The following is a 144,179-nucleotide window of genomic DNA, read 5'->3' as shown; positions in this document are numbered from 1 at the left end:
AAAAGAAACACAAAAGACACAATCATAACAGAATTATGATGGTGTGGAGAAAAAAACAGGAAGCAAAAAAGCAAAGAAAAATTTATTCATTGGGTTGTCTCCCAACAAGCGCTATCGTTTAACGCCCTTAGCTAGGCATTGATTTCAATGATGCTCACATAAAAGGTAAGGATTGAAACACAACGAGAGCATCATGGAGCAAATGGCTAGCACATTTAAGTCTAACCCACTTCCTATGCATAGGGATTTTGTGATCAAACAATTTATTGGAGCAAGAATCAACTAGCATAGGAAGGCAAAACAAGCATAGCTTCAAAAATTTCAACATATGGAGAGGAAGCTTGATACTATTGCAATAAGTAGAAGCGTATGATCCTCTCTCATAGTAATTTTCAGTAGCATTATGAATGAATTCAACAATATAACCAGCACCTAAGGCTTTCTTTTCATGATCTACAAGCATAGGAATTTTACTACTCTCCACATAAGAAAATCTATTCTCAAGAATAGTAGTGGGAGTACCGTAAAATACTTGAGCACTACAAATTGTGTCCATAATGAAAAAAGCAAGGTTTAGCAAAGGGGTTCTCGAGAGTATGACAAGTTTTATCATCCCCCTTATTTCATAAGTATCCTCACAATAATCATCATAGATAGGGGGCATACTTTCATCAAAATAATTTTGATCATTCAAAGTGGAAGAACTAAAAAGATCATCTTCATCAAATATAGCATCCCCAAGCTTGTGGCTTTGCATATCGTTAGCATCATGGGTATTCATAGAATTCATGCTAACAACATTGCAATCATGCTCATCATTCACATATTCTATGCCAAGCATTCTATGTAATTCTTCTTTCAGCACTTGAGCACAATTTTCCTTCCCATCATGCTCACGGAAGACATTGAAAAGATGGAGCATATGAGGCATCCTCAATTCCATTTTTTGTAGTTTTCTAGCGAAAGAACAAGAAACAAAAAGATTCGATTGCAAGATCAAAAGATATACCTTCAAGCGCTAACCTCCCCGGCAACGGCGCCAGAAAAGAGCTTGATGTCTACTACGCAACCTTCTCCTTGTAGACGTTGTTGGGCCTCCAAGTGCAGAGGGTTGTAGGACAGTAGCAATTTTCCCTCAAGTGGGTGACCTAAGGTTTATCAATCCGCGGGAGGCATAGGATGAAGATGGTCTCTCTTAAGCAACCATGCAACCAAATAACAAAGAGTCTCTTGTGTCCCCAACACACCTAATACAATGGTAAGTTGTATAGATGCACTAGTTCGGCGAAGAGAACTGCAATATGGATGGTAGATATAGGTTTTTGTAATCTGAAATTGCAAAAACAGCAAGGTAACAAATGGTAAAAGTGAGCACAAACGGTATTTCAATGCATGGAAACAAGGCCTAGGGTTCATACTTTCACTAGTGAAGTTCTCTCAACAATGATAACATAATTGGATCATATAAGTAGCCCTCAACATGCAACAAAGAGTCACTCCAAAGTCACTAATAGCGGGGAACAAACGAAGAGATTATTGTCGGGTACGAAACCACCACAAAGTTATTCTTTCTGATCGATCTATTCAAGAGTTCGTACTAGAATAACACCTTAAGATACATATCAACCAAGACCCTAATGTCACCTAGATACTCCATTGTCACATCAAGTATCCGTAGGCACGATTGTACGATATGCATCACATAATCTCAGAATCATCTATTCAACCAACACATAGAACTTCAAAGAGTGCCCCAAAGTTTCTACCGGACAGTCAAAACGTGTGCCAACCCCTATGCATAGGTTCCCGATGTCACGAACCCGCAAGTTGATCACCAAAACATACATCGAGTACTCACATGAATCAAACGTGTGCCAACCCATATGCATAGGTTCCAAATGTCACAAACCCGCAAGTTAATCACCGCAGATAGACACGTGCAAGACATACATCAAGTGTTCTCAAAGACTCAATCCGATAAGATAACTCCAAAGGGGAAACTCAATTCATTACAAGAAGGGAGAGGGGGAAGAACATCATAAGATCCAACTATAGTAGCAAAGCCCATGGTACATCGAGATCAAGACATCTCAAGAACACGAGAGAGAGATCAAACACATAGCTACTGGTACATACCCTCAGCCCCGAGGGAGAACTACTCCCTCCTCGTCATGGAGATCGCCGGGATGATGAAGATGGCCACCGGAGATGGATTCCCCCTCCGGCAGGGTGCTGGAACGGGCTCCAGATTGGTTTTCGTGGCTACAGAGGATTGCGGCGGCGGAACTCCCGATCTAGGTTTCTTTCTGGAGGTTTCTGAATTTATAGGAATTTATGGCGGTGGAATTACGTCAGTTGGGCCCACGAGGAGGTCACAAGCCTGCCCTGCGCCACCTAGGGGGTGGTGGCGGCGTCAGGGCTTGTGACCCCCTCGTGGCTCCTCTGGCCTTCTTCCAAAGCTTCGGGGGCTCTTTTGGTCCAAAAAAATCATCGTTCCATTTGGACTCCGTCTGAAAATGGGCCAAAAACATGGAAAAAACAGAAACTGGCACTTGGCACTGAGTTAATAGGTTAGTCCCAAAAAAGATATAAAATAGCATATTCATGCATATAAAACATCCAAAGTTGACAAGATAATCGCATGGAACCATAAAAAATTATAGATACGTTGGAGCGTATCAGTCATTCCCTTTGTCCTTCGGTATGTTACTTGCCCGAGATTCGATCATCAGTATCTGCATGCCTATTTCAATCTCGTTTACCGGCAAGTCTCTTTACTCGTTCAGTAATACAAGATCTCGTGACTTACACTAAGTCACATTGCTTGCAAGGCTTGTGTGTGATGTTGTATTACCGAGTGGGCCCCGAGATACCTCTCCGTCACATGGAGTGACAAATCCCAGTCTTGATCCATACTAACTCAACGGGCACCTTCGAAGATACCTGTAGAGCATCTTTATAGTCACCCAGTTACGTTGTGACGTTTGATACACACAAGGCATTCCTCCGGTGCCAGTGAGTTATATGATCTCATGGTCATAGGAATAAATACTTGACACGCAGAAAACAGTAGCAACAAAATGACACGATCAACATGCTACGTTCATTAGTTTGGGTCTAGTCCATCACATGATTCACCCAATGATGTGATCCACTTATCAAGCAACAACACCTTGTACATAGTCAGAAGACCTTTACTATCGTTGATCAACTGGCTAGCCAACTTAGAGGCTTGCTAGGGTCAGTGTTTTGTCTATGTATCCACACATGTATCTAAGTCTTCATTCAACACAATTATAGCATGGATAATAAACGATTATCTTGATACAGGAATTATAATAATAACTTATTTATCATTGCCTCTAGGGCATAATTCCAACAGTCTCCCACTTGCACTAGAGTCAATAATCTAGTCCTCACATCGTCATGTGAATTACATTGTAATAAATCTAACACCCATATAGTTCTGGTGTTGATCATGCTTTGCCCGTGGAAGAGGTTTAGTCAGTGGGTCTGCCACATTCAGATCCGTGTGCACTTTGCAGATATTCACGTCCTCCTCCTCGACGTAGTCGCGGATGAGGTTGAAGCGTCGTTTGATGTGTTTGGTCTTCGTGTGAAACCGTGGTACCTTTGCTAAGGCAATGGCACCCGTGTTGTCACAAAACAGGGTTATTGGATTCAGTGCGCTCGGCACCACTCCAAGATCCGTCATGAACTGCTTCATCCAGATTCCCTCCTTAGCTGCCTCCGAGGCAGCCATGTACTCCGCTTCACATGTAGAATCAACTACGACGCTTTGCTTGGAACTGCACCAGCTTACCGCACCCCCATTAAGAATAAATACGTATCCGGTCTACGACTTAGAGTCGTCCGGATCTGTGTCAAAGCTTGCATTGACGTAACCTTTTACGGCGAGCTCTTCGTCACCTCCACATACGAGAAACATCTCCTTAGTCCTTTTCAGGTACTTCAGGATATTCTTGACCGTCGTCCAGTGATCCACTCCTGGATTACTCTGGAACCTGCCTGCCATACTTATGGCCAGGCTAACGTCCGGTCTAGTGCACAGCATTGCATACATGATAGAACCTATGGCTGAAGCATAGGGGACAGAACTCATATGCTCTCTATCTTTATCAGTTGCTGGGCACTGAGTCTTACGCAATCTCGTACCTTGTAAAACTGGCAAGAACCCCTTCTTGGACTGTTCCATTTTGAACCTCTTCAAAACTTTATCAGGGTATGTGCTTTGCGAAAGTCCTATCAGGCGTTTTGATCTATCCCTATAGATCTTTATGCCTAGAATGTAAGCAGCTTCTCCTAGGTCTTTCATAGAGAAACTTTTATTCAAATAATCCTTTATGCTCTCCAAAAGCTCCACGCCGTTTCCAATCTGTAATATGTCATCCACATATAGTACTAGTAACGCCACAGAGCTCCCACTCACTTTCTTGTACATACAGGATTCTCCAACCACCTGTATAAACCCAAATGCTTTGATCACCTCATCAAAGCGTTTATTCCAAATCCGAGATGCTTGCACCAGTCCATAAATGGATCGCTGGAGTTTGCACACTTTGTTAGCATTTTTAGGATCGACAAAACCTTCGGGTTGCATCATATACAACTCTTGCTTCAAGAAACCGTTAAGGAACGCCGTTTTGACATCCATCTGCCAGATTTCATAATCGAAAAATGCAGCTATTGCTAACATGATTAGGACGGACTTAAGCATCGCTACGGGTGAGAATGTCTCATCGTAGTCAATTCCTTGAACTTGTGAAAAACCCTTTGCCACAAGTCGAGCTTTATAAACGGTCACATTACCGTCAACGTTTGTCTTCTTCTTAAAGATCCATTTGTTCTGAATAGCCTTGCGGCCTTCAGGTAGTACTTCCAAAGTCCACACTTTGTTTTCATACATAGATCCAATCTCGGACTTCATGGCCTCCAGCCATTTGTTGGAATCCGGGCCCACCATTGCTTCTTCATAATTTGCAGGCTCATTGTTGTCTAGCAACATAATTGATAAGACGGGATTACCGTACCACTCTGGAGTAGTACGCGGTCTCGTCGACCTGCAAGGTCCGACAGAAACTTGATCCGGAGTTTCATGATCATCATCATTAACTTCCTCCTCAACCGGCGTCGCAACGACAGGGGTTTCCCCTTGCCCTGCGCCACCATCCAGAGGAATGAGAAGTTCGACAACCTCATCAAGTTCTATCTTCCTCCCACTCAATTCTCTCGAGAGAAACTCCTTCTCGAGAAAAGCTCTGTTCTTAGCAACAAACACTTTGCCCTCGGATTTGAGATAGAAGGTATACCCAACTATCTCTTTTGGGTAACCTATGAAGACGCACTTTTCCGCTTTGGGTTCCAGCTTTTCAGGCTGAAGCTTTTTGACATAAGCATCACATCCCCAAACTTTAAGAAACGACAACTTTGGTCTTTTGCCATACCACAACTGATATGGTGTCGTCTCAACGGATTTCGATGCTGCCCTATTTAAAGTGAATGCTGCTGTTTCTAATGCATAACCCCAAACGATAACGGCAAATCGGTAAGAGACATCATAGATCGCACCATCTCTAATAAAGTACGATTACAGCATTCCGACATACCATTACGCTGTGGTGTTCCAGGCGGTGTCAACTGTGAAACAATTCCACATTGTCTTAAGTGAGCACCAAACTCGAAACTCGGATATTCACCCCCACGATTAGACCGTAGGAACTTGATCTTCTTGTTACGATGATTTTCAACTTCACTGTGAAATTGTTTGAACTTTTCAAATGTTTCAGACTTGTGCTTCATCAAGTAGACATAACCATATCTACTCAAATCATCAGTGAAGGTGAGAAAATAACGATATCCGCCGCGTGCCTCCACACTCATCAGACCACACACATCGGTATGTATGATTTCCAACAAGTCACTTACACGCTCCATTGCTCCGGAGAACGGAGTTTTAGTCATCTTGCCCATGAGGCATGGTTCGCACGTGTCAAGTGAATCAAAGTCTAGTGACTCCAAAAGTCCATCGGTATGGAGTTTCTTCATGCGCTTTGCACCAATATGACCTAAGTGGCAGTGCCATAAAAACATGGCGCTATCATTGTTAACTCTAACTCTTTCAGTCTCAATGTTATGTATATGTGTATTATCACTATCAAGATTCAATATGAACAATCCTCTCACATTGGGTGCATGACCATAAAAGATATTACTCATAGAAATAGAACAACCATTATTCTCTGACTTAAACGAGTAACCGTATCGCAATAAACAGGATCCAGATATAATGTTCATGCTTAACGCGGGCACTAAATAACATTTATTTAAGTTCATAACTAATCCTGATGGTAACTGAAGTGAAACTGTGCCAACGGCGATTGCATCAACCTTGGAACCATTTCCCATGCGCATCGTCACTTCATCCTTCGCCAGCCTTCGCTTATTCCACAGTTCCTGTTTTGAGTTGCAAATATGAGCAACAGAACTAGTATCGAATACCCAGGCACTACTATGAGAGCTAGTTAAGTACACATCAATAACATGTATATCGAATATACCTGATTTATCCTTGGCCGCCTTCTTATCAGCCAGATACTTGGGGCAGTTGCGCTTCCAGTGAACCATGCCCTTGCAATAATAGCACTCCGTTTCAGGCTTAGGTCCAGCTTTGGGCTTCTTCGTCGGATTGGCAACAGGCTTGCCGCTCTTCTTTGAATTACCCTTCTTTCCTTTGTCGTTTCTCTTGAACCTAGTGGTCTTATTCACCATCAACACTTGATGCTCTTTATGGAGTTCTGACTCTGCGACTTTCAGCATCGCGAATAACTCGCGGGGTGACTTGTTCATCCCTTGCATGTTATAGTTCAACACAAAGCCCGTATAGCTTGGTGGCAGCGATTGAAGAATTCTATCAGTGATAGACTCTTGCGGGAGTTCAATCCCCAGCTCGGCTAGACGGTTTGGATACCCAGACATTTTGAGCACATGTTCACTGATAGACGAATTCTCCTCCATCTTGCAAGCATAGAATTTATCGGAGGTCTCATACCTCTCGATCCGGGCGTTCTTTTGAATGATAAACTTCAACTCCTGGAACATTTCATATGCTCCATGATGCTCAAAGCGACGTTGAAGTCCCGGCTCTAAGCCATACAAGACTGCACATTGAACTACTGAGTAGTCCTCCTTGCGTGCTAACCAAGCGTTCTTAGCATCTTGGTCAGCCGCAGTGGGTGGTTCATCTCCTAGCGCAGCATTAAGGACATAATCCTTCTTCCCAGCTTGCAGGAGCAACTTAAGATTATGAGCCTAGTCTACAAAGTTGCTTCCATCATCTTTCAACTTGGCTTTCTCTAGGAACGTATTAAAATTCAGGGTGACTGTCGCGTGAGCCATTGATCTACAACACAAATATTTTCAAAGTGGACTTAGACTATGTTCAAGATAATTAGAGTTTAACTAATCAAATTACTTGCTAAACTCCCACTCAAAAAGTACATCTCTCTAGTCATTTGAGTGGTTCATGATCCAATTCCACTAGCTCAAGTTCGATCATCACGTGAGTTGAGGATAGTTTCAGTGGTAATCATCCCTATGCTAATCATATCAACTATATGATTCATGATCGACCTTTCGGTGTCATGTGTTCCAAGGCCATGTCTGCACATGCTAGGCTCGTCAAGCTTAACCCGAGTGTTCCGCGTGTGCAACTATTTTGCACTCGTTGTATGTGAACATTGAGTCTATCACACCCGATCATCACGTGGTGTCTCGAAACGACAAACTGTAGCAACGGTGCACAGTCGGGGAGAACACAATTTCGTCTTGAAATTTTAGTGAGAGATCACCTCATAATGCTACCGTCGTTCTAAGCAAAATAAGGTGCATAAAAGGATCAACATCACATGCAATTCATAAGTGACATGATATGGCCATCATCATGTGCTTCTTGATCTCCATCACCAAAGCACTCGCACGATCTTCTTATCACCGGTGCCACACCATGATCTCCATCAACGTGTCGCCATCGGGGTTGTCGTGCTACTCATGCTATTACTACTAAAGCTACGTCCTAGCAATATAGTAAACGCATCTGCAAGCACAAACATTAGTTTAAAGACAACCCTATGGCTCCTGCCGGTTGCCGTACCATCGACGTGCAAGTCTATATTAACTATTACAACATGATCATCTCATACATCCAATATATCACATCACATCGTCGGCCATATCACATCACAAGCATACCCTGCAAAAACAAGTTGGACGTCCTCTAATTGTTGTTGCATGTTTTACGTGGTTGCCATGGGTATCTAGTAGGATCGCATCTTAATTACGCAAACACCACAACGGAGATGTATGAATTGATGTTTAACCTCTCTCCAAGGACCTCCTCGGTCAAATCCGATTCAACTAAAGTTGGAGAAACCGACACTCGCCAGTCATCTTTGAGCAACGGGGTTGCTCGTAGCGATGAAACCAGTCTCTCGTAAGCGTACGAGTAATGTAGGTCCAAGCCGCTTCGATCCAACAATACCGCGGAATCAAGAAAAGACTAAGGAGGGCAGCAAATCGCACATCACCGCCCACAAAAACTTTTGTGTTCTACTCGAGATAACATCTACGCATGAACCTAGATCATGATGCCACTGTAGGGGAACGTCGCATGGGAAACAAAAAAATTCCTAGGCGCACGAAGCCTATTATGGTGATGTCCATCTACGAGAGGAGATTTGGATCTACGTACCCTTGTAGATCGCACAGCAGGAAGCGTTAAGAAACGCGGTTGAAGTAGCAATAGTCCTCACGTCCCTCGATCCGCCCCGCGCACCGTCCCACGAACCGTCCCGTGATCCGTCCCACGATCCGCTCCGATCTAGTGCCGAACGGACGGCACCTCCGCGTTCAACACACGTACAGCTCGACGATGATCTCGGCCTTCTTGATCCAGCAAGAGAGACGGAGAGGTAGATGAGTTCTCCGGCAGCGTGACGGCGCTCCGGAGGTTGGTGGTGATCTATCTCAGCACGGCTCTGCCCGAGTTCCGCAGAAATACGATCTAGAGGAAAAACCGTGGAGGTATGTGGTCGGGCTACCATGGCAAAGTTGTCTCAAATCAGCCCTAATACCTCACTATATATAGGAGGGAGGGGGAGGGCCTTGCCTTGAGGCTCAAGAGAGCCCCAAGGGGTCGGCCGAAGCAAGGGGGAAGTCCTCCCCTTCCAATCCTAGTCCAACTAGGATTGGAAGGTGGGGTCCTTCTCCACTTTCCCACTTCCCCTTTTTTTCCTTTGATTTTTTCTTCTCTTGCGCATAGGGCCTCTAGGGCTGTCCAACCAGCCCACTAAGGGCTGGTGCGGCACCCCTAAGTCCTATGGGCTTCCCACGGGTGGGCTGCCCCCCCCCCCCCCCCCCCCGCCCCCGGTGAACATCCGGAACCCATTCGTCACTCCCGGTACATTCTCGGTAATGTCTGAAAACTTTACGGTAATCAAATGAGGTCATCCTATATATCAATGTTTGTTTCTAGACCATTTCGGAAACCCTCGTGACGTCCGTGATCTCATCCGGGACTCCAACAACATACGGTAACCAACCATATAACTCAAATACGCATAAAACAACGTCGAACCTTAAGTTTGCAGGCCCTGCGGGTTCGAGAACTATGTAGACATGACCCGAGGGACTCCACGGTCAATATCAAATAGCGGGACCTGGATGCCCATATTGGATCCTACATATTCTAAGAAGATCTTATGGATTGAACCTCAGTGCCAAGGATTCATATAATCCCGTATGTCATTCCCTTTGTCCTTCGGTATGTTACTTGCCCCAGATTCGATCGTTAGTATCCGCATGCCTATTTCAATCTCGTTTACCGGCAAGTCTCTTTACTCGTTCTGTAATACAAGATCCCGTGACTTACACTAATTCACATTGCTTGCAAGGCTTGTGTGTGATGTTGTATTACCGAGTGGGCCCCGAGATACCTCTCCGTCACACGGAGTGACAAATCCCAGTCTTGATCCATACTAACTCAACGGGCACCTTCGGAGATACCTGTAGAGCATCTTTATAGTCACCCAGTTACGTTGTGACATTTGATACACACAAGGCATTCCTCCGGTGCCAGTGAGTTATATGATCTCATGGTCATAGGAATAAATACTTGACACACAGAAAATAGTAGCAACAAAATGACACGATCAACATGCTACGTTCATTAGTTTGGGTCTAGTCCATCACATGATTCACCCAATGATGTGATCCACTTATCAAGCAACAACACCTTGTACATAGTCAGAAGACCTTGACTATCCTTGATCAACTGGCTAGCAACTTAGAGGCTTGCTAGGGACAGTGTTTTGTCTATGTATCCACACATGTATCTAAGTCTTCATTCAACACAATTATAGCATGGATAATAAACGATTATCTTGATACAGGAATTACAATAATAACTTATTTATCATTTCCTCTAGGGCATAATTCCAACACTGAATGGGTCGGGCCAGCCTGTAGCACATGGGCTACAATACCCAGTAAGCCTTTTCCCTTTATTTCCCTTTTATTTTTCTGATTTATTTTACAACTTCGTTTTATTTCTTTTTAGCATTAATTTCCTTTAGCAAAAATGTGTGACTTGGTCCAATAAACATCTTGCAATATTTTGCATGGCCACACACACTTTGGGGATTTTTAGAATCTGTTTGCAATTTCCAATTGAATTTAAGAGCACTTTAAATACTTTAAAGTTGTGCTGTTGATGGTGGGGTCCACTACAACATCAAGGTGATGTTGTTTTCCTTAACAACATTTGTTTTGTGGTTTTTAGAAAGTGTGCAACAATTTTCTCTTGATGTTTGAGACTTATTTTATCACCATAAAATTCAATGCCCTTTTTAATGGAATTTGAAATGAGATGTGAATTTTTAGCTTGATCATATCTTGTATAGAAAAATTATTAGGCACTGATCATGGTCATCACTATGCTTAATTACAATGATCACTGTAGCCAAAATCCAGGGTGTCACAACTCTCCCCTACTAAAAAGAATTCTCATCCCGAGAATTAAGAAGTAGAAGAAAAGAGCCCGGAGTATTCTGCACGAAAATGGTCTTCGCGTTCCCAAGTGGCCTCATCTTCAGAATGATTTGCCCACTGCACTTTGAAGAACTTAGTAATCTTATGATGAGTCCAACGTTCAGTTTCATCAAGAATGCGGACTGGATGCTCTTTATAAGAGAGGTCTTGTTGCAGCTCAAGCATATCATGATCAACTATTCAAACAGGATCTTTGAAGGAGCGGCGGAGATGAGACACATGGAAGACATGTGAACCTGAGAAAGGTTTGCCGGCGGTTCCAATTGATAGGCCACTCTTCCACGCCTTTTGAGAACAGTGAATGGACCAATATAGGGAGGAGTTAGATTGCCCATGATCCCAAAACGGTGTGCATCTCTCATTGGTGTGATACGAAGATAAGCCTTTTTGCCAGATTGATAGACCATATCTCGATGATGACAGTCATCCCTTCAGACGAGACTGAGCAGCCTTCAGATTGTCATGAATAATGCGGACTTGATCTTTAGCATGTTGGATAATATCCGGACCGAAGGATGATCGTTCCATTGGACGGTGGCTCTGGAATTTCATACGAAGGCAAGTGTAAAGGATACTTTGGAGTCAAGGATGTCCAGGAGAGTTAGGTTTTGATCCTGTGGAACTTTGTGTTATGGAACCACCATGTGGGTCGAGAGTAGGCAGAGCGGTGACATCTTGTACGGTCTTGATAGCAATACATGTCAGAGGATAACCTGTCAGTTATGTTGGCAACAACGTCGGTACCAAGGACAGGGGACGAATAGAACCATGCTCCTGCTCGCTGAAACGAGGCGGACCAATAGGCAAGGTTCTCGTCCACCAGCGGCTACCGGAATGTTATCCACAATAGAAACACAGTCTTATTGACAGAGTTGTACACCAAGGTTTCTACCTAATAAGGGGATTACCACTGCTCAGATAGGTTATATTACAAGAAAGGTCAAACAGACCAATTGAAAGCAAAATGTGATTTTCATATCAAACAGACCAATGGAAAGGAAAATGTGTTTACGCACAAGTACTAGAGTATACCTTTCCCAAGGAAAACAGAGCATGGTATACATGATAGGTCATCAAGTACATAACCATTTAGATAAAGAGGCAAGAAGAATCATGATGTTTACCCATACAATGATGTTTGGATAATTGATCAAGAACATTTTAGCACTGCGCTTTCAATGTTCCTGTAGGTATTTGAAGTGCCACAATTGTGCTTCGAGGTAGCATCGACATGGTCATAGGGTAAAGGTCAGACTTTGGGTACACAAGGGATCCATTTGGAACAACTTATAAAATAAGTCTTACAGTTTCCTCATGGAAGAATGGCGAAAATTAGTGAGCAAGATACTATAACAATAGGTCCTTTGGCCCAGTGTGATAGACAAGACATCACTGTACCGGATTACATAAAGACCAAAGTTATAATTATTGGGAAATGTTCCAGCCATCGTATCTGCCCGGGATTTAGATCTCGTGTCAAGACACCTCAGGCTCAGGATGCCTCAGAAGAAAAGATGATGATGCAAGATTCTCAGGATATGAACTACACAAGCAATTCTTGGATCATGAGTTGGATTGTAAGACACATGAACACAATGTCAAGACATCTGTGCCCACATGGAAATCTTACAATGAAATGCAACTAGTTGTGATTTGAGAACCATCATCGAGTATATCAAGGCCCTTGTGTAAGCACTGATTAGCTCTTATGAAGGAACTTAACTTCCTTGATCAAATCGGTCAATGGCTTGGGGTGCTAACAGGAATTATATGAAGTGAAGATAGCAAATCTTCAAAACATATAACACTTCGCACATGCGTGAATGATTTGGGATTACCCGAGAGGAAGCAAAACAAAACTTTCTCATATTCACAGCGGCAAGTATGCACGTGAACTTTAGGAAAACACTTCTTCGATCAAACATATTCTTCATGAGCAAGGCACAAAGATAAAGCTTTCAAGAGCTTCATCGTGAACGATGAATAAGTTGAGGGTGTGGCTGATGGGCTCAACAATAATCCCTCAAGATTTTGATAGGGATGAATTTCCAAAATTATAAGATCAAGGAGATAGCATTTGTCAAATCAAATAATATAATGACGTATGCTCGAGGAAACAACAACAATTAAACATTGACTCGAGGGTGCACTCGGAAATATGGACTGAGTAGCACGACCAATGCTAAAATGATGAGTCAACAATCAACACACTAAGAATGAAGCAATTATTTATTAACTCTGAAGCAATAGGGCTGCTAGAAGTATTGCAATCAGACATGAGAGTTCACTTGTCGGTTATTCTGGTTAGAAACAACACAGGGACCAAGAATGTATGGTGATGGCGAGAAGTATCACTATATCAAAAATTCTTTAAGAGGTGCAACAATCCTCACAACATTCTTGACATAAAAGATGGTAATACTCCAAGGTAGAAATTAACATAAGTTGTATAGCAAGGAACTCAATGGACAACAAAAAATGCGATCAAGTTTGTGTTGGAGGAAAAGCAATAAGATTGTCGATGATAACACAGATCAACGAGACGCAAGGATTGTATTTCTCATCATCCATTCGAATGATACCCTGAAAGAGTTGAGAATGTTGATGATGATCACGACACATTTGTCGAGAAGTGATAACCCACAAGTATAGGGGATCAATTGTAGCCTTTCTCGATAAATAAGAGTGTCGAACCAAACGAGGAGCTAAAGGTAGGACAAATATTCCCTCAAGTTCTATCGACCACCAATACAACTCTACGCACACTTTACGTTCGCTTTACCTAGAACAAGTATGAAACTAGAAGTACTTTGTAGGAGTGATAGGATAGGCTTGCAAGAAAGTAAAGAACACGTAAATAAAACTAGGGGCTGGTTAGATAAAGAAACAACTACGAGTGTCTAACGAGTGTGGAAAACTGGTGGTAGGAGTTGCGGAATTGTCCCTAAGCAATTGACTACGTTACTAGATCGATAGCAAGTATCATGTGGGAGAGGCCTCTGCTAGCATGTCATCCCTTACTTGGAATTCTATGCACTTATGATTGGAACTATGAGCAAGCGTATGCAACTACTAACGTTCATTAAGGTAAAACCCAACCATAGCAATAAGATATATTGGTCCCCCTTCAATCCCATATGCATCAATTTCTATGCTAGGTTTGAAGCTTCTGTCACTCTAGCCTACCAATACATAGTCCTATCAACATACAACTAACCCTATGGTGTGATCCATGCGCGCGATCATATGATGGGCACCAAAGGACAGCAACATAACCACAAGCAAATGAAACCAATCATAGCAATTCATCAATCACGGATAGGACAACGATAATCTACTCAGACATCATAGGATAGCAACACATCATTGGATAATAATATGTAGCATAAAGCACCATGTTCAAGTAAAGGGTACAGCGGGTTGCGGGAGAGTGAAACGCTGAATATAGATGGGGGAAGATGATGGAGATGTTGGTGAAGATGACGGAGGTGTTGGTGTAGATCGTCGTCACACGATGATGTCCCGGGCGGCGTTCCGGCGTCGCGGGAGAGAGGGGGAGAGAGCTCCCATCCTTCTTCTTCTTCCTTGACCTCCTCCCTAGATGGGAGAAGGGTTTCCACTCTGGTCCATGGTCTCCATGGCGGCGGAGGGGCAAGAGCCCCTCCCAGATTGGATCTCTCTCTGTGTGTCCTTCTATTTCTGCGCTCCCAGATTCTGCGTTTCACCGTTTCTTAAATTCCCAGAGATCCATAACTCCGATTGGGCTGAACTTTTGACACGATTTTCTTCCGGATATTATCTTTCCTGCAGCGAAAGAAGGGCTCAAACCGCCTTAACGAGTGGCCACAAGCCTGCCAGCCGCCGTCGTACCTACTGGTGGCGGCTACAGGGCTTGTGGGCCCTTCGTGCATCGCCTCGCGTTGATTCTTCTTCCCAAAAATCATAAATATTCCAAAAAAAATCCCGTAAGTTTTTATTATGTTTGGACTTCGTTTGGTATGGATATTCTGCGAAACAAAAAACATGCAACAAACATGAACTGGCACTGGGCACTGGATCAATATGTTAGTCCCAAAAATAGTATAAAAAGTTGCCAAAAGTATATGAAAGTTGTAGAATATTAGCATGAAACAATCAAAAATTATAGATACGTCAGAGACGTATCAGCATCCCCAAGCTTAATTCCTGCTCGTCCTCGAGTAGGTAAATGATAAAAAAGATATTTTTTGATGTGGAAAGCTACCTAGCATAATATTGATCATATAATCTAATCATGGCATGAATACTAAAACACGAGTGATTCAAAGCAATACCTAGCATAATATTAGTCATAAAGAACTCACATACTTATTGCAAAAGTCTATTAATCATCGAAACAAGGTACTACACGCATGCTCCTAGGGGAAAGGTTGGTAGGAGTTAACCATCGCGCGATCCCGACCTCCACACAAAGGATGACAATCAATAAATAAATCATGCTCTGACTTCATCACATAACGGTTCACCATACGTGCATGCTACGGGAATCACAAACCTTAACACAAGTATTTCTACGAATACACAATTACTCACTAGCATGACTCTAATATCACATATTCATGTCGCAAAACTATTGCAAGGAATCAAACATATCATATTCAGTGATCTACAAGTTTTATGTAGGATTTTATGACTAACCATGTGAATGGCCAACTCCTATTAACTCTCTAAATAGATATAAGTGAAGCATGAGAGTTTAATTCTTTCTACAAAAGATATCCCCGCTCTAACAAATATAAGTGAAGCAAAAGAGCATTCTACAAATGGCGGTTTTCTATGTGTAGGGAAACAGGCAATCCAAACTTCAAAAGATATAAGTGAAGCACAAGAAGCATTCTATAAAGCCAACCAAGGACTATCTCATACCAGCATGGTGCATAAAATAAAAAGGGAAAATAAACACAAAAGATGCTCCAAGCATTTGCACATATCATGTGACGAATTAAAGTATAGCTCCGAGTAAAATTACTGATAGATTGTAGACGAAAGAGGGGATGCCTTCCGGGGCATCCCCAAGCTTAGACGCTTAAGACTTCCTTGAATATTACCTTGGGGTGCCTCGGGCATCCCCAAGCTTAGGCTCTTGCCTCTCATTATTCCTTCATCCATCGTGCTCTCACCCAAAACTTGAAAACTTCAATCACACAAAACTCAACAAAAGTTCATGAGATCCGTTAGTATAATAAATCACCACTTCAAGTACTATTGTGAACTCATTCTAGATTCATATTAGCATTATATCTACTGTAATCCAACTTCACCATGGTTCATACCCCCCCCCCCGCCCCGATACTACCCATAGATTCATCAAAATAAGAGAACAATGCATAGAAAACAGAATCTGTCAAAACAGAACAGTCTATAGCAATCTGTATATTCCGTATACCTCTGATATCTCAAAAAAATCTGAAAAATTACGAACGTCCGGAAAATTTGCATATAAATCAGCAGCAAAAAGAATGAACTCAAAAGCTTATCCAGAATAAAAATGAAAATTAATTTCGTGAGGAAAAAGTTTTTGTCTTTTCTCATTGTGATCAAACAACTATCACCCAAACTAATCGTAAAGGCTTTACTTGGCACATTATTTTTAAAAACACAAAGGAATTTTACAAGGGGATAATTATTTTTTTGAGAAACTTCCATGAAAAATTCTACATTGTTTCCATGAGCATGAACACAAGTGTTCAAGGTCGACCCTCACTTCCGCAATGCATCACCTTTCAATCGCTTCTCTTTTTAAAAAAGTTTTAAGTTCCCCTCTATATTTTTTTTGTTTTTAAACTAAATAAAAGCACTCAACAGAAATAAATGACTCTCTAAAACTTCCGGGTTGTCTCCCAGGCAGCGCTTTCTTTAAAGCCATTAAGCTAGGCATAAAGTGCTCAAGTAATGGATCCACCTGGATCCCAGAGTATATCAAAGCCAATTTTAATTAGCAATGATTTGAAATTTAGTAGTGAGCACAAGGAAACATATATCAAGCAATGAAGAAGTCTAACTCTCTTCCTATGCATTGGCATGTCATAAAAGAACAATTCATGCACATCAAGTAAAGGCCAATACATAGCATAAGCAGTTTCTTGCAATTTTATCGTATTGGAAACATAAAGAGGTGGAGATGTAGTTCCTCTCTCATAATAATTGCAAGTAGGAGCAGCAAGCACATGCATATTATATTCATCAAAATCATCATGTGTAACATAAAGAACTGTAGCTAGCTCATCTTCATAAGCATCATTCATATTGGCATCATGGCCACAAGCGTAGCAAGCATCAAGTTCATCAAAAAGGGATATTTCAAATGAATCCAAGGGATCATAGCATTCATCCTTCGGTAAGAACGAAGGGAAATTAAATAATGTATGAGTAGAAGAATTACTCTCATTAGAAGGTGTACACGGGTAGCTAGTCCGCTCTTCCTCCTTTTGTTCTTCGCTCTCCTCTTCATCTTTTTCATCTAATGAGCTCACAATTTCAGCATTTTCTTCTTCCATAGTTTCCTGCAAAATAATAGTCTCTTCTTGGGCAGCATAGGATCTCTCCTTAAATCGTTCAATATGGGCATTATATTCATAATTAGTATAACAATAACGAAGCATAGCCAAATTTTCAGACCGGTAAGGAGCATCATCATTATCATCATACCTTTTAAACATAGCCTCAATTTCATAAGCACCCATAAAAGCAACAAACTCTTCTATTTGATCCACATCATAGTAATCATATATACCATTAGCATAAGAAACCAAGGTTCTATGATCATTAAACTCACAAGAAAAGGGAAGGTGTGGAGCATTCATCCTAGAGCAACAAGTAACACCATGTCTCTTGCATAGTTCCCAAGCATACCATTTCAACAAATGGATTTGATCCATAAAAGTTTCCCTTTTTGAGTCAAGCGATAATCCCTAAAGTATTCACGTTGATCCAACGTGTATCCCATTATATAATTGAATGGGGCTTTCTCGGGATTATTAAAGAAGTGCATAATATTTTCCACATAACGAGCCTCGAGGGTTTAGGAGGTTCCCCATCTCCATGAGTAGCAAGTACGCCTAATTTTTTTGGTATTTCGTGTTCCATATCCATAACTAAAGATAGAGGATGACTTAGAACAGCAAATAAAGCTACTTAGTGATAAAGCAAACAAGCACACACGAGGATATTCACCCCACGCTATTGCTCCCCGGCAACGGCGCCAGAAAAAGGTCTTGATAACCCACAAGTATAGGGGATCAATTGTAGCCTTTCTCGATAAATAAGAGTGTCGAACCCAACGAGGAGCTAAAGGTAGGACAAATATTCCCTCAAGTTCTATCGACCACCGATACAACTCTACACACACTTTACGTTCGCTTTACCTAGAACAAGTATGAAACTAGAAGTACTTTGTAGGAGTGATAGGATAGGCTTGCAAGAAAGTAAAGAACACGTAAATAAAACTAGGGGCTGGTTAGATAAAGAAACAACTACGAGTGTCTAACGAGTGTGGAAAAGTGGTGGTAGGAGTTGCGGAATTGTCCCTAAGCAATTGACTACGTTACTAGATCGATAGCAAGTATCATGTGGGAGAGGCCTATGCTAGCATGTCATCCCTTACTTGGAATTCTATGCACTTATGATTGGAACTATTAGCAAGCGTCCGCAACTACTGACGTTCATTAAGGTAAAACCCAACCATTGCAATAAGATATATTGGTCCCCCTTCAATCCCATATGCATCAATTTCTATACTAGGTTTGAAGCTTATGTCACTCTAGCCTGCCAATACATAGTCCTATCAACATACAACTAACCCTATGGTGTGATCCACACGCACGATCATATGATGGGCACCAAAGGACAGCAACATAACCACAAGCAAATTAAACCAATCATAGCAATTCATCAATCACCGATAGGACAACGATAATCTACTCAGACATCATAGGATAGCAACACATCATTGGATAATAATATGTAGCATAAAGCACCATATTCAAGTAGAGGGTACAGCGGGTTGCGGGAGAGTTAACCGCTGAATATAGATGGGGGAAGATGATGGAGATGTTGGTGAAGATGACGGAGGTGTTGGTGTAGATCGCCGTCTCACGATGATGTCCCGGGCGGCATTCCGGCGCCGCCGGGAGAGAGGGGGAGAGATCCCCCCTCCTTCTTCTTCTTCCTTGACCTCCTCCCTAGATGGGAGAAGGGTTTCCCCTCTGGTCCATGGTCTCCATGGCGGCGGAGGGGCGAGAGCCCCTCCGAGATTGGATCTCTCTCTCTGTGTGTGTCCTTCTGTTTCTGCGCTACCAGATTCTGCATTTCACCGTTTCTTAAATTGCCGGAGATCCGTAACTCCGATTGGGCTGAAATGTTAACACGATTTTCTTACGGATATTATCTTTATTGCCGCAAAAGAAGGGCTCCAACCGCCTTAAGGAGTGGCCACAAGCCTGCCAGCCGCCGCCGTACCTCCTGGTGGCGGCTACAGGGCTTGTGGGCCCTCCATGCATCGCCTCGCGTTGATTCTTCTTCCCAAAAATCATAAATATTCCAAAAAAATCCTCGTAAGTTTTTATTACGTTTGGACTTCGTTTGGTATGGATATTCTGCGAAACAAAAACATGCAACAAACAGGAACTGGCACTGGGCACTGGATCAATATGTTAGTCCCAAAAATAGTATAAAAAGTTGCCAAAAGTATATGAAAGTTGTAGAATATTGGCATGAAACAATCAAAAAATATAGATGCGACGTAGACGTATCAAGAAGTTGCATGAAGATGTAATCATTCAGCAACGACATCAAGCAGAGGAATGGTGAGGCGGAAGGTTGTCAGAACCACAGTTAAGATTGCTAGCTCAGAGTCGAAATTGCCTTTCAAGACAACAAACATGATGTTGAAACCTCGATGTAAGTTTAATGCACATTTGGAAATGTGTTAGAGGGATGGAGGACATAGATAGCTTATAACCCACAAGTTTAGGGGATCGCAACAGTTTTCGAGGGTAGAGTATTCAACCCAAATTTATTGATTCGACACAAGGGGAAGCCAAAGAATATTCTCAAGTATTAGCAATTGAGTTGTCAATTCAACCACACCTGAAAGATTTAGTATCTGCGGCAAAGTATCAGTAGCAGAGTAGTATGATAGCAACAATAGCAACAGTAACCAGTAGCAACAAAGTGACAGCAGTAGCAACAGAGTAATAGTAGCAGCAGTGATAGCAGTAGCAGCAAAGTAACGTAGCAAGGACCAGTAGGAAAAACTCGTAGGCATTGGATCGGTGATGGATGATTATGCTGGATGTTATTCATCATGCAACAGTTATAACACGAAGAGATATGTAACTAGCTCCAGTTCGTCAATGTAATGTAGGCATGTACTTTGTATGTAGTCATACGTGCTTAGGGAAAAGAACTTGTATGACATCTATTGTCCATCCCTCCCGTGGCAGCGGGGTCCTAATGGAAACTACAGGATATTAAGGTTCTCCTTTTAATAAAGAACCGGACCAACGCATTAACACTTAGTGAATACATGAACTCATACTATGGTCATCTCCGGGAGTGGTTCCGGCTATTGTCACTCCAGGGTTTCCGGGTCATAACACATAGTACATGACTACAACTTGCAAGATAGGATCAAGAACACTCATATATTGGCGACAACATAATAGGTTCAGAGCTGAAATCATGGCACTCGGGCCCTAGTGACAAGCATTAAGCATGGCAAAGTAGTAGCAACATCAATCTCAGAACATAGTGGAAACTAGGGATCAATCCCCGTCAAAACTAACTCGATTACATGATGATCTCATCCAACCCATCACCGTCCAGCAAGCCTACGATGAGATTACTGACGAATGGTGAAGAGCATCATGAAATTGGCGATGAAGGAAGGTTGATGATGACGATGGCGACAATCTCCCCTCTCCGGAGCCCAGAACGGACTCCAGATCTGCCCTCCAGAGGAAGAACGGGAGGTGGCAGCGCCTCCGTATCGTAAAACGCGATGAACTCTTCTCCTTGATTTTTTTCCGGACGAAAGGGACTAAATAGATTTGAGATTGGAGGCGGTGGAGCTTCGTGGGCCCCACAAGCCTGCCAGGCGCGGCCAGGGGGGGCACGCCTGGTGGGCTTGTGGGATCTCAACTCCACCCCTCCGGTTGATTCTTGCGCCAGTATTTTTTATATATTCCACAAAAAATCCCTGTAAATTTCTAGGTCATTCCGAGAACTTTTATTTCTGCACAAAAACAACACCATAGCAATTCTGCTGAAAACAGCGTTTGTCCGGGTTAGTTCCATTCAAATCATGCAAATTAGAGTCCAAAACAAGGGCAAAAGAGTTTGGAAAAGTAGATACGATGGAGACGTATCAACTCCCTCAAGCTTAAAACCTTGCTTGTCCTCAAGCAATTCAGTTGACAAACTGAAAGAGACAAAAGAAAAACTTTTACGAACTCTGTTTGATCTTGTTGTTGCAACTATGTCTAACTCATATCCAGAATTTAAGCAAGATCACAAGCTAACCACATGAGCAAATGACATCTAGGTCTCACGATAAACTCATATCAATAGCATAATCAACTAGCGAGCAATAATAATAAGTCTCAAATGTCAACACTTTAATCAAAACAATCATGAAGCAGTACGAACAGATGGTATCTCGCTAGCTCTTTCTGAGACCGCAAAACATAAATGCAAAGCACCTTCAAAGAACAAGGGCTGACTAAACATTGTAATTTATGGCAAAGAAGATCCAGTCACAGTCATACTCAACATCAGTCAAAAGCAAAGCATAAAAATGACAGAGGTGCTCTCTAATTGGTGCTTTTATACGAAGAGGACGACTCAACAGGAACATAAATAGACAGGCCCTTCGCAGAGGGAAGCATTGATTTGCAGAGGTGCCAGAGCTCAAGCTTTTAAAACAGATATAATAATTTTGGGTGGCATGCTTTCATTGTCAACGCAATGAACAAGAGTTTTCACCATCTTCCACGCTACACATGCTATACGCGGTTCCCAAACAGAAAAGTAAAGTTTTGACTCCCCCACCACCGATCAATCACGCTCCACGACTAGCCGAATACTCGGGTGCCGTCCATACCAACATCAATCCAGGGGGAGTTTTGTTTGCAATTATCTTTTCGATTTGAGCATGGAACTGGGCATACCGGCCCCTTTCTCGTGAATGATAGTGAATAAACACATATCGAAGATAACACGCCTAGCATGGAAGATATTGATAGCCCCCTGTCACCACATGTGCGGTTCGGGCATGCAAAACAGATTATTTCTTGAAGATTTAGAGAGTGGCACATGCAAATTTACTTCGAACTGCAGGTAGATACCGCATATAGGTAGGTATGGTGGACTCATATGGAACAACTTTGGGTTTAAGGAAGTGGATGCACAAGCAGTATTACTGCTTAGTACAAGTGAAGGCTAGCAAAAGACTGGGAAGCGACCAACTAGAGAGCGACAACAGTCATAAAAATGCATTGAGATTAACCAACAATGAGTGCAAGCATGAGTAGGACATAAATCACCATGAACATGAATATCATAGAGGCTATGTTGATTTTGTTTCAACTACATGCGTGAACATGTGCCAAGTCAAGCCACTTGAATCATTCAAAGGAGGATACCATCCTATCATACTACATCATAATCATCTCAAGATTCATGTTGGCATCCAAGACAAACCATTATAAGCTCCTAGCTAATTAAGCATGGCATCAGCAACTATGATCTCTAAGTTGTCATTGCAAACATGTTTCTCTCACAACAAAGCTAAATCTTGAGCGATGAGCTAGTCATATTTACAAAAACAAAATAGATTGAGTTCATACCAGCTTTTCCAGGCTCAGTCACTTCATCATATATCGTCATTATTGCCTTTCACTTGCACGACCGAATGATGTGAACAATAATAAGAGTGCTCGTGCATTGGACTAAGCTGGAATCTGCAAGCAAACACAAAGGAGGAGACAAACTAATATGGCTCTTTGATAGATATGCATGCGAGAGCCACTAAACATTGTAACCATGGTCTTCTTCCTTGACCCAAAGAAAAAGAAAACTATTTACACGGGAAAGCTCCCAACAAGAAAAATAAGAACAAGAAAATCTTTTTGGGTTTTTCTCAACTAGACAAACACACGAGAAGAAAGCGAGAAAAATAAATAAACTAGCATGGATGATACAGTGGCAAAGTGTGAACACCGACTAACAAAGTGAAAGTGTAAGCAAGAATATAAAGTCGGTGAGAAACACGTACTCCCCCAAGCTTAGCTTTTGGCCTAAGTTGCTCTACTCCCAAGGAGGGAAATAACCGGCTCCGGGGTACTCTGGAGTGTACTGAGGGTGCCACTGCTGGGTGAGCTCCTCTGGCTCCCACTGATAAACTGGCGTCTGGTACTCGATTGGTAGCTCGGGCACGGGCGCCTGTGGTTGGGCTATGCCCCAATATGCGTAGATGTCCGAGGGCATTATAATGTACCTACCTGTATGAAGATTGAACAAAGAAGGAGCAGGCAAGGTAATAGTCTCACGAGTACCCTAACTAAATACGAGGTTATAAATCATCCTTCTATTTATATCTCTATCAAGAAAGTCATGGCAAACCATGCTATCATAATCTAGATATCTCTCGGGAAGAAGAATCTCTTCTTCCTCATCCAGTCTAATGGGTATCTCAAAATGTCTAGCAAGACGAGTATCATAGATACCTCCATAAACAACGCCTTTAGAACGGTTCGTGTTCAATCGTTGAGCTACTATAGCGCCCAAGCTATAAGTTTGATCATTATAAAGGGCTTTGCGCAAAACTGCAAGATCTGGGGAGCTAAGGGCCCCAGCTTTCCCACGGCCAAACAAACATTTTCCCACAAATAAGGAGAAGTACCGAAGCACGGGAAAATGTATGCTAGCAGCTCTAGCACAAGACACTCCTCTCTCCTCTCCTACAGCAATAGTATCTATGAAAGCCTCCAAGTCCCGTGGACGAGGTTCATGAATATCCCCAATCATAAGGTAATTTGCAAACATTGCAAAAATCCTGAAGTGACATGCGCTGGGGGATATCATATAACTTGAACTCAACCATAGGAGGATTCTTCCTTGGATAGAAAATAAAGCTTTGCACGAAAATATTAGTGAGGAGGAGGTATTGCGGACACTTATCTTCAACGAAGGATGTAAGGCCTGCATTCTCCACCAAGTAGTAAAAGTCCTCATAAAGTCCGGCGGCGCGTAAGAACACATCGCTTGGCCACTCGCACGCTCGAACTTCTACAACTCGGGGGACCGGATACTTGGGTTTCTTCTTCTCATTCCCATCATCCTTGGGGTCACGGCTTGAAGAGCCTCTTAAGAACCTCCTCATCTTTTCCTTTTTCTATCTCTGAAATTTTTAGTGACTCAAAGGAAAAGTGAACAAGGCCCAACGAAACTCATAGCAACTACTCCTTCAAGTGCCTAGAGGCCATATCACGCATCAAAACTACTTGGGACCAGCTAAAATTAGCATGCAAAGCTCAAGAACAGGGTCACCAAGGCAGCAAAAATACGCGACATATAAGGCACTAGAGCAAAAACTAATTGGACCAATGGAGGAGTCACATACCAAGGAGCAATTTCCCTAAAACAGCTTGGTGAATGGTCCTTTGCACAAGGAGATCGAAAATCCGAGCAAGAAGAGCAAGAACACGGGTTTGAGCTGCGAAACGATTTTTTCTGGAGGTAGGAGAAGCAGATGGGAGCTAGAATAAGTGGAGGGGGTACACGTGGGTCCCACAAGCCTGGGAGGCGCAGCTAGGGGGGTGCCCGCGCCTCCAGGGCTTGTGGCCCACTGGTGCAGCCCCCTGACTAGCTCTTCGCCTCAGTATTTTTCAAAAATTCCAGAAAAAATCATACTTAATTTTCACGGCATTCGGAGAACTTTTATTTTCGGGGTACTTTTCTACGGGACGCTAAAAGCAGAAAACAGGGAAAACTAAACTGAATCTATCATTTTTCTTCTAAGCAACCGAAGGTGAAAGCTTGGAACAGAGGTTTGTGACTCCTCGATTCATCCATCCCATGGTCATCGAAGGAAATCTGTCAATGAGGTTGATCAAGTCTCCTTAACAAACTTTTTCGAATCGCAAAAGAGAACGGAGAATTTTTGAATAGTCACTAGGTTACCTCAATGGGGATGTGGATATCCCCAACAAGCAAATCATACTTCATCTTAACAGTAGGTATAGGGCATTCAAAGCTCCCAATAAGAATCGATGAAGTTTTTTTGATACCATTGATGCAATGTGCTCGATGTTGTTTCTTCGGAAAGTGCACCGTATGCTCATTATTGTTGACATGGAAAGTGACATTGCCTTTGTTGCAGTCTGTAACAACCCCTGCAGTGTTTAAAAAGGCTCTTCCAAAGATGACCGCCATGGCATCATCCTCGGGAATATCCAGAATAACAAAGTCTGTTAAGATAGTAACGTTAGCAACCACAACAGGCACATCCTCGCAAATGCCGATAGGGAAAGCAGTTGATTTGTCGGCCATTTGCAGAGAGATTTTAGTGGGTGTCAACTTATCCAGTTCAAGCCTACGATAAAGAGAGAGAAGCATAACACTAACACCGGCTCCAAGGTCGCATAAAGCAGTTCTAACGTAGTTTCCTTTAATGGAGCAAGGTATAGTGGGTACTCCGGGATCACCTAGTTTCTTAGGAGTTCCACCCTTGAAGGTATAGTTAGCGAGCATGGTGGAAATCTCAACCTCAAGTATCCTCCTCTTATTAGTCACAATATCTTTCATGTACTTAGCATACGGAGACATTTTTAGCATATCTGTCAAACGCATTTGCAGAAAGACAGGTCTAATCATTTCAACAAATCGCTCAAAATCCTCATCATCCTTTTTCTTGGATGGTTTGGGAGGAAAGGGCATGGGTTTCTGAACCCATGGTTCCCTTTCTTTACCATGCTTCCTATCAATGAAGTCGTTCTTATCGTATCTCCTATTCTTAGGTTGTGGGTTATCAAGATCAACAGGTTCAATCTCCACATCCTTATCATTGCTACGTTGAGCATCTTCATGAGCATCACTATTGATATTATCGTTTGGTTCATGTTCATCACCAGATTGTGTTTCAGCATCACAGACAGAGATATCGTTTGGACTCTCGGGTGTAACAGCAATAGGGTTGCTAGCGTGCAAGTTCCTATCATCTTTCTTCTTCTTCCTAGGATGACTAGGTGCATCAGTGCTAACTCCTTGAGAATCTTGTTCAATTCTCTTAGGATGACCCTTAGGATACAAAGGTTCCTGGGTCATTCTACCGCCTCTAGTGACGACTCTAACAAAATTGTCATTCAACTCATTGAGCAAGTCATTTTGAGCCTTAAGTACTTGTTCTACCTGAGTAGTAACCATAGAGGCATGTTTACTCAGGAGCTTAAGATCATTGACGTTTCTGTCCACACAAGCACTTAAGTGACTAGGCATACGAGCATTCTGTTCCAATTGTCTGCTAACATAATCATTGAAACTTTGTTGTTTGGCAACAAAGTTATCAAATTCATCCAGGCATAAGCTAGCAGGTTTATCAAAAGGAATATCACTCTCATTGAATCTACGAAGAGAATTTACCTCTACTATCAAGACCATGGATCTCTTCGATAGGTGGTAGATTTTTGACATCTTCAGATTTAATGTCTTTCTTTTTCATAGATTTCTTAGCTTCTTGCATATCTTCAGGACTGAGGAATAGAATACTTCTTTTCTTAGGAGTTGGCTTTGGAGGTGGTTCAGGAATAGTCCAAGCATTCTCATTGCACAAGATATTATTCAATAGGATCTCAACTTGTTCTACGGTTCGTTCCCTAAAAACACAACCAGCACAACTATCTAGGTGGTCCTTAGAAGCATCGGTTAGTCCATTATAGAAGATATCAAGTATTTCATTCTTATCAAGAGGGTGATCAGGCAAAGCATTCAGCAGCTGGACGAGCCTCCCCCAAGCTTGTGGGAGACTCTCTTCTTCAACTTGCGCAAAGTTGTATATTTCCTGCAAGGCAGCTTGCTTCTTATGGGCAGGGAAATATTTCTCAGAGAAGTAGTAGATCATATCCTGGGGGCTACGCACGCAACCAGGAGCAAGATAAGTGAACCAAGTCTTAGCATCATCCTTTAGCGAGAAAGGAAAGAGCTTAAGGATATAGTAGTGGCGGATCTTTTCCTCACTATTGAATAGGGTGGCTATATCGTGCAGTTTGGTAAGATGGGCTGCAACCATTTCAGATGCATAACCGTGAAAAGGATCAGATTCGACCAGAGTGATTAACTCAGGGTCGACACAGAATTCATAATCCTTATCGGTCACAAAGATAGGCGAAGTAGCAAACTTCGGGTCGTATTTCATCCTAGCGTTCAAATATTTTTCTTTCCACTTGCGCGGTAATTTCTCAACATCATAGTTATCCTTACAAGCAAGAAAGTCCTCAGCTATCTCTCCCTCCATAACATAACCCTCACGCATATCAGGCAATTCATATCTAGGAGAGCTAGTACTAACAGGCAAAATAGCAGGTTCTACTTCAATAGTATCAGCAGTTTCAGAAGTATCATCACATCTAGCAGCAACTCTAGCAATTTGTGCATCAAGGAATGCACCTAGTGGCAAAGCAGTATCAAGCATAGCATCATCACAAGCATCATGGACAGCAGAAGTAGCATCATCAAGCACAGGCGACATATCAAGATTTCTAGCAGGAGGTGGTGTCGCAAACTTACTCATAACTGAAGGTGAATCAAGTGCAGAGCAAGATGGTAATTCCTTACCTGTCCTCGTAGTTGAGGGCAAGACTTTAGTTCTTGGATCGTTCGGATTCCTCATAGTGACCAGCAGACGTAAATCCCAAGTGACTCAGAGAATATAGCTATGCTTCCCCGGCAACGGCGCGAGAAAATAGTCTTGATAACCCACAAGTATAGGGGATCGCAACAGTTTTCGAGGGTAGAGTATTCAACCCAAATTTATTGATTCGACACAAGGGGAAGCCAAAGAATATTCTCAAGTATTAGCAATTGAGTTGTCAATTCAACCACACCTGAAAGATTTAGTATCTGCGGCAAAGTATCAGTAGCAGAGTAGTATGATAGCAACAATAGCAACAGTAACCAGTAGCAACAAAGTGACAGCAGTAGCAACAGAGTAATAGTAGCAGCAGTGATAGCAGTAGCAGCAAAGTAACGTAGCAAGGACCAGTAGGAAAAACTCGTAGGCATTGGATCGGTGATGGATGATTATGCCGAATGTTATTCATCAAGCAACAGTTATAACACGGAGAGATATGTAACTAGCTCCAGTTCGTCAATGTAATGTAGGCATGTACTCCGTATGTAGTCATACGTGCTTAGGGAAAAGAACTTGTATGACATCTATTGTCCATCCCTCCCGTGGCAGCGGGGTCCTAATGGAAACTACGGGATATTAAGGTTCTCCTTTTAATAAAGAACCGGACCAACGCATTAACACTTGGTGAATACATGAACTCCTCATACTATGGTCATCTCCGGGAGTGATTCCGGCTATTGACACTCCGGGGTTGCCGGGTCATAACACATAGTAGGTGACTACAACTTGCAAGCTAGGATCAAGAACACACATATATTGGCGACAACATAATAGGTTCAGATCTGAAATCATGGCACTCGGGCCCTAGTGACAAGCATTAAGCATGGCAAAGTAGTAGCAACATCAATCTCAGAACATAGTGGATACTAGGGATCAATCCCCGTCAAAACTAACTCGATTACATGATAGATCTCATCCAACCCATCACCGTCCAGCAAGCCTACGATGAGATTACTCACGAACGGTGAAGAGCATCATGGAATTGGCGATGAAGGAAGGTTGATGATGACGATGGCGACAATCTCCCCTCTCTGGAGCCCAGAACGGACTCCAGATCTTCCCTCCAGAGGAAGAACAGGAGGTGGCGGCGCCTTCGTATCGTAAAACGCGATGAACTCTTCTCCTTGATTTTTTTTTCGGACGAAAGGGACTAAATAGAGCTGAGATTGGAGGCGATGGAGCTTTGTGGGCCCCACAAGCCTGCGAGGCGCGGCCAGGGGGCGCGCCTGGTGGGCCTGTGGGCTCTCAACTCCACCCCTTCGGTTGATTCTTGCGCCAGTATTTTTTATATAGTCCACAAAAAATTCCCGTAAATTTCTAGGTCATTTCGAGAACTTTTATTTCTGCGCAGAAACAACACCATAGCAATTCTGCTGAAAACAACGTTAGTCCAGGTTAGTTCCATTCAAATCATGCAAATTAGAGTCCAAAACAAGGGCAAAAGAGTTTGGAGAAGTCGATATGATGGAGACGTATCAATAGCATGGTCAAGCTTTAGCATGACGATGATGATGTAGCTTAACAGCTTCGAATGACAAGATCAAGTATAAACTCGTAAACAAGGAAGATTACTAAAAGATGCTGAATTGCAATGCATAATCGATTCAGTTATCGATGTACTTGAGTGTCCAACGACTCAAAACACGAGGAAACTGGAATCAACAAAATATCGTAGCTGATGAGGAGCTCACAAGAAGTTATGTAGCTCTGCGCTATTCTTGGGATACGAGGGATAATACTCGGAGGTAGACCAGCATTAAAGCTTGGACCGATGTATTGATTTGAAGAAGACAAGGACTTTAACTTGTCTACGTATGGAATTCAAAAAGGACCAATCATGGTCAGAACCACGGTTGCAAAGGACAAGATCACAAATACCGTATCGAATCATATCAAGGAAATGATTATTGATACGAGAAGCTTCTATGGTAGGAATAATGTTGTTTCCATGGGCATGAACACAAAGTTCAAGGTCGACTCCCACTTCATCAATGCATCACCTGCCATTTACTCCTCGCCTTTGATGAGGTTGTAGCTTGGAAAGATTATCTGGCCAAATACTAGAAGAGTAAGACTCGTGAAAACTCTTCGGATCATATTGTTTTAGGAAGGCATAGGTTCAACCCATCGGGGCATCTTAGGAACATATACCACAAACTTCAAGAATAATTAACACATGCTTGAAGAGCATGGCTCACAAAAGCATAGGATACAACTTACCAAAGGGAGAAGACACAATTTACCAATGGCCTTATGTATAAGGGGAAGCATATCACAATAATTTTTGAATGTAAAGGATGCCGTCGGATGATAACCCAGCAATGGGTCTGACGGTTCACAAAGGCCCTGATGTGAGTATCGTTAGTCGATCAGAGGAAGATAGAACGCAAGGCATCGGATTATAGAACATCTGAAAAATACCGATAGTTAAATACCAAAGGAATTATGATTTCCAGATTGGTGTATCCGAATCAGATGCTCCGATCAAATACGAGTAAGCTAAATTGATTTAGATAGGCAATCAAACAAGGTTGATTTGCCGAGTATCAGCTCCTGTCTGGAAGGACATCTGAGCCGAAAGCTAATTTAAGAGTATCAACAGATGATTGTGTGCATTCACATAAAGGTTGAATCAATAAGATCAAGGGGAAATCACAAAGGATTTTAATGAATGTTGCTCGACATATGGATTTAACCATAATGCAAGCAGGTGAGAAAGGTCATGAACAATAGGCTACTGAGGATTCCTGAGGGTCGAATAGCAATTCGATGGACTTGCGAAACCCATGACAACTGAGGAGGAACAAAACCCTGGTAAGATAACTCGATGTACCTTGTAATAACAAGAGCAATTGGGAAAGAAAGTATGAACGAAATTTGTATGAAGTCACCCATAGGGCTTGAAGGTGGAAGGGAAATCGCAAAAACGATGAGCACAAGTTCTCGAGAGAACATCACAAAGTATCTTTGGAGTCTTCTGATGAATCATGTCATCATCTGGGAAGAGGGGCTCTTCGGGAGCAAGTATTTACGAGAATCTAGAGTTAGAGTTAGCAAAATCTTTAACCCGAAAGAGAAGAGAGAGTAGAACCTGGACTATAGAAAAGGAGTAACAGATACTAATACCACCCGATTGAGATGTGGGCATATAAGCCACAACATCAAAGTTAGTAAGTTTTTCAAGTACTAGACTCAACTTCGGCCAAGGAGTTGGAAAGGGGGCTACCTACAGGTATGAAAGGATCGATATGATTGACTAGAGGGGGGGTGAATAGGCAACTACCACTTTTTAACTAATCTTAACAAGTTAGGGTTAGCAACATAAAGGTTCTCTAAAATGACAACTAGGTTATCAACCTATATGATGCTACCAACTATAATCGCTAAGGCAAGTAAGAAATAGTCTACAACAATAACATACACAATGTAAAGATTAGAGATAACCACAAGTGGAACCGATGAAGACGAGGATGTGTTACCGAAGTTCCTTCCCTTTGACAGGAAGTACATCTCCGTTGGAGCGGTGTGGAGGCACAATGATCCACAATAAGCCACTAGGGCCACCGTATTCTCCTCACGCCCTCACACAATGCAAGGTGTCGTGATTCCACTATGGGTGCTCTTGGAGGTGGCGACCGAACCTTTACAAACAAGGTTGGGGCTAACTCCACACAAAGCTTGGAGGCTCCCAACACGACCACGGAGCTTCACCACAATGGAATGTGGCTCCGAAGTGACCTCAACTGTCTAGAGTGCTCAAACACCCGAGAGTAACAAGATCTGCAAGGGATTAGTGGGGAGAATCAATTTTCTCTTGGTGGAAGTGTAGATCTTGGCCTTCTCAACCAATCCCTAGGAAATCAACAAGTTTGATTGGCTAGGGAGAGAGATCGGGCACTTATGAGCTTAGGGAGCAACAATGGAGCTTGGGAGGGTCAAAGGTAGGGTTCTTGAGAAAGAAGAACCCTTTATATAGTCACGGAAAGGATCAACCCGTTATCCTCACTCACAGCACGAGCCCAGCGGTACTACCGCTGGCTCAGCGGTACTACCGCTGGGGCCAGAGCGGTACTACCGCTGAGCCCATGGTAGCGCACAGATACTACCGGGACAACCACCACCAAGAAAGTCTTCACAAAAAGTCCGACGTAGTACAGCCGCAAGGATGGTGGTACTAAAGTCCTGTAGCGGTACTACCGCTGACCAGGGGCGGTACTGCCGCTGGGCCAGCGGTACTACCGCTAGATCCAGCGGTACTACCGTCAGATGACATTTTGCAAGAAGAGAAAGACCAGAGAAGGGAAAAGCTCCATAGTTGCAAGGAGAAGGAGATGGAGAAAAAGTGTGTGCGTGCAAGATTGATTCCACCCAAACCTTCCCAATACGGATCCCCTCTTAATAGTACGGCGTTCCTACGACTCAAAACCACCAAAGAGAATCGTAGAAGACACCGTGCTTCTAGTCCACGGAGGGTGCCGAATCGTCTTGTGCCTTTGTCATGTATTATCTGAAATTCTCAATGCACACGATTAGTCCACTAAGGTACTGTCATCAATCACCAAAATTACTTAGGCATAAATATGCCCTAACAATCTCCCCCTTTTTGGTGGATTGATGACAATACCGGATTTGCACAGTAGAAAGTATGTGAGCATAATGATAATTTAATAGAGATAAATGAAGAGCATATGACTCACAACATATGACTAAAATAGGTCTCACAATAAAAACAAGTCTCACATCACACCTAGTAAAGATAGCAAACACGATCAAACCAAGTTCAAAGCAAACACGATAAAGCAAGCAAATCCAACTCCTAGACTCTCCCCCCCCCCTTTGGCACCAAGACACCAAAAAGGGGCACACCTAAGACATAGGTGGTCACTCCTCATCATCAGACTCATCCGTGGCATTTGGATCCTGCTCGTCCTGCTCCTCCTCAATGTTCTCGTCAGAAACCTCCTCCTCAGCATCAGACCCATTCCACTAGTAACCTTGAGCCCTCATCCAGTCATTCTCTGGAGTGATGTCGTCCTCTGAGCCGCTCGAGATCGCCACATCAAGTGTCCTTAAGACACGCTTGTGCCTCTGACGGTTCTCCTTCTGGGCCACATGAGACTGATACTGTCCCTTGGCCAGCATACAAAAGATAGTCTTCATCTGATCCTTCAGATTCACAGCCCAAGACGGCATAGCAGAAGAGCGGGTATGCGAAGCAGGTCCTCCTCCAACAGCAGTCTCTGTGTCAGTCTCCATGGGCTGAGAAGAAGTCGAGGTGTTGGCCCATTTGTCCTTTAGACGCAGCTTGATAGGATCATGCACAAAGTAGTCAGCTTCAACAGGGAGGTCCTCTTCCGGATAGGTATCTTTCCACTTCTTCTAAATAAAAGCGAACAGGTAAGGCCCGTAGATGGGAACCTTACGGTTCACGATGCAATTCCAGAGCTCACAGAACATCACATCAGATATGTCGAGAGGCGTAGTGTCCTTATTCCTTGCCTCCTCACACAGCAAAAACATCTCAGCCAGATATCCATGCACCTCGTCCTTGTTGCCAATACGAGGGAATAGGGTGTTGCGGAAGATCTGATGCATGACAACCAGATGTGTGGGGAGCACACCCTTTTTTATGTAAAGATGTTGCAGCCTGTCCTTGGGGGTGGAAGTAGACTTAGTTGGAGCATGAGGACGCAGCCCAAGAACAGTTTCTTGCCCCTGGAAGTCGACCTTCAGGAGCTGCATGAACTCCACCCAGGTACCAGTCAACTTCCGACCACACGTCATCCGGGTCATGGTGCGCTCGTCATGAGGGTGAAAGTGAACGGTGACATAAAACTGGGCCACAAGATCTGGAGCGAAGTCATTTCTGAAGGTGATGACTTCCGTAATGCCAAGCTTCTCAACCAAGGTGAGGGCCTCGCCAAAGTATTCATGATGCCGCTGAAGGTGAGCGAGGTCGATCCACTGCACTGGGACATAGATCTTCTTGAAGGGCACGATGATGTCACAAAAGATCATTGCATGTTCCCTTGACCAAACATGATCGCAACCCTTGAATTGAACTATTTCATTAACATAGGGGTCACGCCTACGGAGTGCCAGAAAGTCCTTAGGAGGCATAGTGCGGACATTGGGCCCTTTGGACTTTGTGGCAACCTTCTTGAAAGACTTCTTTGTAGGGTTCAGACTGGAAGTTGCGGAACCTTCTGGAGCCTCTGGATTGCGGTACTGCTTTGAGTGAGTGTTACGTACAGGATTCGAGCGACGAGAACCACCTGTGACACACAAGACACACACACAAAAAGAGCGACAAAAGGAGTCATGGCAATGTTCAAAAATCATAAGAATAAACACACATTGCCAAGGGAAATCAAAAATAAAATGCCGAGGGGCGGTAGTACCGCTCGCCCTGGTGGTAGTACCGGTGGGGTCATAGCGGTAGTACCGCGGGGCTAGCGGTAGTACCGCTGCCCCTCAGCGGTAGTACCGCCAGGATGGCGGTAGTACCGCTGCCTCTTAGCGGTATTACCGCCCGAGTGGAGCGGTAGTACCGCTAGGGGTTGACTTTCAGATTAGTCAGATTTGAAGCACTAAAAATTACTAGATTCGATTCAAGAGATCCACGGCTAACAGATAAACTTATCACAAGAATCATCATAGTTCTAAAACATGTGGAACTCTAGATCATCTAGATTGAGACAAGCCTAGTCAATGGGATCCAAGTTTATATCAAATATATGAGATGTATGATAAGAGCTACCAGATCTAAAACATGAAGAACTAGGGCATGTCAAAATATTTGCAATGAAGAACATTAGACCTAAAATCTCCTAAGATGTCTCCCCCGTTTCATCCAAAAACTAAGCAAAAAACATATCCATGGATCCAATGCAACAAGCTCCTAACCCTAGAAAAAAACACACCAACCAAGAGAGGAAGGGGATGAGCTTTACCGGAGTCCATGGCACTTGAAGGAGGAAGGGGGAGGGGAGCAAGCCCTCCAACTGGAAAGAGAGGGGAGGCTCCACGGAAGGAGATCCAAGCAGGGAGATTTCGGGTAGAGGGAGAGAGCACCACGAAGAAGATGAAACAGGGGCAAGAAAAACGGCCCCCTCTCCCTTTATATAGCCCTCAGGTCACGGGCGGAGCGGTAGTACCGTTGGGTCATAGCGGTAGTACCGCTCCCTTGGCGATAGTATCGCTCCCCCTAGCGGTAGTACTGCTGGGGTCATAGCGGTAGTACCGCCACCCTGGCGGTAGTACCGCTCCCCCTTGAGACAGCCCTAAAAAGCCCTAACCAAGCCACGAAAGGTTGGGATCCTGGCGGTAGTACCGCTCCCCCTGGCGGTAGTACCGCTGGGGTCCTGGCGGTAGTACCACTCCCCCTGGCGGTAGTACCGCTCCAGAAAAGCACAAAGAGACTTAGGACTTCGTGGAAATGATGTGGGCAACGACTAGTCAGTGTAGAGAAAAGGGTAACACCAGCAAGATATACTGACTAGTCATTTTGTATCCTTTCTACAACAAGAGAGAAAGGTGGGCGGTGGCCGGAGCCACCTATGTTTGAGACAAAGGTATGACACCGCGAAGAATTATCCTTGGGTTCATAACCAACACTCGTCTTTGAATCACAAGTGCCATTTAATAATGGCCGAAGTGAAAGACTTGATCGATTTATGCATAATGGGGGGAGGGAAAGTTCACTAAGAGCACAACACTCCCCCTATGTCCATGCCTACACCTAGAACAAGATATAATGCAGAGTGAGGTGCAAAGTGCCTAGTTTCAATCCACATTACTTGAATCAATGATATTTACCTCATGCCTTAACTCCCGGAACCTTGCTTCTTCTAGGGGCTTAGTGAAAATATCTGCAAGTTGCTCTTCAGTGTTGATGAAGTGAACCTCAATATCACCTCGCTTGATATGTTCACGAATGAAGTGATGGCGAATATCAATGTGCTTGGTCTTGCTATGTTACACCGGATTAAGGATAACCTTGATAGCACTTTGATTGTCACATAGAAGAGGCACTTTGTCACAAGTGACACCGTAATCCTTTAAAGTTTGCCTCATCCATAGCAATTGTGCACAACAACTCGCAGCTTTCACATACTCAGCTTCGGTGGAAGATAGTGAGACACAATTCTGCTTCTTTGAAGACCAACTTACGAGTGAACGACCAAGGAATTGACATCCTGCAGAAGTTGACTTCCTCTCCACACAGTCTCCTGCCCAATCTGAGTCAGAATAGCCCACTAGGTTGAAGTTTGCCCCTTTGGGATACCATAGGCCAAAGTTTGGGGTATGAGCCAAATATCAAAAGATTCGCTTAACAGCCATATAATGGCTTTCTTTTGGTGCAGATTGAAACCGTGCACAAATCCCTACACTCAACATGATATTCGGTCTAGATGCACAAAGGTAAAGAAGGGATCCAATCATGGAGCGATATACCTTTTGATCCACTGCTTTACCATTGGGATCACTGTCAAGCTTGCATCTGGTTGGCATGGGAAACTTGACCGGCTTGACATCCTCTAGCTCGAACCTCTTGAGCATGTCTTGAGTGTACTTGGCTTGTTTGATGAAGGTCCCTTCTAAGCCTTGTTTAATCTCGAACCCAAGGAAGAACTTCAACTCACCCATCATTGACATCTCAATTTTCTCGGTCATTAGTGCAACAAATTCTTCATTGAAAGATTCGTTAGGGGAACCAAAAATGATATCATCAACATATAGTTGGCACATGAACAAATCCCCTTTGACCTTCTTGGTAAAAAAGAGTGGGATCTATCTTCCCAATTTCAAACCCACGATCTTGTAACAACTCAGTAAGGTACTCATACCACGCACGTGGGGCTTGTTTAAGGCCATAGAGTGCCTTATTAAGTTTGTACACATGATTGGGGAGCTTGGGATGTTCGAACCCCGGGGGTTGTTTGACATAGACCAACTCATTTAAAGGACCATTAAGAAAAGCACTTTTACATCCATTTGTTGTAATTTGAAATTGAGATGAGAAGCAAATGCAAGCAACATGCGAATAGATTCTAGATGAGCAGCAGGGGCAAAGGTTTCACCGTAGTCGATACCCTTGACTTGGGAGTAGCCTTGAGCCACCAATCTTGCCTTGTTTCGAGCCACAATCCCATTGGCATCTTGCTTTTTTTTGAAGATCCATTTGGTCCCGATGACATTATGTTCCTCCTTTGGTCTTGGCATTAATTTCCACACTTGATTACGCTCGAAGTTGTTCAGTTCTTCATGCATGGCCATAAGCCAATCCTCATCATCGAGCGCTTCCTGTACCTGTTAAGGTTCACAATACGAAAGAAACGTGTGATGCTCACAATAATTCCAAATTTGTTGACGAGTGGATACTCCCCTTTTTAAGCTTCCAAGCACGTTCTTCATAAGATGTGACTTGACTTTCAGCTTCTTTGCAATCTTGGCTGCGCGACACTCCAAGAGCTCTGCATTTGACAACTGGGGAGCATCGACTTGATTACTTTGCTTGACCTTCCGTTTTGATCCTCCCTTGGCACCAGTATCCCTCTTAGGTGCTGCGGGAGGAAATTGAGAGACATCATCCTGATCAACTTGATTTTCGACTTGAGCAGGCTCACTGATTTGTTCTTGATCTTGTGGTTTCTCTTGATCTTGATCTTGTGGCTCCATTTGGTCTGGATCTTGTATTTGCACTTGATCTTGATCTTGAGCAGATTCAGAACCTTGTGTAAGCACTTGGACATCATGGGGCACATCACCATCTTTGAGCAATTGATCTTGTCCTTGAACTTATTCAACTGGTTGAGGGTTTTCTCTTTGTTCATCGGAAGCGTGTGGGGCTTGTGAGGATGATGGCTCCACTTGAGTAGAGCATTGTCCTTCTCCTTTGGCCACAAGGGCTTCCTCAATGGGGAGTATTTGACCAATCCCCATTCTTCTTATGGCTTGGGGAGGAATTTCATCACCTACATCACAAAGACCACTTTGCTCCACTTGGGAGCCATTATTTTCATCAAACTCCACGTTACACGTTTCCTCACTGAGTCAGGTGGACTTGTTGAGGACACGGTAAGCATGAGAGTTTGTAGCATAACCAACAAAGATGCCCTCTTGAGCTTTAGAATCAAATTTAGCTAAACATGCACCTTTCTTGAGAATGAAACACTTACACCCGAATACCCGGAAGTACTTGAGATTGGGTTTGTTTCTGGTGAGAATCTCATATGGGGTCTTGTTCAAGCCTTTGCGGATATAGAGCCGATTGGATGCATGACATGCTGTGTTGATGGCTTCGGCCCAAAAGTTATACGGAGATTTGAATTCCGCCATCATTGTTCTTGTCGTGTCCATCAACGTCCGGTTCTTCCTTTCTGCCACACCATTTTGTTGAGGGGTGTATGGTGCTGAATATTGATGTTTGATTCCCTCATCACCTAGAAACTCATCCAAGGTGTAGTTCTTGAACTCGGTGCCATTGTCACTTCTAATCATCAAAATCTTTGCTTCATGTTGTCGTTGAGCTTCATTTGCAAAGTTGATGACGGTTTGTTGAGTCTCACTCTTCCTCTTGAAGAAATATACCCAGGTGTATCTTGAGCAGTCATCAACAATCACAAAGCAGTACTTTCTGCCCCCAAGACTATCAAATGATGGAGGACCGAACAGATCCATATGAAGGAGCTCCAATGGCCTCTTAGTGTAAATGAGAGTTGTTGGACGATGAGCAGTTTCATGAATCTTCCCTTCAATGCAGGCACTGCAAGCACGATCTCTGGCAAAACTCACATTTGTTAGTCCACGAACATGGTCCCCTTTGAGGAGACTTTGCAAAGATCTCATATTGACATGAGCTAGTCGGTGATGCCAAAGCCAGCCCACATCAACTTTAGCCATTAGACAAGTCGCAGTCTTAGTGGGTCGCTTTGAAAAGTTCACCACATAGAGACCATTTTTGACATATCCAACATAGGCTACTTTAAGAGTCTTTCTCCACAAAAGGACCACGGTATCAAGATTAAAGAATGTGGAAAAGCCCATAATTGCAAGTTGATGAACCGAAAGTAAATTGTAAGCAAGGGACTCAACAAGCATGGCCTTCTCAATAGATAACTCCTGAGAGATGACCACCTTACCAAATCCCAATACCTTTGACGTTGATGCATCGGCGAATTGGACATGGGTGGGCATAGATGGGGAAGGATGCACATCCACCACTAAGTCCTTGCTTCCGGTCATATGATTTGTTGCTCCACTATCGAGCAACCATGACACCCCACCGGAAGCAAACTCCTTCAATAGATCAAGGCTTGGTTTTAGGTACCCATTTTTGAATGGGTCCTTTAATGTTAGAGACAAGGGTCTTAGGAACCCCAATAGCCCATTCAATGGACTCATAGTAAGAACCAATAAATCTGGCATAAACATGCCCATCACCAGCACGAGATAAAACATAGGATGGATTGAGTTTGTCGGCTGTGTTGGTAGAATGGTTTTGCCCTTCTTGATGCTACCATTCTCCACCTTGTTCCTCTTCTCCTTCTGAGTCCCTTTGCTCTCTTTGACAAAGATGTCCATGAGGGTAGGGGATCGTTTGTTCCTGTTCTTCCTTTTTATTTTTGACTTGGATGTAAGTCCAAGTCCCTCCTTTCCTACAACACCCTTTTGATTGCTCAAGAGGTCGTTTAGGTTCTTCCCGTCTTGGATGCATGACACAAGGCCCTTCTCAAGTTGATCCTTCAACTTGGCATTTTCCTCCACAAGATGTACATGCTCACAACAAGGGTTAGTTGCACAAGCATTATCAATTATAACGAAAGGAGGACAAGTAGAGATCTCCTTGGTAAGCTTTGCTTGGAGTTGATCATGAGACTCTTTTAGGGAGAAATGAGCACTTTTCAAGACCTTGTGAGCCTTGTCAAGTGTGTCAAACTCCACTTTGAGTCTGACATGGCCAACCCCAAGTGTAGCCTTTTCAGACTTAAGCACACGAGTAAGAACAGTAGCATGATCTAGTTCCTTTTGCAATTTAGCGCAGTCATCGTTGTATGACTCCTCAAGAGCCAAATGAAGAGTGCGCTCCTTTTCTAGTGCAATAGATAATTCAGCAATCTCATGGGCATAGTCACGACTATGTCCTTGCAGCTCGGAGATAGTCTCCTCATGAGACTCGATGAGGTCATTAGCCTCACCCAGTTGTTCCAAAAGAGAAACAAAGTGCTTCTTGGGTTCTCCTTTGATCGTACACAGAAATTTGTCAAGATCGTGCTCATTAAGTTCCGCAACATCACTATCATCAACACAATTCAACAATGAAGGAGCACTAGTGATGGTGGTCTTAATGTTGGGTGTTACCTGATCGATACCTTTGGCCATGAGGCACTTGGCGATGTGGTTATCGTTGGGGGCGTTGAAGAGAGACATATTGGGAGAAGGGGTGGCAATGGTTACAGTCGAGTTGCCACCATATCGTCATCATCATCGGAGGGGTACTATTCAAGTGCCACCATACCCTTTGGGTGGGGTTTCTTGACAAAGTTGTTCTTGTTTGGGAATGACTTGGTTTTGTCTTTGCGAATGAGCTTGCCCCCATTGCCTTCCCTCTTCTCATAGGGACATTCTGCCACGAAGTGACTCACATTGCCGCAGTTATAACATGTCCTCACACGTTGCTTGGACTTGAACCCACTTGAGTTATTCTTGGAGAAGTTGGGCCTTGAGTTCCTCTTGTTGCCCCAGAATTGCCTTGATGCAAGAGCCATGTGCTCGTGATAAGCATACTTAGTGTCTTCAGGGCAGCTCTCCTCTTCCTCATCCTCTTCTTCTTCTTCAGAAGCAGCCTTTGCCTTTAAAGCAAGGTTGGGTGAAGCTGTCTTTGACCGAACGCGATCAAGTGCATTGTCATCGGTCTTGTTCATGATTGACATTGCAATGAATTCATCCAACACCTCACTGGAGGACAAGGAGTGGAAATCTGGTCGTTGGCGAATGATGGATGACATGGCTTTGCTAAATGGCATGATGGCCTTGAGAAACTTGCGCTTGATCCATGTGTCATCCACATCCTTACTCCCATGATCCTTGAGAGCAATAGCAATAGCACTCACCCTTCGATAGAGATCACGAGGGTCCTCATCTTCCTTCATCACAAACTCATCGGCCTCATCAAGCACCACTTCATAGTTGGACCGTTGAATGCTTGAGCTTCCCTTGTACAACACCATAATGTGCTCCCAATAGTCCTTAGCCAAAGTGAAGGGGCGCAAGTGAGGAAGATCTTTGGGAGGCACTGTAGACTGGAGAATGAACAATGCGGAGTGATTATATTGATTGTCCTCTTCTTCTCTTGGAGTGAGGTTGCTTGGATCATGTGGATGGTAGCCTTGCTCAATGATTCTCCATAAATTTGTTGAGTTGTGATTCAAGTGAGACTTAATGGAAAATACCCAGTTAGCAAAATCACCCTTAACAAGCTTAGGAGGAGGACCTACAGGATTAATACGCGGAGTAGGAACCGGCCCTCCATAGACCATGGGAGGTGGAACTCATGTATAGGTTCCAGTCCCATTAATATTGTGAGGGGAAGAAGGTTGTATACTTTTAGCCGCTTCCTTGGAGTAATTGGCCTGTGAATCCGTGTTGACGGGTTTAGCCACCAATGTCGGTTCGGGAGAACTTTTAATTCCCTCAGTTAATTCTTTAAGCATGGTCTTGACTTCGTTCGTCAAGGACGTCCTGAGATTGGCCATAGCCGCATTCAAGTCGTCCCTGGTGATCGAAGTCGAGGCCATGGCCTCGGGTTGCCCATGGGGTCCTCCCTCATCATCATCCATACTCTTCGGGCAGTGAAACCCTTAATAAAGAGACGTGGCACTGATACCAATTGAAAGGATCGATATGGTTGACTAGAGGGGGGTGAATAGGCAACTACCACTTTTTAACTAATCTTAACAAGTTAGGGTTAGCAACATAAAGGTTCTCTAAAATGACAACTAGGTGATCAACCTATATGATGCTACCAACTATAATCGCTAAGGCAAGTAAGAAATAGTCTACAACAATAACATACACAATGTAAATATTAGAGATAACCACAAGTGGAACCGATGAAGACGAGGATGTGTTACCGAAGTTCCTTCCCTTTGATAGGAAGTACGTCTCTGTTGGAGCGGTGTGGAGGCACAATGCTCCCCAATAAGCCACTAGCGCCACCGTATTCTCCTCACGCCCTCACACAATGCAAGGTGTCGTGATTCCACTATGGGTGCTCTTGAAGGCGACGACCGAACCTTTACAAACAAGGTTGGGGCTAACTCCAAACAAAGCTTGGAGGCTCCCAACACGACCACGGAGCTTCACCACAATGGAATGTGGCTCCGAGGTGACCTCAACCGTCTAGAGTGCTCAAACACCCAAGAGTAACAAGATCCGCAAGTGATTAGTGGGGGGAATCAATTTTCTCTTGGTGGAAGTGTAGATCTTGGCCTTCTCAACCAATCCCTAGGAAATCAACAAGTTTGATTGGCTAGGGAGAGAGATCGGGCACTTATGAGCTTAGGGAGCAACAATGGAGCTTGGGAGGGTCAAAGGTAGGGTTCTTCAGAAATAATAACCCTTTATATAGTGAGGGAAAGGATCCAACGGTTATCCTCACTCGCAGCACGAGCCCAGTGGTACTACCGCTGGCAGCAGCGGTACTACCGCTGAGCCCATGGTAGCGCAAAGATCCTACTGGGTCAACCACCACCAAGAAAGTCTTCGCAAAAAGTCCGACGTAGTACAGCCGCAAGGATGGCGGTACTAAAGTCCTGGAGCGGTACTACCGCTGACCAGGGGCGGTACTACCGCTAGCTCCAGCGGTACTACCGCTAGAGGACATTTTGTAAGAAGAGAAAGACCAGAGAGGGGGAAAGCTCCATAGTTGCAAGGAGAAGGAGATGGACAAAAAGTGTGTGCGTGCAAGATTGATTCCACCCAAACCTTCCCAATACGGATCCCCTCTTAATAGTATGGCGTTCCTATGACTCAAAACCACCAAAGAGAATCATAGAAGACATCATGCTTCTATTCCACGGAGGGTGCCGAATTGTCTTGTGCCTTTTTCATGTATTATCTCCAATGCTCAATGCACACGATTAGTCCACTAAGGTACTGTCATCAATCACCAAAATTACTTAGGCATAAATATGCCCTAACAAGGTACTCGGCTCTGATACCAACTTGTGATGTCCTCGATTTGATCATACGCTAATCATACACGCAAATGCGTACGACCAAGCTCAAGGACTCATGGGAAGATATCACAACACAACTCTAGACACAAATAAAAACATACAAGCTTCATATTACAAGCCAGGGGCCTCGAGAGCTAGAATACAGAAGATCGATAAACACATGAGTCAGCGGAAGCAACAAATATCTGAGTACAGACATGGAACATGATAATGCCTTAGAGAAGGCTAGCACAAAAGATACAACGATCGAACGAGGCGAGGCCTCCTGCATGGGAACCTCCTAAATTACTCCTGGTCGTCAGCGACCTCCACGTAGCAGAAGGCACCATCGGGGCAGCAGTAGTCGTCGGCAGGATACGCCATCTCCTCGGCTCCATCATCTGGTCGCAGCAATGGATCAAGGGGAAAAGGGGGAGCAAAGCAATGGTGAGTACTCATCCAAAGTACTCGCAAGACTGACATTAGAACTATGCTAAGTATGCATCAGTATCAAAGGAAGGGGTTATATGTGGACTGACTGCAGCAATGCAAGAAAAGAGAGAGAAGGCCTAGTCCTATCAAAGACTAGCATCTTCAGCGTCTTGCAGCAATAGACGAGAGTAAAACAAGTAACACAGATATATAGTCATATTGTTGCAGCAATATTAATTAAAGTCATGCCCAGAGATTCTTCGTTGACTCCCTGCGAGGAAGCAATTCCGGAGCAAACATTCCAGTTAAGTAATAGTTGTAGTTGTATAAGATCGGGGCACAACTCCAAGTCGTCATGTAACCGTGGACACGGCTATTCGAATAGATAATTGATTCCCTGAAGGCATGCACCACATATTCCCCAACACGCTTGATACCTCTGGCCGGATACACTTTCCTGGGTCATGCCCGGCCTCGGGACATCAAAACATCGTTGCCTCACCTAGGCTCAACAGAGAGGCCAACCCGTCGGTCTAAATCCTAAGCACACAGGGGGTCGTGGGCCCACTTGCCCTCTGCGCTCTTGCACGACGCGTGGGCGGTCGAGGTCAGCCCTAGCATGTCTGAAGAGCTTCAGTTGATACAATGACGCCGAGTACCCATAACTTCTCCCACGTGAAGGTTAGTGTGTATTAAGGTCAACGACCCAACTCAGATCAAATACCCAACCCATTAGCATTTTATTAATGCGGGGCAAGCGCGACCCATGAAGTGCGGTCCCATCGCCCCGTCTAGAGGATGTGTGGCAAGGGCCTCTCCTGCCCGTCCACGCCTCATCATCATCAAACCATGGGTACCCCTCAGGGCCGACCCATCACCAACATGTTTCTGTAACCAGGTCATAGTAAATATGTGTATAAAACATCAAGATGGAACATGAGGAGCAGGGAATGAAGTGGAAGTTAAGTTTGAGATGTTTATTACCATGTGGGGGAAGGGAATGCCAGTTAATTGCCGTCTTCTGCATGTGCATGCTTTGAACTGCAGCTCCACAATGTAGTCCCTACCATGTGAAGAAACTTGGAATATTCCCTCTCCAGCATTAGTAGGGTAACGACCGTTAGACCCTTCTATGTGCTTTAGAAGCCTTTTCTTGATATTTGGGCAGATTGGACCATTAAATTTCTTAGCCTCTTGCTGCTTGCTATAATGTCTGCTTGACAGTTGTGACTTGATTCTGTCAAGCATGTTGATTATTTTCAAGTCTCTAGCATCCAGAATATATTTCAATTAATTGAAAGAACACATACCAAGTAAATGAATATATGAAGAACACATACCAAGTATCTTCTTGGTCTGCATCATCTGCAATGGCCACATGAGTGACAAACTTACACTACATATTTTGCACTGCCTCTCCTTAATTTTCATGTCCAATAAATCTTTCTGAATCTTCTGGTTATGCTTCTCTAGTGCTGCCTCCTTACTGATCTTAATTGATTTGATAGTACTAACAACAGAAGGCAAGTCTGCTACAGGAAACTCTATGACATCATCCCAGTGAAACTACCTGAAGCTCTCATCATGATCAAGATACATTTGCAAAAACTTGTGTACAAATGTTACATGTCCCTCATGTTTAGATAGTTATCATTGCATGTTATCTTCACAAGACCACCTTCAGTCATTGGTTTACCAGGCATACAATAGTACATGTGCAATCTTCCCTTCACTTCATAGCCCAATTGTTCAACCAGGTCTTCTAACTTCACCACAGTCAGTGTATCCCCTTCGACATAATCATACCACACGTTTTCTCTATTCACATATGCACGGTTTTTACCAACTCCAAGGAAATAACCACCAAAATTGATGCGAAGACTGAAGTTTGATGCATAGTCAGTTTCATCTGCAGGTTGACATAAAACCCTAGATTAACCGCACAAAATCAATAGCGAAACGAAAATCCTAGCAGATACATCAAAATCTAAAGGCAAATTAGATCGGTTAACCACCTAATCAACCTCAAATCACTATTTTGGACAGAATAGAGGGGGGTTGCAGAGGTTCACACAAAACAGGGGCTTACCATACACATGTGTTGGGTCTCCTCCTGCTCGGCGACGAGGAGCTATGAACCCTCTCGCCGCCATTGGTGGATGCCTTCGCCGACGGCGACAAAACACTAACCGATCACCACCGCGATCGCCTCCTCACCTTTCCTTTCTCTTCTCCTCTGCCTCGAAGGCGTTAAGGAAAAGGTGACGCGTCTCGAACAGGTGGTGGTTGGTCTCTTCTTTATTGCGTCTCGCCGTGTCATGCCCAGCTGGGTCACCACCGCGAGTGAAAGCGTATTTTTGGTCAAATTCGTCCACGTGGACGTGATACAAGTGGTGACCATAAGTTGCGTTTTCGTTAATACAGTGACCAATGTGAACCCTAGAGACAAGTTCAGTTACTGTAGATGTAATTTTCTCCTCAGGTAGCATGCCTCGAGTGACTAAATCCTCACCGTGCAGGATGGTATTGTTGAATATCGTGATTGTTTAGGAAACATAGATAGACTAGGATTTATTCCTGCCTTGACTTGTACTCCAAGATGATCATGTACTCCTATATATATGCCCATGAGGCTCAAGCAATAAACAACTATTCCACCGATCCCTCTTTTCCCTTTCAACATGGTATATGTCACAAGTTCCCAGACCTAGCCGCCGTCCGCCGCTTCCGCACCGCGCGCTGCCCCTGGGGCTGTCGGCCTCCATGACCGCTGCCGGGGGCTGCGTCGCCCGTACCTAGGGTTCATCCGCCGATCTTGTTGATCGGATGCCTTAGAGAGTCTTTTTCTGATCTCTTTATTTGGATTTTCTCTCTTTTGTTGATCTCTTGATCGACGTTCTTCCTTTTTGGTTTTCCGATCTAAGATAGGTTCGCGTCACCCGCCGTCGCCGTCAACCACCGCGCCTCTACTTCGACACCGGCGCGATCCGGTCTCTACACAGACTCGGCGGCCTCACACGATGCGGCGGCCCCTTCTGGTCGTCGACAGCGCGTCTTAACGTCGTCGTCCTACACCGGCCGTTGCCACCCTTCTCCGACCGGGACTGCTTCATCACCATCCGCCTTCACCGTTGCTTCGTACGTTCGCGCATGGGCTGCATCGGGTCGGCTCCCGTCTCCGGCTAAGTCGGCCTCGTCGGCTTCCTTTGACCGGCTGCTCGCTGTCGGTTGCGTCGACCTCATTAGCTGCCTCTGGCCGACTGCCGGCTCCGACCGTCGGCCTCGTCAGCTTCCTCGGGCCGGCCGTGTCGGCCTCGCCAGCTGCCTCGGGCCGCCTGCGAGCTATCCGCTGCGTCGGCTTCGCCGGCTGCCTCTGGTCGACTGCCAGCTCCAGCTGCGATCGTCATCGCCAGCTTCATCTTGGACGTTGTCACACTGCCTCCATCGAGCGACGTCCCCGACCTCGCTCACGGTCGGATTGATCACCCGCCCATCCACGATCTACCTCAGCTACACCGTGCGACCGATATTGCCTGTCGGTTGCGCGCGTCTTCGTAGTTCCCGTGAAGACTATCCCGAGTAAAGAGCGCCCCTTCACCGATCGAGCATTGTGTTGCCGCTGCATCGCCCCATCGGGCCGCAGCATCGCGGCCGTGTGGTTCTCCTAGCGGTTGCATCGACCCGTGACCTGCCGCTACTCCACCCTTTTGGGTTGTAGCGCGGCGGCACGCTGTCCCCATCGCCGCCTGAAGTCATCCCGTGGCTGCACCGACCCGCGCACCGCCACTGCGTCGCCCCTTTGGGCCGTAGCGCCACGGCACGCAGTCTACGCTGCCACCCCGAGGTCTTCCCATCGTCGCCCCAACCCGCGCGTTGCCGCTTCGTCGCCCCTTCGGGTCGTAGCACCGTGGCGCGCGGTTCACTCGGTCGTCCCTCGCGCGTCGACTTCCTATGGTCTGCATTGCGCCGTCTCCTTCGGCATGGGAATACCATCGTTCGCGCCAGTTTTCGTCATGATGTCGGGCTCTTCCTCGCCTACTTCGGGCATCGCTGTCGCGCTCCTAACCAGCCACCGCCGCTGCCATTAGGCCGTCGGTGGTGCTCTCCTTTGGCGCTGCTGCAGCTCGCTCACCCGAGTCGTGCCGCCCGTCCACCTCCTTCATCTTTGTCCAGCACCAGCTCATCGCCAACGTCGATGTCGTCTTCCCCGACCACCGCAGACTACATCGGCCCCCGCCGATTTGCTCCGCAACCGTCATTGAGCCTTTATCTGCTAGCCTCCTCGACATGGCGTATAAGTTGTGTGCAGGTCCCCGTCTACGCATGCCCGGTGCTGGCAACACCGCCGCATGCCTTCGTCCCTGGTGTGTTCCCAGCCTGGCAAACCTGGAGCAACGCATCGTCAACATCAACTTCGTCCATCTACGCATGCGCGATGCTGGCAACACCGGTGTGTGCCTTCGTCCATGATGTGTCCCTGGGCTTGGAAAACTCGGTGCGACGCGTCTCAACTACGTCTTCTTCCCGGCGCATCACTACTTCGACACCACTGCGCCCATGACTAACTCGGCGCTTCCTTGCGCCCGCGACTCCATGGCAACTTCCTCGACACCGGCTACCCCGACTCGACATCGACCAAGGCGTTCTTCGCACGGCTACCTCGACCACGGATACACCAGCCTACGCTCTCGACTACCTCGACATCGGCACAAAGGGCTACCACCTTGCTTGAGCAACCTCGCCGATTTCCACTCCAGCCACAACTTCCGCGATACGTCGTCCGTTACGACTGTGGGGGGATGATCGTTGGCTAACCTTCGGATTCATCTCCAGTCTCACCGTCTGCGTCGCTACCGTTGTGACTACGAGGGGATGTTGAGTATCGTGGTTGTTTAGGAAACATAGATAGACTATGATTTGTTACTGTCTTGACTTGTACTCCAAGATGATCATGTACTCCTATATATATATGTCCATGAGGCTCAAGCAATAAACAACTATTCCACCAATCCCTCTTTTCCCTAGAAAACCCTATTTGACGGAGTTGCCAACGAGCGACAGGGTTTGGGCCGGCCCGTTAGCACTTTCATCGATCCCGGTTTTGGGAACCTTCTAGAGGTTTCCAACCGTTTTTTTCGTTTTTGGGAGCTTTCTAGAAGATTCCCCGAACCGGTTTTTTTGTTTTCTTTTTTCTTTATTCTTTTTTGTTTCTTTTTTTCTGTTTCTGATTCAAAATGTTTTGGATTTTCAAAAAAAATCCGGAATTTAAAAAATGTTCCGGAATTTTAAAAAATGTTTTAAAATTTAGAAAAATGTTCAAAATTTGAAAAGATGTTCTGGAAATTTTATCAAAATGTTTCAGATTTTTCAAAAAAATGTTCCGAGGAATTTTATTAAAAAAATCGTATTTTTGAAGAAAATGTTCTGTAATTTGAAAAAATATTTCGGAATTTGAAAAAATGTTTGCAAATGTTCATATTTCTGAAAAATGTTCGCGCTTTCAAAACAATGTTTCCTTTTCAAAAAATAGTAAAAAGTTTGAAAAAATGTTCGCAGAAATCAAAAGGCGTTCAATTTTTTTGAAAAAAGGTTGGCATATTTGAAAAAATTATCATGTTTTCAGAAAAATATTCAGTTTTAAATGAGTTCAAATTTTTGAAAAGGTTCATCTTTTACAAAATGCAGTATCCGTAGTACCATTTGCTCGCATGTATTTCTCTTTTACTGTATTTTCGATCTGATGCTACAGTAACTCACTAGTGAGCCAGCCCAGGTCTGACTCGTCCTGTGCGTTTCCTCTGCAGTCGGACGGAGAACGCGTCGTATAGGAGCTCCCCTTTTCCCTTTCAACAGGTATAGTACTTGACGAATGTGGGCTTGGACCTTCGTGGGCATTTGCTGGGTTTTAAGTCACCATGGGCCTATCGTGTGCAAAATACCCTCATCAGTCCTCGACATGCCCATCCAGCTCTCGCTCCCGCCGAGCTACTGCTGGTGGAGGTTTGCCTAAAAAAAAGCAGAAGAGGAAGTGGGGAATTAGGGCAGAAACGGAGACTCGCTGAAAAGTGGGTCCCATGTATAAGAAATTTTATAGAGACTGCAGTTTTACAGAATCTGGATCTAGCAGCACTCCAAGGCCTGTAAAATTACTTTACAGTGCGCTCATCATACATAATGGGGATTTTACAGAACCTGCTAGAGTTGCTCATACAAGCCTGGAAGGTTGCATGCATCCTCATCATATTTGTGTATCAATATGGAATCCAGAAAGAAAAAAAAGTACATCCATATTTACACTGGCAAAAATGGAAGGACAAAAGAAGAGTTTGTTCCAAAAATTGTCTGTTGGCTTTCAGTTCCTACTACCGTTGTTGGAAGCTCAACTTCTTGAGGCAAATAGCATACATGAAGGCGAAGAACACTGCAAAGAGCACAAGCACCGGTGCAACGACCGCCATGAAGCTCCTATGGTATCCAAAATGATGAGTTATGTAGTAACTGATTGTCTGGTCCGATTGGCCTGGGACGGAGATGGTCTCTTCCAGGTCTCCATATTGTGTCACTATGAGCCCATAAACTGTCCATGCCAATGGGCAAATCCAGTAGTACCAGATCCACCATTTGGGGATTTTCTGGACAAAGCAAGAGCAAACAAAGTTATTGGTCTTAGGAGAGAGAAGGAACTGCAACAATATTCTAATCAAGAAACAGAACTCACCGGTCTCGGGATGAAGAATCCAGAGAAAAGGTTGAATAGGGAATAGAAAGCTGCGGCGAAGATGGCTGCAACCTCATGGTTTGGTGAGATTGATACAGTCATCATCCCGTAGTAGGTGAAGTAGAGGAAGGAAAAGTAGGAGACAAAGAAGAACCAGAAGAACTTGACAACTGTCCACTGGAAGCCCATCATCGCGTATATGATGAGGGTGTAATACGAGGTTTGGACGAAGACATAAGGAATCTCCATGACAACCTGAAGCAAAACACAAGGCTTGAGATACCCAAAAAAGCCAATGACAACCTTGCTACTTCAGCTATCACCGTGTTCAATTATCTCTACTCTTACCTGAGCAATTGCATACGGCATTGCAGAGTACATCCCAGCAGCCCTCTCCCGGTAGAAAACTGTTCTCTCAACTGAAACAATTGGTTGAACGCTAGAACAGTTGTTGATGCCGACGAACATCACTGCTGTGTACATTGCTCCAATGACCATTCTAAGAGTATTGGCATCTCCCCTGCATCATAGGGCACCAAAAATTCAGATGCTGATACATTAGGTTTAAGGAGTCAAGGATGAAGATAAGTACAGTAATTACATATTGGTGCCAATCTTCCAAAAGATGGAGCCAAGCAGCAAGGCTGTGAACAAAGTGAAGAAAAATCTGACAAGGTTGTAATCTGGGCTGCGCCAATAGGTCAGCCAATGCTTCCAGAGGCAGACTTTGAACTGCCCTATAATCGATTGAGAATATTCTGTAGGAAAATACAGATCTGATGTTCCTGATTCTGGTTGACTTAGCCGGTTGACCAATAACTTGTTGTGCCTGGAAATACAGCCGGTGTATTCCATGAGAAATTTGTTACATAAAGTTCTATGTCTATTATAAAATTTGAGGAAAACACTAGAGGTCCATGCGACAAAAAACATGTTTTGCTTACTTGTACAGATCTGAATTCCTGTAGTAGTCAGCAAAATCCATATTAAGGCGTACTTCTGCAGCAACTGAACTGACCTCAAGCATCCATGTTGCAGGATTGTACTTATCTTTGATATTAGGCACTCTAGGAATTGCCTAAGCATTAAACATAAGATTAGACATAAAAAAAATTGATTGCAGTTATTTATATGGTATCTCCCACTGAAAAAAAATCATCATCGTGTAAAACTATCTGTACCTCAAAGTATTCAACCATTTCCTCTGAGTTGCGACCCAGTTTCCCAGAGTATATAACCTGGCCTCCTCTTTTCAGTAATAGCAACTGCAGAAAAGATCGTGAGTTATCACTTAGTCGTAGAGAAGTTGAACTATCATTTAAAACTATTTTTCTATGTTCACTAGTCACCTCATCAAAAGCTTCAAAGATGTCAATGCTTGGTTGGTGGATTGTGCAAACCACAGTCCGTCCAGTGTCAACCGTGTTCCTCACTGTTCTCATAACAATTGCTGCTGCTCTTGCATCAAGACCTGATGTTGGTTCATCCATAAAAATGATCGATGGATTTGCGACAAGTTCCACAGCTATTGTTAACCTCTTTCTTTGCTCTGTTGAAAGCCCTGAAATTCCTGGCAGGCCGACTAAAGCATCCTTCAGATTGTCGAGCTCCACTAGCTCCATAACTTCATCAACAAATTGCTGAAACCAATGAAACATGTAAGATACGAGCTCGATAAAGCAAACAAAAACTTCCAATTTACATGAATGTTTCTTGACATATTTATCAAACCTCAAACATCTAATTAACTTAAACCAAGATCAAGGAGGTATACGCTGATTATAAAGCTAATGAAACTTCTTAATACAACTCGCTGAAGTAGCAAAATGATTTGATATTCCAATATAAGTTGAGAAACGACTAATGATATAGCATTCCGGGAGGCAAAAAGACACGACTTACTATCTTGATATCATCAGTGATATCTTGAACTCCGATCTTTTCAGGAAGACGCAAGAAGGCAGAGTATATCAGAGATTCTCTAATTGTGACCTGAGGTGAATGGATATCATTTTGCTCACAATAACCAGAAATCCTTGCAAATGTTGCTTGATTTTTTGGATAACCAGAAATTCTGATATCTCCTTCAATATAACCTCCAGTCTTTCTTCCAGCTAAAACATCCATAAGAGTCGTCTTTCCAGCTCCACTGACTCCCATGAGCGCTGTTAGCACACCTGGTCTAAATGATCCAGTAACCTCACGTAACAATTGGAGCCTATCATCCGTCACTCCTTGTTGTTTCATTTCCTATATAGATAAAAGGTGCTCGGAAATATTCCAGATTTTAAATTGAGAAAGTTAAGATAATAACATGACAACATAAAAGGTGCTCACTGCAGGCATGTCGACATAGTAGTTCACATCCTCAAAACACATGGATAGAGGGGAGAATGGAAGAACCATTCCTCTTCTTGGGGCAGATTCATTTCTGCCAACAGACTTGACTCGTGAAATCGCATTTGATGAACTATTGCCCAAACGAGTCATAAGTCTCATCTCTCCCATTTCCTCTGAAATACAGTTTTACTCATCAATTTTAGAAATTTTACTTATTCTATCATATTTTCGTATGACTTCAGTCAGAATTGCTTACTATTACTGGAACCATCCCTCAATTTCATCCTGCCATTTCTTCCTGTACTGTCATTACTAACTGCCTTTCTTGGGAGGCCATTGCGCTCTGCTTCCTTTGCAGTTTCTTCAGATATAACAGCTTGTGGTTGGCCCAAGGCTAATAAATAAAGAGTAAGTGGGTCACATAATGATCAAAATTTAATTATAAGAATTCAGGAGGTACTTAGATTAATGTTCCAGTACTTACGATTCAGATACGTGAGGGACATAGTGAAGAGCACATTGAAAAAGATTGTGAAACCTAACAGCCCTGCTGCTCCAATCCAGAACCAGTTTTTGTCAGTGAAGATGTCCGCGCCTTCTAGCATAGCTATACCTAGTCTGTTTGACACACCATTCTTGTCCTATCAGCATTAACACAGCTTGTTAGAAAAGCATGCACGTCAATCAGTGAAAGATCAGTGCTGCAGTGAGCTAACCGTTACAAACTTGTCCATCCACCGAGTAGCATAGAATTCATTCACTACTAGAGCATTATATCCATACACCAGCGGTGAAATCCAATAGCCCCAGATCCACCATTTTGGGATGAAGTCTGTTAACAATGGAGAGCAAAGGACTAGTCAGCAAAGCTGCAGCACTGACCTGCAGAAGTCAGTGCGAAGTAAAAATGAACAAGATAAGTAATCGACCTTTTGGCAGAAGAAAGCCTCCAAGGACAAAGAAGAAGAGAAGGAACAGGGCTCCTCCGGTGTGAGCAATGATCATGGATCTGCAGAGTGCAGCAATTGCTCTGAAAAGCCCAGCAGCCATCTGCTGGATCAAGAACACAAGTAGCAACTGCTTGAAAAACCTGCGGACAAAGATTGCAATTTAGCGGTCACAAAAGTGGTAGTTTCTGGTTCACATAACAAAGTGTTGTCTATTCGATATGTACCTGCCAGCTTCTGGGGCAAATCCCATAGTGTAGTATGTGACAACCACCCAGGCTGTGGATTCAATAATTGAAAATGGGATTGTGAGAACTACGTTCGGTAGTGTGAATATCCATGCAGGGTAGAAGAGGAGGTCCCGGTGCTTGTAGAACACAGGCAACCTTGTGATGGTCAAAGAGAGCTCAGCAAAACCATTGAACATGTTGACAACCAGAGTAAAAATCAGTGCTCCAATGTAGACAAAACCATCATCCAAATTCCTTGTGTTCATCTTGGTCCTTACAAATACCGTTGACGCAATAAGGGCTACAATGATGAGCTTCAGAGTTCACCGAGAAATAATGTCAAGTCCTTTGCATTGTGGATTTTAAGAAGTGGCGATATGGACATGAAAATTATGCCTACCTGTATGGTCTTGAAGATGTAAAGAAACGAATTGCGCTTTATGAGGAGCCACTCCTTCTCAAAGGATACCTTGAGGAGCTCTCGAGTTGACACCGAGTGCTTGGAGAAGACAAGGGCAGCCTGATGGCTGCGGCTCTTGTCAAATGGAACAGAGAGATGGTTCTCGAGTTGTAGCCCAACATGAAACCGCTTAAACCTCTGAGCAAATTCCGAGACTGAAATGTATCGGTACGGCCTCCGCCTGTCAGCCCAGTACTGCTCCTGATCCTTCTTTGATGTGACCTGAGAATTAGACAGATACAACGCTTTCATTTATATCATAACGTGGAACATTTGTTCCTTCAAAAAAAAATTGACATGGAATTTCAGGAACATAGTAATAACTAGGCTACTGCTTGGCGTTACCTCCTGAAGAAAGTCTGCGGTGCCCTTGCGCTCTGGGCAGCGAAAGCCACAGGACTCAAAGAATTCAAGGACATAATCACGGGGTCCCTGGTAAACAATCTGGCCTTCTGACAGGAGGATGATATCATCAAAGAGTTCAAAGGTCTCAGGGGCTGGCTGGAGTAGGGACATGAGGATCGTGGCCTCGCCCAAGTGCACAATCTGCTGCAGACATTTGACAATCTGGAAGGTGGTGGAGCTGTCCAACCCAGTTGATATCTCATCCATGAATAGCACCTTTGTCGGACCGACAATCATTTCTCCTGCAAATGCGAATGATTAAAATTATTTCAAAAACATGCTTCCTGGCGATGTTCCGAAATTCCTCTAATTCATCAATCAGTTATTATTACTCTATTACTAATAATAATAATTGTAATTATTATTACTATTTTCAAGGAACATGGCAGGAGTTCTAGCTTTTTAATTAAGAAATTAATACAGTTTGATAACAAGCAATCTCATGCTGACACCGACAATTGACCCCTCAACACAAAATCCGCGTGAAATTATTGGAAATTGTTCCTTTCGCGTTGGTATACATTTCTAAGCTAAAAACCAAGCTGCTTTGTGGATTGTACTTTTGGCTTCAATTATGTGGAATGTATTTTCTTTGCTTGGAAAATTGGCAGAAGCAATGCCCTTCCATAAAGAAGAAATACAACATACAATTTGAAAACAAAATATGTAATGGGTCTGTCTTGTTTGTAGAAAAGCAGAACAGGCCGGAAAAACTACTCATGCAAGAATGATCAGTTAGCAAGTGGCAACATACGTAAACTGCAACCTGCCCGTAATGTCAAATCCCCATGAACATTTTCGGCCATATGTTATTCCCTGCACTTCTGGTCAGTTTTTAGTAACTCGGTAAATTGTCATCACATAATAATTCTATGGCATAGGCTGCTGCTAAATCCTAAAAGAACAGGCAAGAAACTCTACCATGTCAGTGTCGTGATTAGTTGATCTAGAAGTTGGATCGTGGCGGTCGTTTGTACGTAAACCACAAAGTCTAGAAAGACCAACATTTTAGCAAACTCTTTCAGGAGGGCGTTCTAATTTTCGCCTAGATCCAAATTGACGTCCATCCGCGCTTCTCTCCCCTTGCTGGCCTCTAAAAGGAAAGAAACCAATGCTGGAAGCAGCAGCTCAACCTTCTTCAGTCATTTTGCATGTGCATGTGACAAATGATGAAATAAGCATGACACGATGATGAGATTACCGGTGGTGACGCGCTTCTTCTGGCCACCGGATATGCCCCTCTGCATCTGGTCGCCGACGATGGTGTCCGCGCATATGTCCAACCCCAATATCTGCTCCCAGCAAAACAAATAAAACAGTCAAAAACAAACATTTGATTATCACGTCCACGTCCATCGCAGTCAAGGTAATCAGGGTAAACTTTCGTTTCGTTGAAGTCATTCGTTAACCCGCGTCAAACTAGGGTTCATGGCTTGATAGGTGATAGCAACCGTTACCCGGCATGCAGGAAAAGCAGCGGTCTTGGCTGGGCATAAAAGCAAACAGGCCATGGGCATGTCACGATCTCAGTCGCAGGCGCGCTGTGCTGATCCGGCCATGGCATTGGCAATTTGGCATCAGCAGGACGAGTGGATAGCATTTCGCGCTGCCTTCGAGGGGAGCTCGTTTCGCCAGGGGCTGCTCTGTGCCTCGCCGGCACCCTGCAACGAGGTCGCCGGCGGGCCTCGTGGTGCCTCGACCTCGAGCGTGGTCCGGCGTTCCATAAGCGCATATCCAGCTATGGGAGAGCCGCGGTGATTGACGCATGGTGGCGTGGTGTGGCGTTGGCGACCAGGTGGCAACAGCGATGCGCTGGCTAGTGCAGCAAGCCCGGGGGGCGGTCCCGGGACGCGGCGGCGTTCTTCGACCCCGTGTGTTTCAACTTATACAAACCACTATGAAATATATTCCATCCGTTCTAAAATAAATAATTTTTAAGAGTTACTTATTTTAAAACGGAATGAGTACATTTTATCTTATCTTATCTTATCTTACCTACTAATAAATCTTTATCAAAGAAGAGGGAACCGGTGAAACACAAGTGGAAGAGACTAGAGGCAAGATTTATAAAGCTAAATGTGGATGCTTCATTCCATTCAGATGAAGGATCGGGTTCTACTGCAGGTATCTTACGAGATAAAAAGGATGGCTTTATTGCAGGGTTTTACAGATCCATTCCCTTCCCAGCTGACGTTGTCACGATTGAAGCAATGGCAATGCGAGATGGTTTACATTTGGTGAACTCCTTGGGCTTTAACAGGGTAGAAGCGGAATCAGATTCTTTGAGCGTCATCAAGTGTTGCCAAGGGCAAGATCAGTGGTGGGATGCAGCAGCGGCTGTCTTCGCTGAGTGCATAGATATGGCTACATCTATAGGAAATGTCATCTTTTCTCATTGTTTTCATGAAGCTAATTCAGTAGCTCATGAGCTAGCAAAGTTTAGTTTCTGTAATAAAGTTGAGGACAATTGGACTAATGAACCTCTTGAGTTCTTAGTTAGCCACTTGATAAATGATGTTTTGATTATTTGAGTTAATAAAGCTAGCCATGATGGCCTTTCCTCAAAAAATAAATAAAGCAAATAGTGCTTCTTCCGTACGTCATCCAAATTGTACTTAAAGTTGACTAAAATTACCCGCCAATGCCACCTATAAGTTATAAAAAACGCTTCACACAAGAAAATCACCGGACTGGGCCGGCCCATGTAGGCACCTCCTATATTACGCTCTGGGCGTTGGAAAAAGATGCAGCACATTTGTTTGGGCCGGCCCATGCGTGGGCGCCTGTTTTTTTAGTTTAGTTTTTTATTTTTCTTTTCAGTTCCATTTTGTTTTTCTACTTTAAATAATTTAAAACTTCAAACAACTTTTCTCAATTTTAAGAAACTAAGAATTTCGAAATAAAATATTCAAAAAAACATATTTCTTTGAGAATTCAAAAACTACTCAGGAGTTTTCAAAAATGTTTGCATATAAAAAAATGTTTAAACTTTGAGAAAATGTCAATAAAATAAAAAAAGTCAATGATTTTAAACAAAAGTGCGTGTAAAAATCTTAAAAACAGTGTGCCTCTGTTTTTAGTCTCATTTTTTATTTTCATTTTTCTGTTCCATTTTTTTGTTTAAATAATTTAGAACTTTGAAAAACTTTTCAATTTACAAAACTGGGAATTTTGAAATAAAAGTTTGAAGAAAATATAAAATGTTTGTGAATTCAAAAAATGCTCAGGATTTTTGTAAAAATATTTGCATATTCAGAAAAATGTTCATAATTTTGAGAACAATGTTGGTGAAAACAATAAAAGTCCATGATTTTGAAAAAAAGTTTGTGTGTTATTTTTTGAGTGCAATTGAAAAAAATGTTTGCTAATTCAAGAAATGTTCATGCATTTCAAGAAATGTCCTAAAATTTTAAAGATATAATATGATCAGCATCATTGGAGATTATAATTGTTTTTCTCCCGTTGCAACGCACGGGTCCTTTTGCTAGTATCTATATACTAGTAGAAAACAGGGTTTTGGTCCTGGCCTGGCCAACCCATTAGTCCCGGTTCTTCACGAACCGGGACCCATGGGGGGCATTAGTCCCGGTTCATCAGCCTAGGGGGGCGGCCGGGGCCTCGTGGGCATTGGTCCCGGTTCGTCTGGACCCATTTGTTCCGGTTCTAGGCACGAACCGGGACCAATGGGCCGCGCTCCTGGCCCACATCCATTGGTACCGGTTCGTGCCTTGAACCGGTATAGAAGGGGGGTTTTAGTCCCGGTTTATGCCACGAACCAGGACAAATAATTTGCCTATATATACCCATCGCCGCGGCAGAGCACTCTGCTTTTTTTTGGCCGGCGAGGGAAGGACATTTGGGTGCACTAGCTCACCTCCTATGCACATGAGGTGTTCGATGAAATGCCCGAGCCACACTAGTTAAGCTTTCTCCTCTCGAAGCTCGACCTCGGAGCTTCATTTTTCCTGAGATTTGTCTAGATTTAGGGCCTATTTGGGACTGCTCTACTTCAAAAAATCCAGCTCCGCTCTAGAAAACATAAGCCAAACGGGATAGCTTCACGATATACAGCTCCACAAAAAAACTAGAATCTGGGGTCCAACTTCTTGTTTTTTACGAAGCTCTTTAGGAGGTGCTCCATAAAATTGTAGAAGCTGGAGTTGGAGCGAAATTACCCACCACTACCACCCGTAAGTGGATACCCCTTTGTTTCTCCCCTCTCACTACAGGAATCAGCTTCTTTGCCGTCTGTCATCACACACGGCAAAGACTAAATCCCGGACGGCAAAGCGAATACCACAGACGGCAAAGAATCTCACAGTCGGTAAAATTTCTGCGTCAGCCTACGACGGCATCGTACCTTCTTTGCCGTCTGTCCTCCCAAAGCGGACGACAAAGCTCTTTGTCGTCGGCTTTCCATAGGAGCAGTCGGCAAAGTGCTCGAGACGGCAGCCAACAGGCGTTGCCTCCGTTAGGGGTTAATGGAGGCTTTGCCGTCTGCCTCCCCCTTATTCTTTGCTGTCTGCCTCCCCCTTATTCTTTGTCGTCTGCCTCCTCCTCCCCCCCTCCAGTCTTTGCCGTCTGCCTACTCCTCCCCCCTCCTTTGTGCCCTCTTCTTTGCCGTCTGCCCACCCTGGAGGCATACGGCAAAGAGCCTATATAGACACCCCAGGATGCACGGCTGGATGCCATGTGGCACCTTTGCCATCTGCCAGCTGATGGCATAGGTCTTTCCCATCAGCTCGCAGACGGCAAAGAGCCCATATAGTACCTGTTTTTTTGTTTTATATTATTTCACAACACACACACACACACACACACACACACACATATATATATATATATATATATATATATTTGACAGCACAATCAAATAGCGAAATCACCCACCACTGCCACCCGTAAGTGGATACCCCTTCGTTTCTCCCTCTCATCCAATCAAATAGATCCTTTTCACCAAATTTTCCATTCGTGAAGCTGAAGCTGGATAAAAGCCAAACATTCTCTTTGAAAGAGCTACAACTTCCGTATGAAACTGCTTCAAAGTGGATTTGGTGGAGCGGAGCTGCTTTTGATGGAGCAAAGCGGTCCCAAACAGGGCCTACGGTCTGTCACGCCTAAATTAACCCCTAAACCAGCCCCTTTAAAAAAAACCTCAGCTTCAGCCAGGTGCTGACGCGTGGATGCCTTTTGGTCCTGGTTGGTGTCACCAACCAGGACTAAAGGTCCCCCTGCCTGACCTGGCCGCAACGGCCACGTGGAGGCCCATCTGTCCCGGTTGATGTAAGAACCGGGACTAAAGGCCGAGGGCATTAGTAACGACCTTTTAGTCCCGGTTCTAAAACCGGGATAGAGGGCCCTTACGAACCGGGACAAAAGGCCCTTTTTCTATTAGTGATATAAGGTCATCAACAGTAATCAGGCAAATATTAATGATGTTTTTTGAATTAACAATTTGTTTAATATTTACATGTATATAATCATAATGACACTCAACTATTTTCTCCAGAGAGTGTTCTTGCATGTATGCAGTATATTAATGGTTTTAGTAAACGAAAAAAAAGTTAAATTATACTCCATCTGTCCTAAAAAATTGTTTTAAGTTTATCTAAAAATAGATGTATCAAAATATTAAAACATGACTAAATACGTTTAAATCTAAATAAATCTAAGACAAGGATTTTCGGACAAAGGAAGTAAAACATATATTAAATTTGACCTTGGTACTTGTAATTTCTGTTTATGACCTTGTATATAAAAATGGAGGAAGTAGCAAGATGCCGAAACAAACAGCTCCCCCCTACATTTCCTAAATACTTCCTCCGTTCCTAAATATAAATCTTTTTAGATGTTTCATTAAAAGACTACATAGACATATTTTAAAGTGTAGATTCGCTCATTTTGCTCAGTACGTAGTCTCTTAGTGAAATCTCTAAAAAATACTTATATTTAGAACCTGAAGGAGTATAGTACTGTATAAATCAAAATGTGATTTTCATTCGTATCTCGTTTGTATTGAAATTTTCAAAAGGTCTTATATTTAAAAACGAATGAAGTAGTATTTTCTAGTGAAATTAAGGGACAGTTCTTTGCAGCTTACATTAGCTTATTGCCAAATAATCCAAAAGTGCAAAACACGTGTGTTTGGCTTAACTTACTTTCAAGTACACTTCTTTCACAATGAAAAAAAACTGGGTAGTATGCTTCCGACAGAAGCTCACTTAAAAACGAAGGTGTATATTTATGTGTCACTAACCTTTGTATTATTTATGCAGAGAAAATGCTACTGTGTAGTACTACCTTCATGTTCGAAAGAAGAAGAAAAAACTATCGGCCCATCGCCCAAACTTGCATGCCTTTTTATCGACAGGGTTTTTCCCACCACCCACCCCATCGTTCCTATGCCGCCAAGACATGGACAACGGGTAGCCAATCCATCTCCCACCAATCCTTTATGTCCGGTCTTGGCTCGAGCCGAAGCAGGAGCTCCTCATGATGTCTTTCATCCTTCGATGATCCCCATCGGCTGTCGCCCCACTTCAACGGACGCCGCCCCACTCCGGCCGATGCGCCCTTGTTCCCCTCCCCTCCTCCTGGTCGTGATTATACCACAAATAAGCTGAAAAGACGGGCATTAAAAAAGCTGGATGGCTTATTATTTGGTGGTTATTTCCGCAAGAGCTCACCTGGAGCTTATTTTCACATGATAGCTCAAAGCAATTGGCCCTAAATCTGGGTTCATGCCATTTTCAATGCAATTGTCTGAAATACGTTCAAATGTACTACTTCGATGACATAGTTGATTCTGCTAGTGAAGTGAATTCACGAATTATTCGAAGCCAACTAAGGGTGAAACAAATAGAGTCTTCCATTATCTGAAGGGAATGGCAACCAAAATGTGTAAAACAAAAATAATGTTCTCTATCATATTATTTATAGCCTCCTGTCTCACTAAAAAAATTAAAAACTAGCTCTAGCCTTTATGGTTAGAGGGTGGGGACTTTTAGAGTGCGTGTTAAACACGAGACTCTATGGCAGCAAGAAAATTTTAGCTTCACCGAGCTCCCAGCCCACACCAATAGTGTCTTTGATCGGACAAAATCAATTCTACCACGCACGGGGTATCCCGTCCATAGATCCGCCGTCTGTGGTTGCTTTGAGATTTGTCCTACTTTTTTGGTTGTTTTTCTAAATTTGTGTTGTTTCAAAATATTTCATCAACTTTTTCTTCTCATTGTATGTATAATTGCACTTTTTTGTTGGTACACAATGAAACATAATGACACACTTTGAAACTAGAAAATAATCGAACAAATCAGTTTGAAACAATTTCTTTACAACAAATAATAAAGTAGAACAAATTTCTCTCCTGCCGACCGTTTCTCTCAAAAGGCTCGAGCCATCATAAAGCATATCATGCGAAGCGACCTCCATGTTTCCTTCCCGCATTGCCTCGGTTTCCCATCTTCCCTTCCTTTTTCCGCCCACGATGCCTCATTTTTTCGTTACCCCCTCCTTTCCCGTCTGTCTGTCGCCTACGCCTATAAAATGTCAACACCTCTCACCTTGCCTCATTTCTCGTCCCTTCATCCATCCCCAAATCCGAGGCTGCCTTCGCCTTTAGTTGACGGCTTGATGCATGTCACTCAGACGCCCCGCTCTCGCACTGTCATGTGGTTCACATGTGTGGTCGTACATGCTTCCTCCTCTTGTACCCCACCTCTCCCTGCTTTTGATGAGGCCACACCTTACACGGAGATGGACATAGCACCCCCTCCTAGTTAATAGAGAACACCATGCCATTGTGCCCCCGTAGCATCTCTCTACGAAGGCTTGGATTAGCTAGTCATTGTGGCTTCCTCCTCCCTTGTCGACTCCCATGCATGTGACTTTGATGAGAAACCACGACTTGTGTGGCATGGATGACGCAACGAAGGTCGCCTTGGAGATGGAACCCGTCAAGGTTGGGCCCGAGAAGGAGCTCATCACTTGTATGTAATGCAATCCCGCCACACCTATCCGGAATGGGAGATCACCTCCAATTTCTGCGTCAAAGCCAAGGACGAGAAGGAGCTTCCCACCTTATCGGATTGGGGTCTTGCTGCACCCAAGTCTCGCACTCAAGACCCCGTCTGATGGGTCATCTATCAGGCCAAGCTAGAGCAGCGAAAGAACGAGTATCCCGACGACCACCACCATGATCGTCCTACGTAGTCTAAGTATTTATAGACTACCAATATGTAAACTAGAAGCATGTTTTTATTTTGCGAGTAATTCAACATAATATGATATACATTGTTTAGAAGGGGGTTAAGTTGTTGTTGGAGTGCTTGAGGTTGTTGTTGTTGTTGAAGTGACAACATAATACGCCATACAATATATGTACAATGTTTAGATTTCAAGTTCCAAATTCAAAATGACGCATTCGCATTGTTGTTGAAGTGCTTGAGGTTGAAATGTGAAAGCTATTGGTTAATACTAATACGCCATATACAAGTTGAAATATTTGTATTTGGACACACATGGAGAAACATGAGAGAAGAAAGTTATGAAGCTTGTAGTTTAGGTAATCTGAGTTTGCATAGTTGCCCCATAACATTTTAAAAAATATAATGTACTTCAAAATAGTTTTAAAGGAATTTGCTAAAGTTGTTGTAATAAAAAGAATTGTACCCTGAGGGTGTAGTCTATCTGAAGGCTGCTCTCAACTCCTTCCATTGAAGTGCCCTGGAGATAATAAATACATCATTGAAGTGCATGTTGCAGAAAACGTATGCTTGGAAGCAAAACATGGTTGGCTACTAGCCTACTAGTATTACGCATTACTTAAATAAGTTCATTTCATAGGATGCTTCCTTTTTTGTCAACCATTCCTTTTTTTGTCAACCATCGATGGAACACAAGTGTCATCCTCTATTTCTAAATAGGTACTCCAACCAACTATCTAGATTTTTTTTCCAAACATGCCACATTGGCAAGTTATGTATGTCCATCGCATCGTCAATTTGTTATCTCATGCATGTGGTGTGGTGTGTGGAGAATCATCTATTCCTAAATAGTTGCCTCCCACTAGTGATTTTTCCTACTATAGTTCCAAATTTATCTTGATTTGAATGTTTCTAAAATTGTATAGGATTGGTACAACAACAGAAGATTTGAGATTTGCTTCCTTTTGCGTTTGGCTTTTCTGACTATGTTTCTACAATTGTACAATCTTGCTGCTGAATAAGTGTATCCTTAAATGAATCAGTAGGTTGCACCATTTTTTCGATGGAATACCCAAGGAGAGAAATTTGGTATCGAGGATTAGTCTACCTGAATTAACTAGTAACACTCTGAAGTCTGAATGCAGAATATGGATGTGGCGTGTTCCATTTGCGCTTCTAGGTTCTAACTATACAATATATTGTAAGCTCCATCGGCCAAGCAATGAAATAACTCTTCTCCACCATCGCTATTGGTGGTGAGTGCAGCTAGCTAGCTAGTTGTTTCGATATTTCCTTTGTGTTATCGTTATATTACTTTCCTCTATGTGAATTGTGTTATTGATCTATTTGGTATGGTTTTTTCTGTTCCAGCTTCAGGTGCTACAATAAGTTATCCCTTGTCCACTACTCCCTCCGTTCCATAATGTAAAATGTTTTTGCAAGTTATGCTAGCTTGCAAAAACACTATACATTGTGGGACGGAGGGAGTAAATGTGATATATATAGAACCTCCATCTTGCCTATATGTACGGCATGCCATATTGATTGACAACTAGAAAGTTATTCAATTTTACCGAATAATCTGATACATCCATTGGATCCAAAAACCTCTTTGTTTTCCTTATGTATCAAGCAATTGAGGCTTCAAGCTACAAGACTAGTACTACCATCGCACCTATATATATTTATGTCCATTCAATTAGTTCCATGCATATTATGCATACATATGCTAATTGTTGCAATATGCATCTTAGATTCTTCCTTCCTCATACAACATCTCCCTAAAGTTTGATAGAAGTTTCACCATAACGCACGGGTTATCTACAAATTAACTACAGGTAGCACTACATATTAATTGTTGATAGTTGGGTTAATAATTGAACAGAGAAGGTGAAAGACACACGTGCATATAACTATTGGATATTGGGCATTTTCTATTCCTAAATATTGAACCATTATTTTTAAATTCTAGATGGGTACAGGTGTTTTTTTAGATGGGCCTATCTAAATAAAAGAGAGACGAAACTATATAAGAATTGACTTGAGATAGTATTTTTTCAATAAATACTTTTGTTTAACTTATTACCAAAATTCCTCTGAACGTTAAATTGATACTTTATGTTTGCAGTGTGGTAATAATATCTCAAAACTAAATGTCTGTAATCATTTTCAGTAGGCTAGACTCCAACAACGCCAAGATGTTAATATCTTTCTCTAAAAAATATTTTTTTTGAGTCACCTCTGAAAAACTACTTAATACCTTCATAAAAAGGTCAACCTCCGGCTCGGGCCGGATGCGGGCCTCCTTCTCCCTCCTCGCCAGCTCGGTCAGGAGATCTGCATCAGAATATATTTGTCACCCCATCATTCAGAACCCTCAATCATTCACCACCACTTGCACCAAAAAGCCAAGCCAGCAAAGTCCTCCGATTGAAATTTAATTCTCCACGCAATCCATGCACAGCTAGCTAGCTATCTAGGTGAAGGGTTGGTGCACTTACCGTACTTGGTGCCGACGCCCTGGCACCTGGCCGAGAAGTCGAGCGTCTCCTTGACGGTCATCGCGCCGACGTGCACGTCGGTCTGGCTGATGTACGCCGCCGTCTTCTGCGGCACAAACTTGTCCAGCGGGTACCCATTGTAGGCCACCTCACCGTTGCACCTCAGCGACGGGTCTAGCTTGCCGGCCAGCGCCAGCAGCAGAGTCGTCTTCCCCGACGACGGCGGCCCCAACAGGAGGGTCATCCTCGAGGGCCGGATGGCGCCAGAGACATCCTTGAGGATGGTGAGCGTCGCCTGTCGGCCCAGCCGCATGCCGAGGAGGCCCATGGCGCCCTCAGCGGTGTTGCGCATTGTGTTCAACAACGTCGGCAGCGCGCGGCTACCCACTTGGCACTGCGCCTGCACCGTCAGCCGCTCAAACCGCACCTCCACTGTTGGAAGCTCGATGCCCACCCTGCATGCAGAGATGTGCGATGATTTTCAGCTTGGATTTTTTTTCCTTGCAAGCCTGTCTCTTTTCTAAAACTAACTCATAATAAGCAGGAGTAACACTCTAAATAGAACAATTGTTACACATTAAATAGAGGATCTACCAAATGTTGCAATTGGGACTATAAATAGTCATGTATATATGCGGAAAGACACGTTCCCTAACGAAAACATATCTCTTCACAGAAAGGCATATTAGAAAAAAGAATGGAAAAGTGCAAATATTACCAGACTAATAACAAGTTACAAAATTCAGTTCGTAATACCATCAAAAAGAAAATTCAGTTTGTAACATCCCAAAAGACGTGATCGTTAAAAATGCCTTAACTATGCAAGAAAAAAAATACTAATGTACCAGAAACTAATATCTCAACATCAATAACACTTGGAACTGCTCAAGAAATAAAGAGACTGCAACGCGCAAATTCAATTTAGCTCCCGGGTGCTCCTGTGTGTCAGTGCGTGGAAATGATTTTTGAAAAGTAAAAAAAATCCAACAAACCTTTTACGTATTCATAGTCGCATCCAAATGTTACCTTCAAAGTTTTACGCAAAAAGGTTAAACATTTTGGCATGTGCAAATAAAAAAAATGAACATCAAATGCTATTCTAAAATGTCACCCCAAATTTATTTGTTTCACCAACGAAATACTACAGCTCGGTTTTCGCATAAAAATTATCAAGTATGTTTGCGACACTAACACGAACATTAACAAAAAATTGAGAATTTTTGAAAAATATTTTACTATTTCCTTTGTGTTACTGTTCATCCGGAGCAAATGCTCTCCGGAGCCAAAACGCCTCCCTGTGTAACGCTTATAAAAGGATACTTAAAAAGGGAGACTATGCTCATTTTGTTGGATGCCAATTTTATTTATTTCACCGATGAAATATTATAGCTCGGTTTCGCATGAAATTGTCAAGCATGCTTGCGACACTAACACGAATATGCAGAAAAAAATAAGAAAATTTTGAAAATATTTTACTATTTTCTATGTTTTACTATCCATCCGAAATCAAATGTTCCTCGGAGCCAAAATGCCTGCCTGTGTAACGCTTATAAAAGGGCACTTAAGAAAGGAAGACTGTACTCATTTTGTTGAATGCCAAATTTATTTATTTCATCGACAAAATACTACAGCTCGGTTTTGCGTGAAAATTGTCAAACATGATTGCGACACTAACACAAATATTTACAAAAAAAAGAGAAATGTTTGAAAATATTTTATTACTTTTGTGTTACAGTTCATCTGAAAGCAAATGTTCCGGGAAGCCAAAATGTCTCCCTGTGTCACGCTCATACAAGGATGCTTAAAAGAGGGAGACTGTACTCAGGACGCGCTTGGTATGTCTGTATTTTAATACAAATGTATTTAACTTACCGGTGTAAATTACTGGGCTAGAGCATTTTTTAGCTGGAAACCAAAACGACCATGGGATGTCTGTATTTTTTACAAGTGTATTTAGCAGAAAAACTACAATCCAAACAGGGCCTCAGTGGTAGAGACAAGGGGACCAGCAGGGCCCTGCTCCCCCTAACAACACTGATTTAGTCCTAATATGCATGTGATAAGATGATTATTTGCTACTAAAACAGTGCAAGTTAGTGGGCTGGCACTCCTCAACATGGATTAAAACAGTGCAAATGTTCAACTCGGTCTCCCTCACTCATTTTTTCTGGCTCCGCCACTCACTGTACTCATTGTGTTGGATACCATAAAGTTGATGTGCTCTCCTATTGGACCTAAAAAAATTAAAGTTCAAACAGTTTAAAATAATACTTCCTCCGTTTTAAAATAAATGTCTCAACCTTAGTACGTACAACTTTGTACTAGAGCTAGTACAAAGTTAAGACAGTTATTTTGGGACTGAGGGAGTAATAATTAAGTTCAAAGATTAGTCAACAAAAGAAGAAGTTGATGTGTTGATGTCATGAACTTTGTTCTCATGCACTTGTACTTAGTCATTCGAAAAAATGAAAAAGAAAAAAAGAGGCACTCTACTTAGTAGCACACACGAATATGAATGACAAAATGACTAACTGCAAACGCGTTGCTCAAGTGGATTACGTAGTAATGTTTTCTTAAAGTTATAATCGAAGGAAAAAGATATGAAGTTATTCGAATTTTTTGAACTTGATGAAGCAGGGGGCTGCAGCCTGCATGCGCACTGCATGGGCGCTGAGGCTGAGCGGAGTAAAACGTACATGTCGATGCGGTCGCGCAGCTTCTGGAGGAAGCGCTGGTTGTCCTCGTCGGCGACGCGGAAGACGCGCTCGATGAACTCCTGCCGCTCGCTGACGTCGAGCCTCCGCACGTCCACCTCCTTGTACTGCTGCTGCTGCTGCCGCATGCCTTGTGCTGGCGCCTCGGCCGAGAATATGGCGGTCCTCATGCGGCTGTGGGTGGGCAGGCGCTCGATGGCGGCCCAGCGCAGCGCCTCCTCGTCGTCTTCGCTGCCTGCCCTGCTCCCGCCGCCGCCGCCGCCGTGCAGGAACGCCTCGTCGACGCCCCAGTTATCCGTCCCCATGCCACGGCTGATGCTCCGGCTCATCCACCGCCCCGAGTCCCACACCCGCTCCATCGCGCTCGCGGCGAGCTTTGATTATCCGGCCCGCGCGCGCGATCGGAGGAGGTATAGCGCTTGCCTGTGGGCAGCGAGCGGTTGTGCTCACTGCTCACTCGCTAGCTTTAGCTCGATCTGTTTGCGTTTGCTGGGCTAGCGGAGGGCAGAGTCGGGGGGTGGCGCGCCCGCCGCACTTTATAGCAGCTCTCTGTATGCGGCCCACATAACCAGGCCAGTCTGATCGTACAGACGTCGTACGTATAGCAACTCTCTTTGCACGACGCGGTAAGCCTTCTGAAGCAGTTAATTGACGAAATCCACATCCCCGGGGACGACGATCGGCCTACTGCTGCTCGGCATGGACAACGGATGCGCCGATGGAGGTAGGTAGCAGCACATCGGACTTTCTCGACATTTCGTGCGGCACTAAACAAACCTAGCGTCGCTGCTCGACAGTGCAAATTGTTGCAGTTCAGTGAACTGCGCAACTGCGGACGCATCGACGACCGGGTAGTTCGTCCTAGTTTACCGCCAGTCGCAGTCCCCCATTGAAACCGTCTCGAGATAGACAGAGCGCCGCGGAACTTGGTGGCTGATGATGCATGGAAACGGGCGCAGGCGCGGTTGGTGGCTGCGTGATGCCATCGACGACGACGTACGGCGCCACCAGGGCTTCCCCGGCCAAAGTCGCCTTGGATTTCCGCACACAAACGACCTCGTCGTGTCGCTGCTAGTTTGTTGCAACAACTGGCTAGTGGGTCGACCGTTCAAAAAAACTGGCTAGTGGGTCGAAGTTACTGTGACTGATAACGAGCGATAAGATACTCAAGAAAAAGGTTAACTGATAACGAGCGATAAGATAGTAGAATCTTTGACGGGCAAGTACGGTGATGGTGCCGGGTTCGTTTTGTAGTGCACACATGCGTATGGCTATGGCAAGTGTCACGATTGGTGCAGCAGGCTGGTTGTTACCTCACTAGGTGGTGTTCATTTGTGGAATCTGTCGTTTGCAGTGCTTAGAGCATCTTTAGTAGAACCTTCGAACCCTTAAAAATAACCGCTTTTTTACAATTTTCATCGGAAAAACGGCGTAGACTAGAACCCTTAAACCCGTAAAAAAAATTAGAGATCCAACCCTCAAACCCTTCCCAGCCTGTAGAAGTGAGGGTTGGGGGGGGGGGGGGGGGGGGGAACTGTCCCCAACCCGCACTCATTTTCCCACCTCGCGCGGGAGGCAGTTGGTTCCCCCGCGCGGGAGGAATTCGCTCGGCCGCCGCCGCCCCTTCGCGCCCCGGCCATCGACCCATCGCCCCTCCGCGCCCCGGCCGCTGCCCCTCCGCGCCCGCCGCCCTCCGCATCTCGCCCCGCCGCCGCCCCGCGCTCCGGCCGTCGCCCCGCCGCCCCTTCGCGTCCCAGCCGTCGACCCACCGCCCCTCCGCGCCCCGGCCGCTGCCCCTCCGCGCCCGCCGCCCTCCGCATCTCGCCCCGCCGCCGCCCCGCGCTCCGGCCGTCGCCCCGCCGCCCCTCCCCGCCCCGGCCACCGCCGCCGCCCACCGCTCCCCGGTGAGATTTTCTTTTTACGTTTTAAGTTTTAAATTTTTGCTTCATTGGCACTAATTGTAGCCACTTGGTATGTAGATGGACTCATTGTCGGATTCGTAGGATTGGTCGTCATCCGACGATTCGGACATTGACGAGTTGTTGCAAGACAACGACGTCGAGATGATGAGCCTCCTCGTCGACGTGCAAGCGTTTGAAGACCGCGTGAGGCTTTTGGATCAGAGGAGAGGGTCGAAGATGGGGCGACTCACCATCTACCGGAACCGCGCTCTCGGACACGAGCATTTGATGCGAGACTACTTCGCGGAGGTACCTACATACCATCCTCGTCTCTTTCGCAGAAGGTACCGGATGCGTCGTAGTTTGTTTGTGAAGATTGTCACCGATTGTGAGGCCGCCTCCTATTATTTTAAACGTCGTAGATCCGCCGCCGATATCATGGGGTTTAGTGCATATCAAAAGATATCGACGGCAATGCGGGTACTCGCTTATGGCATACCCGCGGATTATACCGACGAGTATCTTCGCATTGGGGAAGATACAACCACGGAGTCCGTCCGTAGGTTTGCCAAGTTGGTCATCCGGTTGTATGGTGAGCAGTATCTTCGGGCACCAAACGAGGAAGATACAAAGAGATTAATGGAAATGAATGAAAAAAGGGGATGGTCGGGGATGCTTGGTAGTCTTGATTGCATGCATTGGAGGTGGAAAAATTGCCCAAAGGCATGGCAGGGAATGTATTGCAGTAAAAGCCGTGATGCTACCATTGTTCTTGAGGCCGTAGCATCGGAGGACACATGGATTTGGCATGCATTCTTTGGGTTGCCGGGAACACTCAATGATATCAATGTCCTCAATAGATTTCCTTTGTTCAAAAGATTAATTTCTGGGGATGCTCCAGCTTGCAACTACAAAGTCATGAACAATGAGTACTCAATGGGATACTATCTCACCGATGGCATCTATCCCGAATGGGCAACTCTTGTGAAGTCCATCAAGGAGAAAAATGGGGTGCCCTTAACAAGAAAACAGGCTCATTTCACCAAGGCACAAGAGGCAGCCCGCAAAGATATTGAGAGAGCTTTCGGTGTTTTGCAAGCAAGGTTTGCTATAGTTCAGGGTCCAGCAAGGTTTTGGGACAAAAAAACCTTGATTAACATCATGAAATGTTGTGTGATTCTACACAACATGATCCTAGAGGATGAGAGAGGGTTAAACCTCCCTTGTTTCTATGACAATGTTGGTACCCGTGTGCAACCGGAAAGAAACCCTTCTCGCATACAAGCTTTTCTTGAAGCACATCGTGAGATTGAGGATGGAAGCACTCATGGTCGGCTCCGGGATGATCTAGTAGAGCACCACTGGCATTTGGATGGGCGGCGCATTGGCCCATGATGTATCTTTGTTTTACTTTTCTATGTCCTATTTGATTCGAACAATTGTTGTAATTTGCTCAAACATTGTTGTAATTATTTGAATGATTATTGTTTTATTCGGTGTTGTAATAATAACTAGAATGATTATTGTTTTATGTCAAATGTGATTGAATTTGTGATATGTCATATGATGAAATGTGATGAAATGTGTGATATATGAAATGACAGTTTTAAGGGTTGGGGTTGGGGCAAAGACTAGAACCCTCAAACCCAACCCTTATAACGGAATATTCCGTTATAAGGGTTGGGTTTGAGGGTTCTAGTCTTTGTCCTTGTTTTTCAACCCTTAAAAGTGTAAAAAATGGGCAATTCTCAACCCTTAAAACTGGTTTTATATTTAAGGGTTTGAGGGTTCTACTAGAGATGCTCTTAGTGCGGTGTCGTCCCATACAGATGAAGATAGTGGTTTGAAAAAACATAGATTGTTTTATTTTTGCCAAATAAATGAAGATAAATAAGGTATTAGTGCAAATGAAAACAAACAACATTTTGGCGGCCTTGGTCTTCGCGCAAGGGATTGTTATTCTGACTTCGTCCTTGGGAGGCTGAAAAGTAGCTGAAAAGGAAGAATTGAGTGTACTGTGTAACCATGTGAGATCATCCAAAAGTCCAAATCACCTCAAACAAACTTCAGTCAGCCAATCAAAATCCTCTTTGTAATGGCCAAACAAATGTTTCATGTATCAGCTATAGACATTGGCCAGAGGTATGACTCCTAGCTTTAGGACTGGGTACGCCGCCATTGCTTCGACACTACCACACTCGTTATCTTACCTACTAATAAAGCAAATACTGTGGGCTGAAGGGAGGATACCCGCTTCCTCCCGTAAAAGTAGGATCGCACCAGGCGATCAAGGGAGGCGACGAGGGTTTCTTGCGCACCGACCGTGACGCCACCGGTTCCCTCTCTCTCTGTTGGCCGCTCCGGCGGCGGGAGGGAGGGGGGACCTCGGGTCTGTTCGCTAGGTGGGTGTGTGGTAGGGTTAGGGTTGAGGGAGACGCTGCCGAGGCCGTTGCGGTGGTGTCGCGTCGGAATAAGTTTCTTCGGGCTCCATTCGCGGTCAGGCGAGACTTTTGCCTTCGTATAGGAGCCAACGGGGTTGGGGTGTTGGGGAACGTCGCATGGGAAACAAAAAATTTCCTACGCGCACGAAGACCTATCACGGTGATGTCCATCTACGAGAGGGGATGAGTGATCTACGTACCCTTGTAGACCGTACAGCAGAAGCGTTAGTGAACGCGGTTGATGTAGTGGAACGTCCTCACGTCCCTCGATCCGCCCCGCGATCAGTCTCATGATCTAGTGCCGAACGGACGGCACCTCCGCGTTCAGCACACGTATAGCTCGACGATGATCTCGGCCTTCTTGATCCAGCAAGAGAGACGGAGAGGTAGAAGAGTTCTCCGGCAGCGTGACGGCGCTCCGGAGGTTGGTGATGACCTTGTCTCAGCAGGGCTCCGCCCGAGCTCCGCAAAAACGCGATCTAGAGGAAAAACCGTGGAGGTATGTGGTTGGGCTGCCGTGGAAAAGTCGTCTCAAATCAGCCCTAAAACCTCCGTATATATAGGTGGGAGAGAGGGGACCTTGCCTTGGGGCTCAAGGAGCCCCAAGGGGGTCGGCCGAGCCAAGGGGGGAAGGTCTCCCCCCCAAACCGAGTTGGACTTGGTTTGGTGGGTGGGAGTCCTTCCTTCCCTTCCCACCTCCTTTTTTTCTCTTTCTCTTTGATTTTTCTTTCTAATGCGCATAGGGCACTTTTGGGCTGTCCCGCCAGCCCACTAAGGGCTGGTGCGCCACCCTCAAGGCCAATGGGCTTCCCCGGGGTGGGTTGCCCCCCCCCCCCCCGATGAACTCCCGGAACCCATTCGTCATTCCCGGTACATTCCCGGTAACTCCGAAAACCTTCCGGTAATCAAATGAGGTCATCCTATATATCAATCTTCGTTTCCGGACCATTCCGGAAACCCTCGTGACGTCAGTGATCTCATCCGGGACTCCGAACAACATTCGGTAACCAACCATATAACTCAAATACGCATAAAACAACGTCGAACCATAAGTGTGCAGACCCTGCGGGTTCGAGAACTATGTAGACATGACCCGAGAGACTCCTCGGTCAATATCCAATAGCGGGACCTGGATGCCCATATTGGATCCTACATATAATCCCATATGTCATTCCCTTTGTCCTTCGGTATGTTACTTGCCCGAGATTCGATCGTCAGTATCCGCATACCTATTTCAATCTCGTTTACCGGCAAGTCTCTTTGCTCGTTCCGTAATACAAGATCCCGCAACTTACACTAAGTCACATTGCTTGCAAGGCTTGTGTGTGATGTTGTATTACCGAGTGGGCCCCGAGATACCTCTCCGTCACACGGAGTGACAAATCCCAGTCTTGATGCATACTAACTCAACTAACACCTTCGGAGATACCTGTAGAGCATCTTTATAGTCACCCAGTTACGTTGCGATGTTTGATACACACAAAGTATTCCTCCGGTGTCAGTGAGTTATATGATCTCATGGTCATAGGAACAAATACTTGACATGGAGAAAACAGTAGCAACAAAATGACACGATCAACATGCTACGTCTATTAGTTTGGGTCTAGTCCATCACGTGATTCTCCTAATGACGTGATCCAGTTATCAAGCAACAACACCTTGTTCATAATAAGAAGACACTGACTATCTTTGATCAACTGGCCAGCCAACTAGAGGCTTGCTAGGGACAGTGTTTTTGTCTATGTATCCACACATGTAAATGAGTCTTCATTCAATACAATTATAGCATGGATAATAAACGATTATCTTGATACAGGAATTATAATAATAACTATATTTATTATTGCCTCTAGGGCATAATTCCAACAGTTTCCCACTTGCACTAGAGTCAATAATCTAGCCCTCACATCATCATGCGAATTACATTGTAATAAATCTAGCACCCATACAGTTCTGGTGTTGATCATGCTTTGGACGTGGAAGAGGTTTAGTCAGCGGGTCTGCTACATTCAGATCCGTGTGCACTTTGCATATATTTACGTCCTCTCCTTCGACATAGTCGCGGATGAGGTTGAAGCGTCGTTTGATGTGTCTGGACTTCTTGTGAAACCGTGGTTCCTTTGCTAAGGCAATGGCACCCGTGTTGTCACAGAACAAGGTTATTGGATTCAGTGCGCTTGGCACCACTCCAAGATCCGTCATGAACTACTTCATCCAGACACCCTCCTTAGCCGCCTCCGAGGCAGCCATGTACTCCGCTTCACATGTAGAATCTGCTACGGCGCTTTGCTTGGAACTGCACCAGCTTACCGCACCCCCATTAAGAATAAATACGTATCCGGTTTGCGACTTAGAGTCGTCCGGATCTGTGTCAAAGCTTGCATCGACGTAACCTTTTACGGCGAGCTCTTCATCACCTCCATATACGAGAAACATCTCCTTAGTTCTTTTCAGGTACTTCAGGATATTCTTGACCGCCGTCCAGTGATCCACTCGTGGATTACTCTGGAACCTACCTGCCGTACTTATGGCCAGGCTAACGTCCGGTCTAGTGCACAGCATTGCATACATGATAGAACCTATGGCTGAAGCATAGGGGACGGAGTGCATATGCTCTCTATCTTCATCAGTTGCTGGGCACTGAGTCTTACTCAATCTCGTACCTTGTAAGACTGGCAAGAACCCTTTCTTGGACTGTTCCATTTTGAACCTCTTCAAAACTTTATCAAGGTATGTGCTTTGTGAAAGTCCTATCAGGCGTTTTGATCTATCCCTATAATCTTAATGCCTAGAATGTAAGCAGCTTCTCCTAGGTCCTTCATAGAGAATCTTTTATTCAAGTAATCCTTTATGCTCTCCAAAAACTCCACGTTGTTTCCAATCAACAATATGTCATCCACATATAATATTAGAAACGCCACAGAGCTCCCACTCACTTTCTTGTAAATACAATATTCTCCAACCACTTGTATAAACCCAAATGCTTTGATCACCTCATCAAAGCGTTTGTTCCAACTCCGAGATGCTTGCACCAGTCCATAAATGGATCGCTGGAGCTTGCACACCTTGTTAGCATTCTTAGGATCGACAAAACCTTCGGGTTGCATCATATACAATTCTTCCTTAAGGAAACCGTTAAGGAACGCCGTTTTGACATCCATCTGCCAGATTTCATAATCGAAAAATGCAGCTATTGCTAACATGATTCTGACGGACTTAAGCATCGCTACGGGTGAGAATGTCTCATCATAGTCAACTCCTTGAACTTGTGAAAAACCCTTTGCCACAAGTCGAGCTTTATAAACGGTTACATTGCCGTCAGCGTCCGTCTTCCTCTTAAAGATCCATTTGTTCTGAATAGCTTTGCGGCCCTCAGGCAGTACCTCCAAAGTCCACACTTTGTTCTCATACATGGATCCTATCTCGGACTTCATGGCTTCTAGCCATTTGTTGGAATCCGGGCCCACCATTGCTTCTTCATAATTTGCAGGTTCATTGTTGTCCAACAACATGATTGATAAGACGGGATTACCGTACCACTCTGGAGCAGCACGTGGTCTCGTCGACCTGCGCGGTTCGACAGAAACTTGAACCGGAGTTTCATGATCACCATCATTAACTTCCTCCTCAGCCGGCGTCGCAACGACAGAGGTTTCCCCTTGCCCTGCGCCACCATCCAGAGGGATGAGAGATTCGACAACCTCGTCAAGTTCTATCTTCCTCCCACTCAATTCTCTCGAGAGAAACTCCTTCTCGAGAAAAGCTCCGTTTTTAGCAACAAACGCTTTGCCCTCGGATTTGAGATAGAAGGTGTACCCAACTGTCTCCTTTGGGTAACCTATGAAGACGCACTTTTCCGCTTTGGGTTCCAGCTTTTCAGGCTGAAGCTTTTTGACATAAGCATCACATCCCCAAACTTTAAGAAACGACAACTTTGGCCTTTTGCCATACCATAGTTCATATGGCGTCGTCTCAACGGATTTTGATGGTGCCCTGTTTAAAGTGAATGCAGCTGTTTCTAATGCATAACCCCAAAACGATAACGGCAAATCGGTAAGAGACATCATAGATCGCACCATCTCTAATAAAGTACGATTACGACGTTCGGACACACCATTACGCTGTGGTGTTCCAAGTGGTGTTAACTGTGAAACAATTCCACATTGTCTTAAGTGAGCACCAAACTCGAAACTCGGATATTCACCCCCACGATCAGACCGTAGGAACTTGATCTTCTTGTTACGATGATTTTCAACTTCACTCTGAAATTGCTTGAACTTTTCAAATGTTTCAGACTTGTGCTTCATCAAGTAGACATAACCATATCTACTCAAATCGTCAGTGAAGGTGAGAAAATAACGATATCCGCCGCGTGCCTCCACGCTCATCGGACCACACACATCGGTATGTATGATTTCCAACAAGTCACTTGCACGCTCCATTGTTCCGGAGAACGGAGTCTTAGTCATCTTGCCCATGAGGCATGGTTCGCACGTGTCAAGTGAATCAAAGTCAAGTGACTCCAGAAGTCCATCAGCATGGAGTTTCTTCATGCGCTTTACACCAATATGACCTAAGCGACAGTGCCACAAAAATATGGCGCTATCATTGTTAACTCTAACTCTTTTGGTCTCAATGTTATGTATGTGTGTATCGCTATCAAGATTCAATATGAACAATCCTCTGACATTGGGTGCATGACCATAAAAGATGTTACTCATAAAAATAGAACAACCATTATTCTCTGACTTAAAAGAGTAACCATCTCGCAATAAACAAGATTCAGATATAATGTTCATGCTCAACGCACACTGAATAACAATGATTTAAGTTCATAACTAATCCTGATGGTAACTGAAGTGAAACTGTGCCGACGGCGATTGCATCAACCTTGGAACCATTTCCTACGCGCATCGTCACTTCATCTTTCGCCAGCCTTCGTCTATTCCGCAGTTCCTGTTTCGAGTTGCAAATATGAGAAATAGAACCGGTATCGAATACCCAGGCACTACTACGAGAGCCGGTTAAGTACACATCAATAACTTGTATATCAAATATACATGATTTTTCTTTGGCCGCCTTCTTATCTGCCAGATGCTTGGGGCAATTGTGCTTCCAGTGACCCATATCCATGCAATAGTAACACTCTGTTTCAGGCTTAGGTCCAGCTTTGGATTTCTTCGTCGGATTGGCAACATGCTTGCCGCTCTTCTTTGAATTTCCCTTCTTGCCTTTGCCGTTTCTCTTGAAACTAGTGGTCTTATTCACCATCAACACTTGATGCTCTTTACGGAGTTCAGACTCTGCGACTTTCAGCATCGCAAACAACTCGCCGGGTGACTTGTTCATCCCTTGCATGTTGTAGTTCAACACAAAGCCTTTATAGCTTGGCGGCAGTGATTCAAGGATTCTGCCAGTGATAGCCTCTTGCGGGAGTTCAATCCCCAACTCAGCTAGACGGTTTGAGTACCCAGACATTTTGAGCACATGTTCACTGACAGACGAGTTCTCCTCCATCTTGCAAGCATAGAATTTATCGGAGGTCTCATACCTCTCGATCCGGGCGTTCTTCTGAAAGATAAACTTCAACTCCTGGAACATCTCAAATGCTCCATGACGCTGAGAGCGATGTTGAAGTCCCGGTTCTAAGCCATACAAGACTGCACATTGAACTATTGAGTAGTCCTCCTTACGTGCTAACCAAGCGTTCTTAACATCCTGATCAGCCGTAGCGGGTGGTTCATCTCCTAGCGCAGCATTAAGGACATAATCCTTCTTCCCAGCTTGTAAGATTAGCTTAAGATTACGAGCCCAGTCTACAAAGTTGCTTCCATCATCTTTCAACTTAGCTTTCTCTAGGAACGTATTAAAATTCAGGGTGACTGTCGCGTGAGCCATGATCTACAACACAAATATATTCAAAGTGGACTTAGACTATGTTCAAGATAATTAGAGTTTAACTTAATCAGGATTATACGCTAAACTCCCACTCAAAAAGTACATCTCTCTAGTCATTTGAGTGGTTCATGATCCACTTACACTAGCTCAAGTCCGATCATCACGTGAGTTGAGTATAGTTTCAGTGGTAAGCATCCCTATGCTAATCATATCATCTATATGATTCATGATCGACCTTTCGGTCTCATGTGTTCCGAGGCCATGTCTTCACATGCTAGGCTCGTCAAACTTAACCCGAGTGTTCCGCGTGCGCAACTGTTTTGCACCCGTTGTATGTGAACGTTGAGTCTATCACACCCGATCATCACGTGGTGTCTCGAAATGACGAACTGTAGCAACGGTGCACAGTCGGGGATAACACAATTTCGTCTTGAAATTTTAGTGAGAGATCACCTCATAATGCTACCGTCGTTCTAAGCAAAACAAGGTGCATAAAAGGATTGACATCACATGCAATTCATAAGTGACATGATATGGCCATCATCACGTGCTTCTTGATCTCCATCACCAAAGCACCGGCACGATCTTCTTGTCACCGGCGCCACACCATGATCTCCATCAACGTGTCGCCATCGGGGTTGTCGTGCTACTCATGCTATTACTACTAAAGCTACATCCTAGCAAAATAGTAAACGCATCTGCAAGCACAAACGTTAGTATAAAGACAACCCTATGGCTCCTGCCGGTTGCCGTACCATCGACGTGCAAGTCGATATTATCTATTACAACATGATCATCTCATACATCCAATATATCACATCACATCGTTGGCCATATCACATCACAAGCATACCCTGCAAAAACAAGTTAGACGTCCTCTAATTTTGTTGTTGCATGTTTTACGTGGTGACCATGGGTATCTAGTAGGATCGCATCTTACTTACGCAAACACCACAACGGAGATATATGAGTTGCTATTTAACCTCATCCAAGGACCTCCTCGGTCAAATCCGATTCAACTAAAGTTGGAGAAACCGACACTTGCCAGTCATCTTTGAGCAACGGGGTTACTCGTAGCGATGAAACCAGTCTCTCGTAAGCGTACGAGTAATGTCGGTCCAAGCTGCTTCAATCCAACAATACCGCGGAATCAAGAAAAGACTAAGGAGGGCAGCAAAACGCACATCACCGCCCACAAAAACTTTTGTGTTCTACTCGAGAAGACATCTACGCATGAACCTAGCTCATGATGCCACTATTGGGGAACGTCGCATGGGAAACAAAAAATTTCCTACGCGCACGAAGACCTATCACGGTGATGTCCATCTACGAGAGGGGATGAGTGATCTACGTACCCTTGTAGACCGTACAGCAAAAGCGTTAGTGAACGCGGTTGATGTAGTGGAACGTCCTCACGTCCCTCAATCCGCCCCGCGAACAGTCCCGCGATCAGTCCCACGATCTAGTACCGAACGGACGGCACCTCCGCGTTCAGCACACGTACAGCTCGACGATGATCTCGGCCTTCTTGATCCAGCAAGAGAGACGGAGAGGTAGAAGAGTTCTCCGGCAGCGTGACGGCGCTCCGGAGGTTGGTGATGACCTTGTCTCAGCAGGGCTCCGCCCGAGCTCCGCAGAAACGCGATCTAGAGGAAAAACCGTGGAGGTATGTGGTTGGGCTGCCGTGGAAAAGTCGTCTCAAATCAGCCCTAAAACCTCCGTATATATAGGTGGGAGAGAGGGGACCTTGCCTTGGGGCTCAAGGAGCCCCAAGGGGGTCGGCCGAGCCAAGGGGGGAAGGTCTCCCACCCCAAACCGAGTTGGACTTGGTTTGGTGGGTGGGAGTCCTTCCTTCCCTTCCCACCTCCTTTTTTTCTCTTTCTCTTTGATTTTTCTTTCTAATGCGCATAGGGCCCTTTTGGGCTGTCCCGCCAGCCCACTAACGGCTGGTGCGCCACCCTCAAGGCCAATGGGCTTCCCCGGGGTGGGTTCCCCCCCCGGTGAACTCCCGGAACCCATTCGTCATTCCCGGTACATTCCCGGTAACTCCGAAAACCTTCCGGTAATCAAACGAGGTCATCCTATATATCAATCTTCGTTTCCGAACCATTCCGGAAACCCTCGTGACGTCAGTGATCTCATCCGGGACTCCGAACAACATTCGGTAACCAACCATATAACTCAAATACGCATAAAACAACGTCGAACCTTAAGTGTGCAGACCCTGCGGGTTCGAGAACTATGTAGACATGACCCGAGAGACTCCTCGGTCAATATCCAATAGCGGGACCTGGATGCCCATATTGGATCCTACATATTCTACGAAGAACTTATCGTTTGAACCTCAGTGTCAAGGATTCATATAATCCCGTATGTCATTCCCTTTGTCCTTCGGTATGTTACTTGCCCGAGATTCGATCGTCAGTATCCGCATACCTATTTCAATCTCGTTTACCGACAAGTCTCTTTACTCGTTCCGTAATACAAGATCCCGCAACTTACACTAAGTCACATTGCTTGCAAGGCTTGTGTGTGATGTTGTATTACCGAGTGGGCCCCGAGATACCTCTCCGTCACACGGAGTGACAAATCCCAGTCTTGATCCATACTAATCCAACTAACACCTTCGGAGATACCTGTAGAGCATCTTTATAGTCACACAGTTACGTTGCGACGTTTGATACACACAAAGTATTTCTCCGGTGTCAGTGAGTTATATGATCTCATGGTCATAGGAACAAATACTTGACACGCAGAAAACAGTAGCAACAAAATGACACGATCAACATGCTACGTCTATTAGTTTGGGTCTAGTCCATCACGTGATTCTCCTAATGACGTGATCCAGTTATCAAGCAACAACACCTTGTTCATAATCAGAAGACACTGACTATCTTTGATCAACTGGCCAGCCAACTAGAGGCTTGCTAGGGACAGTGTTTTTGTCTATGTATCCACACATGTAAATGAGTCTTCATTCAATACAATTGTAGCATGGATAATAAACGATTATCTTGATATAGGAATTATAATAATAACTATATTTATTATTGCCTCTAGGGCATAATTCCAACATGGGGATCCCCGGATCTCGTCGAGGTCGCGGGCTATGATGGCTGGAGGTCCATTGGCACTGGTCGTTTGGGTCCTCACATGGGCGATGGATGTAGGGAGACGAAGACCCTTCTTCTTCCTTGTTGGTATGATTTGTTGCTGTTGTTCTTCTCCTTCCTCTGCGCGGATGCTAGTGGAAGATCCTGCTTTGTCCGGGCAGATGGCCCGGCCGCGGTGTTGGACCGGTCGGATGACTCGAGTTCTCTTCCTTTCGGAAGGGACACTTTTCGCGGTACTCAGAGCCAAAGATGGCGACGGCTGTTGCAGGTGTGTTCGATTGATGACCATGCCCTCTTAGCGCTGGTGTCAAAAAAGGAGGAAGAAGTGTGGCGGCAATTGTACCGTGGTCGAAGATGATGACCTCCTTGCGACTAGTTTCACATCCTTCTGCTGCAGGGGTCTTCTTTCAAGATTCAGGGATGATGACACACGGCTTGAGAGATCTTCTTGTTATGGTTGTCTTAGGTACTCTAGGTGTTTATGGTCCTCTGTGTTTGCGTTTCAGCGTGCTTGTATGGGTCAACTTCTTTGTACTGATTCGTGATATGAATGAAAAAAACTCTAAAAAAAATAAAGCAAATATTGCTTCTGCCGTACGTCATTTAAATTGCTTTTAAAGTTGGCTAAAATTACCCACCCATACCACCTATCTCTCCCTAATAATAAAGCACCGAAGGCTTTTGTCGTTCGTCGTGGCTCTTTTGCAGAAATGTCCCTGTCTTTTTAATAATTAACCCGTAATCCATCTTTTTGTCACAACCAAACCTTTTTTTTGTATTTTTTAGAAAACTCCCTGATGTTTCAGGTAATCAACCCGCCGTATTTAAGGCAGTCGAAATGTTTTTTTTGTTTAACAAAAAAAACTGACTTTTCAATTAATCAATCCACATTTTATCTAAAACAAAATTATCCATATCTTTTAGACCGTAACTCCGATTTAACATGTTATATATGAAATTTGATTAAAAAATGTGCAGAATCTAAATAAGATGTTATTTTTAGTTGTTGAATACTTGTTAAATATTATTTTTGGTGCAAACTTAATCTGTAGTGCACGGTCCTTTTTTCTCTCTCTTTTCGGCGATGATACGAATTGCAATAAACATCTATTAAATTAAAACCAAATTGAGAGGAAAGAAAACATCATTAACCACACATGCACTTATTTGGAAAACCTCGTGGGAAAAAACAACATATTTAACATCTTATTCCAAGTGACTGTACATTCAAACGCGTTTTCATTGTGTGAGCACTAAGACCAACGTCGGTAACACAAATGTGATGACATATGAAAATATATTGCGTTCAGAGTGTGTGTTATTTTTCTCTTCTGTTGCAATGCACGGACTCTTTTGCTAGTAAGTCATAGAAACGTTTCAAACAGGAAAATCTCCGGACTGGGCCGATCCATGTAGGCGCCTCCTATATTACGCTCTAGGCATTGGAAAAACATGCAGCGCACCTGTTTCGGCCGGCCCATGCGTGGGCGCCTTTTTTTTAGTTTAGTTTTTAATTTTTCTTTTCAGTTCCATTTTGTTTTCTACTTTAAATAATTTAGAACTTAAAATAACTTTTCTAAATTTCAAGAAACTGAGCATTTCGAAATAAAATATTCAAAAAAACATTTTTTTTGAGAAATCAAAAACTACTCATGAGTTTTGAAAAATGTTTGCATATACAAAAAAATGTTTAAATTTTGAGAAAATGTCCATAAAATATAAAAGTCAATGATTCTAAACAAAAGTCCGTGTAAAAATCTTAAAAACAGTTCGTGCCTCTGTTTTTAGTCTCGTTTTTTTTTTCCGTTCCATTTTTTAATTTAAAAAATTTAGAACTTTGAAAAACTTTTGCAATTTATAAAACTTAAAATTTTGAAATAAAAGTTTGTAGAAAACATAAAATGTTTGTGAATTCAAAAAATGCTCGGGGTTTTTGTAAAAATATTCGCATATTTAGAAAAATGTTCATAATTTTGAGAACAATGTTGGTGAAAACAATAAAATTCCATTATTTTGAAAAAAAAATGTGTATTTTTTTTAGTGTAATTGAAAAGAATGTTTGCTAATTTAAAAAATGTTCATGCATTCAAAGAAATGTCCTCAAATTTTAAAGACATAATATGATCAGCACCTTTGGAGATTATAATTATTTTTCTCCCGTTGCAACGCACGAGCCCTTTTGCTATAATGATCTATAAGGGAGAAAGTTGCATTAGAAGGCAACTGCAACACAAAAACATGTGAATCCCGGTCCATTGGATTACATGCACACACACATCCTCTATATACCTCAACGCAAAAAGACGAAGCAGTCAGGACAAGGAAGGAACCGAGGAGACTTGTTTCCATATCGTTTGGGCTTCCAAATCACCATTGCTTTTACACCTAAACCTAAACCTTGGGTCTATAAATACATATCGCCCATAGAATCAAACTCTCCCGTCACCTGTCGTTGAAGTGTCGGTCCTAGTTGAGGGGACATACAACAACACCAACAAAGAAGATAAAAACATCACTTTTTCATTGTAACCATGAGCATGCAGACACTATTACAATTTGTACCACCATGCTCACGGAGGCTCTCGGACCCCCCTCAACCTGTTTGCTCCCTTTGATTCTATAGTATGCCAACGTCACCCCAATCCTTAGGTATGTAGATAAAATAAGATACGAATATAGGTAAAAAAGTAAAACATGATTAACTTTCAGTATCGTCCTCAACAAGTCGAAGAACTAGCTGGTAAACAAAACATCAAGTCTAACCACCCGTCATCATACACAAGTTCAAATCAGGTAGAACAAGACTCAATCGCGACAATAGGAGCACTCTTGCAATGGCGGGTCAAATGCTTCATCCATCGTCGTAGCTCCGACACTCCAGATAATGGTCTAGAATGGGGGAAGTTGCAATAGAAGGCAACCACACCACTAAAAACACATGAATTTTCGTTAATCAAACCATATGAATACACCATCTATACACATCAACACTAAAGAAGATGCAAATAGTATGAGGGAGGAGTTGGAGGGACTCATTTGGATGTCCGCACCTCGAAAACACAGTTACGTTTGAACCAATCTCCAAACCTTTTGATCCGAGTACACGTCATGTGCAGAATCAATCCTTCCTGCCACCTAACACTTGAGCGGCAATCCAAGGTGAGTGGACACAAAAGAACATCGATGAATAAGTATGTGTGAGAATTAACCAAAGGAAGCACATGATTGCAAGAAAATCTACTACATCTTCACTCTATTTTGGGGTTGATAGGGGGGGGGGAACGACGAAGGAAGAAATGCACAGTAAGTTTCTAATGTGATGGGGGTGGGGGTAAGAGTGAATATATCACCAAGTAGTGGTGTGAGAAAGTACCCCGGCAGTTTGGTAGATTAACACTTTATATATTGCGTTTTTAACTAGAAATTATATTTTTTTTGTGGTATACCACACCCACATATTTTTTATGCTACTCCCTGTCTCCATGCATTCCAAACTGTTGCAATTTCTAGTTTTGTTTTAAGGCAAACTTATGTAAATTCGACCAAAATTGTAGAAAAATGTGGCAAGTTTACAATATAAAATATATATAGTATGGAAATATATGTTATAAAAAATATAATATAACTATTTTGTGTTGCATATGTCGATATATTTTCGAGAGACTTGATTTTCAACTTAAAGAAATAGCTAGAACTTCAAATAATTTAAACCAAGTCAGTGTTTTTCATTTGTTTTTACAACGAGGGATTATTTTTTCTGTTCAATCCACTTTCCTATTTTCTTTTACAGTGTTTTTTTAAGGGTTTTAGGGCGTTGCTCTGTAGGAGTTACCTCTTTTTCTTTTTTGAGAAACCTCTGCAGGAGTCACCTGGGCCTTTATAATGGAGGAAGCAAATTCCCTGATTCGTGAGATAGTGAAAGCCCATCCCTAAAAAAAAAAGTAAAATAGTGAAGCCCTAACACGCACGAAGAACGATACTGGGCTCCGGAGAGGCCAACTCGGCCCACACAGGAAGCGAATAACTCCCTAGGGTTTCACAAGATATATACCTGCTCGGGCGCCTACCCCTCCCCTCTCTTCTACCTCCGCTTTCCTCCCTCCCGCTCCGCCGCCGCCGCCGCCGCCACCTCCTGCGCAGGCAGCCCACCGCGGAGCGAGGTCGAATCAGCCATGGCAGACGCCAAGGCCACGACGGCGGTCACCCTCCGCACCCGCAAGTTCATGACCAACCGCCTGCTCGCCCGCAAGCAGTTCGTGCTCGAGGTCATCCACCCCGGCCGCGCCAACGTCTCCAAGGTCGGAGATCTCGTCCCCATCCCCTCGTCCCTTAGCTCTGTTACATTTTGTCGGCGATTCTGAAGCGTTCGTGTGCTTGTGCGCAGGCGGAGCTCAAGGATAGGCTGTCCAAGGTGTACGAGGTCAAGGACCCCAACTGCATCTTCGTCTTCAAGTTCCGCACCCACTTCGGAGGCGGCAAGTCCTCCGGATTCGGTCTCATCTACGACAACCTCGAAGCCGCCAAGAAGTTCGAGCCCAAGTACCGCCTCATCAGGGTATGGATCTTTCGCCCTTGTTTCTTCTTTTCCCTGTCTCGTCTAGACGTGCGCCAGTATTTGGTTACGCGGTGCTCACCCATGGGTTGAGATGTACTAGTAATTTGTATTGATCTAGCCATCGCTTCTTAGTCTAGGTGAATTTTCATGCTGCTTACGTAGTCTGCTCTCGTCTAGATGTGCGCTAGTATTTGGTTCCGCTGTGCTCACCAATGGGTTGAGATGTAGTAATTTGTGTTGATCTAGCCATGGCTTCTTAGTCTAGGGGAGATTTCATGCTGCTCACGTAGTCTGCTGCGTTCGATTTGAGTTAGATAACTAGGTCTGCTCTCATTTTATGTTTCGGAAGTAAGCTGATTTGCTTAAGTTGGTTGCTTGCTAGGTTAAGTCAGTCAGCAGTAGAAAATTGGATTTTGGAATAACTAATTCTTTGTGGCTTTCAACCTCTTTGGTTGGTTGTTTCAATCAGGTTTAGTTTACCCTGCCTCTACTTAAAAAAAGCGTTTGGTATATGCCGCAAACCCACCTCATACCTTGAATCAAATAGGTTGGTTTAGGATGGCACTATGATTGTAATACCGTCAGTTGCAAAGTTGTTTTGAGACAGTTTCTGAACCAAAAGGTTTATAGGGTAGATGCATTAACATGCCTATCAGTTATGGTGGTGAATTCAGAAATGAGCTGAGACCATACATGCCTGGTTTAACCAAAGGTTTGTCTCTGGACATTCCTCTTTGTGGTTACCATAATGGTGCTGCAGACGAGCTTACTCTGAGACTGAACAAGTTAGTTGATTGCCTTGTTAGCAGCGAGTCTTCTGAGTTGTTAATATTAATCCCCAAATGTATTGATAGATAATACTTGTTAAAGATAGTTCAAGTAACCTGTATTAATACATGGTACAACTAATTCCCATACATTTTCTACTTTGTGTAATCCAGTCGTGTTTGTATATGCCTTTCCTATTAAGTGTGGTAGGTTGGTACCTTTTTGTTTTGCTTATGTGCACTACGTGCTTGCATCTTCTGTGTCAGTGTTACACTCAGTTATAGTCTGCTACAATTGGACTTTCAGCACAGCTTGTTATCATTCTTGTTTCTTTTTAGTTGTGCTTGTTGTCCAGCTTACTCTGTTACTTTGCCCACTGCTTTCATAATAGATTCTTGCTTGCCACTGTATAGTGGTGCACAAGCTGGCTGTATTTACAATGTTGTGATTGCGTGATTATTTTCATGCATCTTTCATGGCCGTATTTCCATAGTAGGTGCAACATGCATATTTCCATAGTATGTGCAACATGGCCGTATATATGGTTGCATGTCCTCTTATTATGTGTCTGGAGAGGCTAATATCTTTGCATTCTTGTCAGAACGGTCTTGCTACCAAGGTAGAGAAGTCACGCAAGCAGATCAAGGAAAGGAAGAACAGAACAAAGAAGATCCGTGGTGTGAAGAAGGTCAGTTTGGACACAGCAATTTTCACATCGATCTTAAGTTGCACTTGAATATGCTCTGCTTGTTGATCCTGTGATTCATTCTATTTTCTCTGGGTCGTTTTGCAGACCAAGGCCGGAGATGCCAAGAAGAAATAAGCACATTTCTGTCTTCATCCTTTCACCATCAGCCTTTGCTTGGTTTAGCACCGTATCCCTGTGCCAATGTTGCTGAGTGCTTAATTATGACTAGAAAAGACTTTGCCATTTATGTCATCTCCTGGTATGTTAAAAGGCATTTTGTAGTATCTTATGCTAAGATTTTGAGGAAGTTGGTCGGACTATCATATTATACCTGTTGTCGTTGCTCTTGATTTTGGCCATTGAGTAGTCAAATTGCATTGTGTGGTTTATTCTCCTCTCAAATGTTTCCATGTTGGTGTGAATCTCAAAAGGAAATCGGCGCTAGGGCTGTTAATAACGGAATGATGTCTTGGAAGCGACTTCAAGTTCCGGTCTTGAAATCCCTACTAAGAAAAGGGTGGCTGTAAAATAGTATTACAACTGACCCAAAACTGTGGCTCAACCGGTACAAGAAATCATTCGGTTATTAAGATTTTATGATACAGTAAAACTCTTGTACACAGGGACTATAGTTTTAGCGGTTTGGAATGACCACACAATTTTTGTCAACTCGAGTGACGTTTTTGCGGGGATGTGGTCTGTGGCTGGCGACTTTAACCTTTTTCTTAATCAGGAAGACATAGCATCTAAGCTATTAGGGGGCATCTTCAACGCTGACACGTAAGTACACCGCATCAGTCCGTGTACAGGGGTCAGGCTGTGACTAAAGTAAAATCTGTCCGCAAGAAAGAGTGCCCTGGATTACATCATCGTTTGATCACAATAAAAAATGGGCAAGAATGCTTAGTGTTTACATGCCTGATCGTGAAATAGTGAAATAATACCAGTCCGACAATTTGTGCTAGAAATTGGATTTTCTGTATTGCCGGGCCCGTAATCCGAGCCTTCATGCCGAACTTGTTGTCGCCGCCATCTTTGCTTACGCCCCTTTTTTTCAACTGGGCAACATCTTAAAACAGACGCGCCCGCCTTCTCCAACTTGGCATCATCTTAAAACTTTTCCATGTCGCTCGCACGGGTAATGCAACATTTTTGCAAATCTGTTTCACTTGTCAGTGGATGCAACATTTGTACCGTGTAAATTTGCCGCAATTACTGTTTAATTTTGCTGCTACCGTTTTTTATTTGTTACATCTGTCTACTAAAAAAGCTGCATTCATGGTTGGTTGCAACTCGAGTTCGTTGGATTTTTGTTATAACCGGCGTTTTGACTTTTGCTACAACCGTGTTAATTTTTGCTACAACCGGCATCATGTTTTGCTGCAACCGTTCACTAAAAAAGTTGCATACACGTTCACGTATATTTTTTGCTACAACCGGCGTTTGACTTTTGCTACCACACACCATCAACTTCGTTTTTTTGCTACGATCACGTAGATATTATTCTTTACAATTTTTTTGTTGTTGTAACTGTTGACGAAAATTGCTGCATCGTGTTGAAATTTTGTTGCATCGGGAAAAAATGTTGCATGGAGATCTAACGATGCGGACGCGCGGTGGTTGGTGGATCGTGCGGCCCGCGCGCGACTTTCGGCCGGCGCACCGTCGCAGAGCACTCCCCATTTTAAAACAGACGCTTGCACGATCATGTGAGGGTCTTCATCTAAATCTTTCGTCTTCAAGGTGAGCATTTTGAGATCATATGAGGGCATCTGAGGGACTTCATCTAAATCTTTTGTTTTCGAGGTCAGCATCTTTGAGTCCTTAGAAGCGGTTGCGATCTTCACCTTATCTTTAAGCATGGTTTTCTTGTCTTGGAGCTTGAGCTTCTTCTCGGATGCTGCCGTAAATATGTTAAAACCTCTCGACGTTGTATGCCACCTAGATGTCCTAAACGTTGCACCTCCTTGTTTTGCCCTTTCGCTCCACTTCTTTCCTTGGAATCCCCTTCCAACCTTCTTTGCCGGTTCTTTTGGTGGGTCGGTTGGATCACCGGTTACCATGGGCGATGGTCTTGGCAATGTTCATCCTGGGTTGTCCATTTAACTTAAACCAACAATGCATGATGGTGTACTTTTTCTTCTCCAACTTCAAGAACCCACTACATGCATGAGAAGGTTACAAAATAAAACATTATCAACAATGCATATCCGCCTACAAAATATGAACACAACAATGCATATCCAGCTACAAATGATGTACACATATTAACAACTTAATTGCTCGGTGATTTATACACCACTTGGCCATCGTGTGATGAGTTGCCTCAAGTACTCGCAATACTTGGACACGGCCTCTTTGATGGTTTACCATCGATGTGCGAGGGAGGGATTTTGATTCATGGTTCCGGATGACCGTGTCAGAGTATGGCTCAAAATGCTTGTGTTTATGGAACAAAGTGTGAATGTTGGCCCAAAAAGTTGTATCATTTTGCTCCCTGCCATGGATCGGATCGAGACTAGTTGCCAACCATGCATCGCACAATAGCTCGTCCTATCGCATATTGAAGCTTTCTCCTCTATCCCTCTTCTTCGGATCAACAACATATACCTCGTGTGGTGGCTGATGTGTGTACCTGGCCGGCTGGGAGTACGAGGCAGCCTGGGTGGGCTCTAAGTCATCCACCAGCCCGTCCTCGTAGCAACCTCCTTCTCCATCTCCCTCGTGGATGATATCAAACATCTACCTTTTCATGGCGTCGTTCACCATCTTGCCACTTTAGGCATACCAGCGAACAGCGTGCGGGCACCGAACCACTCCTTGCTCGACACCGGTTCTTTTGGTGGGTCGGTTGGGTCACCGGGTACCATGGGCGATGGTCTTGGCAATGTATATGTTCCTCTTGGGTTGTCCATTTAACTAAACCAACAATGCATGATGGTGAACTTTTTCTTCTCCAACTTCAAGAACCCACTACATGCATGAGAAGGCTACAAAATAAAGCATTATCAACAATGCATATTTGCCTACAAAACAATGCATATCCGGCTACAAAATATGGACACAACAATGCATATCCAGCTACAAATGATGTACACATATTAACAACTTACTTGCTCAATGATTTGCACACCACATGCCAACCGTGCGATGAGTTGCCTCAAGTGCTCGCAATACTTGGACACGGCCTCTTCGATGGTTTACCATCGATGTGTGACAGATTTTGATTCATGGTTCCGGATGACCACGTCGGAGCATGGCTCAAAATGCTTGTGTTTATGGAACCAAGTGTGAATATTGGCCCAAAAAGTTGTGTCATTTTGCTCCCTGCCATGGGTCGGATCGAGTATAGTTGCCAACCATGCATCGCACAATAGCTCGTCCTCTCGCATATTGAAGCTTTCTCCTCTACCCTCTTCTTTGGATCAACAACATATACCTCGTGTGGTGGCTAATGTGTGTACCTGGCCGGCTAGGAGTACAAGCCGGCCTGGGTGGGCTCTAAGTCATCCACCTGCCCGTCCTCGTAGCAACCTCCTTCTCCATCTCCCTCGTGGATGATATCAAACATCTACCTTCCCGTGACGTCGTTCACCATCTCGCCCACTTTAGGCATACCAGCGAACAGCGTGCGGGCACTGAACCACTCCTTGCTCGGCACCAGCGTCCGGACAAGTGCAGAGATGAACACTTCAAAAAAGCAACAACATTGACGTTGACGGTGTAGGGAACTTATATGTCCACGGGTGCCAGGTACTGCCTACTCAACTGCTTCGCCACGTAGTAGTACAAAGCTTTGTAATGTTCTCGCCACTACGACCTCTTCATTGTCGGCAAGGGCGGCATGGCATGACCTCCACCACCCTCCCTCGACCAGCACGCCCACCGCCATGTCCGACACCACCATGCCTTACGTCGGCCTTCTCCTTCTTGAGCGTTTCCACCTTTTGCGACCTTAGCTTTGACACGATGATTTTACCGTGTCGTTGAGTTGATTTTGTGGGCGAGCATGGTGCTCAGATCCTCCATCACCTTTGTCTCTGGCCTCCTAAGACTTCATGCGTTTGCCGCGGGAGGGAATAAGAGAGTTGGCGGAAAAGGGTGGGAATTGCGTGGAGCGTGGCAGGAAGAAAGAAGAGCGTGGGGGATTTGGCCGCGAAAACAGTGCGTCCAACTATAAATGTGTGGGGTATGCCACAATGTTGGGTGGGATGGGGTGTGATAGTCCTACGTGGCTCGTGTACAGACTCCCACAAAGCTCTCTAGGTTTGGTTCCGATTTGTAGAAAAATTATGGTCCGGACTACGATGCAGACCAATGGGGGTCGAAGTTGGATGGCTTGCGGGGTTCACACAAGTGCGTCCTGATATCTCTCACATTCATTTCTTACAACAAAAAAGAGTTTGTCTTATTGAAGGGCGGTTGGTCATGAGCCCATCCTCGACTCTAGTTGAAGAAGTTGGAATTCATGTAGATTGGCATGTCTCGCACGGACTCATGAATATGGATGGTTTGAGGGTTGATGTTGGAGATGCCCTTAATAAATGCATTATTGCTCTCTTTAGGCAGACCCCTATAATTTGGAGCTCAAAGAAGTTCATCTCAACGACAACGATACACCTGGTCGAACGCACAATAGCATGCGATGCTTGAGAAGATTGATCATGTTTTCACAATGGTATCTTAGGAGGACCTCTACTCCTCGTGCTTTCTATCGTCCCTAGGATCCGCAGTCTTGGCCTACTCCCGTGGCGGGAATCCGATGCTCCAGGTCCACCGGAAATGACCTCTCTACTCTCGACCTGTTGAGCTCCTCCTTTGAGATGGTCGAAGGAAACCATAAAAACCTACTTTTCGAAGATCTCTTCCTTCTCTTCGAGATCGAACATCAATTGCAACGATTCGATAGACAACTTATTGGGATAGATGTAGATAAACAACGCCCCCTAGAAACGTATATGAGGTTTTCTCCTCATACGGCTCGAGAAAATGATTCGAATTTCTCTCGATAATAATAGAAATTAGACTATGACGTACATTAATTTCCTTACAGAAAAAACAAATTTCATTTATACTCATGACTCAAGTTGGCTAATTCTGCCTGAGAAACTTCGAAGGGAAAATCCTTCAATTTTTTTTTGCCGATGGTCTCATTGTCCACCTTCGTTTTCGGCTCCTCGGTGGCGACGACCCTCTTATGTTTTCAGTTATCGGTGCCGGACGCGTGAGTGGAGCCTTGCCCACGACCTCGGGCTGCGCGGTCGTCATCTTCTTGGACTCACAAGAGGAGTCCAATGGCGCAAGGACCATGTATGTAACTATGGCGGAAGCGGAGGTTGGATAGTGAAGCGAGAATCACAATGAAGCACAAGGCAGAAATTGCTCTTCTCCCCCTTATATGGGCGACTCGGTAAAAGCCAAGAGGTTGGTCTCGCAAAGCATACCATCTCGCGAGATGTGGGCATGAGATTTGAGACGTTCCCATCAACCGCTGTCATGATTCATTGCAGTTGCGGTGCAGCACCGGTGGCACGCCGTAGCTTCATCGCATCATCGATAGACGTCCTTGACGATCTGCATTGCAACTTCCCCGGAGTGCTGCGTGGCTCGGTGGTGCTTCCACGGGTGGCAGCATCAATGAGATAGACAACTCCCTACTCCGGCATCCATGCTCTCAACTCCACTACTGTGGGCTCGCACCATGCCTCCGCTCACAACAAGTCGTTAAGGCAAGAAGGAGGGATCATTAGGCGAGATGGAAGGGGATAGGTTGGATTTTTGGAGATGCCTATATATACCCCTCCACAAACCTCTCTTCGTAGAGGAAGCACTCAGAACGAACCAACACTTTCCCCATCCATTTTTTTGAGAGCCACCTACTCATGTGTTGAGACCAGGACATTCCATTCCTACCATATGAATCTTTATTTCTAGACTCCTCAAGTTGCTTTCCACCCAATCAATCTCTTCTACCCAAGCCAAATCTGTGAGAGAGTGATTGAGTGTTGAGGAGACTATCTTTTGAAGCACAAGAGCAAGGAGTTCATCATACTACCACATATATTACCTTTTGGAGAGTGGTGTCGCCTGGATTGGTTAGGTGTTGCTTGGGAGCCTCCGACTTCATGTGGAGTTGAACCAAGAAGTTTGTAATGTCAAGGAGATTGCCTACTTCGTGAAGATCTACCCGCAAGTGAGGCTAGTACTTCATGGATGTAAGCCATGGTGGAAAAGACAAGGTTGCTTGTTCGTGGACCCTTTGTGGGTTGAGACCTCCACGGACTCTCGCAACCGTTACCCTTCGTGGGTTGAAGTCTCCATCAACATGGACATACGATAGCACCACCTATCGTAACCACGCCAGAAATCACCATGCCATCTTTGTGTTTGATCTTCCCAAACTCCACTCCTTACTTTCATGTGCATGTCTTTACTTTCCGTTCTTATACTCATAGAATTGCACGTGTAGGGTGTGCTTGTCATGATATAAATGCTAAAATCTGCCAAACATTAAAATTGGGAAAAGGTTAGGTTTTAATTTTTGTCAAGTAATCTATTCACCCCCTCCAAACACCCCTTCTATTGATCCCACAAATGCAACAATCACTATGGCCTTTGCACGGTCGGTGAGGGTGGCATGGCATGACCTCCACCACCTTCCCTCGACTAGCACGCCCACCGCAACATCCGATACCACCACGCCTTGCGCCGACCTTCTCCATCTTGAGCGTTTCCACCTTTATAGCCTTAGCCTTGACGCGACGATTTTACCGTGTCATCGAGTTGATTTTGTGGGCGAGTGTTATCCTCAGATCGTCCACCACCTTTGTCTCTGGCATGGCCTCCTACGACTCCATGCGTCTGCGGCGGGAGGGAAGAAGAGAGTTGTCAGAAAAGGACGGGAATTGGGTGGAGAGCAGCGGGAAGAAAGAAGAAAGTGGGGGATTTGGTCACAAAAACAGTGCGACGAGCTATAAATGCATGGGCTATGCCACAATTTTGGGTGGGATGGGGAGTGTGAGTCCTACACGGCTCGTGTACGCACTCCCACAAAGACCTCTAGGTTTGGTTCCGATTTGCAGAAAAATTATGGTTTAGACTGCGATGCTGACCGATGGGGGTCAACGTTTGATGGCTTGCGGGGTCCAGACACATGCGACATATCCGGACACACGTACTCGTGCTTACTATCAGCCCTGGGATCCACAATCTCGACCCATTGCCTTGGCGGGCATTTGGTGCTCCAGGTCCACCGGAAATGACCTCTCTACTCTCAACCTATTGAGCTCCTCCTTCGAGACGGTCGAAGGAAACCACTTGCTGGTGGTCTCATTGTCCACCTTCGTCTTTGGCTCCTCGGTGGCGACGACCCTCTAATGTTTTCAGTCAGCGGCGGCGGACGCCTGAGTGAAGTCTGTGGAAAATATAGAGTCACATCAAATAGATCTCCAAGAGACCATTGTATTGAGAAGCAAAATGAGAGAGAAAACCATCTAGCTACTTCCTACGGACCCGTAGGTATGCTATGAACTACTCACGCATCATTAGAGGAGCACCAATGAGGATGGTGAACCCCTTCATGATCGTGTTCCTCTCCGGAACGAGATCTAGATTGGATTTCGTGGCTTCTAGAACTTGCGGCGGTTGAAACGATTTTTCATCGACTCCTCTAGGGTTTTTGGAATATTGGGGTATTTATAGAGCTCACACGCGATGGATGAGGTGCCCGAGGCCCCCACAAGCCACCAGGCCGCGCCAGGGGCCCTGGGCGTGCCCTGGTGCCTAGTGGGTCGTCTGGGTCTCCTCTGGTGATCATCCTTGGTCCTCAAGTTTCCTTCTGGTCCAAAACAATATCTCCAAAAAGTTTCGTGGCATTCAGACTTCATCTGGTATTGATTTTCCGTGAAGGAAAAAAACAACAACTAGCACTGGGCACTATGTTAATAGGTTAGTCCCAAAAAATTATATAAAGTTGCTATAAAATGATCACAAAACATCCAAGAATGATAATATAAAAACATGGAACAATAAAAAATTATAGATATGTTGGAGACGTACCATCATCCCCAAGCTTAATTCCTTCTCGTCCCCGAGTAGGTAAATGATAAAAACAGAATTTTGATGTGGGATGCTACCTAACATGTTCATCACATTCTTTTCTTTTTATCATGGATATATGGACTTGTAGATGATTCAAAGCAATAGTCTGTAATTTGACATAAAAACTTCATTACTCAAGCATATTAACAAGCAACCAAGTCTTTCAAAATATCAACGCTAAAGAACGCTATCCCTAGCCCATCGTGCTCCATCATTGATCCATTCATGCAATACATCCAAATATTAGCTACATCCAATGCTCAAGTATGATAATAGTGTTCATTAGTTGGTGCTTTATAAGAGAAGATGGAGACTCAAATTCAAAATAAAAATTGCATAAAGTAAGTAGATAGGTCCTTCACAGAGGGAAGGAGAGATTTGTAGAGGTGCGAGAGCTCAAAATGAAAAATTAAGAGTTAATTTTTTTGGGTGGTATGCTTTTCCTGTCAACGAAAATGAATAAGAGTTTCTAATATCTCCCATGCTAAACAAATCATAGGCGGTTCCCAGACTAAAAATAAAGTTTATTCCCTTTTCCACCATTCTTTCACATTCCATGGCTAGCCGCATCCACGACTACCGTCCATACCAACACTTTCTAAGAAAATTATTATTTGACAACATAAAATAATTTTTCTTTGCATTTTGGGGCTGGGCATCCCTATTACTGCCATACTCTCGTGCAATGACAAGTGAATAAACAATCATCTTGATAAAAACATATTTAAGATGGAAGATACGGGCCACCCCTCGCCGCTTCATGAGCGGTACGGGCACACAAAACAAAAGTTTATTTTGAGCATTAGAGTTGGCACTTGCAAATTTACTTAGAACGTCGTTGAAATATCGCATATAGGTAGGGATGGTGGACTCATTTGGCACAACTTTAGGTTTATGATTTGGATGCACAAGCAGTATTCCCGCTTAGTACAAAGTGAAGGCTAGCAAATAGATTGAGAAGCGCCTAACCAAGGAACGAAAACCATCATAAGCGAACATTAAACATAACTAACACTGAATAATGCAGCACAAGTAGGATGTAATTTCATAGCATAATTATTGACTTCATGTGAATGCATAGGGAATCATAAATCTTAACACCAATACTCATACTAAAGCATAATTACTCATAACCATAACTCACATATCTCTATCTTCTTATCGGAGAACTATTGCAAAGAATCAAGTTTAACATCCAATGATCTTCATGGAAGTTTTTATTATATGCTTCCTGGATATCTATCATTTTGGGACCAATTTCATTTAAAGTAAATTGCCATTGCAAAAAATAAGCTCTCAAAGAAATATAAGTGAAGAACGAGAGCACACGTTTCTTTAAAACTTTCAACTCTCAAAATAATATAAGTGAAGCATGAGAGGATTTCTCCAAAATTTCTACTTACTCCCAAAATAATCTAGTGAAGCATGAGAGGATTTCTCCAAAATTTCTACTTACTCCCAAAATAATATAAGTGAAGCATGAGAGCAAATTTCTTCAAAATAACAGTACTACCGTGCTAAAAAAGATATAAGTGGAGCGCTAGAGCAATTCCATGGCTCAAAAAAATTTAAGTGAAGCATAAAGAGCGATTATAACAAATCATAGCACAATTTGGCTCTCTCAAATGGGTGTGTCTAGGAAGGTTTATTATGAAAAACTAACCATCAAAGCAAGAAAATACTCATATAATACAATACACTCCAAGCAGAACTCATGATATGTGATGAATAAAAATATAGCCCCAAGTAAAATTACCGATGGTTGTTAGAAGAAAGAGGGAATGCCTTCCGGGACATCCCCAAGCTTGGTTGCTTGGTACTCTTTTGGATATTAACTCTGGGTGCCATGGGGTATACCCAAGGTTAGGCTTTTAAAACTCGTTATTCCTTCATCCATCGTGATCTCACACAAAATTTGAAAACTTCAATCACACAAAACTCAACAAAACTTTCGTGAGATATGTTAATATGAGAAACCAAACTTTCCTTTAGGTACCGTTGAAAACCTATTCCAATTTTGTTTTTTTGCATTATAACTACTATATTCTAACTTTACCGTGGCTTATACATGTTGGAATTATGCCCTAGAGGCAATAATAAAAGTATAGTTATTATTATAATTCCTGTATCAAGATGATAGTTTATTATCCATGCTATAATTGTATTGAATGAAGACTCTTTTACATGTGTGGATACATAGACAAAACACCGTCCCTAGCATGCCTCTAGTTGGCTAGCCAGTTGATCAATGATAGTCAGTGTCTTCTGATTATGAACAAGGTGTTGTTGCTTGATAACTGGATCACGTCATTGGGAGAATCACGTGATGGACTAGACCCAAACTAATAGACGTAGCATGTTGATCGTGTCATTTTGTTGCTACTGTTTTCTGCGTGTCAAGTATTTATTCCTATGACCATGAGATCATATAACTCACTGACACCGGAGGAATGCTTTATGTGTATCAAACGTCGCAACGTAACTGGGTGACTATAAAGATGCTCTACAGGTATCTCCGAAGGTGTTAGTTGAGTTAGTATGGATCAAGACTGGGATTTGTCACTCCGTGTGACGGAGAGGTATCTCGGGGCCCACTCGGTAATACAACATCACACACAAGCCTTGCAAGCAATGTAACTTAGTGTAAGTTGCGGGATCTTGTATTACGGAACGAGTAAAGAGACTTGCCGGTAAACGAGATTGAAATAGGTATGCGGATACTGACGATCGAATCTCGGGCAAGTAACATACCGAAGGACAAAGGGAATGACATACGGGATTATACGAATCCTTGGCACTGAGGTTCAAACGATAAGATCTTCGTAGAATATGTAGGATCCAATATGGGCATCCAGGTCCCGCTGTTGGATATTGACCGAGGAGTCTCTCGGGTCATGTCTACATAGTTCTCGAACCCGCAGGGTCTGCACACTTAAGGTTCGACGTTGTTTTATGCGTATTTGAGTTATATGGTTGGTTACCGAATGTTGTTCGGAGTCCCGGATAAGATCACGGACGTCACGAGGGTTTCCGGAATGGTCCGGAAACGAAGATTGATATATAGGATGACCTCATTTGATTACCGAAAGGTTTTCGGAGTTACCGGGAATGTACCGGGAATGACGAATGGGTTCCGGGAGTTCACCGGGAGGGGGCAACCCACCCCGGGGAAGCCCATAGGCATTAGGGGAGCCACACCAGCCCTTAGTGGTCTGGTGGGACAGCCCACAAGTGCCCAATGCGCCAAGAGAAGAAAAATCAAGAGGAAAGGAAAAAAAAGGAAGGAGGTGGGAAGGGAGGGGGACTCCTCCCACCAAACCAAGTCCAACTCGGTTTGGGGGGGGGGGGAGTCCTCCCCCCTTTGGCTCGGCCGACTCCTTGGGGGTCCTTGGACCCCAAGGCAAGGCCCCCCCTCCCTCCTCCTATATATATGGAGCAATTAGGGCTGATTTGAGACGACTTTCTCACGGCTGCCCGACCACATACCTCCACGGTTTTTCCTCTAGATCGCGTTTCTGCGGAGCTCGGGCGGAGCCCTGCTGAGACAAGGTCATCACCAACCTCCGGAGCGCCATCACGCTGCCGGAGAACTCTTCTACCTCTCTGTCTCTCTTGCTGGATCAAGAAGGCCGAGATCATCGTCGAGCTGTACGTGTGCTGAACGCGGAGGTGCCGTCCGTTCGGTACTAGATCGTGGGACTGATCGCGGGATTGTTCGCGGGGCGGATCGAGGGACGTGAGGACGTTCCACTACATCAACCGCGTTCTATAACGCTTCTGCTGTACGATCTACAAGGGTACGTAGATCACTCATCCCCTCTCGTAGATGGACATCACCATGATAGGTCTTCGTGCGCGTAGGAAAATTTTTGTTTCCCATGCGACGTTCCCCAACAGTGGCATCATGAGCTAGGTTCATGCGTAGATGTCTTCTCGAGTAGAACACAAAAGGTTTTGTGGGCGGTGATGTGCGCTTTGCTGCCCTCCTTAGTCTTTTCTTGATTCCGCGGTATTGTTGGATTGAAGTGGCTTGGACCGACATTACTCGTACGCTTACGAGAGACTGGTTTCATCGTTACGAGTAACCCCCTTTGCTCAAAGATGACTGGCAAGTGACGGTTTCTCCAACTTTAGTTGAATCGGATTTGACCGAGGAGGTCCTTGGATGAGGTTAAATGGCAACTCATATATCTCCGTTGTGGTGTTTGCGTAAGTAAGATGCGATCCTACTAGATACCCTTGGTCACCACGTAAAACATGCAACAACAAAATTAGAGGACGTCTAACTTGTTTTTGCAGGGTATGATTGTGATGTGATATGGCCAATGATGTGATGTGATATATTGGATGTATGAGATGATCATGTTGTAATAGAAATATCGACTTGCACGTCAATGGTACGGCAACCGGCAGGAGCCATAGGGTTGTCTTTATACTAACGTTTGTGCTTGCAGATGCGTTTACTATTTTGCTAGGATGTAGCTTTAGTAGTAATAGCATAAGTAGCACGACAACCCCGATGGCAACACGTTGATGGATGATCATGGTGTGGCGCCGGTGACAAGAAGATCGTGCCGGTGCTTTGGTGATGGAGACCAAGAAGCACGTGATGATGGCCATATCATGTCACTTATGAATTGCATGTGATGTTAATCCTTTTATGCACCTTATCTTGCTTAGAACGACGGTAGCATTATGAGGTGATCTCTCACTAAAATTTCAAGACGAAATTGTGTTCTCCCCGACTGTGCACCGTTGCTACAGTTCGTCGTTTCGAGACACCACGTGATGATCGGGTGTGATAGACTCAACGTTCACATACAACGGGTGCAAAACAGTTGCGCACGCGGAACACTCGGGTTAAGCTTGACGAGCCTAGCATGTGCAGACATGGCCTCGAAACACATGAGACCGAAAGGTCGATCATGAATCATATAGTTGATATGATTAGCATAGGGATGCTTACCACTGAAACTATACTCAACTCACGTGATGATCGGACTTGGGATAGTGTAAGTGGATCATGAACCACTCAAATGACTAGAGAGATGTACTTTTTGAGTGGGAGTTTAGCATATAATTTGATTAAGTTGAACTCTAATTATCTTGAACATAGTCTAAGTCCACTTTGAATATATTTGTGTTGTAGATCATGGCTCACGCGAGTGTCATCCTGAATTTTAATACGTTCGTAGAGAAAGCTAAGTTGAAAGATGATGGAAGCAACTTTGTAGACTGGGCTTGTAATCTTAAGCTAATCTTACAAGCTGGGAAGAAGGATTATGTCCTTAATGCCGCGCTAGGAGATGAACCACCCGCTACGGCTGATCAGGATGTTAAGAACGCTTGGTTAGCGCGTAAGGAGGACTACTCAATAGTTCAATGTGCAGTCTTGTATGGCTTAGAACCGGGACTTCAACGTCGCTTTGAGCGTCATGGAGCATTTGAGATGTTCCAGGAGTTGAAGTTTATCTTTCAGAAGAACGCCCGGATCGAGAGGTATGAGACCTCCGATAAATTCTATGCTTGCAAGATGGAGGAAAACTCGTCTGTCAGTGAACATGTGCTCAAAGTGTCTGGGTACTCAAACCGTCTAGCTGATCTGGGGATTGAACTCCCGCAAGAGGCTATCACTGACAGAATCCTTCAATCACTGCCGCCAAGCTATAAAGGCTTTGTGTTGAACTACAACATGCAAGGGATGAACAAGTCTCACGGCGAGTTGTTTGCGATGCTGAAAGTCGCAGAGTCTGAACTCCGTAAAGAGAATCAAGTGTTGATGGTGAGCAAGACCACTAGTTTCAAGAGAAACGGCAAAGGCAAGAAGGGCAATTCGAAGAAGAGCGGCAAGCCTGTTGCCAATCCGCCGAAGAAACCCAAGGCTGGACCTAAGCCTGAAACAGAGTGCTTCTATTGCAAGGGTATGGGTCACTGGAAGCGCAATTGCCCCAAGTATCTGGCAGATAAGAAGGCGGGCAAAGAAAAATCAGGTATATTTGATATACATGTTATTGATGTGTACTTAACCGGCTCTCGTAGTAGTGCCTGGGTATTCGATACCGGTTCTGTTGCTCACATTTGCAACTCGAAACAGGAACTGCGGAATAGACGATGGCTGGCGAAAGACGAAGTGACGATGCGCGTAGGAAATGGTTCCAAGGTTGATGCAATCGCCGTCGGCACAGTGTCACTTCAGCTACCATCGGGATTAGTGATGAACTTAAATCATTGTTATTTAGTGCCTGCGTTGAGCATGAACATTATATCTGGATCTTGTTTATTGCGAGACGGTTACTCTTTTAAGTCTGAGAATAATGGTTGTTCTATTCTATGAGTAACATCTTTTATGGTCATGCACCGAATGTGAGAGGATTGTTCATATTGAATCTTGATAGCGATACGCATATACATAACATTGAGACCAAAAGAGTTAGAGTAAACAATGATAGCGCCATATTTTTGTGGCACTGCCGCTTGGGTCATATTGGTGTAAAGCGCATGAAGAAACTCCATGCTGATGGACTTTTGGAGTCACTTGACTTTGATTCACTTGACACGTGCGAACCATGCCTCATGGGCAAGATGACTAAAACTCCGTTCTCCGGAACAATGGAGCGTGCAAGTGACTTGATGGAAATCGTACATACCGATGTGTGTGGTCCAATGAGCGTAGAGGCACGCGGCGGATATCGTTATTTTCTCACCTTCACTGATGATTTGAGTAGATATGGTTATGTCTACTTGATGAAGCACAAGTCTGAAACATTTGAAAAGTTCAAGCAATTTCAGAGTGAAGTGGAAAATCATCGTAACAAGAAGATCAAGTTCCTGCGGTCTGATCGTGGGGGTGAATGTCTGAGTTTCGAGTTTGGTGCTCACATAAGACAATGTGGAATTGTTTCACAGTTGACACCGCCTGGAACACCACAGCGTAATGGTGTGTCCGAACGTCGTAATCGTACTTTGTTAGAGATGGTGCGATCTATGATGTCTCTTACTGATTTGCCGTTATCATTTTGGGGTTATGCATTAGAAACAGCTGCATTCACTTTAAATAGGGCACCATCAAAATCCGTTGAGACGACACCATACGAACTGTGGTATGGCAAAAGGCCAAAGTTGTCGTTTCATAAAGTTTGGGGATGTGATGCTTACGTCAAAAAGCTTCAGCCTGAAAAGCTGGAACCCAAAGCGGAAAAGTGCGTCTTCGTGGGTTACCCAAAAGAGACAGTTGGGTACACCTTCTATCTCAAATCCGAGGGCAAAGTGTTTGTTGCTAAAAACGGAGCTTTTTCTCGAGAAGGAGTTTCTCTCGAGAGAATTGAGTGGGAGGAATATAGAACTTGACGAGGTTGTCGAACCTCTCATCCCTCTGGATGGTGGCGCAGGGCAAGGGGAAACCTCTGTCGTTGCGACGCCGGTTGAGGAGGAAGTTAATGATGATGATCATGAAACTCCAGTTCAAGTTTCTGTTGAACCACGCAGGTCGACGAGATCACGCGCTGCTCGAGAGTGGTACGATAATCCCGTCTTATCAATCATGTTGTTAGACAACAATGAACCTGCGAATTATCAAGAAGCAATGGTGGGCCCAGATTCCAACAAATGGCTAGAAGCCATGAAATCCGAGATAAGATCCATGTATGAGAACAAAGTGTGGACTTTGGAGATACTGCCTGAGGGCCGCAAGGCTATTCAGAACAAATGGATCTTTAAGAAGAAGACGGACGCTGACGGTAATGTGACCGTTTATAAAGCTCGACTTGTGGCAAAGGGTTTTTCACAAGTTCCAGGAATTGTCTACAATGAGACTTTCTCTCCCGTGGCAATGCTTAAGTCCGTCAGAATCATGTTAGCAATAGCTGCATTTTTCGATTATGAAATCTGGCAGATGGATGTCAAAACGGCGTTCCTTAACGGTTTCCTTAAGGAAGAGTTGTATATGATGCAACCCGAAGGTTTTGTCGATCCTAAAAATGCTGACAAGGTGTGCAAGCTCCAGCGATCCATTTATGGACTGGTGCAAGCATCTCGGAGTTGGAACAAACGCTTTGATGAGGTGATCAAAGCATTTGGGTTTATACAAGTGGTTGGAGAATCTTGTATTTACAAGAAAGTGAGTGGGAGCTCTGTGGCGTTTCTAATATTATATGTGGATGACATATTACTGATTGGAAACAACGTAGAGCTTTTGGAGAGCATAAAAGGTTACTTGAATAAAAGTTTCTCTATGAAGGACCTAGGAGAAGCTGCTTACATTCTAGGCATTAAGATCTATAGGGATAGATCAAAACGCCTGATAGGACTTTCACAAAGCACATACCTTGATAAAGTTTTGAAGAGGTTCAAAATGGAACAGTCCAAGAAAGGGTTCTTGCCAGTTTTACAAGGTACGAGATTGAGTAAGACTCAGTGCCCAGCAACTGATGAAGATAGGGAGCATATGCGCTCCGTCCCCTATGCTTCAGCCATAGGTTCTATCATGTATGCGATGCTGTGCACTAGACCGGATGTTAGCCTGGCCATAAGTATGGCAGGTAGGTTCCAGAGTAATCCAGGAGTAGATCACTGGACAGCGGTCAAGAATATCCTGAAGTACCTGAAAAGGACTAAGGAGATGTTTCTCGTGTATGGAGGTGATGAAGAGCTCGCCGTAAAAGGTTACGTCGATGCAAGCTTTGACACAGATCCGGACGACTCTAAGTCGCAAACCGGATACGTATTTATTCTTAATGGGGGTGCAGTAAGCTGGTGCAGTTCCAAGCAAAGCGTCGTAGCAGATTCTACATGTGAAGCGGAGTACATGGCTGCCTCGGAGGCGGCTAAGGAGGGTGTCTGGATGAAGCAGTTCATGACGGATCTTTGAGTGGTGCCAAGTGCACTGGATCCAATAACCTTGTTCTGTGACAACACTGGTGCCATTGCCTTAGCAAAGGAACCAAGGTTTCACAAGAAGACCAAACACATCAAACGACGCTTCAACCTCATCCGCGACTATGTCGAGGAAGAGGACGTAAATATATGCAAAGTGCACACGGATCTGAATGTAGCAGACCCGCTGACTAAACCTCTTCCACGGCCAAAACATGATCGACACCAGAACTGTATGGGTGTTAGATTTATTACAATGTAATTCACATGGTGATGTGAGGGCTAGATTATTGACTCTAGTGCAAGTGGGAGACTGTTGGAATTATGCCCTAGAGGCAATAATAAAAGTATAGTTATTATTATAATTCCTGTATCAAGATGATAGTTTATTATCCATGCTATAATTGTATTGAATGAAGACTCTTTTACATGTGTGGATACATAGACAAAACACCGTCCCTAGCATGCCTCTAGTTGGCTAGCCAGTTGATCAATGATAGTCAGTGTCTTCTGATTATGAACAAGGTGTTGTTGCTTGATAACTGGATCACGTCATTGGGAGAATCACGTGATGGACTAGACCCAAACTAATAGACGTAGCATGTTGATCGTGTCATTTTGTTGCTACTGTTTTCTGCGTGTCAAGTATTTATTCCTATGACCATGAGATCATATAACTCACTGACACCGGAGGAATGCTTTATGTGTATCAAACGTCGCAACGTAACTGGGTGACTATAAAGATGCTCTACAGGTATCTCCGAAGGTGTTAGTTGAGTTAGTATGGATCAAGACTGGGATTTGTCACTCCGTGTGACGGAGAGGTATCTCGGGGCCCACTCGGTAATACAACATCACACACAAGCCTTGCAAGCAATGTAACTTAGTGTAAGTTGCGGGATCTTGTATTACGGAACGAGTAAAGAGACTTGCCGATAAACGAGATTGAAATAGGTATGCGGATACTGACGATCGAATCTCGGGCAAGTAACATACCGAAGGACAAAGGGAATGACATACGGGATTATACGAATCCTTGGCACTGTGGTTCAAACGATAAGATCGTCGTACAATATGTAGGATCCAATATGGGCATCCAGGTCCCGCTGTTGGATATTGACCGAGGAGTCTCTTGGGTCATGTCTACATAGTTCTCGAACCCGCAGGGTCTGCACACTTAAGGTTCGACGTTGTTTTATGCGTATTTGAGTTATATGGTTGGTTACCGAATGTTGTTCGGAGTCCCGGATGAGATCACGGACGTCACGAGGGTTTCCGGAATGGTCCGGAAACGAAGATTGATATATAGGATGACCTCATTTGATTACCGGAAGGTTTTCAGAGTTACCGGGAATGTACCGGGAATGACGAATGGGTTCCAGGAGTTCACCGGGAGGGGGCAACCCACCCCGGGGAAGCCCATAGGCATTAGGGGAGCCACACCAGCCCTTAGTGGGCTGGTGGGACAGCCCACAAGTGCCCAATGCGCCAAGAGAAGAAAAATCAAGAGGAAAGGAAAAAAAAGGAAGGAGGTGGGAAGGGAGGGGGACTCCTCCCACCAAACCAAGTCCAACTCGGTTTGGGGGGGGGGAGTCCTCGCCCCTTTGGCTCGGCCGACTCCTTGGGGGTCCTTGGACCCCAAGGCAAGCCCCCCCCTCCCTCCTCCTATATATATGGAGCAATTAGGGCTGATTTGAGACGACTTTCTCACGGCTGCCCGACCACATACCTCCACGGTTTTTCCTCTGGATCGCGTTTCTGCGGAGCTCGGGCGGAGCCCTGCTGAGACAAGGTCATCACCAACCTCCGGAGCGCCGTCACGCTGCCGGAGAACTCTTCTACCTCTCCGTCTCTCTTGCTGGATCAAGAAGGCCGAGATCATCGTCGAGTTGTACGTGTGCTGAACGCGGAGGTGTCGTCCGTTCGGTACTAGATCGTGGGACTGATCGCGGGATTGTTCGCGGGGCGGATCGAGGGACGTGAGGACGTTCCACTACATCAACCGCGTTCTATAACGCTTCTGCTGTACGATCTACAAGGGTACGTAGATCACTCATCCCCTCTCGTAGATGGACATCACCATGATAGGTCTTCGTGCGCGTAGGAAATTTTTTGTTTCCCATGCGACGTTCCCCAACAATACACCCCGATACAAACCATAGAATCATCAAAATAAGCACAAAACGCAAAGAAAACACAATCTGTCAATAATAGAACAATCTGTAAAGATTCGAATTTTACCCATACTTCTATAACTCCAAAAATTCTGAAAACTTATGAAAACGTAGGGAATTTTTATATAAATCTTGTGTAAAACATTCTGACACGTTTTACTCTTCTGTGATTTTTAGGATTTTTTCTACTAAACGCAAATTTTTTGTTTTCCAACAAGAACAAAGCAACTATTACCCCACATGATCCTAAAGGATTTACTTCAAAAAAACACTAATGAAAACATAAAAACACAATCATAACAGTAGCATAATTGTGTAAATACTCAAGAACAGAAATAAAAAGTGATAAATAAAGTTTATTCATTGGGTTGCCTCCCGACAAACGCTATTATTTTACGCCCCTAGCTAGTCATAAAGCATAGATTCAAGTATTGTCATCTTTAGTTTCCAACTCCTCAATCACACATCCATAATTCCTTAGAGATCTAGCTTGAATATTCTCAAAAATTACACTCCTAGGAATAAAGATAAAGAATTCATTCATATGAGAAAGTTCATTCAAATTGAGGTGAGCCCTAATCATCTTAAGATCTACATTGTTGCTAGAAGAGGCACCCTTGTTCTTGGGAGTTTGGGTAGTTTTCTTGCCAACACGAGTTTTCTCAATAATTTCAGAAAAAGCCATGCTCAAGTTACTAAAAATTTCTTCTAATTTATCAATACGAGCGGGATTATCTACTACCCTTTCATTAGTTATGGGTTGTTTCTCTTTCAACATTTTAATAGCCTCTCCCATCTTTGAACAAATATGATTAACAAGATCTTGCACCCTTTTATCCAAATTTTCAACATGCTTTTTGGTAAGAATTTTCTTTTCAATAGCATCTAACCTTTGCATAACATGCTCAAGAGTTAAAAATGTTTCATTTATAATGATAGGTGGAGACCCCAATAAACGTCCCATGGCATTGAGAGCATTGGAGGGTGGACAACTTAAGAAATTCCCCCCGGTGATGTACATAGGCATCACGTCCAAGACAAGTAAACCGACTTATGCTTGCATCTACCTCTATTACTCCACACATAAACCGCTATCCAACATGCATCTATGTATTAAGTTCATGGAGAAAGAGAGTAATGGTTTAAGAACGATGGCATGATGTAGAAAATATCTATTCATGTAGGAATAGACCCCATCGTCTTATCCTTAATAGCAACGATACATGCGTGTTATGTCTCTTTCTGTCACTGAGATTGAGCACCGCAAGATCGAATCCATCACAAAGCACATCTTCCCATTGCAAGATAAAAGATTAAGTTGTCCAGAAAAAAACCAAATACCGAAGAAGAAATATGAGGCTATAATAAACAAGAATGGTTATAATTTCATAGATCTGATCATAAACTCACAATTCATCGGATCCCAACAAACACACCGCAAAAGAATGAGTTACATCAAATGGATCTCCAAGAGACCATTGTATTGAGAAGCAAAACGAGAGAGAGTGATAGAGGCGAAGTTGTCCCTGTCTTTCGATGAGATCGTGGGAATCGTTTTGGTGGAGTAGACTTTGACGATCCGACTACGAACGTGTGAGGACGTCGCGCCTTACCAATCGCTAAGCCAATTCCGAGAGGTTATTGACCACGCGAAGCATGATCAACCTGACCACGAAGGTCTGTTTCCTGCACGCAAACGAAGAACAAGCAAGAAACCGAGATGCAATCAAGGTATTGCGAATATAAGAGGAAAGCTTTATTGATGAAGGTGGGGTTCTATGACGCATTTGTCTGGTCGTAGAATACAAACGAAGAACGCGAAGTTGAAGCTATGGCGAACTTGTAATCTAAACAAAACCCAAGTCTAAACGGTGCCCTAAGGGATGTATATATGAGGGAATAGAGAGGCAATTTTGTGACCCTTGGAGAAGGGGTCCGAAAACAGCCTTAAACTCGGTTTCCCCACACATACGGACTCTAAAAATAGCCTATATTATGGCATTTCGAAATTACATGGGCCTGGCCCAAAGATAAGGTGGCGCAACACCTATAATAGCCTATGGACGAAATTTATAAAGTGACGTCTTGAATATTTCGTCCAAAGCCTTCATGCTCTCCTTATGGTGGCTTTAGAGTGCGAAAATCACCAGTGGGAGCTCCATTGTTCTCTCCCGCGCGTGCACCTTCTTCTCCGTGCTTGATCCCGCTCCAACGGATATCCTTCTTGTCCATGCTAGGTCCTTCATTCATGAGCCCAACAAAATTATCTAACTTAGGCAGCATCATATGTTCATGAACATTAGAAGTATTCCCAAGAAACGAAAGTACGTGGTAATTCAATTGGCGTGCACGAGCTCTAGTAACTGGTTCAGTATGTATACCAGCTGGGGTTGTGGGTGTAAAAATGGTGTTGATGTCCTCGTCAAAGAGAGACATCTAGCTACTGCCTACGGACCCATAGGTCTGATATGAACTACTCACGCGTCATCGGAGGAGCACCAATGAGGATGATGAACTCCTCCGTGATCGTGTTCCTCTCCGGAACAGGCTCTAGATGGGATTTCGTGGCTTCTGGAACTTGCGACGGTTCAAACAATTTTTCGTTGACTCCTCTAGGGTTTCTAGAATATCGGGCTATTTATAGAGCTCGGGGGCGATGGAGGAGGAGCTCGAGGCCCCCACTAGCCACCAGGCTGCGCCATGGGCCCTAGGCGCGCCCTCGTGCCTAGTGGGCTGCCTCGGCCTCGTCACGTGATCATGCTTGGTCCTCAAGTTTCCTTCTGGTCAAAACAAAAATCTCCAAAAAATTACGTGGCATTTGGACTTCATGTGGTATTGATTTTCTGCGAAGGAAAAAAGAGCAAAAACATCAATTCACACTAGGCACTATGTCAATAGGTTAGTCCCAAAAAATGATATAAAGTTGCTATAAAATGATCATAAAACATCCAAAAATGATAATATAACATCATGGAACAATAAAAAATTATAGATACGTTGGAGACGTATCAGGAGCCAGGCGTCACAACTGTGTTGGCGGGGTTCCCACCATCCGTGAGCTCCGTCAAGCCATGACCTTCCTCGACAAGCCCGCACAAGAATCGACCCTGGGCAGTATATCTAAAGAGTCTAGCTACACATGCCCAAAGGGCTATTAAAGCAAGGCCAATGCTACGAATCAGTCGATTGATTTTAGGAGGAAATTAGTTGGGTCAAGAGTCGTCGGATTCGATCCTCTTGCCGTAGCGAAGCAATTGTACACATCGCCATGTGAAAACAGTGTCGCCTGGCTCGTAGCATCAGATGCACGCCCCTCCCCATCGACGTATCTATTCGATCGCAGCACCCGCCACACCCCCGCCTCCTCTCTTGCATTGGTCCTCCGATGGCACCGACAAGTGCTGGATTTCAGCACTGGCGTGCCCCATCCGGCTTGCAACCAATGGAGTGCATCGATCCTCCATTGCAGCGGCAAAGTCGTTGTGTCGGTGCTACATCATAGCCCTTCACAGGCTCACAGCTCCATCCCGGTCGTCGCAGCTCCACCATGCGCTTCATTACAGCGTCAATGCCGGTGCGGCCGTGCTCCATCGTAGGACCGGCGGCTCGTCGCGGCTTCATTATAGCACCGACGGGATCCCGCAATGCTTCATTACAACTCTGACGCCGGTGCGGTGGTGCTCCATCGCAACACCCGCGTCTCGTCGAGCTCCCATCAACCATTGTCATGCTTCATTGCACCCGCGGTGTAGCACCGGTGGCATGTCGTAGCTTCATCGCAACATCGATAGGCTTCCTTGATCAGTTAGGTCCAGAGCCGTCGGATCCGATCCCCCGCAACCGTTGGATTCGTCAATGCATCCATCCCATCTCTCTTCCTCTTGCCGAAGTGAAGCGATGGCACACATCGCCATGGAAAAACAGTGTTGCCCGACTCGTAGCAGCAGACACACGCCCCTCCCCATCGATGGAGCTAGTCGACCGCAGCACTCGCCACACCCCCGTCTCCCCTCTTGCATCGGTCCGCCGATGGCACCGAGAAGTGTTGGATTTCAGCACCGACATGCCTCATCCGGCTTGCAGCAAATGGAGTGCATCGATCCTTCATTGCAGCGCCAACGTCATTGCGGCGGTGCTCCATCACAGCTCGTCACAGGCTCACAGCTCCATCTTAGCCATTGCAGCTCCACCACGCGCTTCATTGCAGCGTCAATGTCGGTGCGACCGTGCTCCATTGTAGCACCGACGGCTCGTCGCAGCTTCATTATAGCACCTACGGGATCCCGCAATTCTTCATTGCAACTCCGACGCCAGTGCAGTGGTGCTCCATCATAGCACCGACGTCTCATCCAGCTCCCATCGACCGTTGTCATGCTTCATTGCAGCTGTGGTGCAGCACCAGCGGCACGCCGTAGCTTCATCGCAGCGTCGATAGATGTCCTTGACAATCTCCATTGCAGCTCCCCCGGAGTGCTGCGTGGCTTGGTGGTGCTTCCATGGGTTGGAGTATCAATGACATAGAGAGCTCCCTACTCCGGCATCCATGCTCCCGACTCCACCGCTTTGGGATCGTAGCACGCCTTCGCTCGCAGCATATCGTTAAGGCAAGAAGGAGGGAGCATGAGGCGAGATGGAAGGAGATAGATTGGTGCTGGAAGAGAAAATGAGTGGGGAGGGATGAAGGTAGAAGAAAGGGGAAAGGGGGAAGAGATAAGGCGTCCGTGCAATTGGGACCCACGCTAGGTACACGTCGACAAGAAGAGGTGGTTTACATGCTGTGTGGATCAACCGGTTGTTTTTAATCGTTTTCCTTAAAGCAAACAAGCCGGCCAGATATCCTGAAGCTCAACTACTTCAATATCTCACATGCTCGGGGCTACTAATGATGTACCACACTGGGGTTGTCTCATACAGGCTCTACAGGAGGCCCGAATAAAGTCCTAGGAAGCCCACCGCATGCCTAACAACATGGGTTAGCTCGGAGGAGCGGATCGGTGTCACGGGTCATCTTGGTCCCCAAATCTAGGCTGGCAGCAGCCTAGATCACATTTTCCTCGTTGTATAACCCTTGTAACTACGAGAATGGCGTTTTGGCTCCCGGGAGCCATGGAGGCCTTTATTTTTGAAAAATTCAAATTCAAATTTTTATGGTTCAAAAAATTCTGAAAAGATATGCATGTACGTAAGGATGTAACCGACATGTGTGTAAAATTTCAGGTCAAAATACTTTAAAACGTGATCTGTACAAAAAAGACAAATTCATGGTCTGAAATGATGAATAGTAACATGTGTTAAACAGCCTCAGATTTGTCTTTTTTGCACAACCCTCATTTCAACATATTTTGTTCTGAAAATTTGCACACTTGTGTATTATACCTTCATTTATCTATGTATTTTTTTTCAGAATTTTTTGAAACATTAAAATACAAATTTTTACTGAATTTGAAGTTTGAATTTAAAGGCCTTCAGTGAGCTCGGGAGCCAAAAGCAATATTCGTGTAACTACCATCTATATTGGGTGAAGGCGGGAGGGCTCCCATGCCCATCCACTCTTGTAGAATCACTCTTGATAGTTCTCATGCATCCATTGTAATCCCTTGCATGAGGTAGACCCACCATGAATAACAACAAGAAGCATGACATAGGGTGTTACTCCCGCCAGAAATGCATGTGTGACGTCCGATCTGAAATGCAAGGTACCCTACCGAGGGTACTAACGGAACCTTGCATCGGCAGTTTCGGCCTTCGGCTGCGTACGGAGATCCGATGACACTGAGCTCAGCTCCCCGACGAATTGCAGCACTTGGACACTTAGTTCACCGACGAGCACGACCAGCGACAGTGCGACGCCGGTTGTGCTTTGGCGCTCCAGCGCCCCGTGCTCTAGCACGTCCACAACGCGCGCGTGCTCTAACGCACGAGCCACCCCACGGGCCGGTGGTGAAGGGGGAGGAGGTCAAGGCCTATAAGAAGGCCCTCGAGGACTCCTAGTTCTAGGAGATCGCCATGTGGCCTGGCCCATGAGTGGTACTGGCTATGTGGTCGACCCGAATATAGCCCCCCGTCCCCGCTTGCGCCTAGGGATGGCACCCGCAAGGTATGGGTACGGGTGGAGCCTTCCCATACCCTTACCCATCCCATGTGAGATTACCCATCACCCTTACCCATACCCGTCAACGGGTACAATTTTTTCCCATACCCGTTACCCGACGGGTAGACGGGTACCCGCGGGTAAAATTACCCATATTTGCAAAACATCAATTTAAACAACTTATACTTATAAACTTCATTGTATCATATAGTTTACAAAGATAGATTATAACTACATCACATTCTTATAAAACAACATCATATAGTCATAAACAATAACACATAGGCATACACTTTCAATTCACAAATTATTGACATAGTGTAGATTGTAGAGATAATTTTAAGTTTACATAAATTTTATATGGGTACATGGGTATATGGGTATGGGTTATATGATTCCATATCCATACCAGCTTTACCCGATGGGTTTTAGATTTTCCTATTTATATACCCATGGGTAAATTTTTGTCCCATACCCTTACCCTAATAGGGTTTTTACCCGCAGGGTACGTGGGTAATGGGTGCGCCCTAGTTGTGGCCACTAGTGGGCCGCTCGTGGTAGTGGACGTCCACGATCCCATGCATGTCCAAGTGGGTGGATGCAGAGCCATGGCCACCGAACAACAAAAGGAGTAGAAATAGGAGGCGGAGCGGGTAGGAGGATTTTGATGTGCCACCACACGTTCCGGCGAAAGTACCGTGGCCGTTTCCATGGCCGGCTCTGGTATTCATCGACCTCACCGACAAGGACAACTACGATGACCACTAGTTCTAGGTTTTAATTATGTTTTCATTTTTAATTAATACTAGTTGATGCCCCACACGTTGCTGCGGGAATTTGTAGCATTATTTAGGAAAAGTATAAGCTTACGCAGAAAAATATTATTAATTAGATAACCGATAAAACATAGCGATGTAATTAATAACTGGAATTCGTTCTACGCATTGATGTGAACTATCAGTTCATCTAAAGGAATCATATAGAAGAAGCAATCAAACACATAGCAATTCCGGTAACAGGATAGCCTCAGATGCTCCAACTCAAGAGAGTGAAGAGACACCCCACCTACTAATAAAAACAAATCCTTGTCCAAAAATCAACTTGAATTTTGCTCCGAAGTAGTACAAAGAAAATGATAATAGGTATGATACAATCATAAATAGTTATTGAAAGGGCTGCAGTTCACTGAGCCAATGATTTCAAATTCTGGGCAGAAGCATATGTTTGATCCTTCTATTATGAATTGGCATTTTTGTGACGAAAATTCAAGATTGGCTTTTCATTCATCAAGAAGGGGTAGTACGTACAGGGTGTAAGTCAAAAGTAATCGGCATACGAACCGTAGTCAGGCAACGGGCCACAAAGCCTAAAACGTCTTTAATCTCGCTCCCTCGCTCTTGGGATCAGTTGGTTGATCTCATTCTTGTTATCCCCTGTTCAGTTCGCGAGCTCATCAGTCAAACGCAGGAACCTGCAAACAGATTAGATGAGATGAGTACTTACAGGGCATCATAATAGTCCAAAGAGAGGGATGATACTTCTGATAGAATCAGATTCAGTCCTAGACTATCCTCCTTGCCATGGGACTATTGGCTCCCGTGGGTGTGGAATCTATGCGGCGCTTCCTGGACGGTGGCGAGGAGGGCCTGAGGTAGCTGGAGACCAGGATATCTCACGGCTGGCTCGTCGGCGAGGTGGGCCGGCGCCAGTCGAAGACGCCACACGTGGGCGGGGTTACGGGAGGGTGGGCTCGACGCACTAATTGTTACAACAAGGAGAGGTATGCCATGTAGATTGGAGAAGAAGTATACAACGATGGGGAATCCTCTAGGGGAAAACTGAAGTAGGGAAGCCGTGCCATCGGGCACTTTGATGAGAATTGATCGTGAAAAGAAACTGAAATGGAGAAGCGGTGTGATCGGCCCCAACTTAGTGGGCCTTGGGCAGTAACTGAAACGATGCATGGTGAAGAAACAGAGCGTTGAAATAAAAACGCAGAAAGCTAATTGAAAAATGATAAAGCTGATGTGGCAATTGTGATGAGGTGGATAGGCTGCATGTCAAGAGAAATAAGGTAGTGGGGTGTTTCTATTTAGATATAGTAGATACGAACTTATGTTTTCTTTTTAAGAACGGACTTATGACAACAATGTATATGTTTCTAATTCACTAATTGGTAAAAATCTGAAACGCGCCTCACTACGCTGAGTGCACCTATGAGCGGGCAAACATGGCCAGACTTCGGTGGCTGCCTAGCCGACCCAAACAAACAAAAGACAGATACGTTGGATTTGTGACACCCCGAGACGGACGCTCTAGAAGATTTCCCTCTCTTCCGTTGTCGTCGTATTATTATTTTGTTTGCCGCATTCATCATCGCATCATGCGCATCATCTGCATTGCATCGACACTTCGTTGTCATCGGTTTTCAAAACTTGCATCCGTTATTAGTTGCCGGTTCTCTCCGTTCTCGTCGTTGACCGTTTTGAGCCCAAGCACACACGCACACGGCCGCGACATCGTCAAAATCTTATTTTTAAAAGTGTGTAAAAAATATTCTCTTATTAGGTTAAAACTTGGCGTGTGGTCTTATTTTAATATAGGTATGTCGTCTGCCAATTTTCGTCGCAATCGAAGTTTGTCTGATACCCGAACAGTCGACCGTAGCGGCACCGTCTTCGGTGTATCGTAGGACGTTTTTTCGTTATTTTTAACTCTGCCGCCGAGTTGCCCGTCTTCCCTCGCGTCTCATCCTACACCCCCTCTACACAACCTAGCATAACCTTAGGACGTTTCCGGAGCCGTCCGATCGAAATCGGAGGGTCCGAAAACGTCCGAAAACCTAACCCTAGCCCGTGTCTATAAATAGACAACCATTCTCTCTCCCTCGGTTCCCGTGCAAACCCTAGCCCTAGCCGCCACAGCTAGCCTCCTTTCTCTCTCCTCGAGCCGTCGGCCCGCGGAGCCCGCGTTGGGCCCGTCTGAGCCCATCTGGATCCGGGTCAGCCGTCGCAGCCCCGCTCCTCTCCCTGCTCCTCCCGAGAGCCTCACGACGTCCCGCGCCGCGCTAGGCAGCCTAGCGCCAGGAGCCTCCCCAGCAGATCCGCCCCAGAGCCGTGGTGAGCAGCCGCTCCTTAACCCCCGCCATGTGCACCTTATAGTTATTTTGCACTTGCAGTTTCGGCCCGTTTAGAATTTAGGTTTTTCCCTGGGATTTAATAATTTCAGGAAATATTAGATATTAGAACGGTTATGACTTTTTATTCGTGCGTCGGATCACGACGAATGTTATATGCAACTCGTGTAGAATTTCGCATAGATTATGATTTTACAACTTGCATGCATGTTTGGAGTGGTTTGACCCGGCGTTTGCCTAAAATTACGTGATGTCCTAATAGGTTAATTGTTGCGTAGATATTTTTATGCGCGTCCAGATTGTTCAAATCCCGTAGATAAAATGTTCATGTTGTTTCGGACTATTTGCCATGTATTTTAGAATAGTTGTTTGCATTTTTGCATGTAGGTTCCGTCGCTTGTTTGCTATGTCGTGTTTAGGACATATTCTCGCATATATGTGTGGCATCAGTTTTATTTTGCAACCCCACATATTATATATGTTTTCGTGGTAGAAAAATCTATAGAATTTAATTGTGCCTTTAGTTTTCCCTTCTGAGTAAGTTAGTGTGCAAGATATTTCTGCCATGTTGCTCTCTTGTCTATTTTGTGTGATTTAATCCGTGTGTGATATGCATGAGTTGTGAACTAGAGATATGCTCTTAGATATGTAGGCCAGCCCCTGGTATTTTTGGTTGCCTTAGAAATCTATGTTTAGGTGTTGTTTGCTTGTTGCCAACATGCCAGAAAATAGTGCTGATTTGGAGATGCTGAAATATTTCTAAGTCTGAAATATGTTATATTTTGTTGTTGTCTTTCCATGAGTTTGGAGTTGGTCCAATGGAGTTAGTTGTAGTCCTTAAGATTCTCTAGCATGCTATAAATTTTCATGTCATTCGGTGCCCTGTAGAATATTGTTTTGTTGCTGTCAATATGCCTTCAGATCGAAATATGCACTGTCAAAAACTGTTATTTTCTCTAAGTCTGAAATTGTGTGTGAGATGCCATTTTGTGAGTTCTTTTCCTAGTGATCCATGCTGCCATGCTAGATGTTATTAGTAGTATGTTGTAGTGCATCTTGACCACTGCTGTCTCATGCCTTGTTTGAGCATTTTAGATTTATGTAGCTTGTTGATTTGGGGTGTAGAAAATGCCAGGTTGCTGTTTTTGACAGATTATGACTTTCTTGCATAGCTTGTATTTGTTGAACCGTTGCTCTGTTTTGATCGTGTCCTATATGAAACTTGCTTAGAATCCCGTATAGTTTCATATTACGTTGCTGTCTTCTTAGTTTGGAATGTTGTGGCTGCCATTTGCATACATATTGCATTCATGGCATCGTATCTTGCGGTGATCATATCTTTTGAAACGTAGCTTCGTTGGAGATGTTCCATATGTGTAAATTGATTGGAACGACGCATAGAATCATGTGAACCACTTTATTTTATTGTTTAACAAATATTAAAACGTGTTAGTGCAGATCTGGACATAATTAAAAATTAACGTATGAGGTCAGTTCGGAGATGCTATAAGTCGTTTCCGACCTCATTTAAAATGCCTAGATAGGTAGATTAATTACGCTTCACCTCTTGCCACGTTTAACCACAATTAATATTGTCGTGTACCTAATCGGGATAGAACTAAATAATTCGTATGTGGAGTTTCGTCAATATGCAACTCGATGCATATTGAACTTCACTTAATGTGTAGTGTTTGATTGTTGTGAATTGACATGCCATGTCTTGCATATATTCAACTGACATGCATCATATGTGGATTGCATCTTGTCGTGTATGTGCCGTGGTGAATATCTGTGTTGATGCTTGTTCCCGGTTTGCTTCGTCTCGATAGATTTCGGCAAGCGTGTAGGAATGTGAGGATCCGTTCGACTACATCGGTTCATCTGCTTCACGGAGTCATTCTTCTTCCAAGCGAAATCTCAGGCAACATGACCATTTCCCTAGATACCATTACTATCATTGCCATGCTACTTGTTTCATTTACTATCATTACCATTACTATCATTGCCATGCTACCTGTTAAAATATCAGCCTCTCAACATTGCCATGAAAACCTTCAACATGATCACAACGTAGCAAACCACTGATTGGCTATGTTACCGCTTGCTTAACCATGTGTTAGTGTTCCTAGTTGTAGGTGCACTTGCTTCCATGTGATAACATGGGTTCCTTGTTATATCACCCTATAAATTGGTATGTAATTTAATGCACCTATATACTTGGTAAAAGGTGGAAGGCTCGGCCTTTCTAGCCTGGTGTTTTGTTCCACCTTTGCCCCCTTAGTTTCGGCTACCGGTGTTATGTTCCATAATTGAGCGCTCCTAACACGATCGGGGTTGTTATGGGGACCCCCTTGATAGTTCGTCCTAGATTAAAACTGGTTTGGCAAGGCCCAACTTCGGTACTACATTTGCCTAATAACCTAATAAAAATGCATAGGGACCCGCCGGCACCCGCGGAGTAATTAATCAACCCCCGGGCCAGTGCTCCGCATGAGTGTTGGTCCAACCTGTCAACCGCCGGTGGCTACCAGGGGCAACTCTGTGTTTGGCCTACCAAAAGTTTGGACAATCCGTCATGTCCTGAGAACGAGATACGCGGCTCCTATCGGGATCGTCGACACGTCGGGCGGCCTTGCTGGACTAGTTTTACCTTTGACGCATGTCTTGTGCATCGGGATTCCGGTGAAGCTTTGGGTAATATCAGAGTTGAGGTTTTCCAGTAAGGAGTCCGACGAGATCGCGAGTTTCGTGATCGAGGATTTCTATGCGGCTTGTGGTAATTTGTGATGGACTAGTTGGAGCACCCCTGCAGGGTTAAATCTTTCGGAAAGTCATGCCCGCGGTTATGTGGCAACGTGGAAACTTTGTTTAACATCCGGTTCTAGATAATTTGAAGTCAGCTTAATTAAAATATGCCAACTGAGTGCGTAACCGTGATTGTCTCTTTCGTGAGCTCCTTCTCTAATCGAGGACACGGTGGGGTTATGTCTGACGTAAGTAGGTGTTCATGACCATTCATTTGATCATCAGTAGTTCACGTCCGCTATGCGTAGATCATCCCCCTCTTTATTCTTGTACTCGTAAGTTAGCCACCTCAAATAAATGCTTAGACGCTTGTTGCAGCCTCACCACTTAACCATACCTCACCATTAAGCTTTGCTAGTCTTGATACCTTTGGAAATGAGATTGCTGTGTCCCCTGTGGCTCACAGATTACTACAACACCAGTTGCAGGTACATGTAAAGGTTACTTTGACGTGAGCGCGATGATTGTTCATTTGGAGTTTTTCTTCTTCTTCTTCATCGATCTAGGATGGGTTCCAGGCCGGCAGCCTGGGATAGCAAGGATGGATGTCGTTCTTTTCTCGTTTGTTTTCGTCTGTAGTCGGACCCTGCTCTTCTTCGTGATATTTATGTATTGTACTGATGTGACTCTGATGTAGCTTGTGGCGAGTGTAAGCCAATTCCATATACTCTTCTCTTCAATACATGTACTTGTAACGATATCCATTCTTGCGAAACGACGAGATGCGCTTCTATCCCTGTCGAGGCCCTCGTGCCAAAATAGGGATAGGATCACATCTTGGGCATTACAAGTTGGTATCAGAGCAGTACCGACCTAGGAGCCTCCTTGATTGTTCAAACTTGGCCGAGTCGAGTCTAGTGAAAAACCGCTTTGAGTCTAGTTATATATAAGAGAGTAGGTTTCTTTTTTCTCCTCGTCTATGCTATCGTGAGGTTCACGACTTAGGAATTTCAATTCTACTCCTCTTATCACTCATAAATTTTTTAGGATCACGCGGATATTTTTGGAATCTATATGATGTCGATGTGACAGAGTTCTGTCTTGGTGCCTCTTGTCTGACTTGATTTCTTCCCGGGAGTTGAGCTCCAGGGGATTCTTGAGCACATCGATATCATTCAGGTTTCTTAGTATCTCAAGACGAAGGATGTTCGAAATTGCTTCAATACTAGTAGTGGCGAGAGGAGTCAGGCTTCCCCAGTACTGGTGCAGATAGATCCGGATGTATTGCCATACTTAGTATCATTGTGATTACGAGTGTCTAAGATAGATGAGTTTCCGAGATTCTGGTTAGTTGTTGACGAATGTGATACACTGGATGGGTTAGTATAGGAGTTGAGTGATATATTACTCCTTGTATCCGTGGACCAGATTGCATGACCAGAAAATTTCGAGAGTTCTTAGGTGGTAATTCAAGTAGTTACTTATAGGACAATCTTCCAACAAATGCATGATGTTAGGTTGGGGTTCGACATCTAGTGGATTCGTTTGTTCACGGTCGTTTTACAATGGTTCTCGTTGTGTCTTAAAGAGCCTTGTAGCTTGCTACGACTCGGGGACGCTTCGTATGTCGTGTGCACTGCCTTGCACATGATGGCTACTGTAGGATATAGCCCGTGCGAGCCTCATCCACGAAAATATCGGACGAAATCTCTCTCATGAATTTGTTCTCGCTTGTTTCATAAGCCTCACCCCTTTGTTTAGTTGGAGTATGGTAATTCGAGTTGCTTTGATGTCAAATGGTGATTTCATATCTTTTCCAATAGGTGTTCCCATATTTTTGTGGGAATGCAAATTCTTTTGCTCAATTAAGTTGTGTTTTCAATTCTTGTCAACCGGAGTCGTCTTGTCAATTCTTTTTCAATCGGTGTGCTTCTCTTCAAGTGAATTTAACCCTCTCCAATTTTGCAAGATCATTCTCTCATTTCTTTCCAGAGTTCTTCTCATATGTCCCAAGTTGTCTTTGTTTTTCCCGCCCTCCCGCCCTTTTCTTCAATGATTCATTATCATCCAAGTGCATTTCATTCCATTGTTGCTTCCACTATATGTTCTTTTCTCTCTTATCCGGCGATTCATTGTGAAGATTCTCAGGAGTTTCTAGTTAATCATTTATTCATTCTTGTTCTCTTTCCGGTGGATTCAATTCAAGCCTCTCTTGTTATTCTTCCATCTCTGTTCTAGCCGGAGTGTTGAAAATGTCTCAGAAGTTTCTTGTTTTTAGTCCTTTGAATTATTTCGAGGTGCTCAACCTCATGAAGTTTTCATTTGTACCGGTGCTATCTCTCTTTCAAATCTATTGTTTCGACGGTGGTTTCTTTTTAGTGGGCCCTAGCCCACAGGTTCTTTCCGAGGATCTTTCGTGTCTCTTCTAATCTTTTGTGGAAATCTCTAATTCTTTTCAACTTTGACGTAAGTATGAGTTTCATCAGTCATATTCCTTCTTCAAGGTCAATTTGAATTAATTCCCAGATTTGGCTCAACCTTTCATTCTTCATTATTCCAGAGTGTCTCAGTTATTCTTGGTGGTGTTCTCCTCAGCATTTTCAGCTTGGAAGATCGAAGTAGTGTTTCTCTTAAATCTTGGTCCATTCTCTTGAAGATTCATCATTTCAGCTTTCTGGCATCATCTTGAACTGTTCCCAATCATGAGAATCTCTTTCTTGCTATCCGGTGCATTTCTGAGTTGATTTCATTCTTGATCCTCCGAAGGCATCATTTCAGAAGATTTCTTCGTCCTCAACTTTCAGCTTTCGTTCTCAAATTCTTCTCAATTGTTGTCTCTTCGTTCGTGTCTTTATTATTCCAGTGCCTTGTTCAGTTTTCTATTAGGCGGCTCAAGATCTCTTCATTTTCAAGGTGTTCTTCAAGATTCTTGTGGTAGTAGTTCTCATTTTTCTTCTTCGTTCTTTCTTGCCAAGAGCTAGTTTCTATTCTTTCTAACGGAGGCTTTGTGATGTTGCTCTCTTCAATCTATCATTTTGTCTTTTCAAGATCATATTGTTCCCTTGTTCAATTTATTTAGTTTATTGTGAATCTTCTCAAGATCTTCCATTGTATCGAACTTTTGTCCCCCTTTCCTACCGAAGTGCTGCCGAAATTTTGTTTGAACTCTTGATTGTTCCTCATATCATTCTTCATCTCTTGCAACCTCCAAGCTTCATTGTTTTCACTCGTTGTCAAAAGCAACTAAGTTTACCTTTTGCTCTTGCTCTTTCTCTTCCCCTTTCATTCTTGGATCTCAGGTCGAGATCCTCTTGTAGTGTAGGAGAGTTGTGATAGCCCGAGATCGACGCTCTAGAAGATTCCCCTCTTTCCGTTGTCGTCGTGTTATTATTTTGTTTGACGCATTCATCATCGCATCATGCACATCATCTGCATTGCATCGGCACTCCGTTGCCGTCAGTTTTCAAAACTTGCATCCGTTATTAGTTGCCGGTTCTCTCCGTTCTCGTCATTGACCGTTTTGAGCCCGACCTCACACGCACGCGCCCGCGGCATCGTCAAAATCTTGTTTTTAAAAGTGTGTAAAAAGTATTCTCTGATTGGGTTGAAACTTGGCGTGTGGTCTTATTTTAATATAGGTAGGCCACCTACCAATTTTCGTCGCAATCGGAGTTCGTCTGGTACCCGAACGATCGACCGTAGCGGCACCGTCTTCGGTGTATCGTCGACGTTTTTTCATTGTTTTAACTCTGTCGCCGGGTTGCCCGTTTTCCCTCTCGTCTCAGCCTACACCCCCTCTACACAACCTAGCATAACCCTAGGACGTTTCCGGAGCCGTCCGATCGAGATCGGAGTGTCCGAAAACGCTCGAAAACCTAACCCTAGCCCCTCTGTCTATAAATAGACAACCATTCTCTCTCTCCCTCGGTTCCCGTGCAAACCCTAGCCCTAGCCGCCACAGCCAACCTCCTTCCTCTCTCCTCTAGCCGCCGGCCCACGGAGCCCGCGTTGGGCCGCCACAGCCCCGCTCCTCTCCCTGCTCCTCCTGAGAGCCTCGTGCCGTCCCGTGCAGCGCTAGGCAGCCCAGCGCCAGGAGCCTCCCGAGCAGATCCGGCCCAAAGCCGTGGTGAGCAGCCGCTCCTTAACCCTCGCCATGTGCACCATATAGTTATTTTGCGCTTGACAGTTTCGGACCGTTTAGAATTTAGGTTTTTCTGTGGGATTTAATAATTTCAGGAAATATTAGATATTAGAACGGCTATAACTTTTTATTCGTGCGTCGGATCCCGACGAATGTTATATGCAACTCGTGTAGAATTTCGTGTAGATTATAATTTTACAACTTGCATGCATGTTTGGAGTGGTTTGACCCGGCGTTTGCCTAGAATTACGTGCTTTCCTAATAGGTTAATTGTTGCGTAGATATTTTTTATGCGCGTTCGGATTGTTCAAATCCCGTAGATAAAATGTCCATGCTGTTCCGGACCCTTTGCCATGTATTTTAGAGTAGTTGTTTGCATTTTTGCATGTAGGTTCCGTCGCTTGTTTGCTATGTCGTGTTTAGGTCATATTCTCGGATATATGTGTGGCATCAGTTTTATTTTGCAACTCCACATATTATATATGTTTTCGGGGTAGAAAAATCCATAGAATATAACTGTGCATTAGTTTTGCCTTTCGAGTAAGTTAGTGTGCATGATATTTCTGCCATGTTGCCCTCTTGTCTATTTTGTGTGATTTAATCCGTGTGTGATATGCATGAGTTGTGAACTAGAGATATGCTTTTGGATATGTAGGTTAGCCCCTGGTATTTTTGGTTGCCTTAGAAATCCATGTTTAGGTGTTGTTTGCTTGTTGTCAACATGGTAGAAAATAGTGTTAATTTGGAGATGCTGAAATATTTCCAAGTCTGAAATCTGTTATATTCTTTTGCTGTCTTTCCATGAGTTTTGCTAGTGATCTAGAGCTCCTTTGGGGTTGGTCCAATGAAGTTAGTTGTAGTCCTTAAGATTCTATAGCATGCTGTAAATTTTCATGTCATTCGGCGTCCTGTAGCATATAGTTTTGTTGCAGTCAATATGCCTTCAGATCGAAAACTGCACTGACAAGAACTGTTATTTTCTCTAAGTGTGAAACTGTGCGTGAGATGCCATTTTGTGAGTTCTTTTCCTAGTGATCCATGCTGCCATGCTAGATGTTATTAGTAGTATGTTGTAGTGCATCTTGACCACTACTGTCTCATGCCTTGTTTGAGCATTTTAGATTTATGTAGCTTGTTGTTTTGGGGTGTAGAAAATGCCATGTTGCTGTTTTTCACAGATTATGACTATTTCTTGCGTAGCTTGTATTTGTTGAACCGTTGCTCCATTTTGATCGTGTCCTATATGAAACTTGCTTAGAATTCTGTGCAGTTTCATATTACGTTGTTGTCTTCTTGGTTTTTAATGTTGTGGCTGCCATTTGCATACATATTGCATTCATGGCATCGTATCTCGCGGTGATCATATCTTTGAACCGTAGCTCCGTTGGAGATGTTCCATATGTGTAAATTGATTGGAACGACGCATAGAATCACGTGAACCACTTTATTTTGTTGTTTAACAAATAATAAAACGTGTTAGTGCAGATCTGGACATAATTATAAATTAACGTATGAGATCAGTTCAGAGATGCTATAAGTCGTTTCCGACCTCATTTAAAATGCCTAGATAGGTAGACTAATTACGCTTCACCTATTGACATGTTTAACCACAATTAATATTGCCGTGTACTTAATCGGGATAGAACTAAATAATTCGTATGTGGAGTTTCGTCAATATGCAACTCGTTGCATATTGAACTTCACTTAATGTGTATTGTTTGATTGTTGTGAATTGACATGCCATGTCTTGCATATATTCAACTGATCATGTATCATATGTGGATTGCATCTTGTCGTGCATGTGTCGTTGTGAATATCTGTGTTGATGCTTGTTCCCGGTTTACTTCGTCTCGATAGAGTTCCACAAGCGTGTCGGAAAGTGAGGACCCGTTCGACTACATCGGTTCGTCTGCTTCACGGAGTCGTTCTTCTTCCAAGCTGGATCTCAGGCAAGATGACCATTTCCCTAGATATCATTACTATCATTGCCATGTTACTTGTTTCGTTTCTATCGCTATGTCTCATTGCCTACCACCTGTTAAAATATCAACCTCTCAACATTGTCATGAAAACCTTCAACCTGATCACAACCTAGCAAACCACTGATTGGCTATGTTACCGCTTGCTTAACCATGGGTTAGTGTTCCTAGTTGTAGGTGCAGTTGCTTCCATGTGATAACATGGGTTCCTTGTTATATCACCCTATAAATTGCGATGTAATTTAATGCACCTATATACTTGGTAAAAGGTGGAAGGCTCGGCCTTTCTAGCCTGGTGTTTTCTTCCACCTTTGCCTCCTTAGTTTCGGCTACCGGTGTTATGTTCCATAATTGAGCGCTCCTAACACGCCCGGGGTTGTTATGGGGACCCCCTTGATAATTCGTCCTAGATTAAAACTGGTCTGGCAAGGCCCAACTTCGGTACTACATTTGTCTAATAACCTAATAAAAATGCATAGGGACCCACCGGCACCCGCGGAGTAATTAATCAACCCCCGGGCCAGTGCTCCGCATGAGTGTTGGTCCAACCTATCAACCGCCGATGGCTACCAGGGGCAACTCTGTGTTTGGCCTACCGGAAGTTTGGACAATCGGTCGTTTCCTGAGAACGAGATACGCGGCTCCGATCGGGATCGTCGACACGTCGGGCGGCCTTGCTGGATTAGTTTTACCTTTGACGAATGTCTTGTGCATCGGGATTCTGGTGAAGCTTTGGGTAATCTCAGAGTTGAGGTTTTCCACTAAGGAGTCCGACGAGATCGCGAGTTTCGTGATCGAGGATTTCTTTGCGGCTTGTGGTAATTTGTGATGGACTAGTTGGAGCACCCCTGCAGGGTTAAATCTTTCGGAAAGCTGTGCCCGCGGTTATGTGGGAACGTGGAAACTTTGTTTAACATCCGGTTCTAGATAACTTGAAGTAAGCTTAATTAAAATATGCCAACTGAGTACGTAACCGTGACTGTCTCTTTCGTGAGCTCCTTCTCCGATCGAGGACACGGTGGGGTTATGTCTAACGTAAGTAGGTGTTCAAGATCATTTATTTGATCATCAGTAGTTCACGTCTGCTATGCGTAGATCATCCCCCTCTTTATTCTTGTACTCGTAAGTTAGCCACCTCAAATAAATGCTTAGACGCTTGCTGCAGTCTCACCACTTAACCATACCTCACCATTAAGCTTAGCTAGCCTTGATACCTTTGAAAATGAGATTGCTGAGTCCCCTGTGGCTCACAGATTTCTACAACACCAGTTGCAGGTACAGGTAAAGGTTACTTTGACGTGAGCGCGATGATTGTTCATTTGAAGTTTCTTCTTCTTCTTCTTAATCGATCTAGAATGGGTTCCAAACCGACAGCCTGGGTTAGCAAGGATGGACGTCGTTCTTTTCTCATTTGTTTTCGCCCGTAGTCGGACCGACGGACCCTGCTCTTTTTCATGATATTTATGTATTGTATTGATGTGACTTCGATGTAGCTTGTGACGAGTGTAAGCCAATTCCATATACTCTTTTTTCAGTACATGTACTTGTAACGATATCCATTCTTGTGAAACGACGAGATGCACTTCTATTCCTGTCGAGGCCCTCATGTCAGAATAAGTATAAGATCGCATCTTGGACGTTACAGAATTGTCCCGTTAGAGTAGGCATAACATAACACAAAAGAAAATCTTCAAACTTATCAAAGGACTATAAACCCTACCACGATCTAGTCACAGCGCAACATCATCGTGTCATAGACATGTTAAGGAGCTCAATTCGTACAGTTACAAGCAGGTATTGCTTAGGACAGAGTACTTCCTCCAAGCTTTCTTTCCACACTAGTATTATGATTCAAGACGAGCACTTCACATCTTGATTCGTTAGGTCGAGTTTCCCAACTATACACGCTAAAAACAGTAGTAAAGGCTCGAAGAACGAATAAATGGGTGTATGTGGAATTATGAGTTGGTACAAATAATAATGTTACAAATCGTTAAGATAAACCGACCCAAAACTGTGGCTCCATCATTACAAGCTCTCTCACAAGTATGAAAAAGGTCGGTGCTCTTGCAAAAAGACACAATATAGAAGTAAGTTCAAAGAATTTACTTGGGTATTTGGTTGTTGCCACTTGCCAGTATGTAAACGGTTTTCCGTTTTCATTATAATGAAGAAATGTTGATCAGTATGGTGTGCATTTCGACGGTGTTGCTTGAGCTATTCAAAGGACAACTAGCGATCATCAATTCTTCAAACACTAGAAGATCGTCCGAGAATGAAGAAGCACAAGCCCAAACCTGTCTATTCTGTGGCAACTGATCAAAACGAATGCCTCAACGGATATATTTTTCCACAGAACTAGCAGGGCAGCTGTTCCTTTTCGTTGCATAGGAAACCATAGACCTGCCTCAAGTTTCCCCTAGATGGCCGTGCATTAATGGCATATTTGCAAATGAATACTAGCCTCTTCCTCATCTCCAACTTGGTGATGTCTCTTCTCATAAAAGATTCGCCGCAGTCGAAGCACCCTTGAGATAAATAGGTACCGATTAGTTCAAGATGAATAGACACGACTTAGTTGACGTATATATAGTTCTACAGAGCATTACCTAGTATTCAACAAGATTTGATTGCAACATGGTTATCCATGGTTAGAAATGAGCGCAGAAAAATAAATTTGTATGTCATACAGCTATGCGGACAAATAAGAACGGAATCCCTATTTACTCTTGAATGAAATCAATAATTGCAGTTGCATTCATGATTATGCTTACCAGTGTCACTGAATAACCGTGTGATTATTGCCAAGGCCACACAAATGCTTATATCTTCTCCTGAAAGGGCAGGTAAAAAAGGAGTTAAGACAACAAGCATGGACATAAACTTTTTGCTAAATAATGTTATTCGAACAAATAATGCCCACGCTAACCTATTACCAAAAATGATTTGTGGTTGTTACACGATACTTGGTGATGTGGCGTTTACTTGCCACCATAGGAGTCTAAAGTTAACTCATTTGGGCCAAATCATTGTTTGTGGCATGACCAATGAACACTGGCACGGAACCATTTAACAGCCAGCAAAGGGAGCCACTCTAGCGCACTTTCTCCACCGACATAACCAAAAAGGATCATTTATAGGGGGGGGATTTTGCATCCCTAAACTGTCTGGCTATCCTAGACACTAAAACTGGATAAATATAACCCTCAGCGCTGAAAATAAGGTACAGTACCGGTTTTGACTATTTCAAAGTGGTTTTAGATGAGATGCTGCACACACTGTCTGCCACAGTACCTCCAGATCACTCAAAAGAAAAAACTTGAAAATATATAAGAGTAAGGTCTTTCATAAGTTCAACAATTTTTCAAAACAAACACCCGAAGTTAAAAATGTATTTCCTCCTGATTTTCCAAGTTCAAAACAACAAGAAATAAAATTATAAATATGACCAAATGTTTTCAATCTTGAAATTTTTGGGAATAAACTAGTTTCCCTGAAATTTTCACTTAACGCACGCGATGATGCAGAGGTCAAGTGCCAGAAAAATAGGTGCCAAGACATCTAAACACACTTTGAAATAGTCAAAACTGCTTTGAACTGATCCAGGGAGAGGGGGGGGGTGTTGTTGTCTGGTTTTAGAGTTTAGCGGTGCTGTGCACTCAAGCTTTAAAATAAGTTTGGATGCTGGTATTTGAAAATTTTTAGTTCCGAAGGGGTTATTTATAATAATATAATCCCTCGGTACAAGGCCTGACTCTTTGGGTGTTTGCTTGAAAATATCATAACAAGTTTTCACTAAATTTATAACAATTTTTCAAGACAAACACAAAGTTACAAAATCTGCGGCAATTAATATGGATCAGATGGAGTAATAACGTGTTCACAAATGGTATAGTTTTCTACACGGTACAAGGAAAGTGCATGCAATATTTTCTTTTGGTAGGTGAACTTTGTCAACTCACCATTTTGACAACATAGCAGCATTTTTCTCCCTGCGATTAGATTTTTCTTTGCAAAGCTAACCGCTTTAGGAAGATTTTTTAACAAAGAAAATCGCTCATCCTTGGAACCCTGCAAAACGGAAATATAGAAGTTGATGTCTGAATAAAAAGGAAACACAAAGGGTAAAAACAATATCACTGACCACAATAGGTAGTTCAAGGTAAGAATCTTCTGATGAACTAGAAGGCAATCTTGATGTGCTGTCACAATTCAATATGCAATCCATATCAGCCAAGCCATCTGCAACTACATAAATAAAAGGACATAAAAACACTATCATTAAGGTTCTTTGCTATGTAAACTAATTATTATTTGGTAAATGAACAACGCTATTAAAGCTGGTGCACAGTTAATCAGTATACCTTGCATGGTAGATGCTACTGCAAGGTTTGATGTTCCAATCCAGAAGACTACATGACCACCATTGGAGTATTGTGTATTTGCTGGAGCAATAGTAGAAGGGTTTGAGTTCATAGGTTGTGTGATAATTGTATGATCTCCCGTGTAGGGTTCGAGTCCATGGCTTGAGCACTTTGCATGCTTAACTATAACTTGTGGAGAATGTTCACCCCTCTGTGCACGGTAAACCCTATCCTTTTCAACAATATCAGCAACTAACTGATTACAAAGATCTGGTCCACCATCAAGTAGATCGTACGAATGCTTCCAGAATAATGTAGGAGTTAGACCACGTGCCCAACTCTCTTCATCATCTCCTGCACCAGGAATATAGCGCCAGCTGAATTCCGACGAGGTCCTTTGTGTAGCCACTGTACCAGATGCAGATGCTGAAATTAATATGATGGGAGTGAAGTCCCATAACTGATGATCTGGTACTTCATTCAACCATATACGTGTGTTTTGTGATATCCACAGTGGACGGAGTGGTTTTCGCAAACCTAATGCAAGAGAATGAATGTCTGCACCACAAGATTCAAATAGGTCCGTCCATTCTTCAATACGCCCCTCTATTGCATTTTTCTCGGTTTCTAGAACCCATACAGGAAGATGAACTGAGCTATCCCAGTTTGATGAACCAGAGTACTCTTCAGCATCCCCGTTTGATGCAACAGCTGACTAGCAGACAAAATTATGGAACATTGTGAGAACAAGTGAACACATAATTATATTATTCTTGCAAAAAGAACAATCCTCAACATGGAAACAAAGGCTCAAATAACAGAAAAGGAAGAGATACTGTAGTCCCTCCAATCCAAATTAATTGATGCTGCTTTAGTACAAAGTTATACTAAAGCTGCGTCAATTAATATGAATCGGTGGGAGAAAGTAAACGACAATATACGGTTGCGAGTTGTGAATTCATCCCAAATAGCAATGTTGATAGTAAAGTGGATGCCATGATAAATCATGAAATTAGCACTGCCGCTCTTGTTTTGCCATGTAGTTTTCTAGAGTAATAAACTAATAATAGCTTGGTCCTAGACATTAAATTAATATGAGGATAATGCTAAAACAGGCATACTGAAACGTGTGGTCTACCGTACAAATTTCAAATATAGTGATTCGCAAATACAGGCATACCAACCATTTCAGATTTCAATCCGCTACCTTGGTTGATAGCTTGCAGTCGATGCCTCTGAATGGCTCGATTGAGAACACAGCACCAAATGGGTATGGTCTTTGCCATGCTATCAGGAAATCGTTTCCCTTTCCTTGTTGAATCAACTATTATGCACCCTCCTCTTTCCCCTGCTCAAAGGGTGCCAACAAAACAAATTATGCTCAACTTAAGCTAAATCCCCAAAAGTTCAGGCATATTGCACTCTCCATTCCATTGTCGCCAAAAACATACTGTATATTCAATATATAGCACTGTATACGCAATAGTTCAAGAGTTCAAATGATGAGCATATCTGCAGTTCTGCACTCATATTCACACTTTTGGCAGTGGATATTTGAATTAACCCCAAGCGAACGAAATTGAATCATTAATGATTCAGAGAGGCAAAATTTCTCCGCACCCCTACTTCTGGATATGAACTGCTTACTACAAGTTGTACAACGAACAGGTGGGGAGCGAGATGCACAATATACCGGCGAGGAGGGCGAGGTGGAGATTGAGGCGGGCGGTGGAGAAGCCCCAGTTGCCGGCGTGGCCGTCGGTGGACTTGAAGTAGCAGGTGGCGGCGAGGGAGCGCGGCTGCGCGTACCAGAGGCCGCAGCGGAGGTTGGCGACCAGCGGCAGCGCCGGCCAGAGCGCCGCGATCTCGGCCACGAAGGCCGCGTCGTCCGCCACGCTCCGCAGCGCGTTGTACAGGGTGCTCTCCCGCCGCTTGATGCGCCTCGCCGCCTTGTAGATGCTCAGCGTCCCCTCCTCGGCCGCGTGCTCTGCCGCCGCCGCCGCCGCCGCCGCCGCCGCCGCCATGGGGAGAAGATGCGGGCTCTGGTTCCTGAGCAGAGTGGCGGCTCGGACTCGGAGGAGGTACCGGTTTGGTCTGTGTCAGGCGCACGTCGCCGCCTCTTTTCCCTTTTTGTTACTGCGGATTTCCTCAGTGCCACCGTCAGACCTAGTACACCGTGAGCTAATCAAACAGTGCAAGGTAAAGGCAGTCCGAAAGAGATTTGTTTTCCGAAGTAAATAGAAGATCCGTGATGCTTTAGGAACTTTCAAGGAAAAAACCTTGATAAATTTTACCCCCTCTTCATCAAGATATAAGATGACGTTTTTTTACACTAACATCTTATATTTCGATATGGAGGAAATATTGATTAATCAGACAGTTTACGAATTATTACAAGCGGCTCAACAAGCTATATGTCGTCAAGTACTTAGCGACAATGCAAATTTTGCAAAATGCGTAGCTTAAAGTTCGATTCCTCTTTTCGTCGGTGTTTCTGCATTCCTCATAGGACTTAGAGCGGGTGTTTATCTCCCGGATAATTGCGTCATGGTGACCACATCCTCTTGTATGGATATTTTTAGGGCAATGCTCCGCGTGCGGGCCGCCCGACCCGTCAGCTGTACGCGGGCCGCGCCGTTAGATCTTCATGCAGCATTTTTTCCTCGATGCAACAAAATTCATTCACGATGCAACAATTTCATCAACGGTTACAACAACAAAAAAGTTGTAGACAAAAAAATATTTACGTGATCGTAGCAAAAAAACGAAGCTGATGATGCGTGGTAGAAAAAAAAGGGTTGTAGCAAAACAATCCGGTGAACTCGGGTTGCAACTCTGACGAACGTGTATGCAACTTTTTTAGTGAACGGTTGCAGCAAAAAATGATGCCGGTTGTAGCAAAAATTAAGACGGTTGTAGCAAAAATCAAACGCCGGTTGTAGCAAAAAAATTCAACGAACTCGAGTTGCAACCAAACGTGAATGCAACTTTTTTAGTGAACAAGGTGCAACAAGAAAGAAAAGGCTTGTAGCAAATTTAACCGCGTTTGTAGCAAACCTGCACTAAAAAGTTGTTGCATGTGTGGATCAGTGTATCAAATTTATACATAGTTGCAGCAAATCTGTAATAAACATCTTATATTTCGATATGGAGGAAATTTGATTAATTAGACAGTTTACGGGATATTACATGCGGCTCAACAAGCTATATACGTCGTCAAGTATTTAGCGACAATGCAAATTTTGCAAAATGCGCAGCTTCAAAGTTCGATTTCTCTTTTCATCGGTGTTTCTGCATTCCTCATAGGACTTAGAGCGAGTGTTTATCTCCCGGATAATTGCGTTATAGTGACCACCTCCTCTTGTATGGATATTTTTAATGACTTGTTAAGTTTCAAAAGTGACACGAGAAAAAAGAAAAGAGAAGGAGCACAAACAATGGCATGAGCCCATTGAAAGATGAAGTCAAATTGAGTTTGGAGGTCACCATCGGATAGCCCTCCCCACGATGAATATTATAAGGATAACACGGACCGGAGTTTGGATGCGAGAGTTATGACAAGTTCAAAGGGGCTTGTGTTGACAACAAAATTTGGCTTGCTTGATTCCGTTTTCAAGATGGCCTTAAATGAATAAGTTTTCGAAAAGTTATTCGTCTTGTTGAGGTAAACAATTTTACTTTTTTATCATTTAAATTCAAGATCGTATGCAAATTCTAGAGCCAAAATAGGCTGGCCCAAAATAGCCAAAATAGACAAAATAGCCAAATTCAAGATCGTATGAAAATCTTTAGTCCCGGACCGTGTAACGAACCGGGACTAAAGGACCTGCCTCTGGGGTGCTATGAGGCGCCCACGTGAAGCACCTTTAGTCCCGACGTGTAAGAGGGTCGGGACGAAAAGGTTAGGCCTTTAGTCCCGGTTGGTGAACCGGGACTAAAGCCCCTTACGGGCCGGGGCTATAGGCCCTGTCCCCACTAGTACCAATGCTTTCAGTCGCCCGATCCAGACAACTAAGAGATAATCAGAGGCAATATGCAGTCTATGTATCTATCATCAATTGTCCACTAGGGCAAGGGCCTCCCTCGCTAGCAAGATCAAGCTTCAAGCATCCGAGCATCATTGGTTTCTTGGAAAACAACCTCAGAGGAGCCTAAATAGTAAATACACATGATAATTTCGACACACTACTTCCATGACCTCATGCACCCTGTCCTTGAAAATGCATCGTCTACATTTATCTTTGCCCTATCCTTTAGAGGGGTCAGCCAAATATAACTCTTCGGTTGCACTTGTTTTACTTGAATAATCTAATTAACTTATTTTGAAGTCACTTGCAAATCAACTAGGAACCTCTAGACAAAAGGGTGAGTGGAGACTTGAGAGGTTGCTTTGGAACTCCCCATCATGAATCACCTTATGCCTAGCTATCAAGATCATCCACAAGGTTAGCACCATCGAAGTAAACTTCACATGAGTAACGAGTTCATCTTGGAGAAAATCCATTAATTTGCACTTGGTTCATTCATCATACTTTTATGGTCCACCATTTTTTCCTTAGCCTAGGACACAGTGGCGTAGCTGGGGGGGGGGGGGGGTTGGGTCCGGGTGGTCCATGGATCACCCTGAGATTTATCTACAACCTATATATTATAGCGAAAAATAAGTAAAATATAATATAAATAATTAAGTATAAATGAAAGTTTTATTATTGAACCACCCTGAATTATTGAGCTGGCTACGCTACTGCTAGGCCACCACATCGAGGCATAGAAAACTCTAGTAAAGAATGTTGCCATGAATCGTAAAAATGGCGTTGATCTTTAACAACTCATTTTGCTATAGATAAATAAAACAAACTCAACTCTGAGGACTAGAATTTCTGTTACGCTTGTGAAAACAGGGGAGGGGATTTGCAGCACCCAGGTGTGGGGCATGCAACTTTATTTTTCTTTTGGCTTTCTATTTTCGATTTTTCATATTCTTTGAACCAGAAGTTCAAATTAAATTTTGTTTTCATATTCATGTTTAGGGTGACGAGGGATTTCAAATGAGATATATTTTGAATATGTTTTGATGTACTAAAAAACTCGTCTGAACTTGATTCACAACTTGATACACATGATCATGCGCCACCCCGATTGATTGTAGATTACTTGTCACCCTTCCGTCAGCGATATGCGTTGCATCTGAGGTGTTAACATCTCATGCATTCTTGCTGCATCTAACTTCCAGCAGGAAACAGACAGCACCTGAGTCTTAACTCACTGTCAGTGAAATTGTCAGCTTGTCTCACCCCTTGAGCTTGCTGGTAGGCAGTCTTTTTCACAAAATTGGTGTGTTTCGATGTGATTATCCCTGTCCCTGTAGTACCAAGTTGTCCTTTCATCCAATATTCGTCGATATCCGTCTGAATCTCAAGGAACCTCTGAAAAACCCTCTCATTCAAGCAACTTGGCCAACTCGATATGCAAATGTTCAGTCAAATCTGCTGTACCTGTGCAACTTATTGAATTGCTGCCTTAATAAGTACTTTCTCTGTTTTAAAATAAGTATCGGAAATTTAGTATTAAATCAGTATAAATTTTATATTAGATGAACAACATTTATTTAAAGACGGAGGGAGTAATTGACTAGTCAAGTACACCTTATCAGTTCATTTTTTGTTCGTTAACAAATCCTGTTGAAGTCGACAGGTCATACAGGACCAGCTCGATATTAATTTTCATTTGAAGCCCAGGCAGCTATCGCAGCCCCACCATAATAGCAAGCATGATACTCGTTGCATTTGGTCCTTGGTTAAAATTTGGCCACACTTCGCTGCAACTAGTATGCCTATATTGACCAAGGTATTGAATGTCAAAATCATTGCATTCTGTTGACCTGTGCACTATCCATAAGTATCTTTTAAAAGACTAAGGAGCACAAAAAGAATTCCCCCCTAAAAAGGGTGGACTAAAGGAGGGTGTGCAAACCAAAGAGGACACGACTAAAAAGAAGTTGGGTTGGTGTCTATCATGTTTTTTTGAGGAATGTTATCTATCATGTGAAGTCTTCGAAAATTACTCGCCGGAATTTCAAAATATTTCAGATAGTAGCCTTAATTGCTAGGGCATCTTCAGTGTCAATCCTTAAACCGTCTAGACAGAACGATTCAGACGTGTTTTACCATTTAACATGGACCTGTATTTGGGCTGCATAATCCCCCCTCCCCCCAGAACAGACCAGAAACAAACTAGGGATGGGGGGGGGGGGGGGGGGGGGGTTCGACCGCTGCCGCGCCCGCGTTTGACAAACTTGGTCCACCAGAAACCCCTCTTCCATGCCCGCATCTTTCCCCGCCTAGAGCATTCAACACCGCTCTAAAGTATCACTGTCGCATTCATGCCGGCTTAAAGCGACGCAAGATCTCTCAACGCCGAGGCATTGAAGAGGCGCGCTCGCTGAAAGGGCGGCCCTCACCGGTTCCTGGTGCATGCGTTTGTCCGACGTTCAAACGACCGCCCATCCGTCCGCCTACCTACATAAAAAATATGCGGTTACTGGCGAACTGCATCACATAATCAGTCTGCCGCCCACCATTCATCACCTTGCTAGTTGCCCTGCCATCCGCCTACTATATAATCCACAAGCCCGGCCATAGCCGCGTCCAACATTCTCTGCTCCCTTTCTCCTGTCTGCATCATGCCCGCCATGGCCTCCTCGAGCTCCAAAGCCGTGTGGAACAACCTCTTGTCTGAGCAAAAAACATGAGATTGTTGCGGACTGGCATGTTGGCGGGCAGATGGATGCCAACGTTGCGGCCGACCGAGTGAAAGAGGCGGCCAACAACGAGTCGACGCTACCATCCTCGCCGGCCAATGTCGGCATCACCATCGGCGAGGCCCATGCTCACTACATCGAGATGGTATCAAAAGAGTGTCGGGTTCCGTTCCAGCAGGCACATGTCGTCCTGGAGTGCAACACCCTCCTCCTTGATGAGCACCAACGTGCATAGGAGCATCTCGTAGTCAGCATGATTGAATCAGGGTGGACGTGGACATGCCTAAGTAGGAGGCGATGATCGAGTCCTATCACTCTGCCCACAACATCCACCGCGACCACTGGCGGTATAGGCGCCTTCACGGAGTTCAACGAGGCGGTTGATGAGATCTATGTGAAGAGTGAGGACGAGGACAAGGTTGCCAACTTTGCCATGGCCATGCCCAATCGCCATGACCACGAAACCGACACGTCTGCGGGCGCCGTCGACAATGAGGAAGAGTAGCGCATGGAAGGTCGTCGACGCTTGTGTCACGGGTAGACCATCACTCCTCCCCTCCCGTTGAAGCCAAGCTTGGCGGGCTCACTTCAGTTTTAGGGGCTCATGGCCGACCGAACATGAGAAACGGGCGTCGCGGTCATTTATACTAGTTTTAAAGTAGGGTTTAGTTGAAATATGTTTAAAAGCAATGAATTTTATTTAATTTAAATGAAAAGCACATGGTTTTTGTAATAATTATTCAAGTATGAATGAATATGGTCCGGTATGTTTAAATATGCATAAAGTTAGTTCAATTTTCCTTAGATTTCTTTAAAATTGTAAATGAACATATGTGGACAACTTTGGATGGTCAGTCCCCGTATTCGTGTCAGCGCACTAGTCCTTCTGTCCGCATACAAATGCATTGTCCGGTTTGAGGGTCGGTGGTGAAGATGCCCTTATATTAAAGGAATATGATAAGTGGTCTCGTGAATATATATGATTACAATTTATTTTGGAATATTTAATGTTAACTGTCAATGATCTGAATGCAAAGCTAGCATGAAGTTATTTTTTTCCCGGTTGTTTAATCTATAATAGTGGGCCATGCAACAAAGCTACTCCATCAAGGTAGGAATAATTAGTAAAACATCTTGAAAGACTTTTTTTGGTAAAGCATCGTAAGACTTGAATCTGTAATCAAGTGCAATTCTTCCAGGTGGCCAGCTGCATGAGAATCAAGACAGACATGGTTGAATCTAAAAAAACAAAGGACAGGCGTGATCGATCAAACCAAAGTACATCTCATTTGCTGGTTGTCTTGTTTTGGCACCTTCTATGCTCGTCAAATAAAGTAGTTAGTTTAAAAAATCTTCCATGGAAAATTAGGCATGAACATGATACACTTGACTATTCTATTCCTCTCCCTGTCAGTAAAAATGAATAATGAATCTACACTTTGGATATGTTTATATACATCTGCCTGCAGTCCCTAATGGAATCTTAAAAGAAACTGTCACAAAAGAGTTGATCGTCAATCTTGCAAAACAAATACTACATCTGGCCTTGTGATGCGGAGGGACACAGCACGAGTGACATCACGGCCGCCAGAAGGGCCAGATTAAACTGGTCGTGCGGCCTGCGGCGGTGTGAACTTGACCACGTAAACACATGGTGACATGGGCGATGAGAGATGACTCCTGTCTTGTTGCGTCCGGCGTCCTGTACTGCGGATTCCCTCGTGGCCGGCGATCAATCAGTTGGCCCCCGAACCCGAACCGATGCTTCACGTTGCACAGCTGCTACTTCAATTATTTGCGTGACAGGAACTTGAATAATCAGCCGAATCCTTAGCCTCGTAGCACGCCAGCCCGGGATGCTGAGATCAGTCTCCAGAACTCCAATGTTTTCTGTGTGGTCTCCTGGACCAAACAGTCTCTCTCCCTCGAATTTCTTACTGGTAAGCTGAAGTGCCGCAAGCGTGCGGGGTTCTCCACGGACAAAAAAATGAAAACCAGAGCTCATCCGCCCTCCGTTTCGTGTGGTTTCTTGCCTCCGGACTGAGCTTGCATGGCGTGTACGGCCGTCGAGGCCGGATCAAAGAAATGAAAGAAGTGCCGTACGGTCTGGGAGCGTTAGACATGGGTGGCGATGGCGAGATGCAGCGTCGGGGCGGCACGTCATTCCGAATCGGTGCTGGTGACCGATCGTACTACTACAGAGCTATTTCGGGGGTAAAACTTGCTTTCGGGCTGGTCCCTCCCCGGGGGAGATCGGCCGGCAGCGACAACACCGCGTACGTCCGGCCTGCTATAGTACATACTGGTGGGTCATCACATAATTGTACGCTATAGTACATACTGGTGGGTGATCACATTTTATGTGACGAGATTGGTGATCCACTTGTAACCAACCGTGCAAGTTAATCTAGGTCGTTTTGAATTAAGTGCGTCGGATCTGGCCATCCTTGATCGTCGGATCTCCTCTCTCGCTCCTAACCTTCAACTCACGAACACAAGCCCCTCGTCGACCGTCTTCGTCCAACATACATCGGAGCTTCCCCCGTTCCTGCCCTTTCGGTCGAGCGGTCCTTCTCCCGTCGCCACCTCTCGTCGGCTGTCCTCGCCGCTGGTCGTCACCCTAGTCGTCTGTCCTCGCCGATGGTCATTGTCCTTGCAGCTCCTGCCGTTGCCGCTCGCCATCATTGTCAAGAAAAGGTTCAACCATAGAGAAAAAAAAGCTTCATCCGGCGAGAAAAAGAGCTTCAACAAGCGTCCGGAAAAGCTTCAACCGTTGTGAAAAATGTTTCAATCGGAATGGAAAAAAACTCCAACCATGGCAGAAAAGCTTCATCCGGCAAGAAAAAGAGCTTCAACAAGCGTCGGAAAAAGCTTCAACCGCTGTGAAAAATGTTTCAATCGGAATGGGAAAAAACTCCAACCATGGCAGAAAAGCTTCATCCGGCAAGAAAAAAAGCTTCAACAAGCATCGGGAAAAGCTTCAACCGCTGTGAAAAATGTTTCAATCGGAATGGGAAAAAACTCCAACCATGACAGAAAAGCTTCACCCAGCGAGAAAAAGAGCTTCAACAAGCGTCGGGAAAAGCTTCAACCGCTGTGAAAAATGTTTCAATCGGAATGGGAAAAAACTCCAACCATGGCAGAAAAGCTTCATCCGGCAAGAAAAAAAGCTTCAACAAGCATCGGGAAAAGCTTCAACCGCTGTGAAAAATGTTTCAATCGGAATGGGAAAAAACTCCAACCATGGCAGAAAAGCTTCACCCGGCGAGAAAAAAAGCTTCAACAAGCGTCGGGAAAAGCTTCAACCGTTGTGAAAAATGTTTCAATCGGAATGGGAAAAAACTGCAACCATGGGAGAAAAGCTTCATCCGGCGTGAAAAAAAGCTTCAGCCGGTATGAAAAAAGCTTCCACCGTGAAACTCCCACAAAACAAGCGTTGGCGAGAGCTATGGGGTGACGGTGAAAGTTACAACTAGCATTGACGAGAGCTACAAGCGGCCATGGAAAAAAGCTTCAACCGGTTGCAGCTCTGGTGTGGTCGGGACCGACAAGGAAGGTAGAGCTTCGGTGGCGCAGATCGGAGCAGGTCTAACTGGCGGCGAGGGGAGAGCTTGCAGTGGTTCGTGAGCAGTGGGAAGGAGGGAAACCTCTTGTGGAAGAAGAAGAAGATAGGAAAGAGTGGTCCAGCACGTGGGAAAGGATGAGATGGGGATGTACGGTCACACGACACGCAGGTGGCTTAGTAGCGAGAGCTGCGTGAGCAAGCGAACGGTGCGACCGGCCAGGCGTTCGGCCGATGCACCGACGTAAAACGTTTCCCTTGAATTAAACATGGTAATCGATGTGTATGTTGATCTGTGAGTCGTATTTGATCTGGACAACGATCCGTAGAGTCATATAAGGCACCCTGTGGTCTAAACTAGGAGGCAAGCCGCCACCGATATGAAGATTGGATCAGAACTACAAAAACAGAGGCGTCGGTAGTCCTTTCATGAAGATATCTATGAATTGTGAGCTAGATGGAACATGAAGAACATATAGGGCGTTAATGAAAACTTTCTCGCGAACTAAGTGAATGTCCAGCTCAATAAGTTTCATCCGTCGGTGTTGCTCTGGATTAGCTGACATGTAGACTACAGAAACGTTGTTATAGTAGACGACGACATCACTAACAATAGGGTAGTTGATGACCCACAAGTATAGGGGATCAATCGTAGTCCTTTCGATAAGTAAGAGTGTCGAACCCAACGAGGAGCAGAAGGCTCTGATAAATGGTTTTCAGCAAGGTAATAACTGCAAGCACTGAAAGTAGCGGTAACAAGCGATGGTGTAGTGAGGTGAAACGTAGCAAGCGAAAAGTAACAAGTAACAAGTAGTAGCAACGGTGCAGCAAGTGGCCTAATCCATTTTGTAGCAAGGGACAAGCCTGAACAAAGTCTTATAGGAGGAAAAACGCTCCCGATGACACACGGGAATTTCTGTCATGCTAGTTTCATCATGTTCATATGATTCACATTCGTTACATTGATAGTTTGATATGTGGGTGGACCGGCGCTTGGGTACTGCCCTTACTTGGACAAGCATCCCACTTATGATTAACCCCTCTCGCAAGCATCCGCAACTATGAAAGAAGAATTAAGACAACGTCTAACCATAGCATTAAACTAGTGGATCCAAATCAACCCCTCACGAAGCAACGCATAGACTGGGGTTTAAGCTTCTGTCACTCCAGCAACCCATCATCTACTTACTACTCCCCAATGCCTTCCTCTAGGCCCAAGTATGGTGAAGTGTTATGTAGTCGACGTTCATATAACACCACTAGAGGAAAAACAACATACAACATATCAAAATACTGAACGAATATCAAATTCACATTACTATTATCAGCATGACTTATCCCATGTCCCCAGGAACAAAAGTAACTACTCACAAAGCATAATCATAATCATGATCAGAGGTGTAATGAATAGCATCAAGGATCTGAACATAAACTCTTCCACCAAATAATCCAACTAGCATCAACTACAAAGAGTAATCAACACTACTAGTAACCTTACAAGTACCAATCGGAGTCGTGAGACGGATATTGGTTACAAGAGATGAACTAGGGATTGGAGAGCAGATGGTGCTGATGAAGATGCCTCCCCTCCGACGAGAGGAGTGTTGGTGATGACGATGGCGACGATTTCCCCCTCCGGGAGGGAAGTTTCCCTGGCCGGATCGTCCTACCGGAGCTCTAGATTGGATCTGCTCAAGTTCCGCCTTGTGGCAGCGGCGAAACCATGAAAAAGCTCCCGATTGATTTTTTCTGGAACGAAACCCTTCATATAGAAAAAGAGGGGGGCTAGTGGGCCGTCAGGGAGCCCACAAGCTTGCCATCCGCCACCAGGGGGGTGGCGGTGGCAGGGCTTGTGGCGCCGTGGTAACTCCCCTCCGGTACTTCTTTCACCCAGTATTTTTTATATAATCCCAAAAAATTCCACGTAAATTTTCAGGGCATTTGGAGATGTGCAGAATAGTGGACTAAGATTTGCTCCTTTTCCAGTCCAGAATTCCAGCTGCCTGAATTCTCCCTCTTCAAATAAACCTTGCAAAATAAGATAGAAAAGGCATAAATATGGTACCACAAAGTAATATAACAGCCCATAAAGCAATAATTATCAACATGAAAGCATGATGCAAAATGGACGTATCAACTCCCCCAAGCTTAGACCTCTCTTGTCCTCAAGCGAAAACCAAGTTCTATAAACATGTCCACATGTTGAGGGACGAAGGTGTCGATAAAACATAATACGAATATGAGCGCATCATGATCACACATAAAACAGCAATACATCATAAAGATTCTTATGGGAAAGTAACAATTCCTTCACAAAGCAAAGCATGAAGCAAAAACCTTACCGAGAAGTAACCAACAACAGTCCAAAGTCATCGAGGCAATTGCAATTTATCACAACATCAGAAAGAGTCAAATAAGAGCTTGTAAGGCAAACCCACATACTCAATCATCTCTTTTGTTTTCCACAATTGTTACAACTCACGTGGTACTCATGGTGTCAAAGTTTCAGCTGGACATAGAGGAAGATAGGGGCTTATAGTTTTGCCTCCCAACTATTTACCTCGAGGATAAAGTCAACAACAATAAAGCATAAGTACTCAACTCCAAGTTGATATATGAATATAAATCTTTCCCAAGCATGTGACGGTAGCCAAGACAAAGGAAAAAGTAGGGAATTGGTGAAGATCACCATGACTCTTACAATGGCAAAAAGTAAAGGTACAAGATAGGCCCTTCGCAGAGGGAAGCAGAGGTTGTCATGCGCTTTTGAGGTTTGAATGCGTGTCCTCTTAGTGCGGAGGAACGTCACTTTATATTGCTTCCTGTGATAAAAAACTTTATTATGCAGTCTGTCGCTTTTATGTCTTTCTCATCACAGGTTCGTATAAAGCTTATTTTCCACACACTAATAGATCATACATATTAGAGAGCAATTTTTATTGCTTGCACCGATGAGAACTTACTTGAAGGATCTTATTCAATCCATAGGCAGGTATGGTGGACTCTCATGGCAAAACTGGGTTGAAGGTTTATGGATGCACAAGTAGTATCTCTACTTGGTGCGGGAGTTTTGGCTAATATGAGGTGGAAGCAATCGTCACATGCTAAGGGATCTCTAATCATATAACATTGTTTGGAACCAAGCAAACACAATTCATTATGTTGTCTTCCTCGTCCAACATCTACTCCTAAGCATGTAATAGTTTGGTGAGTGCTCTCAATTGTAAAAAGTGTCTAAGATGATATATTTATATGTGAACCTCTCTTTCCTTATTACTTATTAATTGCAACAGTGACTGAGGTCTATGTTGATTTATTCTCAACAAGTTTCAATCATCATACGTGTCATATGTGAAGTTATCACTTCCCATAAGATCATCTCATGATCTTTCATGATATCATTCTTTTCATACTTTTGATCATGGCACAAAGCAAAGCCCTTGACTAAGATACTCTTTATTATATAGCTCGTAAGCTCGAATACATCGGGGGAGAGACAAAAACAAAAGACTCAAACTAAACACTAAAGACTTATTCCTCTAAAAGAAGAAATAAAAACTGAAAATGAACGAACTAAAACAAAGGTAAAAGCAAAAGATATAAAGGTGATACGATACCAGGGCAACTCCTCCAAGCTTGGCAGAAGCCAAGGGGATTTCCCATACCCATGCTTAGTTGTCTTCCTTTGGCGGTGATGGTGGTGGAGTTGTTGAAGCAGTCTTGAGCTTGTCTAATTTCCACTTGAGCAAAAAGTTCTGCTCCCTCAGATCGTCATTTTCCTCCTCAAGTTTCAACACTCTATGGCAAAGTTCCTGCTTACTCTCCTACAAGAAACGAGAAGGGATAAACAATGTCTTAGGCTTCTTCCTTTGGTCAGGAAGGCTTGACCTCTTGAACTCCACATGAGTGCGTCCAGGTTGAGGTAGAGGAGCCTCCTCTTCATCGGAACTCGTTTGTTCCTTCCCCTTGGGCTCATAGTCCTCTTCCTCGTCAGTGGTCCAGCCATATGGTTCCAGGTCCCCATAAATCCTAGAGTTAGCACGATCATCAGCCACATAGATCTCTTCTTCTGAATCTTGAGAAGACATCTTGACCTAAATCTGCGGCAGACAACAAGCTCGAAACGAAAACAGAGGAAAACTGCACGATACGGAGATCAAAACCTTCGGGCGAATATATATATTGATTTTTTCTGGACCAAAAGGAGTGCTCCGTAAGAAAACGGAGTCCGGGAGGCACACGAGGTGCCCACAAGCCCTCCATCCGCCACCAGGGGGGTAGGTGGCGGCTTCCAAGCTTGTGGCCGCCTCGTGCGCTCTCTGGACTGCTTTTTATTTTTCTAATTTTCCAAAAATTCCAAAACGGAGGAAATTTCCTATTGGAAAAGCATGGGAGTCCAATTTCTTACCGAAACTGATACCTCTTCGTTTTCACGATCTGAAACGGGCTGATAAACATCCCTTATGTACTCCTCTGGAGTTATGACATTGATGATATTTGTATCAACATTTATGGGAGTACCAGAGATGTAATGCTTGATTCTTTGCCCATTTACCACTCTAGGAAAATTTCCTTCCGTGTTATTGATTTCGATGGCACCGGAATGATATACTTCCTCGATAACGTAAGGACCTTACCATTTAGAGAG

The 144,179-nt window shown here is 44.1% G+C and overlaps 3 protein-coding genes across 6 annotated transcripts; 1 reads left to right on the top strand and 2 right to left on the bottom strand.

Annotated features, from left to right (window-relative positions):
• Nucleotides 1-49,777: 49,777 nt before the first annotated feature.
• LOC123412747 (ABC transporter G family member 42-like) lies at nt 49,778-68,772 on the bottom strand. The gene is made up of 21 exons (XM_045105681.1): nt 68,227-68,772; nt 65,531-65,985; nt 65,290-65,366; nt 63,496-63,549; nt 56,024-56,114; nt 54,763-55,064; nt 54,358-54,639; nt 53,955-54,271; nt 53,710-53,870; nt 53,497-53,612; nt 53,265-53,421; nt 53,037-53,174; nt 52,778-52,953; nt 52,343-52,690; nt 51,790-52,080; nt 51,622-51,705; nt 51,385-51,518; nt 51,042-51,269; nt 50,789-50,960; nt 50,441-50,695; nt 49,778-50,354 (listed from the first exon to the last, which is right to left on the bottom strand). Exons 1-21 carry the CDS (start codon nt 68,601-68,603, stop codon nt 50,085-50,087), a joined length of 4,485 nt encoding a protein of 1,494 aa, XP_044961616.1. The 5' UTR covers nt 68,604-68,772; the 3' UTR covers nt 49,778-50,084.
• Nucleotides 68,773-85,679: 16,907 nt separating this feature from the next.
• Nucleotides 85,680-87,997, top strand: LOC123407800 (40S ribosomal protein S24-1). Its single transcript, XM_045101024.1, has 4 exons — nt 85,680-85,895; nt 85,982-86,152; nt 87,522-87,608; nt 87,714-87,997. The coding sequence occupies exons 1-4, from the start codon at nt 85,770-85,772 to the stop codon at nt 87,741-87,743; spliced, it is 414 nt and encodes a 137-aa protein (XP_044956959.1). The 5' UTR covers nt 85,680-85,769; the 3' UTR covers nt 87,744-87,997.
• Nucleotides 87,998-126,781: 38,784 nt separating this feature from the next.
• On the bottom strand, nt 126,782-131,313 carry LOC123412629 (tRNA A64-2'-O-ribosylphosphate transferase). Of its 4 annotated transcripts, XM_045105581.1 has the most exons (8): nt 130,903-131,313; nt 130,394-130,557; nt 129,747-129,924; nt 129,210-129,617; nt 128,990-129,093; nt 128,808-128,916; nt 127,620-127,679; nt 126,782-127,373 (listed from the first exon to the last, which is right to left on the bottom strand). In XM_045105581.1, the coding sequence occupies exons 1-8, from the start codon at nt 131,231-131,233 to the stop codon at nt 127,204-127,206; spliced, it is 1,524 nt and encodes a 507-aa protein (XP_044961516.1). In that variant the 5' UTR covers nt 131,234-131,313; the 3' UTR covers nt 126,782-127,203. The 4 variants fall into 4 exon arrangements, with proteins under 4 accessions (XP_044961516.1, XP_044961514.1, XP_044961513.1 ...); XM_045105579.1 differs by having other exon boundaries at nt 128,990-129,087; nt 129,210-129,924; nt 130,903-131,312; XM_045105578.1 differs by having other exon boundaries at nt 129,210-129,924; nt 130,903-131,311.
• Between the last annotated feature and the right edge of the window lie 12,866 nt (nt 131,314-144,179).

This window comes from Hordeum vulgare, chromosome 7H (genome assembly GCF_904849725.1).
Source record: "Hordeum vulgare subsp. vulgare chromosome 7H, MorexV3_pseudomolecules_assembly, whole genome shotgun sequence".
Taxonomy (NCBI): domain Eukaryota; kingdom Viridiplantae; phylum Streptophyta; class Magnoliopsida; order Poales; family Poaceae; genus Hordeum; species Hordeum vulgare.
This window is presented reverse-complemented; position numbering and strand designations above follow the sequence as displayed.

Excerpts from the sequence above, each read along its gene's own strand:
- LOC123412747 (XM_045105681.1), bottom strand. The coding sequence starts at position 68,603 with ATGGAGCGGGTGTGGGACTCGGGGCGGTGGATGAGCCGGAGCATCAGC. Across the intron at positions 65,986-68,226 it reads CTGCGCGACCGCATCGACAT|GGTGGGCATCGAGCTTCCAA; the intron begins GTACGTTTTACT and ends CTCTGCATGCAG. Across the intron at positions 52,691-52,777 it reads ACTATGTCGACATGCCTGCA|GAAATGAAACAACAAGGAGT; the intron begins GTGAGCACCTTT and ends TTATCTATATAG.
- LOC123407800 (XM_045101024.1), top strand. The coding sequence starts at position 85,770 with ATGGCAGACGCCAAGGCCACGACGGCGGTCACCCTCCGCACCCGCAAG. Across the intron at positions 86,153-87,521 it reads CCAAGTACCGCCTCATCAGG|AACGGTCTTGCTACCAAGGT; the intron begins GTATGGATCTTT and ends CATTCTTGTCAG. Across the intron at positions 87,609-87,713 it reads AGATCCGTGGTGTGAAGAAG|ACCAAGGCCGGAGATGCCAA; the intron begins GTCAGTTTGGAC and ends GTCGTTTTGCAG.
- LOC123412629 (XM_045105578.1), bottom strand. The coding sequence starts at position 131,233 with ATGGCGGCGGCGGCGGCGGCGGCGGCGGCGGCGGCAGAGCACGCGGCC. Across the intron at positions 129,925-130,393 it reads GCGGATTGAAATCTGAAATG|TCAGCTGTTGCATCAAACGG; the intron begins GTTGGTATGCCT and ends TTTGTCTGCTAG. Across the intron at positions 128,917-128,989 it reads ACCTTGAACTACCTATTGTG|GGTTCCAAGGATGAGCGATT; the intron begins GTCAGTGATATT and ends TCCGTTTTGCAG.